The sequence below is a fragment of the Thamnophis elegans genome, chromosome Z (assembly GCF_009769535.1).
Source record: "Thamnophis elegans isolate rThaEle1 chromosome Z, rThaEle1.pri, whole genome shotgun sequence".
Classification (NCBI taxonomy): domain Eukaryota; kingdom Metazoa; phylum Chordata; class Lepidosauria; order Squamata; family Colubridae; genus Thamnophis; species Thamnophis elegans.
In genome coordinates, this window is record NC_045558.1 from 88,587,580 (window position 1) to 88,709,475 (window position 121,896).

Below are 121,896 nucleotides of genomic sequence, written 5' to 3' on the forward strand. Positions count from 1 at the left end.
ATACCTGACAGCTGGTTCAGATTTATGATAGTTGCTGTATCCCGGCATCATGCGATCCATCCTTTTGCGACCTTCTGACAAGCAAAATCAACGGGGAAGCCAGCTTCACTTAACAACCATGTTACTAATTTAACAACTGCAGTGATTTACTGCAGGAAAAGTAGTAAAATCAGGCAAAACTCACTTAACAGATTTTTCACTTTAAAAACACAGTTGAGCCCTGAATTTATGTTGCTAAGTTTAGGGCTACCTATACATGTGTAGCCAAGAAGCCCCCTCTGTAGATAATCAGCTTGTCAATTGAGAAATATGTCCTAATTATGTGCAAGTATTTGGTAGCACTTGTGGCAGATTGGCCGAAATGTGCTCAAACTGATCCAATCTTATCATTTACAGAAAACACTGCATGTGACATGGTGGGCAGGGTGGACTCAATTCTACATTTTCTCTGTATTACTGAAAAGGTGTTATGTGAGTGTCTTTGTTCACCAAAGCCATGATGGGCAACTGAGATCAATATTTGTGGGCCCAACTGTGATATACAGAAGGCTTTATACAATATAGGATGTAGGAAGAGTAAATGATAAATGGCATGGATTAACATATGGAATGGAAAAAAGAAGGGGGAAGGATGTAATGTTTCTGATTGAAAGTGGTCTGATCTTGTGGAGCAGAGTTGATGTGGTGGCATGGTGGTTAGAATGCAGTATTTGCAGGCTCTACTTCTGCTGATTGCCGGCTGCCAACAGTTCGGCAGTTTGATCCTGATCGGCTCAAGGTTGACTCAGCCTTTCATCCTTCCGTGGTCAGTAAAATGAGGACCCAGATTGTTGGGGGCAATATGCTGACTCTGTAAAGTGCTTAGAGAGGGCTGTAAAGCATTGTATATAAGTCTAAACGCTATTGCTATTATTAAACTGATTCCCTGACAGCTTACAGAAGGCAGTAATAATTTAACAACAGTTAAAGCATCTACAATAACCTATAATCCATACATTTGAAAACTCTAATGAAGATATAGACTTAATATATAAGTGTGTGCTTTGCGCAAAAGTAACCAATGATGATCTTTATACTACAGGTGTCAAACTTGCAGCATCACATGGTCATCATGTGACATTTTGCGATGTTTCCCTCTTCTTGGAGCTGGGTGGGCGTGGCCTGTGTGTGATGCTTCTCTGCTGTGGCTCCTGCCCATCGGGACAACTTACCCTTGAGATGAGATTGTCTCCCACCCTTCTGACCTTCCATAAGGTTAGACCTGAAGACCTGATCCTGCCAGATCGCTTGGGGCCCCAACAAGAGACAGCATCACACTGGAGGTGGCTGGTGAATTAAGAGGCAATCCCCCCCTCCTCACTGAACATCCTGCTCCCTCCTTCCCCATCTTTTATCTTTTAGTTATCTTTCATTTATTAACTTTATCTTTGATTATAGCCATTTTTATAATCTTAGAAATATTTATCTTTTATCCTATAAGCCTCCCGTGGTTGCTCAGGAAGAAGATGGGTGGCAATTAAATTGAATAAATAAACAGATAAATGAGGAGGGCAAGCTGAGAGGTGAAGATAAAATATTCACAACAATACTTAAATTCTGCTTTTATTTTTTCTTTTAACCAGGGCTTCAGAAGCAGGAGACACTGAAGGTGCTTCCAAAAAAGCATAAGTAGCTTCAGTGTGCAAGTCAGGAGTATTTCTCTTTAAGAATTTTTGAAGTGATTCAGAATGCATTATGGGACATTTAATGTGTAAAACATGTCATAATCTCATCATTTTATTTCACTGTTCAACAGTAGAAAGAAAAAGTTCTAGTAGGAAATAGGAAAAGGAAGGAGCAAAACTAGAAAAGAGCAACAACTTTTTGCCTTTTCCCATTCTGGAGTACCAAACGCCTATTACGAAAGGGAGCAGATACTCCTTTCAGTGTATATTCATTGTATGTTTCTGTTGCATACATGTGGATGTGATTTCCAATCATTTTTCCATCTATCTGATTCTAACAGATTGGGGGCTTTTTCAGTTTTGCTTTTCTATTTCTATTTAAATTGGATCCTATATTTACTCCTATACTGGATCGTTTATTTGAAGAATAGTCAGAAACCTACTGATCACCTTATGGCTTCACTTCTCCCTTTCCCTATCCTCATGGTTCAAACGGAGAGATGTGAGAATATAAACTCTTTCTAAAATCTTGCTCCCAAGTCAAAGGAGCACCAGATGTTGAGCCCAGAAACATCCTGTGCAGCTAATAAATCACTGGAGTAGCATGGAAAATTTCTCAATCTTCAAAAATTTTGCGGCATTATTTGGCCTACTGAAATTTTAAGACTATTTGAAAATAATGCACTGTGGAAGATGACCATAGCAGGATGAAGGGTAGAGAGGTTGTCACCTGCAAGAAAAGTGACAACCAGCGTATCAGCCAAAACTGATGAAGAATCTTTATTTTTTGTCACAAAGCCTGTTCAGGTTTTTGGGGCAACATTGGATCAGAAAGCTCTCTGATAACCGCATTCAGAACTGGATGAATAGTTTAAACACATATGCACACCAGTATTCCCTTCTTGTATGCTTAGTTTCAAGTTTCCTAATCATTATTCTATCCATAACCACATCATTCTTTATATTCATTGACTAAAAAAAATAAACTCAAATTCATCTACTCTTTGTGCTATTTCTGGATCTCTCTCATCCAGAGATTGAATGAAACATCAAAGTTAACTTGGAAAAAAGAAGGAAATCCTTAATGGGACTCTGCTACTATCACTATTAGAAACTAATATAACTAGTTCAAGCCTCACCTCCAGCATACAATTTGTATAGACTTTTCAGAATAATAGAAGGTATGATGGTATCAAAAGCTCCAATGAAATCAAATAATGGAAGCTTATTTGTTCCTGAGGTATTGCTGTTCTTCTTTTAAAAATAGAGCTATTGATCCAAAGTCATATGCTAAAGCATGGTGTCTGCCTTGCTATCTGAGTTTATAGTATGAAAAACAAGCATTCTTGCAGCTATGGGAAAATTATTGTATTTATAGCAGAAGCCACAAAGGGAAGCCATCTTACACTCTCAAGTGGTAGACGAAGAAAATAAACATGATTGAGAGATTATCAACTACAATTATAATAAATAAACATAAACATTTACATAGTAAAGGTTTTGGGGAAGTGGCAAGTGTCCAGTAGATGTTTAAGAACCATGTAGATGCCTGAGAGATATCAGGAGAGGCACCATTTCAGGTGAGATAGAAGTGGAAAGGTTGCGGACAGAAAATTCTAGGAATCTGATTTGATGGCAACTGTTGGGGAAGCTTGGCAAGTCCTTGTCTGAGTACCTAGGGTTATTTCTATTGTTGCGCAAAGCAACTTTTTCAAGGAGACAGCAGAGCCAGGAAACTCCAGTTTTAAGAGACAATAAATATAATTGAAGATGAAAGATTGAAGTTTGGTGCCTTCTAATCAGTGTTGACCTCTGGAGACTGCCTAGAGAAGTCCCTGCACTTTTCTTGGAAAAATTTGTGAAATGAGTTTGGGCCTTTGACAGGTTTTAAAATAAACAAACCAAAAACAACAATGTTGATTAAGAATATGTTTTTTCAGGACAGTGATATATTGACCAAAACGTTGGATTTTAGGGTTGAGAAAAAGATGAAATATTTAGTTTTATGTTGACAAGTACAAATATAAAACTGTTTCAAAATAGTTATGTTCCCCTTTGGAGGGATATTAAGCCGGACCTACAAAGATGGGCCAAACTGCACCTATCACTATTGAGCAGAATCTCTGTAATTAAGATGAATATTTTACCAAAGATGATTTTTTAAAATTCGAGACGTTACTAATACTTGCAACTAATAATCCATTTAAGCAATGTCAGGAGGGTATTTCTAAGTTTATATGGCAAGGGAAAAAACAATTAGCTAAAAGCTACTGTAAGATGCTAAGGAAAGAGGGAGTTTGGGTCTACCAGACTTGAAACTGTATTTTGATGTCTGCCCTGGTTAAAACAATGGGTGAACCTCCAGAACAAGAGGCTACTTGAACTAGAGGGCCATGAATTAAGATTTGGATGGCACAGCTATCTATGGTATGATAAAATTAAATTAATGTTGATTTTAATATTCAGTTTGTTAGATGTTCCACACTAAGAGTTTGGAATAAATATAAAACAAGGCTCTCTATGAAGCTGCCTCTTTGGATGTCACCCCAGGAAGCTTTTTTAAAGAAAAGAAATGGTGGCAAACCCAGACTGGTTTATCTTTAAACTCTGGTGACCCAGTACTAAAGCCGAGGGAAGAACTTGAATCAGAAGGTTATGTTTGCCATTAGTTTACTTGTCAACAACAGAAAGAAAGTTTATATTGGATAAAAAGAGTTATGAGTTTGACTTTGTTAAAAATGAGTTGGAAATCTTACTCTGTGGAAATGATGAACATATTATTGCTAAGATTTATAAACTGTTAGTGAAATTGAAATGTGAAACATTGCATGATTCAGTGGGTAAGGAATTTTAGATATGTGATGCTTGAAGAATGGGAAAATATGTGAATGAAGGATTTAAAATTTACATTAAATTATAATTTAAAAGAAACTTTTTATAAGATGATGTATCGCTGGTATCTAACACCAGGTAAGTCATCTAAGATGTATAAAAATATGTCAAACAAGTGTTGGAAGTGTAAAAGTAAAGAAGGGACTTTCTATCATTTATGGTGGAGATGTGATAAAGCAAAAATAAATAAATTGGAGCATCATTCATATTTTAATACAGAACAATTTGAAAATGAAGATAAAGATGAAACCATAAACTTTTTTTTTTTTAAATATATTTTATTCATTTTCACATCCATTTTGCAATCACTTATATACAGGGTATTTGCTATAAGAAAAGAAAAAAAATGAAATAAAACAAAATAAAAAGAAAACACTACTCATCATTCACAACCCCACCTAACACTTCCATCCTCCATACACCCCATCTACCCCCTCCAACTTTCCTTTCTCCCTCTAACACTCCCCTCCTACTTCCCTTTCCCCTCAAACCTTCCTTCTCCCCTTACTCCCCACACGCCCTCCTTGCATTCCCCTTACTCCTTCCTTACTCCTCCCTCTTCTTTCCCTCTACCTCCCTCCTTGGTGTATGCCTTTATTCGAGTGTTGTTTAATCTGATAAAAAGTAAAATAAACCAAGGAGAAAGAAAAAAAAAATATAAAGAAAGAAAAGAGAGAGAAAAGAAAAAAAGAAAACAACAACAACAAAAAAAAAAACAACCGTATATAAGTACATTCTTGTTCTTATTGAGACTATATTAACACCCACCCACCCACCCCCCTCAAATCCCCATCCCTAATCCTACCGACTTCCCAGGGCCCACACCTGGCACTACCTTCTGTCTAAAGTATTTTGTGTACGTATGGATTAAAAATAAAAATAATATATTAAAGGAAAGAAAAACAAGAAAAAAGAAAGAAAAGAAAAGAGAAAAGAAAAAAAAGAAACCACTCTTTGTGTTGAGCTCAGCCCCCCATCTTTATCTATGCTTAAATAGTATAAGTCATTCTATCTATATTTTATTCTCGTCTCTTACTTCTTTGTTATTTACCCCAACCTTCTGTAGACTCTCCCGTTCCTCTTCCTAAACCTTATATTCAGATAAACATTTATACAGATTTGTGTAGGCATCAATATACAATCTAACCAAAAATAATCCCTTCCGATAAAATTTAAGCAATGTGGTTCATGCCACATATTCAAATATTACTTTACAGAAGAATAATCAAACTTTCCCTTCTAATAAAATTTAAACAGCGTAAATAATCTTTCTTAACCTCATTTTCAAACAATAATTCAAAATAATCTAACCAAGCTTTCCCTTCTTAGTAAAGTTTAAGCAGCGTGGATCAAGTATTACTTTACACAAAAATCAGTTTACATTCTATCTTAAGATAATCCCAACCGACTTTCTCTTCTAATAGGATTTAAACAACGTAAATCATTCCGCATGCATTTTACCCTCATCCCTTGCTTGTCTGATATTTACCACTATCAGATTTATGCAGACATTAGTTTAAGATCTAGCTCAAAGTAATTTCACCCAACTTTCCCTTCTAATAAGAATTAAATAGCATGGATCATTCCACATATTCAAATAATACTTTCAACAAAAGTCAGTTAACCTTCTGTTTTAAGGTAGTCCCTTCTAACAAAATTTAAACAACATAATTCATTCCGCATTCATTTTACATCTATCTTAAGATAATCCCAACCGGCTTTCTCTTCTAATAGGATTTAAACAACGTAAATCATTCCGCATATATTTTACCCTCATCCCTTGCTTGTCTGATATTTACCACTATCAAATTTATGCAGACATTAGTTTAAGATCTAGCTCAAAGTAATTTCACCCAACTTTCCCTTCTAATAAGAATTAATCCGCTTTTTCTACCGGAGAGAGGTCGCAAACCCCCATTCGGTCCACAACTTTGGCAAATATTTTAAAATGTCTAAATCCTCGATCTCCGCTTTTCTGCTTCTCTGAGGGAGGAAAGGCTACCCCCTCCATCTTGCAGCCACGCGGCCTGCCGCTTGCCTTCTCCTTCCGCTTGTCTCTCCTCTTTTCCAAGTGAGTCAGGAAGTCCCGCCTTCAAAGTCCTACAATAGAAATCTCGGGCCTCCGAAACAGAGTTAAGACGAAATCTTTGATTCTCAAATGTGACCGTAATGCCGGCTGGGGCCTCCCATCTGTACCGAATCTGTTGATTTCTAAGTTCTTTAGTTAAAAAGGCATAGTCTCTTCTTGCTCTCAACATCTGGAAAGGTATTTCTTTGAAGACAATCAGGTCCTGGTCATCAACTCGGAGACTGTTATTATGAAGCTTTTGCACGATCGTGTTTCTGGATTCTTTTGTGGAGAAATATATAATTATGTCCCTCGGGAGCTGTCGCTGTTCCGCTACCAACGAGTTCTGGCGATAAATTTTCCAAATCTGCCAATCAAAGTTAAGTCCCGGGCTTCCCACCGCATGGCTAAAGGCTTCAGCAAAGGTCTGTTTCAGATTCTCTTGCTCCTTTTCGCGGAGTCCTCTAACTCTTATTGCAAATGCCTTCCTATTAAAATTTATCATCACGAGCTGTTCTTCGGTGTCTCTAATTTTTTGTTGTAATATTTGAATATTAGTAGTCAAATTAAAATTAGCCTTCTCCAAGCTTTCCAATTTATTCTCTATTTCAGCAGAATAATCTGACAGGGCAGACACGGCTGCGAACGTATTCGCCTTCATTTGATCAATTTTAGACTTTAAATCATCATATAGTTCCAATACAAATTCCTTGATTTCTTGTTTAAAATCATTAAACATTTGAAAGAAAAATTCCTGTGTTAAAAATTCTCCAGTAGAGGGCATAGGAGACAAATGCTGTGATTCCAGTATAAATTCTTTAGATTCTTTAGGCACATTTGTAGCAAGACGCTTCTTTGACCTGGGTGCCATAATAAATAAGCAAATAAGCAGCGCTTTCGCTCCCCTCTGTTTCCAAAGAAAAAGAATTTATTTTGTTAAGGAGCGATCTGCAGGAAGGTAAAACCGGCTAAGTACATCCCCTATCAATCACCAACGGAGAGAAATCGCCATTTTGAAGTCCGTTTAGACAAAGAAGTCTCTAAGGCAAATGGTGCTGGTATTTAAGATAGTAATAAAAGCATAAATCTCACAGGAGTGGGACCCGCCCGTATTAATCCTGGCTTGAAAAAACTTTGCTTTGTCCTGGGGGGGGGCTCGCCTGTCTGGGGCTGCCAAAAAAGGCAGCTGAGAAGAACTGGCTGGAGATAAAAGCTCCGCTCCCGCTGGATCTAATCTCTGTCCACAGCCAAAAAAAAAAGAGAAAGGCTGTGGATTATGAATAGACCCTAGCATACAGAGCTACTCCCTGCCCCTTTCTTAGCCAAAAAGGGGTGATATCTATGATCTTATTTAGATATACAGACCAGATCTCTGAGAGGAGCTCGGTTGAGCCCTCCTCGGCAACAGGCCACGCCCCCCGGAAGCCGAAACCATAAACTTTTCATGTATACATGTAGATTTAATTTCCAATCATTTTTCCATCTATCTAATTCTAACAGATTGGAGGCTTTTTCAGTTTTGCTTTTGCATTTGTATTTAAATTGGATCCTATATTTATTCTTTGAAGAATACTCAGAAAACCTTCAATAACTTATGGACAAATGGCTCTTTTTAAAAATGGAAATGCTTGGTGAATTAATAAGGTCCTCTGCTAGAGCAATATATAATTACAATAATAAATGAAATCTAAAATAATAATTAAAAAAAAAACTGTGAGTGCACTTTTGCAAATCGGTAGGGAAGGTAAATGAAAACCACCCCTGAAGAATATGCTTCCCGATCTGTATAACCAATTCACAGATGAACCCCAGAGAATATAGTGTGTCTTACTCCTAAGTACATTTCCATTTGGATGCCACAATAAGAATCCTCCCAAACACTGCTTTACTAGGAATAAAGGCTACTGTTTTTTTTAGTTGCACCCATTGCATTCCTCCTATTGAAATATTTTACTTAGCACAGATGCTTGTTTACAGGAAGATAGAAATAGTCATGCATTTCATTTATTTATTAAACAAATGTATATAACAGCCCAACTCACATATAGGTAATTCCAGGTGGGTTATAACATTTATTCAAACATGCCAAAAAAGAGAAACCAGAACACAGTAGTTCTTTCCTCAGTCTTGTTGGAAGTGCAATATGAGGAAACCTACTGCTCACCTTAGGGCTTCACTTCTCCCTTTCACTATCCTCACCGTAGATAGAAAGTGATGGTGCCAGACCCAAAGTAGCTACTGGGAGAAGATTCTATGGGTGGTTACAGAAGCCTTTTCTCTTAGAGCAACTGGCTATGAGAGGGTTGTTGAAATGCAGCTCTGAAATACTGAAATTCTTGCTCTTCTCAAAAAAATAATGGCACCTCAATATATGGATATTTTTTTAGAAGCACCTGATAATAAGTTTAGTGGATCAATTATAATAATAATAGCTTGACAAAAGTTGAACAGACTAATTAGAAAAATGCATAGTATTATAGCCACATCGTAATCTCATCTTTTATTCTTTTTACATCTACAGAAGTTCAGAAGAGGAAGAAGACTAATCCTACTGATATAAAACATTGTTTATTGCTATATATTTTTAATTTATCCCATACAATAAAGTAGCAAAGCTTTATTAATATATTTAAAAATATAGGTGCACATGAGGGGGACCTAGATCAAAACACAAAATGGGTTTTTATACCCCTCTCCCAGCACTCAACACTGTTCTGTTTTCCCATTGGCTGGATACTAACAAGCTCACAACCTATCCGGAGTACTTATTAACAAACATTTCCTAGCTGCAGGGCAAAGTCTAAAATCTCTCTAGATACAGGGCAAAGTCTCCCTAACTATAGCTCAGAAAGCACACACCCCCTCCCTTATCTGTTTTGGGAGCCATTTTGTTAACTGTAATAATACTAATTTTTCAAAAAGGTCTTTAACTGTAATTAAAACTTTAGAAGCAATACTTTATATTTCACAATGGCAATTGTTGGGGAAGCTGTTAAGTCCTTATCTGACTTATCTGGTATTACCCTGGAGACTGCCTGAAGAAGTCCCTGAACTTTTCTTGGAAAGATTTGTGAAATGATCTACCATTGTGTTCTTCCTAAGGCTGGGAAAGAGTGACTGGCCAAAGGTCGCTCAGCAGGCTCCTGGATTCTAGTCTTGCCTTAGGCACTCCACTACACTGGGTCCCTTTCCGTGTGCTAGGTGCAATTCCCTTATTAGGATCTACCCTTGAGGCGCCCTGTGAACCAGTGAGGAGGCTTCTATTCTTTGCTTTAAATGGAATTGAAGGGGGCATCGTTGGGGGTAAGGAAGGGTCAGCAAAAAGAAAATCCATGGTAAACTGATGTCAAAATCAATAGGATCATTTTTCTATTTTTTTTTCCTCATTGATGGTGTGATAAACAGTTCACGTTCACATATGGAACTACCCGAGACAATAACTTGAAAGTAGCAAAAACGGGCCTAGCAAAGGTGAAGCATGTCAAGGCACATGTCAACTCTTTTATCTCCTTGCACAAACTCATTTCCTTCCCCTCCCCTTTTTCTGTTTGAAACATGCAGCTTACTTCTCTCTCCAAAGCCCCCCTGAAAAGCATCCATTTTTAGCATTGCATCCTGTTGTAAAACAAAGAGAAAACTCATGAATTGAAGATTCAAAAGGAAGTAGCTACTGAAATTTCAGAAGCTTCTGGTGAAATCAGCCCTATGGAAAGGTTAAAGAGCCACTGGCAATGGTACAGAAATGAGCTTGGAAACAAACTAAGTGAAAAAAGATTTTATTGTTAGGTTGCTGACAAAAGGGGAACAATTTGCAAAAACTATCAGAAAACATGCAGAAGAGCAAGTAACACCTGCTTCATGTACTAGGCCTCAACAATGGTGGAAGCCTGCAGTGCTAAAATAGCTCTGAAGGTTAAAAAACGGCCACAAGTCACTCCCAAAGCAAAAATAAAAGGAAAAAGAGAAATCTCATCAGTTGGAGATCCAAAAGGAAGTGGCTACCAAAATTTCAGAAGCTTCTGGAGACATCAGCCTGAGTGTTAAAAACCCTATGGAAAAGTTAAAGATCCATCGGACAATGGTACAGAAAGTTCATGAGCTTGGAAACAAACCCAGTGAAGAATATTTATTTGCTAGGCTCTTAACCAAAAGATGAGGATTTGCAAAAAAAAAAAAAAAACTGTTAGACTTTCAGCAGAGCGAGGAAAAGTTGCTTCACATTCCGTGGCTGAAAAAGTAGGGAAGCCTGCAGTGCTACTAGATCCTCAGCAGTTTTCTTCCCTTAAGAGACTTCCTCAAGCATCCATTCACTCTTTACATAAGCATTCAATTTTACACCTTCCAACTGAGCTGCCTCTTTTGACTACTTCTATTGTAGTGGATGGTAGTGGTGAGGAACAGCCAGGGAAAGTGGCCTTTTTCTGAAATCTGGCAACAGATCAGCAAGGCCCAGCCATGTGAAACACCTTGTAATTAGTGAGCAGGCGAAAGAAAAAATATCCAGAATGAACAAATCGCAGAGAAGCATTTGGAGAAGAAACTTGAGTTTCAGGAATCAAGAAAGGAAAACCTTCTCAGATACTTAATAATTGGAAGAAACAACTCCAGAATTACTACTGAGGAGTCTGAAACTTTGAACGAACTGTTGCCTGATAAAACATTCTCCAATGAAGCAGATTGGGAGTACCAAGACAAAAAACCCCTGCTTCCCTTTTTTTCTGACTTTGTCAGTATTTTCTTCAGGCCAATGTGTTTGTAACTGAGGTGCAAAAACAGTTGGCACATCTGATCCTTAATGAGCCTCTGAGGATCCTAATTGCCCAGTTGATCCATATGATAAAAATGAACTGCAGAGAACTGACTACCCAGACGTCCTGTGATTTTCTCATCTCTAGAATAGGGCTTGCAATGAGTCTTCAATAAGAGAAAACCCATCCAGGAACCATCTGCTCTGTTGAAATCCTACTTGTTGCTGACTAAAAATGAAATCAATATGACTACAGAAATCTCCAGAAAAATGGAGAAACCTTCTGATGAGGTAAAAGCAACCTACATAAATAATTCTAACAAGTGCATTAAAAGGAGTATTACAAGATTTGGTTACTTAGATGGGTGCCTTTTTTCTCCAGAAGGCCCAATTGATGTAAATTGTGCATTCATTTCTTCAAAGACTGTTTTTAAGTAAAACCCTTGTTAGATTGTTTATTGTAATGTGTATGGGCCAAGACCACTTATCTTCCTGATTCCCATCTCTATATACAAGGATAAGCAACAAATTGTGATCAGCATCTGGGGAGAACCTGTATATCACAAAGCTAAAGTAATTGAAACGTAAAAACAGGAAAAACCAAATTAGGTTTATTAGTATTAAATCAGAAATTTCAGATATGATTATTTTAATAAAATTAAATTGATAAAACTGGTTGCTTTTAAAGGGTCTGGATATACCTTTCTTCTGGGGAAAAGAGCTTTTATGTTAAAATACGTGAAGGCCCACCTTCCACTTAACTTCTCTTTCTTTAACCTTGAAGATACTGTACCAAAGCAGGGAATTTGACAATATAGGAATGGCATCAATGGAGATTGGCAGTTAGGGTTAGGGTTACCCTAACCTAACCCTAACTCCAACCCTAACCTCAAAAATAGCGTGGGATTGATTTTTAAAATTATTGGTGAGGGGAATGAATAGGGGTATCTAAATGTGTGTATTAAGCTTGGATTCATTCCATCTTCAATTCTGAGAGGGAACGTCTGGCTGGTAGGTTTGATTTGCTCCATAAGAACTTCTTATAAGGTTTACCAAGACCATGTTGTAGACCCCACATCTTTTTATAAGGAGAAGATGGAGAAAAAGAAAAGTTTCTTATTGAGAAACAGAGAAGTCACACTGATAGTCTGTGAGAGGCATTGATTCTTTTTCCTCAGTATGAAAAATATTTACATTTATCCCTCACTACACCTCTCTTTTTGAATTCAACAGATCTGTTATGAAACTTACAAAGGAACAGAAGGAACCCCTCCTGTAAAACCGTAATTCTTGCCTGAAGATACTTAATTATTTGCAACTCTACTGTAAAATCCTGTTTATGAGGAACAGTCTCAAGATTAAATGGCAATGCACTTATAAGTTTCACTCTTAAAAAGCAAATTTTTGTTCACAAGATGATGCATCTAAAAGTTGAAAACACTGAAAACATTGCCAAATAATTTGATTTTTTTGCTGGCCGAATTTGTAAGTTTATAATTGGCTTCCTGCTAATTCTTTATGTAGCCTCATATCCTTTTTTCCTTTCTTCTCTTGGCAACTTTCAATTATTTTCAATGCTAAACAAACATTAAAGTTCGGATTACCAGAATGACATCCATGCTAACAAAGCCAAAAATACTGTAAGTAAAACCCCAACAGCTATGTGGTTACCTGTAACATTTATTCTTAAAACTTTGAAGACAATTGCAGGTGTGTTTCAGCATAAGAGACAATTAAGGCTTCTGCTGCTTGGTTATAGTTTGTATATGTACAAAAGAGTCTTGTGACTGAAAAGCCTTTTAAGTCCATTTTGAGAAACAGAAATGTATACATATTTCATTACATAAGAGTTTATATACTCCTCCAGTAGAGAAATGGAAGCCATATTTGATTTGAACATTGTCAAGAGTTTTATCCAGTCTAAGATCTCACTATTTTTCTCTTTAATTGTTTTCTTTAAGGATGTTTCCGGATAGACAGAAGAAAGATACACCTATAAAACAGGCATGTAAATGTAGAAGCAACCACTGGTGATGTTCAATTTTCTTATTGGATCTGAAAAACATGGATCAACATTCCCATGGGTATTACAGATGTAGCTCAGGCAAGCCTGAATTTAATCATCATCATCATCATCATCATCATCATCATCATCATCAATAATTATACAAATTAATGTGTCACTGAATGGTGGATTTTTTAAAATTTTGCAAGCTGCCTGGAATCACTTATGTGTGAGTTTTATGGTTACTTATATTTGTTTAAATAAATAAATATAATCCTGTCATTTTGGGAGTATATTAAACTCAATGACTTACTTCTGAGTAAATATGCTTCAGGATTGAGTGCGGTGTTTAATATAGGTTGGCTTTTACTAGGTAACTGAAATCTCTAGCCATCTCTCTAATGTAGCTGTTCCTGTTTTAAAGTCACTCAATGAGTTTTAATGTCATTTAAGTTGGCAGAATAATCATGCCATATTGACAGTACTATGGATAAAGATAAAAAAAAACTTTTTATGACATAGTTCCCACATTGTGCCAAACTGTGGATGACCAGAAAATTATTTATGGAATAAATCACAGTGGTTGGATTCACAAAATGTGAAGGGAAAATCTGAATGTGTGAAGTGTATTGAGTAAAATGTGGAAACCATATCTTACAGTTTTATGTATTTTGTGTACTTACCATTATTCGTAATGCATCTTTTCAGGAGAAACTTTTTGCTTCAACCATTTGTGACTTATTAAATATACCAAAGTTGAACAAACATGGCTTTGGAAGATTTTGCAAGGATCTTTTCCAGCTCTGTCAAAGCCATTAATGTGGGAGATAGCATGATCTTTTGAAAAGATTCCATAAGAATAATAGTGACAATTTCCTTAAACCAGAGTGGTATTTACCAGATGAATTGATAATAGCCTTATTTCCATACAACATTAAGGCATACATTTATTTCATACATCATAATTAAATCAAAATTAAATAACATATATTAAGCGTAACAACACTTGCAAAGTTTAGCAATGCTAATACTTTTAACTGCAACTAACTACTAATGTTACTGGCTACTAACACTTAATTAGCAGAAGTACAAAATACATTCCAGAATTCTCTATCGTAGTTAAAGAAGGAGCTAAAACTTGTGACTTAATTAGGAGTTCACAGTTAAGTTTGCTCTAAGTTGCTAGCCACATATTCCTACAGGAAGAACCTCCATTCCAGGACTTGGAATTTGAATCCAGGACATAAATAAAATGTTAATGCAACATGAACATTAAAATCTCAGCCTGAAGTTTTATTATCATTATTTCACATCCTTTCCTGATGCTTAAATTTCAGCATCTTCTTTGGACAAACCTCTTTGGCTTAAGGATATTTATCAATCTCTTGATAAAATATGGAAAATATACAGCAGTGATAAATCTCATAATGAAGTATCCTCCAAAGAGGAAGAGATGTTCCATCGGGAAAGCACAAAGTATTTTTCTTTTCTTTCTCCCCTTTTTCCTATATTACAAGAAAAAAATTCATAAATCATGAGAAGGAGGAAGATGTATTTAATCATATCCACCTCTTCGCAATTCTATGGACCAGGTCTTGCCACATCTTCCTATCGTGCATTACTTCCTTGCTCTTTATATGGGTCTGTCTACCCTTGAAGACAACTCAGAAGCTACAACTGGCCCAAAAAGCACATGCAGCCCTAGGTTTGCCATTCTTACACCTCTGTTGTATGAGCTGTATTGTCTCCCGGTTTTCTTCTGGATGGCAGGGATCAGTGTATTTGCAGGATCATTTCTGCCTGACAGTATCTGCCCTTCCTACCAGATCAGATAGGGTAGATATGCTCCGGGTCCTTTCCTGAAGTCTTGGCATCTGGTGGGAACTCGGAGGTGTGCCTTTTTCTGTGGCTATCCCTACCTAATGCAACACTCTCTCCCCAAAAGATTCGGCAAACCCAGGTGCAGGATAGAAAAAGAATATCTGAAACTGGTGGCGAAACATCCTAAAGGAATGACTGTGGATCCTGGTTTTTGTTTTAATGTTATGATTTAACAATTTCATTTTATGGTTTATTAATTTTATTGTTATTACTATCCAGAATTTTGATTAAAATGGGCAGCCATATAAATATTAAACGTCTTGCATTCCACAGAAATGCTTACTTTTCTTCTTCCATTGAAAAAAGCCACTGCAGATGTTGCCCTTGATGACTGCAAAATTTGGATATTCTCTTCATATACTGCTTCTGTAGTTTGCTGAGGATACCAATTATCTCTTATAGCTATGGCTGTTTTTTCCTAAACATGGGCATATACTAAGGCAGTGATGGGCAACCTTTTTGGCGTGGTGTGTCAAAAATCGGCAAAAAATCGAGCATAACTCGCGTTGTGTGTCACTTCGACAAAAACATAATTTTGCGCAATTTATAGTTTAAACTACAAAAATATATAATTGCAATATAATTGTATTTAATAAACCAAAAACAAATTATTTAACATATCTGCTTAGTAACTTCTTTGTTCATCAGTCGATTTCGTATGTTGCCCTTGATATTATTATCAGTATCACTTACCAACGGTCCTGCTTAGCAACCAAAATGTTGGCTCAGAAACTCTGGCATTGAAGCGTGCAAGTCTTAAAGCTGTCAAGTTACAAGAACCTTGCACCCCTAACCCTTTAGGAAAAAACCCCAGGGGTCTTCAAACCTGACAGCTTTAAGCCTTGTGGACTTCAACTCTTCAACTAAAAGAGAGACTGATAAATATTAAAAAAAATAAAACCAAAAAGCAGCTACTGCAGTGGCTTAGAATTTTACTCAATTACTGTTGAGCCCATGGAAAGTTCTGCAGCCCCAGGAGCAAAGGAAGGGGGACGGAGAGAGAGAGATTGGCTGTTTGGGGTGCTTGAAACCACCTGGCCCTCCCCAAAGGAAACCCTCATTTGCAGGATGAGCCTCGACTGGCTCTGCCCAGCGGGGTTACCCCAAGCGCCATTGGGCAGCGAGGGATGCTTATCCTTTTTCCTTCGGCTGCTTCAGCTGGGACTTCAGACACCCCAAGGGAGGGACTTTATCGGGCCTCCCCCTCCCCACCCTTTGAATGAAGGTGTGATATGGCTCCTCCATCCCTGCTCTTTAACCCAGCCAGAATTACAGGAGGGCTGCCCCCGTTCTGCTTTCCGGGGTGGATCTTAGCCGAGGGACACCAAGACCCCAGAATGGGTGGGGGGTGGGGGAAGAGCTTCTTGACGGAGGCCACGATCGACTTTTGGAAGTTGTGTTTTCGTAAAATAAGATTAACCTTTGGATGTGTTTGTTCCGCTCGGCCAGCGGCGTTTTCTCCCACTTAATCCCGGCGGATCCTGATATCTGAGCTGGAAAACTGCAACCCCCCGGAAATGATGACGCCCCGCTGAGTAGCTGGGACTTGCAGAAAAAGGCTGCAGAGAGAGAAGCGTTCGATCCGTAATCCATCTGTGGGGGGTGCTGGGGACAGGCCGGGCCCCTTCTTCCCACCTCTATCCCCCCCACTCTTGAGGGACAAGCCCTTTCCCCTGTCCCAACGGTGGAATTTGAGGCTACCTCTGCTTTCCCTCTCCCTCCCTCAGTTGTGCGGCAGCGGCAGCTCTCAGCCTGGGCGGCAGCGTCACGCAGGCTGTGGAAGGAGGGGGAGGAGGAGGGAACCAAAGAGAGCTTTTACCGAGTCTGCGCCCCACAGCCAGGACCGTCCTGGCGCCTCAAGCCGCGTTTCTTCCTGCAAAGCCCTTCTGGCGTCAAGCGGAACTCTCGGGATGCCCGAAGGGCTTTGCAGGAAGAAACGCGGCTTGAGGCGCAAGGACGATCCTGGCTGTGGGGCGCAGACCCGGTAAAAGCCTCTCTTTGGTTGGTTCCCTCCTCCTCCTCCTCCTCCTCCTCCTTCCACAGCCTGCGTGACGCTACCACCCAGGGTGAGAGCTGCCACTGAAACAAGTTTGGGGAGCATGTGCGTGTCACCCGAAATGGCTACGCGTGTCAGCACTGACACGCGTGTCATAGGTTCGCCATCACTGTACTAAGGTGACCAGACATCCTGATTTCAGCGGGACAGTCACGATTTATAACAATTTGTCCCGTGTCCCGGGGCGTTTTTAAAAAGTCCCGATTTTCTGGCTTCATGTTGAAAGCCCAGTGGTTTTGCTTAAGAAATCTTAACCGGGGCAAGACAAAAGACACTCTGTCTAACCTCTCTCTCTCTGTCTCAGTACTTTCATTGAAGATATTAAAACTTTAAAGCAAGAAAACGGACCCCCCCGCCCCTTTTACTCACTTTTATAAGAAAAGATGACCCAGTACCATAGAGCTCCAGGAAATACTTGGCTAGAGAGGTAGCAAGTGTTCCTTCCTGGATTTTTCAGAGGGGAGGGGCACGGAGGTTGGAGGTCGGCTCGTGTGGAAAAAATGGTGGCAAAGTTTCTTTGAAAAATATTTCCCTGACTAATTTCACCATTTTAATTTGCTCAATTCTTTGTATTAACAGCTACATCATCCTGGATTGACTTGTAGTGCTCACTGGTGCCTGCTGGTAAGTGAGCTGGGTTTTATTCTTTTATTTTTTTAATGTATTTTAAAATAATATTTTATTTATTGTGCATAGGATTTTTTAAAATAGTTTTATTCTGTGTGGATTCTTTTTTTTAAATTGTCTTAGACTATTTAAAAAAAGATTCTATACAAAATACAAAATACCAGCTGCAGTTATTCACTTAAGAACTGTGGCAAGAAAGGTGGTATAGTGACCAAAGTTACAATGGCATTGAAAAAAGACTGATGACCATTTTCACACTTAGTGACCATTTTCACACTTAGCAACCATTTTCACACTTAGCGACCGTTGCAGCATCCTCATGGTCATGCGATCAAAATTTTGATGTTTGGCAACAGATTCTTATTTATGATAGTTTCAGTGTCTTTGGGTCATGTAATTGCTTTTTGTGACCTTTTGACAAAGTCAAATGGGGAAACCAGATTCACTTATGTTACTACCTTATCAGCTGCAGTTATTCACTTAAGAACTGTGGCAAGAAAGGTGGTATAGTGACCAAAGTTACAATGGCATTGAAAAAAGTGACTGATTATCATTTTTCACACTTAGCGACCATTTTCACACTTAGTGACCATTGCAGCATCCTCATGGTCACGTGATCAAAATTTTGATGTTTGTAAATTGTAGTTATGTTGAAATAAAAAAAATTACAATACTATTTTTGCGTTGTATGAAAATTTTTGTTGCTTGGTATAAAATTTTTAATCAAGCCCCTCCCCCCCCATTCAAAGGTGTCCCTCTTTACTAATCTGAAAATCTGGTCACCTTACCCCCCCCCCTCTTGCCTTTCCTTCTGCTTGCTCCATCCCAGCAGGTGCTGAGCCCGCCTCTTATTTGGACCTCCTGCATCCCCCTCCCAAATGGAGCACCTCATTTGAAGCAGCGAAAGCCATTTTAAAGCCATTTTTTAAAAATCCCACTTTTAAGGCGGTAAGCAGATCTAATACTCCTTCCGACTCCCCACAACAGAGAAAGGGAGGGGGGGAAGAAAGTTAGGGAAGGAAGGAAAGGAAAGAAAGTGGGAAGGAAAGAAGGAAGGAAGGAAAGAAGGGGGAAAAAAGAGTGACAGTGGCCTCATTTCATCCAAGCAGGTTTCCATGCCTAAAATGGGACTAGAAACTCCTGATTTCTTGTCTGGTGCCTGAACCACTACTAGGTAAACTGGCTCTCTTATCCATATTTAATCTACTGTGACCAAATATCTTCCAAATCGTGCCAGGAGAGCAGCTCAGCACAGCTGCATTGAGCAACAGGAATTATTTTTACGGCTGTGTAGTTTCTCCTTTTGCAAAACTAGCAGATTAAACAGCAAACTCGCCACAAGATTGCAAGTAACTTCTAAAACTTCTCCTCAAATAGCAGTTATCTGAAACTACCCAGTGAGCAGAGTTGGGTGTTGATATTACTGTATCTCTGTATAAAGCCATGAATTTGTTATAGAAGGTCATAGACAAATAGCTGTCCTTTGGGGTCATTACAGGTGTCTGGAATAGAAGAACATGGGTGTTTTCTGATACAGAAGCATTTGTATAAAATAGAGTGCAACATTGGCAAATAAACAATAGCTCCAAACTTAGTTTTAAAGTCATACATTTAAATTCATTGCTATTTTCACATACTATGTGAACGAGACAGTTTTTATATTCCAACACTTCAGGATACAGTGTTAAGCTTATTGCATTGGGAGATTTTGTACAACATTTGCTTAAAATATTTAAGAAATAATGGTTGGATATTTTGTTGTTTAGAATGCAAGGCAAGCACACTTCAATTTTAAGGGACTGGGATTTTTTCCATATACTGTACGGCTAGACCTCAATTTACAACCACAATTGACCCTAAAATTTCCATTGCGAAGCAAGATGGTTCCTCATTTCATTACCTTTCTTTCCACAGTTGCTAAGTGAGTCACTGCAGTTGTTAAATGAACCACGCAGTCATTAAGCAAGTTTGGCTTTTCCTGGTCACTTTGCTTGTTGGAAACCAGCTGGGAAAGTGACAAATGGTGATTGCATAATCCTGGATACTGCAACTATCATGAACACATGCCAGGTGCCAAGCAAATTTTGATCATGTGGTCATGAGGATGGTGCAGTGGTCATAAAGGAGAAAAACAGTAACAAGTCAGAAGATCAACAAAGATGATTAGGGGACTGGAGGCCAAAACATATGAGGAACTGTTTCTGGAACTAGGTATATCTAGTTTAATGAAAAGAAGGACTAGGAGAGACATGATAGCAGTGTTCCAATATCTCAGGGGTTGCTACAAAGAAGAGGGAGTCAAACTATTTTCCAAGGCATCTGAGGGTAGAACAAGAAGCACTGGGTGGAAACTAATCAAGGAGAGAAGTTGTGAATGGAACACTGGAAGTTTTTAAAAAGATGTTGGATAACCATTTGTCTGAAATGGCGTAGGGTTTCCTTCCTAAGGAGGGGGTTAGACTAGAAGATCTCCAAGGTGCCTTCCAACTCTGTTATTCTATTCTAACATATACTGCTTTAAAGAAGCATAGAGGGAACAATCCTCCAGGCTTTAATGACTATCACTAAGTGTTGTAGCTTATGATTCTTGATGAATGTATTCTATTTTATTTTTCTTTATGTACACTGAGAGCATATTCACCAAAGACAAATTCCTTGTGTGTTTAGGAGTTTAGCTTCTCTCTCTTGAAAATGTAAGCTAGCATAAGGCATTATAATGCAAGCTAGCCTTAGCTTTCAAACAGTTCATTTAGTGACCAAAGTTACAATGGCATTGAAAAAAGTGACTGATGACCATTTTTCACACTTAGCGACCATTTTTCACACTTAGCTACCGTTGCAGAATCCTCATGGTCACGTGATCAAAATGTTGATGTTTGGCAACAGATTCATATTTATGTTGGGTTTCAGTGTTCTGGGGTCATGTAATCGTCTTTTGTGACAAAATATAAAAAATTTAATCAACCCCCCCACCCCCACCGGTCAATGGGTCCCTCTTTACCAATCTGAAAATCTGGTCACCTTAGCTGTACCACCACAAGAAAAAAGGATGATACATACTCAGATTAAAGCAAAGAAGGATAACAGCATTTGGCACAAGAAATTACACTTGTATTAAAAACACCATTTAACGACTATCATTACTGCATTTTTCTATCCCGTTAGTATGACTCTCACGTCAGGCAGACCTTTCCTACTCGCGATGAAACTTCCTAGATCGTCTCAAACGCTCGGAACAAACGAAAACAGCATTCAGATAAACCAGTTCTACATTTATATCTCTACGACTTCGTCGTCGTCTTTTTTTTATGAGAGCGACTAACTAAACCATACTTCATACGCTCAAATGCAATGAAAAAGGCGGGCTAATGGTTAATTCCGCGATAGCCAATATGTAAATCTTCGGAGGTTGAGAGAGGGGGACGTTTCAGAAAACCAATGAGAAGCCTTGGAGTTGAGGAATGGCGTGGTCCGGGACCAATGAGAAACCAGAGTTTGAATAGGGTGAATGGAGGAGTCGGGTTAGCCGTCGTCGTTGTGTGAGGTGAAGAAAGGCTGTCGGGAGCGATACCTTGGGAGGAGGTCGTGAGGGGCCGACGAAGTAAAGCCTTCCCGCCCGCCATGTCGTTGCACGGGAAGCGCAAGGAGATCTACAAGTACGAGGCGCCATGGACCGTCTACGCCATGAATTGGAGCGTCAGGCCCGACAAGCGCTTTCGACTTGCCCTCGGCAGCTTCGTAGAAGAATACAATAACAAGGTGAGCCGACCTGGCAGGGGTAAGCGGGCGAGGGGAAGCCCCTGGTGAGGCCGGGCTGAGGGTCAGGTTCCGCACTGTAGCGCATCCCCGGTCGGTCCTTAACGCCGGCAGCGGCCCAGTGGAAGGCAGCGAGCGTCGGAAAGAAGGGGAGGGGAGTGCGAGAGAGGCGGAGTTGCTCCGGGGAAGTTTGGTTAGGTTTTGCCCTCGGAGCATCTCTGCCCCTTCGAGTTGGTGCCCAGGCTGCTTGCTGCGCCACGGGCAGGGAGCCGTTGAGATATTTTGTTGCTCTTGTTGTGGTGGTGTGATGAAAAAAGGAGGAAAAACTGCAACTGCGTACTTTCTGCTTCTCTAGGAAATGAGGAAGGAATACATTCATTTTCAACCTTGATAGCTTTAGAAGTTTGTAACAGATTAATAGAGTTGGAAGGGATCTTGTAGGTCATCTAGTCCAACCCCCCCCGCCCCGCTCAAGCAGGAGACGCTACACCATTCCTGACAAATGACCGTCCCGTCTCTTCCTGAAAACCTCCAGTGATGAAGCTCCCACAACTTCTAAAAAGGCAACTTCTGTTCCATGGGTTGATTGTTCTCATTGTCAAAAAATTCCACCTTCTTTCTAGGTTGAATCTCTTCTTGATCAATTTCCATCCGTTATTCCTTCTGGCCTTCGGATGCTTTGGGAAATAGCTTGACCCTTCCTCTTTGTGGCAGCCTCTCAAATATTGGAAGGCTGCTATCATGTCTCCTCTGGTCCTTCTCTTCACTAGATTAGCCATGCCCAGTTCCTATAACCGTTCTTCATATGTTTTAGTCTCTAGTCTCCTAATCATCCTGGTTGCTCTCCTCTGCATTTTTTCTAGAGTCTCAACATATTTTTATAGTGTGGTGACCAAAACTAGATACAGTACTCTAGGTGTAGTCTTACTAGGGCTTTATAGAATGGTATTAGTTGTGTTATTAAGATAAGTACACAATATAAAGTTTGCTTGAGATATGCCTGCTGCATGTTCCTTCACTATTTTAGTTAAGCTTTAGTTTAGCCTAGGGCCCTGCTGAATTTATTACAATGTTGACCAAATTGATTCATTTGGGAAACTCACATGCCTGAACTGGAGGTCTATAACTCCCTCCCTTGTTGTTTTCTTACAAAGGAGCATTTATTTGTAATTTAAATTTACAAGGTTATTTAACTCGTGTATTCTGTTTCAGGAAATATTAAACAGTCATCAGTATCAAAATAGTGGCCAGTGTTAGTGTGTGAACCTCCATAAAGCTTCCCAAGCTACCCAAATTGACTGCCATTGCCACAATTGTGGCAGTGAATTCTTGGGTCTATGTAACAACAACAAAAAAACCTTCCTTCTGTTCCTTCTAAATCTCTGCATTTAATTTCAATAATTACACACTGGAAGAAGAGAACTGTGTTCATTTCCATGTTATTTACACCATACATATTTCTGTTATGTCCCCTTGACTTACTTTGTTCCAAGATAGAGCTTCAGTTACTGTGATCCTTTCTCATATAGGAAGTATTCCAGCCACTCTAATCTTTGTAGTAATTCTATTTTGCACCTTTTCTAATTCTATAGTATCATTTTCAAAATGTGTCCAAAACCGTAGCTAAGGTGTAGTCTTACCATAGGTTTATATCTAGTGGCGATACGGGCGGCAAAATGTAGGCATTTCTTCGCTCTTATTGCGTCCACGGAATCCCGCCCAGCCGCCCTGTTCAGGGTGACCCGCTTCCTCCTGAAAGGTGAGGGGGTGGGGGAACCCCTGCAGGGAAGAGCTGAGGAAGTTGTTCAGTTTTTGTCGGATAAAATCACTCAGCTTCGGACAGATCTTGACTCCGCTTGGGCAATACAAGCCGAGATGCCGAGGGTAAGTCTAAGTCGGATTTCCTGGGATGAGTTTGAATTTGTCACCCCTGAGGAAGTGGACAAGGCCATGGGAGCAATGAGCGCCTCCACCTGTTTACTGGACCCGTGCCCCTCCTGGCTGGTTTTGACCAGCAGGTGACATGTGGCTGGCTCCAGGCGATTAGCAAGGCTTCTATGCAGGAGGGGTCTTTCCCGCAACCACTAAAGGAAGCGGTGGTGAGACCCCTCCTCAAGAAGCCTTCCCTGGATCCAGCCGTCTTGAAAAACTATTGTCCTGTCTCCAACCTTCCTTTTTTGGGGAAGGTTGATGAGAAGGTGGTGGCACTTCAACTCCGATGGACCTTGAATGAAGCGGATTATCTGGATTCCTTTCAATCTGGTTTCAGGCCTGGGTACAGCACTGAAACCGCTTTGGTCGCACTGATCGATGATCTCTGGTGGGCCAGGGATAGAGGGCATTCCTCTATCCTGGTGCTTCTCGACCTCTCAGTGGCTTTCGATACCATCGATCATGGTATCCTTCTGTGACGTCTGGAGGAGGTGGGAGTGGGAGGCACCGTTTTATGGTGGTTCTCCTCTTACCTCTCCGGTAGGTCGCAGTCGGTGGTGGTTGGGGGACAGAGGTCGACCCCTAGGCCCCTCAAGTGTGGGGTGCCGCAGGGTTTGGTCCTGTCCCCCCTCCTATTTAACATTTACATGAAACCGCTGGGTGAGATCATACGATGGCACGGGATAAAGTACCATCAATATGCAGATGATATGCAATTGTATCTATCTGCCCCGTGCCAGCTCAGTGTAGCGGCGGATGTGATGTGCCGATGCCTGGAAGCTGTCAGGATCCAGATGGGGATGAACAAATTGGTGCTCAATCCCGATAAGACCGAGTGGCTTTGGATGTTACCCCCGAAGGACAGTTCAGACAGTCCATCCTTGATCCTGGGGGGTGAAGACTTACACCCCTCAGAGGGGGCAATTTGGGGGTCCTCCTGGATTCACAGCTGACACTGGAACCCCATCTGTCGGCTGTGACCAGGGGGGCCTTTGCCCAGGTTCACCTGGTACACCTACTTGGATCGGGGGGCACTTCAAACGGTCACTCCCACCCTTGTCACCTCAAGGCTGGATTATTGCAATGCGCTCTATATGGGGCTACCCTTGAAAAGCGTTCGGAGACTACAGCTAGTCCAGAATGCAGCCGCGCAAGCAATTTTGGGTGTACCGAGATATACCCATATTACTCCTGTCCTCCGCGAGCTGCACTGGCTGCTAATTGGTCTCCGGACGCAATTCAAGGTGTTGGTTATCACCTTTAAAGTCCTACATGGCTCAGGACCAGTGTATCTGCGAGACCGCCTATTGCCACACACCTCCCAACGGCTGATAAGATCACACAGGGTGTGCCTCCTTCGGATGCCGTCAGCCGGACAATGTCGACTGGCGGGCCCCTGGAGGAGAGCCTTCTCTCTGACTGCTCGGACCCTGTGGAACCAGCTACCCCCCAGAGGTCCGGACCTTACCCACTCTCATGGCCTTCAGAAAAGCTGTTAAAACCTGGCTGTTCCGGCAGGTCTGGGGCTGTTGACCTTATTGTTAAGGTCCAGCCCCGATTAGAAATGTATGCATGTTGGGAATTTTTAAATTATTTTTTTATTTTGCTTTTCTTTTTTCTTTCTTTGTAAGCCACCCAGAGACCTCCGGGATTGGGCGGCCTAGAAATTTAACAAATAAATAAATAAAATAAAGGGAATATTATACTGACAATTCTGTTTAGTTCTAATAACTCCAAGTTGAATTTTAATATTTTTATAGCAGCTGCAAACAGTTGATATCTTCATTGAACCATCCAACCTGACTCCAAGATACTCTTTTTGGAATTTATTTTAAATTTATATGCCAACATGCACCCGACATTTAATTTTAGTGAATTGCATTCATCATTTTGAAGTCCATTCATCAGGATTGGAAGGTTGCTTTTAGAGTGCATCACAATTACTTTTGGATTTAAACGCGGATATGAATAATCCTTTATATATTCAGCATGGTAACTTGAATGATTACCCTAATTCCAGATATAAATAAAAGTACCAGTCCTTACACCAATTCCTTACTGGAGGACTATTCCCGGAGAAGTACTCTTCTCTGTATCTTTTTTGATACTTTCAAAGAAGCTGGAAGGTTAGTGAGAAAAGATTTCTCTTTGGTTCCTTTTCAACAAGACTAGTCCTATGTATTATTTTATCTTTAAGAATTATTTCAATTTTTCCTGCAAGAAATCATCCTGAAGTTTCTTTGTTGCCTTTCAATCTTCTTAGAAAAATTGAAATCACATTTTCCCAGTCCTTTGTTTAAAAGTATTGTATTATTTTTTGTGAAAAATTGGCAATTTTATACTTGAGTGCTCCAAAAGCTCTTAGATCAAGGGTGTCAAACTCAATTTTATTGAGGGCCGCATCAGATTTGTGTTGACCTTGAAGGGCTGGGCGTAGCCATGATGGGGATGGCCGGGGTGGGCATGACATGTGACCACACCTCCACATAAATGATTTTATACATTTATAAAAATAGAGAGCCATACATTTTTTTAATACTTGATCTACTTGATCATCTTATTAGAGAGAGACCAGATTAAGAAACTCTCTATAGGAAGACTAGAACTATAAAATTGACATGGGCTATAGTAGCAGAATCCTGCAAGCTTGGCAGGTAAAATATTTTACCTTTCCTCCCTTTTCTAACTTTCTGAGTCAAGGATGGCCTTCCTTCAGCACCTGGAAGCCCCATTTTGGGCCTGCAAGGCCTCCTTGAGCGCACTAGTGCAAAAACCGAATGCAGGGAGGCGCACATTCCCCACCTGCGCCCCATTTTCGGTAGCAGAGGCACCATGGGTTGGTCCTTTGCTATTTCCAGGCTGGCCCTGTGGGTCAGATGTAACCACTCCATGGGCCAGACCTGGGCCTCAGGCTTTGAGTTTGACACCCCTGTCTTAGATAGATACTATCTGGACATTGGAATTTATTTAGTTTTATTTGACCAATTTTACTTGTAACCATTTTTCCTTAGCTGTGTTAGTCTTTGTCCTTCAAGCCTTACATTTTGGAACTTCTGAACATGTAGGTGAAAGATGTACTGGAATAGGAATGAATGTGTGTGCGTGTGCGCACAGACAGACAGACACACACACTTTTTTTCCTCATAGGTTCAGCTTGTTGGGTTGGATGAAGAAAGCTCTGAATTCATTTGCAGAAATACTTTTGATCACCCCTATCCTACTACCAAGCTCATGTGGATCCCAGATACTAAAGGAGTTTATCCAGACCTTTTGGCAACCAGTGGTGACTATCTGCGAGTGTGGAGAGTAAGTAGACCATTTAGGAAATAATTCTTTTATGCTTTAATTTAAAATATATATATTCAGCATATCCAAGTATAAAAGGTTTGGTTTTTGAAGAATGTAACTTGAAGGTTTTCATAGATTTCTCAGAATATTCTCACAATATATTGGTATATTAGTAAGACTACAGCTGTATCTCAAATATAGCACTATATTCAACAGATTGATAACAATTCAAGAGATAATCATTTCACCTGTCAGCTCTTCAGTTATCAGTAAAAAGAGTGAATTTTTCAGCAGTTCATCAGAAATATATTACAAATAACCTGAAAATCTGTCTTCCTTAATGTAATGATATATGGGTTCTTATTTGGAAATAGTGCAGAAATGCTTGGAACGCTGGGGATTCACTCCTGCTGTAATATTGAATACCAGACCTGCATCATCACAATTGTGGATGCAATGGTAGACCTGGCTTGCATTACCAAAATCTGGGTGGCATGAAGAAAGGGGAAGTTCATTTATCAAAGATCTCCTCCCCCACCTCCAGGTTTTCAGTTTGTCCCAGGATGATGGTGGGCGGTAGCTATTGTCATCCCTGAAACTCTGCTGGCATCGAGGAATACTACTCTAGATAAACAAATGTGAGAACTTGTTAGTGCGATTAGACTAACAAGACCTTTGGGCTAGCTGCTGGTATATCATTCCCCATGTTGCAAAGCAGGATCCACCATCATGGCTGCCAAAGTGATATTAGGGAGCTTCAACTTGCCAGTCCTGGCTGAAAGGTCTAGAACAGCTCAAGAGTTCTTGGCTGCCATGACAATACACCTGGCTCAGCATATTAAAGACCCAAGACCTATAAAGGATCATATGCTAGATCTGGTTTTTATCTTGGGGCAGACAGAACATGATCTTAAAAGGGGCAGGATAAATGTCAGCTCCTTGTTGTGGCTAGATCATCATGATAGCTATAGAACATCATGTTGCAATTAACCCACCCCTAATGGAGAAGGAGTTGTTAGATTGACCTACTTTGGGCACCAAAATGGATCCAGTACATTTTTAGAGGGCCCAAGGATCTAATGAACAGCTCAGTTGAAATCGTGGTTGCCCAATAGAATAAAGAGATAATTAGAATGCTTGAGCAGGGCAGTCTCGCCCACTAGGGAGGTCTCTCCCTAAATTCACTATAGCTCCTTGGTTTATGAGTAGCTCAATGATATGGAGCAGTAGAGATGCCTAGAGCATTGCTGGAAGACCTATTTTGAATCTAGGTAGACTTTAATTAGAGCTCATGTCAACACGGTAGCAAATCAAGCAGTAAAAAGAAACTAATATTATCACTCCTATTGCATCTGCTGAATGCACCAGCAACTCTTTTAAAATTGACTTGTTCCCTTTAAAGGAAAGATGGTCATCAAGAACATTTAAATGGGCAATATGGCAGATATAACCACTCAGATTTTAATAGAATTAGATTCTAATTGGATGGTGCTAGTAGAGGTGATTACAACTTTGTCCTATAAATTGTTCTGGCAATATTCAAATTGATTTGAATATATGAATCCTAAGGAAATGAATATGGCTCTCTCTAATGTCAGCTCTGCACTTTTCATTTGGATTCCTGCCCCTCATGAGGCCTCTTGTAAAGTGGCAGAATACTAAATTTCAAGCATTAATGCTTCTTTGATTGAAGGAATGCTCCATTACCATAAGAAGATATAATATGCCTCCTGTTCCAGAAGCCTCTCTCAACTAAATTATTGTGGACTATATAGACCTTGTGGAGTACCTCAGGTCTTTCTACTCTCTTAGCTTCTTTTGTACATCTCTGAAATCAATTGTGGGAGCTCATCTATTGTCACAGAGTCTGATATCATGGGTATGCAAAAGATGTAGCAGCTGCACATCTTGTTTATGGACTAAGCAGATAATGCAAGTAGAAATTGGGATCTAGTACGTGGGGGCTGTCAAGCTCTGGATAGGGAGGAACAGAATCAGAGTGGCTTTGATTTTTGTGGACATTTTTTCACAGGTTTAGATGGTTCACAATTTGCAGTCAGTTATTATTTGCTTAACCATAGTTTCATTAAATTCACTGGATTCATCCAACAAGCCATAGAATAAAGCAGGATTTCAAATGGTTTACAAATAAACATTTGAATCCATATGTAATTTATACTAGGTAAATTGATTTATTTGATATTGCTATATATATGAACTACTGTTATCATTTTATAACATGACTATATACACTAATTATTCTATTTATGAACTGATCATATGTATTTGAATCTGCTTAATTTTTTAATACATTTTTTGCTTTACACTTAGAAATTGTTAACATGAGGTATGTTAACAAATAACTCTGAGTGGCTAACAACAGGGTTATTATTAGTTTATTATTTATTAGAAAATAATAGTCAAAACTAACTAAAATATGAAACCTGAAAGAACTCCTGAGGGGAAAACAGATCTAATAAACTAAAAACACTATATGGTCTCCAGCTGACCCCCTTGCCTCCAGATATCCAGATATTGAAGGTTGCTGAGAGATTTCAAGGAAAGCCAGAATGGGCACACTAATCTTTCCTGGTCCTGCCAAAGATAATCCACAAGCACAATCAATACTGTTTCAGTTTTATACCCAGCTGAAAGGTGTCCAAATGATCTACTTCTTTCAGGATCATCAAACTGTTGTGTAATCAACTTTTCCACATTTTTTTCCAAAAAGTGCAATTTAGACACAGGAAGAATTTTCCAATGAAAGCTTCTTGGAGTAAACCAACATCTCTTTCAACATTGGCAGGACATTGTTTTCCCTCAGTGATAGAATTTCCACCACTAGGACTGGCTACATATAGTTTCCCAGAAAATCTTAGCAATGCAACAGGTGCATGGCTCTAATATACAGGTAGCAACCTTGCAATTCCAAAACTTCTCTCCACTTCATAAGAGCTAACAGAAACAAGAGTTAACTGATCCCAAATAACAGAGCTCACTAAGTCTCAATTATTTTCATGTGATTTGCCGCAATGCCAGTCTAGTTTGGAGCCAATCCAAATACCTTTTTCTGAAGATGCCTAGAATATTCCTTACGGCAGCTCTGAAAGAGAATCTCCAGGAAAGACTGAGCCTTTCTAAACAGGACAGCTATCCAGAATATTTTACCACTTTTACCACCATGACATAGGTCTTAATAATGGCTGTAGTTCGTGCTTCATTGAGTTTGTTCCTCATTGTCCTCTAGTACTGCTTTCAGGGTCTCTTCTCATATTTTCATCTCCTTCCACTCCTTTATGAACTAAAGGGAGTCCTGGGATTCACAGCAGGAGAAAAGCCCCATAGGCGTGATCTGATCCCATTCACAACCACCACCTTATTCTAGGCAATGACTGAAGCCGCAGTCAAACTATGCACAAGACCTGCGGGAATACTCTCTAAGCTCCCTGTGGAACCAAATAAGGTCAATCAGTGTTCAAATAGGCTCAGCCTCTCTACAACAGAGAACAATATCAAGGCAATCAGAAAGTGATCTGACCATTGACAGGAAAGAAGTGGTAATCTCCAATGCTAGGGAGAGTAATTTGTCGAGCTGCTGCCTTGAGAAGAAAATTAGATTTTGTCTATGATCACCATTATGTGTTAACCCTTGGCAAAGTGCATCAGATCCAATACTGTCTTATTGGCCATGAACTCCCAAAACATCCCACACCTTGCCCTCAAGAGAAAGCAGTTTGAAATCCCCCAAGACCATAAGTCTGAGGAAGTTCATGACCAGTCAGGCCATGCAGTCAAGGAACTTAGATAGGTTGTTACACAACAGAGGTCTGCTACAGTAACAGTAATTCCAATTGCTCTCTAGAGCCCAACTTAACAAATGGAATATCCATTACATATAAAGCTGAATCTCTGAACATTACCAAAATATCTCACATAGCATTTGCTACTCTCTCATCTCTGCTCTGGGCTTTTGTGTGAAAGCATTGTGCAAAGTTATGCTACGGAAAATATTAATTATTTGCTTCTGGTTGGTAGATGTTGATGATCTGTTTTAAAAAAATAAGGTAGGTCCCGGAAGTCTGATATTTATCCATATTTCATGAATGGATAGCAAAAATAATATCTATATTTTTGAGATTATTTTCCTTGCATCTGTGGGATAAAAACCCACAAAAATATGCTTCAAAAATATTGAAGTTTAAGTGTTGTGAGATTTTAGGAGAATATTGCTTACAAATAGTACTTTATAAATCAAAAGTAATTCCATCTTAAAAAAAAACATTGAATTTATCATAATCATTATCAATAATAACCTGAATATATTGTTGGTCAATGACCTTTAAAGTCCATTATGGCATGGGTTCAGGATATTTAAGGAGCTGTCTTGCCCCAAAGGGGTTGGCCTGTCTCACTCTAGCAGAAAGGACTTACTGCAAACCCCATTAGCCAAGGATTTTCATCTGGTTCTAGGAAAAGAGCCTTCTCTGTTATGTCCCCTGCTCTTCTCTCAGCACATGAGATTTGCCCCCACCTTTCTGGCCTTTAGAAGGAGCCTTAAAACCTGGATTTGCTCGTCTGTTTGGAGCCCTGGTGGAGAAGCTGTAGGCTGCAGTTGGTTAATATCAAGCACAAGAAACCAGTAGCCAGAGTTCAAAGCTACAAACTGATGACCTGTTTCACATTACACTTAGAGTTGGCCTGGTCATTTTCTACAGTTGTTGCAGTGATTGGGAAGGCACCACCACTGCTCTGCTCTAAACTCACAGTTTTTTACTCTATAATTAATTTTTTGTTATTTTAATCAGTTTCTATATTTATAATGGCTTTTTATATCCCTATTTTTATTATATTGTAAGCCACCTAGAATCACCCCAAATAGCAAAGTGGCTGGTATACAGGTCCTCAAACCATGGCCACAATTGAGCCCAAAATTTCTGCAATTGATAAGTTAGTAACCAGTTGTTAAGGGAACTTGTCTTCCCATTGAATTTGCTTGTCAGAAAGTCACAAAAGGGGGTCACTGACCTTGGGATACAGCAACGGTCATAAATATGAACCAATTGCCAAACATCTGGATTTTGATTATGTGGTCATGGGGATACAGCAAAGTAACTGAAAAATGGTCATAAGTTACTTTTTTCAATGGTGCAACTTTGAACGGTCACTAAATAAACTCTTGTAAATCAACGACTACCTGTATAAATTGAATTAAAAAATGAATAAGAAACTTTAAAAAGGAAATCAAATTTAGATTAAATTAAAGCCAAGAAGATCTGACATTTTGACAAAATGATAAAAGCAGCATTGCACCATTATGCAAGTGCCTTTTGTATGCAATATTCATGCAATTGGATTTTCTTCTGTGCCCCCTCAAAATCTATTTAAGGGTTCAAGGAGAAGTATGACTCTGTTGCTATAAGGAATTCCCTCCAATTTAACTAAAAACCTCTCCTGAATTCTGTATTTTAGTATAATGAAAAATCCAATAATTGCAATGGGAAAACTATATATTGTCTCTGTTGTTGCTCTCTGGATGCAATGAAATGCGTGCAGAGTTATGAAGATTTTGGAGGACAAACAGAGAATGGCCATTTCCCTAAGTTTTAGAGAATCCATATTCTTTTAAATATTGGTATGTATATTAACTTAATGTGATGACAAGTATTTCTTGATATTTTTTATTCAGGTGGGTGAAACAGAGACCAGACTAGAATGTCTGCTGAACAACAATAAGAATTCTGATTTTTGTGCTCCACTGACCTCCTTTGATTGGAATGAAGTTGATCCTTATCTGTTAGGTAAGCTCCAATTACTAATGTAGCAGAATGATGATGGTAACATGATTAAAATAACTAAAAGTTCTATTTATAAATTAAAAGTTAATAGCATAAGATTTACCAAGAGGATTAAACCAGACTTGGAAGAGCTTTCTCTGGACATTATGACTTTTTTTGTTCAACAGTAAAAACATCATGAAATTTTTAAAAAATGCTCTTGACTATGACAAATACTGGAGAGGTTTACTATAGATAGTCCTCAACTTACAATTATAATTGATCCAAGAATTTGAATTGTAAGTTGTTATGATCATTAAGTGAGGCATGCTGAATGACCCCCATCCTAGCTCCCACCACTGCCATAGTTAAGTGATCATATGGGTCATTAATTTATTGCAGGGGGATGGCATGTGGAAACTGTTGTGGGCTGGGAGATTTTGAACAGCTAGGGCCATCAATGTATGCACCTCTCCCTCCCTCTCCCCGACCACTCCCAGAAGTCTTGGGCATTCTCCCAGCCCAAACTTGCTAGTCCATTTACTTTCCCTTTCTGCAGCTTCTGATAAATGTGCTCAGCTGATGCAAAGTGCAGGTGCTATAGAAATCTAGTTAATGTAATGTTTGAGACTCTTTCTATCTTTGGAAATGTCACCACATGAGCATCAGCCTTTATGATGTTTTGAAGCTCTTTCTAGCCTTCCGAAACAGCGCAAAGGCTGGTGTTCATCTTATGATGTTCCCTGACAGAAAGAGCCTCAGTACGTTGTGAGATGATTGAGAGTCATTGTAATGCTCTAAGTTTCTTTCTGCATTCGGAAATATCACATTAGCTAGCTTTCTACAATAAGTGTCCTTCATATCAGCTGGTGGCACCTGCACGGAAAGGGAAGGTAAGTGGACTTATGCGGTTGGACAAGAAGAAGGCCCAGGATTTCCAGGAATAGGGGATGGATGGGAAGCTTGCACATGGGTGGGTTTGGCCAGCTGAGACCTCTCAGCACATAGCAGCAGGAATTATGCAGCACTGCCATGGTCATAAGAGTGGGCATGCTGTCAAGATCTGAATTTTTGTCACATATCTGTATTGTAGATTTTAAGACTGCAGTAGTCAGAACTTTAGGAAGTGTTGTATGTCCCTTTGTTCAATGCTGGGATAATTTCAAATAGTCACTGAACAAACAGTAAAGGATTACCTATATGTACTTGGCTTATGGCAAATTGGTTAAATTGACATGGAGCTGTCCTGTACAGATATCTGTATCTTTTACTGTTTGCCTTTTTAAAATCACATTCTCCAATAAAGAGACCTGAAAACACTGAATAATTTTATTGTAACCACTCTTTTCTTTTGGCAATTCTTTGTCAGTACAATTATCAGCTAGTCAGTCAAAATAATTAAGTACAAGCTTTTTTAATTGTCAAATATTAAGCAGAAAAATGACTTGTGATTTTGGTGATCTGCTTTTATAATTGCATAATGAGTTCCTTTAATAACTAAGGAGCTAGAACCTTCTTGGTTTTATTCTTTTTCTTCAATTTTATTTGAATTCTCACTAAGGCTTTAAAATTGAAGTTTATACTAGCAAATTGCATTGATGCATAAAATGAATATATGTAATTTTATTATGTTATAGATTATTGTTGATTAACATTTACTTTTATTAATGCATATTACTTCAGGTCAAATATTTTGATCATATAGGCAGTCATAGTCCCATAGTAATAAATAGAATTTTGATTAATCACAATATAGAAAAATACATTTTTTAAAAACTTGATAGTTTGATTTAAACATTTTGACTGCCATAGAGGATCCAAAGATTACAATAATATTTTACAAAATAGTTAACAGATACAGTGAGATTTCTTTCTATAAATTAAGGCGATAGAGGTTCACTTCTTGAGGTCTAGGATTAGAAATTTTATGTAATGGTCCATATTTGTATTGTATTTTATTGCTATTTTAAGAAAAAATAGTTCTAATGTATGTTTTTCCCCCCTTTCCTCTCAAACTATGCCAGGTACTTCTAGCATTGACACAACTTGTACTATTTGGGGTTTGGAAACTGGTCAGGTCTTGGGAAGAGTGAATTTAGTGTCTGGCCATGTCAAGACTCAATTGATTGCCCATGACAAAGAGGTGATGGTGTATTATTTTTATTTTTCTGTAAATATGTGCAGTTACTAAAAGTTTAGAAAATACAACCTATACATTGGAAATAATCATCTAGGAGCCAATGTGGGTTGTGTTGCTGCTATTAGTAATACATTTATTTTCCTTTTAGTAATTCATTGATAATGGGGAATCAATACAACAAAGTAAAATATTTTGCAAAAGAAACATTATGCTCAGAAGGAGAGAGTGTTATTCCTAAAGCCCTATTTTGTGGTAAGCATTGTCCTCTTTTAGGCTAAAGCAAATAATTTGTTGGACATATCTTCTTTGCTCCTGCCTTTGCAGGAAAAATTAAAGTGGGACAGGAATCCTTAATATGGGAAGCATCGTATTTTATCACCTTCTGCTGTTGGTATCCGAACAGGTTTATGATATTGCATTCAGCCGTGCAGGAGGTGGGAGAGACATGTTTGCTTCTGTTGGTGCTGATGGCTCAGTGAGGATGTTTGATCTCAGGCACTTGGAACATAGCACTATTATCTATGAGGATCCTCAGCATCATCCTTTGCTTCGCCTTTGCTGGAATAAACAAGACCCTAACTACCTTGCGACAATGGCAATGGATGGTATGGAGGTGAGACTCTTATGTGAGAACACCTAGTACACTTTGTTTCTGAGTGTGTAGTGAGTATGGTAAACTGCTTTCCAACTACATGGTGAAAACAATGGGACTACAGCTTTAGCTACATGGATTACTGCAAATTTTCTTACTGGCCTATAGTTCCATAAAGCAAAACAATCAGGTAGATGAATATGTTAATTAGAAAATACTACCAGAATATAATGAAATGGACAGTTAGAAATCCTTATGGTGGTTTGATGAGATGAGCTCACCTGTCTTTGGTTGCTGTAGGTAGAAATAAAATAGGTAGAACCTATTTTTAGAAATAATGAATTACTTGTATTAGTTTCTCAATTTAAAGAAATATATTATACTGATAGTCTAATTACATTAATGCATTAATGAGTAGTTATATATTTTGTATTATGATTTGTTATCTAGACCAGCAGTCACCAACTGGTGATCCATGAACTACTGGTCCACAGAAAAAATATTTACATTTTTTATATTGCACTAAATTGGGTCCTCAAAGTACAGCCCGTGGGCTGGGTACGTGCAATGAATGTTTGTGTTGCAAAGAGTTTCCCCCTTCTGGGTCTTTTTGTGTGGGGCAGAAGGGGCAGAAATTCTGACTTGGGGCCTGCTTCAGCCTCCTGGTGCGGGGCTTTAGGCAAAGGCTGGAGGGAAGTGCCGCTGGTGTTGAAGAGCCAGAGGGACTTGTTCCAGTGGGACAGCATCATGGCCTGGAACTGACTAACCATTTCAGCCTGAGGAGCCTCCAGGCACTGGTACCTGGCCTTGCACTCCCACAGGTCTTCCCTCTGCTTGGAAAGCCTATGCTCGTAGTCCTCAATGAGGTGCTTCTGCTGAGCCTCCTTCTCGGTCAGATCTAATTTCAAATAAGCCATCTGTTTTGCCAACTCTTTCTTGTGGTAGTTGCTTAGCTCCAACAACTGTTTCCTTTTGGGGCCCTAAGGAGCCTGGGTGGGCAGGCAAGAAGTGGCTGGGAGGGGCGAGTAGAGGCCCACAAGGCACCCCTCGATGAGAGCAACATCGAGTTGGTCACACCCACCCATCCGGTCATTAGGCAAATCATATTAGTGGACCGCATGATTTAAAATTATTAATTTAGTGATCCCTGAGGTCCGAAAGGTTGGTGACCCCTGATCTAAACTTCTTTGTAGAAGGTGTCTATAATCAGGAGATATTGTGAGATATTTATATTCATTATTTTAAAAAAATGCATTTTTCCATCACTTGGAATAAATATGTTGACTTGACAGCTTGTTTACAGTGTGAAAGCTCTGAGCACATAAAAGACTAAGTAATGAACGAATAAAAATAAAATCTAAAATAATTAATTTAGAATTAATGTTTAGAATTATTTTTTTTCTAAGGTGGTGATTCTAGATGTCAGAGTTCCTTGTACACCAGTTGCCAGGCTGAACAATCATCGAGCATGTGTAAATGGTATTGCTTGGGCTCCACATTCTTCTTGCCATATCTGTACAGCAGGTAAAAATTTATTGTTTGTATTCCTCCCCTCTTTGGACATTTAAGAAGTGATTGGGATTTACTATCATTTTTAAATATGTGAACATAGGATTGCAGTATTTACATTCTTGTATATAATTTGAAAGCTAATAAATAATACACCAAAGAAATCAAAGGCATGAGATAAGACAAAAATGAAATATATCTAAGCATAATTTTGTTGATGGCATTTCAACTCCTTGCTTCCCCACATACATAACTCTTATTGTAAATTTCTTCAACTCTGTTTTTTGTAAATCATTAACTCTATTCAGCCACAGCTTTCTTGGTTTTCACCTTTGCCTTGATTTATTCACCTGACTTGAAAATGTATATTCTGTGTTTGGCACAATGCTTGCACCTATACTTCCTAGTTTTTGATTATTGTGATCTCTTGTACTTTTACAATCAGATTTAATCAATTCCTTCCCTGAGCACACTCAACAAATTAATTTCTTTGTAGATGGCATTCATACTTGGTCTTTTCTTTTACATAAAGGAGTAATAATGACATTCTTCCAGTAATTAGGCCCAGATGTAGTCTTCATGTACAAATTAAACAAATCATATGGCAACACCATAAGCAAAATATCTGCATAATCTTCAACTTAGAACCAAAATTGAGACAAGAATTTATATTGCTAAGCAAGGCCATTGTTAAGTGGCTAACACCCAATTTTACAAACTGTTTTCTACAATTTTTAAGCAAATCACTGCAATTGTTAAATGAATCATTTGGATGTTAAGTGAATTCAGCTTCCCTCTTTGACTTTGCTTCTCAAAAGCTGGCTGCAAAGGTTGCAAATGGTGATCCCATGATTGTGGGATGCTGCAATTTTGATCAGGTGAGCGTTTGTGGGTGATGCTACCAGGATGCTGGTGATCAGTTACAAGTCACTTTTTCCATCAGTTTCATCATTGTAACTAAATCGTTGCTAAATGAATGGTTGTAAGTCGAGGACTATCTGTATTATAATATATTCTACTGATGCCATCTACAATTACAATCTTAACATAATTCAGCATTCTCACAATTTTGACTTACTTTGTTTCATCATTTCTTGAACACTTACTATTATAATATTTGTTTCAAATTCCTTCTTTGACATATCACTTTCATTCATATAAACATCTTTTAAGCATCCCTTCTTTTACTACAATTTCATCCTAATAATTTCATTGTCTTTTGAAATTGTTGTCATTCTACTTTAGGGTTTACATTTTTCGATAGACAGGCAGGCAGACAGACAGACAGATTCACTCTAGGTTTTATTTCTTATTTCTGTCATATAATTTTTCCAACATTCACCATCGACTTTAATGAGCTGTTCCACATTCAGAACTTATCCTTGTTTCTTTCACTAATTCAGTCCATCATAAACAATCAAATCAATCATGCTTTTTAATTCATTTCTTTATCATATGTATATGTTAGAAGATTTATACTTTAAACCACCTATTTGAACCAACAGTTTTTCCTAAGGAAATATTCATCAGGCCCTGTTCTCATTAATCCTGAATCCCCGAATTGTCAATTTTCAGTAAGAAACATAGAAACATAGAAAACTGATGGTACAAAAATGCCTAGAAAGTCTAGTTCATCTTTCATCAATTCCATTACCTCTTACCTGTATTACTTACATTCATATTCTTTTCAATCTTTTTTGGAAAATCTATAATTTTCAAACTAAGTACTGTATTTCTTCTTCACATCTGAAACAACAGATCAAATTCCAATTAAAATCAAGTCCAACTGTAATTTTCTGCTTTGGATATTGTCCTGTGTTTATTTCAGTTGTGTTATTCATGGACTTCATTATGGTAAAAATGAAAGTAGCTTGGAATTCAATAGCAAACAATGAAAGAACAGGAAAAGAAAAAGTTGTAAAAATCCAGCAAGGTAGATGAGCAATTAGTCATAAATGAAAAGATAATAAAACTTTAAAACCCAGACATGTTTAAGAAAAACGAACAGCTGAAGAGAGAAGATGATAAGAGACCCAACCTTTTGATTGCTTCTTATTGAGAACTGCAGTCTTCAAGATCTTCTCTTCCCTGTAGCTCCTATAGTCCAAAGGTCTTCTTGGGTCCTTTCTTCCTAGTCTCTTCAATAATCAGCTTTGGCAATGAAATCAGTTATTTGGCAGGAGAAAAAGCATGATACCATCTTGGGAGACATCCTCCCAGTTCTCCTCTTTCTGCTCTTTAGCAGTACTAATTTGGTTGGTTTCCTTCTGTAGATATTATAAACCTCAGTATCAATTATTTTTGTGCCATGTACAGTATGTACTATATGCTTATTCTTTTCTCCTTTAGTATCCTATATACATCTGCTGTGAACCAGAGTGATTCTCTTCCTTTTGCTTTTACTAATCTGCCTGACATAGAGACTCATATTATTAGTGTGCACTGAGCCCTGACTCCTGTCACGTTATGCTCCCTTCAAGTTTTCTTTAGAAAACCCCTGAATTTAATGCTAAGGAGCTCAGTTCCTTTTTATGATTCCTTTTATCCATCTTTACATCAGATTAGCCACAACCATCATGACTAACACCACACTTTTAGCCACACATTGAATTCACTATACACTGAACTTTTCCCTCTTGTTCCTTATATACAGGTAAAAAAAAATAGTCTGAAAAAAATAAGACTACAGCCTGTCCTGCTAAGCTACTGCCCAAACTCTGGAAATCTTTCTATACAGAAAACACATCTTTTCTGGACAGAACAATGTCAAGATGCACAATATCAACATCACAATCACTTCTTGACACTTCTTGTCATTCTTGACAAGTTTAACAATGCACCTGTTTTCTCTTCTGGCAGTAGCACCATACTGATACCTCAGCACCTTCAATACTTCCATATATTTTCCTAAATAGACATTGCTTAGAATTGAGTCACTAACCAGAAGATGACTTCTTTTTAGATACTTTAGTCACCACACATGACTGATTTGCAACACCTGATGCAAACTTTCCCTTGTCCAAGCAATTTCTTTTTCACAGACCACAGTTCTCTACTCAATTAAATTATCATCATCACAAACAGCTGAACTTGCCATCTTAGTACTCCTGTTAACTTAAGCACACTATAACTTCAGGGCCATACCAAAAGCATCATGTTTATGGACTGCATCTCTCATTCTGACCCCACAGTTCTCCATATGGCCTTTCTCCTGAAGGGTCTTTGTGGAAGAGGGGATGATAGTGGGGCAGTTCAACAGAACACACCAGCTGAGTTGGCCACCTAATTTCAGCCTGAAGAGCACAAACTGAACATTCTGGACAATCGGCAACAAGTGTTGCACTGAACTAATCCAGACATCCTAAAAATAAAAATTCAATCGTACAAGCACTTACCAAGGATGAACTACTGATGTTTTTGAACTACTGATGTTTTTATTACTCCTCTTTTGCTCATATGCTCAGGTGGTCAGATGCTTTCACAATGAGTAATTTCACAGTTACTGACTCCAACTTACTCATTTTATATCACCTAACATAATTATTTTTCCCTTGAATAACATTCATTCACTGTGTTTCATTTTTTCCCCTAAATCTCATCCTTGGTGTTTTTATTATCAACATTTAGTAGAGCATAACATGGAACTATCACCAAGCAATGGATTCCTACTTTATGCACTCCCACAACATGATAATCTTATAAATTTAAATTAACTCTATAGTTTCACTTCTCTGCTTGTATTGATTAATTGTCCTCTAAAAAATTATTTTACCTTCTTTCAGATCTTTTGTATTTCCTCTTTGTTAAGTTTTATAGGGACGCAACTTATTTTTCTTTACTTCCTTAACTAACCCTCTTTACCATGGTCTCAGGCTGCTGTTGCTAAATGCCAGGTCTGTGGTTCACAAAGCTCCCCTCGTCCGGGACCTAATATTAGATGAGGGGGCAGACCTGGCATGTATTACTGAAACCTGGCTGGGGCAGGAGGGAGGAGTCTCCCTCACTGAAATGTGCCCAGAAGGATTTCAGGTGCTCCATCAGCTGCGACCCCAGGGAAGGGGTGGGGGAGTGGCAGTCATCATCCGAGGGTCATTAGTTCCTCGTAGGATCCCTGCTCCGGAGCTTGTTGGGTGTGAATCCCTGTTGGTGAAGTTGGACCTTGGGGGTCAAGTGGGCTTTTTGCTAACGTACCTACCTCCCAACAGCGTTACAACAACCCTCCCTGTGCTCCTCGAGTCAGTAGCCGAGCTAGTGGTTGAGTTCCCCAGGCTTATTGTTTTGGGGGATTTCAACCTGCCTTCGCTTGGCGAACCCTCTGATGGGGCGCAGGAGTTCATGGCTTCCATGACAGCCATGGACTTGACCCAAGTAATTCGGGGTCCGACTCATACAGCGGGTCACACGCTTGACCTCGTATTTCTCTCGGAGCAGTGGGGACGTGATCTAGATTTGAAGGGCATTAAGACCTTGCCCTTGTCATGGTCTGATCACTTCCTACTGAGGCTTGACTTTCCGAAACCAATCATCCACTGTAGGGAGGGGGAACCAATTAGGTGGTTTCACCCCAGGCGCCTGATGGACCCTATGGGATTTCAGACGGCACTTGGTGAAATACCTGACGCTTTCATCCACAGTCCAACGGAGTCCTTGGTCGCTGCTTGGAATACAGCGGCGGCAGAGGCTCTAAACCGGATTGCGCCTTTACGGCCTCTCCGCAGTAGTGGATCCAGGAGGGCTCCTTGGTTCACCGAGAAACTCCGGGAGATGAAGCACCAAAAGAGACGCCTAGAGCGACGCTGGAGGGCCAGTAACTCTGAATCCGACCGAACACAATTAAGAACCTTTATTAGGACTTATCTAGTGGCGATACGGGTGGCAAAATGTGCGCATTTTTCCGCTCTTATTGCATCTGCAGAATCGTGCTCAGCCACCCTGTTTAGAATAGCCCACTCCCTCTTGAAAGGGAGGGATGCGGACGACCCATTACAGGGTAGAGCTGAGGAATTTGTCCAGTTTCTGTCGGATAAAATCGCTCGGATTCGGACGGACCTGGACTCCAATTGGATGGTACCAGCCGAGGCGCCGGGGGAAAGTCTTGAGCAGATTTTATGGAGCGAGTTTCAACTTGTCGCTCCTGAGGAAGTGGACAAGGCCATGGGAGCAGTGAGTGCCTCCACCTGTATACTGGACCCATGCCCCTCCTGGCTGGTCTCAACCAGCAGGGAGGTGACACGTGGCTGGCTTTAGATGATTGTTAACACCTCTCTTCAGGAGGGATCCTTCCTGCACCCCTTAAAGGATGCAGTGGTGAGACCCCTCCTGAAGAAAACTTCTCTGGACCCAGCCATTTTGAACAACTATCGTCCAGTCTCTAACCTCCCTTTCGTAGGGAGGGTTGTTGAGAAGGTGGTGGCCTTTCAACTCCAACGGACCTTGGATGAAACTGATTGTCTGGATCCCTTTCAGTCGGGTTTCAGGCCTGGTTACAGCACGAAACTGCTTTGGTCGCGCTGATCGATGATCTCTGGCGAGCCAGGGATAGGGGTCATTCCTCTATCCTAGTGCTTCTTGACCTCTCAGCGGCCTTAGATACCATCGACCATGGTATCCTTCTGCGACGGTTGCGAGAGGTGGGAGTGGGAGGCACTGTCCTACGGTGGTTCTCCTCCTACCTTTCGGACAGGTCGCAGTCGGTGTTGGTTGGAGGGCAGAGATTGACCCCTAGGCCCCTCAATTATGGGGTGCCGCAGGGCTCGGTCCTGTCCCCCCTCCTATTTAACATCTACATGAAGCCACTGGGTGAGATCATACACCGGCACGGGATTAAATACCACCAATATGCGGACGATACTCAACTGTATCTGTCCACCCCGTGCCAACTCAGCGAAGCAGTAGAAGTGATGTGCTAGTGCCTGGAGGCTGTCAGGGTCTGGATGGGAGCGAACGAGCTTGCACTCAATCCCAACAAGACTGAGTGGCTATTGATGCTCCACCCCAAGGATGGTCCAGTTATTCCATCTCTTAGCCTGGGGGGTGAAATTATACGCCCCTCAGAGAAGGTTCGCAATTTGGGAGTCCTCCTGGATCCGCAGCTGACGTTAGAGCATCATTTGTCGGCTGTGACCAGGGGGGCCTTTGTCCAGGTTCGCCTGGTGCACCAGTTGCGACCCTATCTGGACCGGGAGGCCCTTCGGATGGTCACTCACGCCCTCGTCACCTCAAGACTGGATTACTGTAACACGCTCTACATGGGGCTGCCCCTGAAGAGTGCTCGAAGACTGCAGTTGCTCCATAATGCAGCAGTGCGAGCGATAATGGTGTACCAAGATACACCCATGTTACACCTATCCTCCATGAGCTGCACTGGCTCCCCATTGGTCTCCGGACACGCTTCAAGGTGCTAGTCGTTACTTTTAAAGCCCTACATGGTTTAGGACCTGGTTACCTGAGAGACCGCCTCCTGCCATTTACCTCCCAAAGACCGATAAGATCACACAGATTGGGCCTCCTCCGGGTGCCATCGGCGGGTCAATGTTGGCTGGCGACTCCCCGGGGGAGGGCCTTCTCTGTTGCTGCTCCGGCCCTATGGAATGATCTCCCCGTAGAGATCCGGACCCTCACTACTCTTCCGGCCTTCCGTAAAGCTACTAAGACTTGGCTGTTCCAGCAGGCCTGGGGCTGTTGATCAGCATCCAGCCCCATTTTAAGTGGTATGTATGTTGTGTAATTTTAAGTAATTGTATTTCTATTTTTAATTTTTTATATTCCCTTGTTGTCTGTAAGCCGCCCAGAGTCCCCTGGGAGTGGGCGGCATACAAATGCTAATAAACTTCCAAACTTCCAAACCTATTCATTTTATATTCTACTTTGCAGTCTTCTATATATCATGAGCATCATTTAAAGTGCCTATATTTATATTGATTTTCACTTTCAATGGTGACTTTGGCTCTCATAACTTTCATATAATGCAAAATAATGTGGGTATAGATTATCTTACCAGCCTTACTAATGCAGAATGCAATATTCCCACATAACAATAAGGAAAATACTGATCAATTTTGACATACAGTATTTGGGGTAGAATGCCTAGGGTACAATCAAAGGTCATTTTACTCCAGCATGCTAATACTATTCTCTGCAAGCTAGCGTCCTGATAGAGGGACTACCTTGTAAACCAACAATAATAAAGGAGAATATTTGTAGCTCAGGGTTGACATGACGGGTCCTTGGTGCTCTCTGAACTTGTTTTCTTGCAGATATTTCAATACCCAAATTAGGTAACATCATCAATACTAGTAAGGAGTGCAGTTTGCTATCACTTTATGTTCTAGTGCATGGGTTCTTAAACTACGGCCTGTGGCTCACATATGGCCCACCGAAGCCATTAATCTGGCCCACGCAGGATCATAAACGTCAACATCGGCAGTTCGAATCCCTAGTATAGGTCTCCTGCATGAGCAGGGGGTTGGAGTAGATGACCTCCACAGTCCATTTTAACTCTGTTACTATTACAAAGCAATTTAATTACTATTATTTTCTCTTGTAAAAATATTTAAATATCTAACCACCCAAAAAATACTTTTCAAGATTAACCAGATACTAGCACACATATTTGATAGTAATGTCACCCACAACTAAAGGCTTTCTAGCTTGGAAATACATGGATAAATAAATTATCTGATTTTTTTTTAAACTAAATCTATATTTCACCTTTGACAGCGGATGACCATCAAGCTCTCATTTGGGATATCCAGCAAATGCCTCGTGCCATTGAGGACCCAATCTTGGCTTACACAGCAGAAGGAGAAATTAACAATGTACAGTGGGCATCAACCCAGCCGGACTGGATAGCTATCTGTTACAACAACTGTCTAGAAATCCTGAGAGTGTAAAAATAATTAGGCTATGGGAAATAATGAAGCAGGATGGTAGTCTTTCAGTCTTCTAAAGTTAAGAACAAAGCTGCATTGAAACAGTGTCACTAGCTCTTATTAACTTCTTCCAGGAAGACTTACAACTGAAGTTAATGAGTATATATGATGAACTTCTTACCCATCGTTTCTCTCTCTTACCTTCCCCACTCCATGCCAATGACTCAAAAATGCAGGGATATCCTTGGTGTTTTAGATCGTCTCAGATTTTATCAACATGTTCAATTAAAGTTATGTATATATTATGGCCATTTGTGTTGAGCATTTTTATTGCAATGGCACTGAATGCCAATTAATATTCTACCTGAAATAATTTGTTATAGATGCCTAAAAGTTATTCATTGTTATACGCATTATAATAGTACCTTTTATTAAATATTATATTCTCTTTCTCTCCCTCCCTTTTTCCAGGCAATTTCTTTGATACAAGTTATGAGGTACCATACTTATTGGTTGTAATGGCTTCTATGCAACTGAGTTCTGCTTTTGTTAAAATTGTTCTTTGCCTATAAGCAAGGACTTGTCCTTTGTAGGACTTGTAGGACTCATGCAAAAATATCTCAAATTGAAGCTTTAATTTAATATGCTACATTAGATAATCATCTATATGTTGTCACTTCTCTACAACTAAAGACTCTTCAAAAGTAATCAAAGTATAAACTGGGTATTTGGATGCATACCTAGTATCTGATAGCAAAAGTGCATCTAGTTTTAATTGTATATGTGGGTGGCCCTTATAACATATTATTTACTAAAATGTAGGAAACATTTCAGCAACTAATGGTTTTTACTGTTCTAATAGATGAGCATTTTCTTGAGAAGTTTTGCTTTAAACTTTCAACAGCAGTTTTTATATCGTTTTTCTTAGCAGTGATACAATTATGCAAAACAAACAAAAATCTTTCCATAAGGCAGCAGAGCTTATTATAAAATGTTGAGAATATATGTTAATATGGGATGGTGCTTTTTTCTGAAAACATGAAAAATGATCAGATACATGCAATTTACAGAACAAAATGTTTAAGCATTTCGTGTATATTAGAATGTTGCTTCTTATTCCCATATCAAGCTGTTTCGATATGTATGGTAACTCTTCTCTGATACACTAAAATGAGTGTATTTGTGGTTGATTCTTTCTCCTTCACAAAAGAATAACTTATTTAGATTTTAGAGAAGAGGTCATTGTTTCATATCAGACAGCATTTTTCCACAGTAACTTGAGGGAGGTATGAAAAGATCTTTTCAGATTTAACTACCAATCATGTATATAGTAAGATCAACTGTGACAAGACTATTAATTATTTGTCTAATATGTGAGTATAGTACAGCTGAGAGAAAATATAATTGATACATAAATTCCTTTACTGATACATCATGGGCATAAGATGTATCTTAGACCATGGGTGTACGATGTATCTAGTGAAGGAGCCAAAACATGCAGATCTAACAGGCAGTGTTGGATGGTCAAGTGATAAATATGGATTTGTGATAACTGTTTTACAAGGAACAATGTTCTTATTGTACTGGATATTAAATAATATGGGCTTTTGTTTTTACTACCAATTCTGAACTGTAACATGTTATGTACTCCCAGTGTGATGATTTCTTAAAGGTGTGAAATTTGTAGCATGACTATATAAAGTTCCAAACTTCTTGTTCTTTCAATGAGCAATAGCACTGATTTATGTTCCACTCCCAGGTGTTGCATATATTTTCTAAATATTGTTAGGCAAAATTGTTACTAATTTTATCTTTATGTGGCAGACAATGGTTAACATTGCAATATTTTGATTTTTATGGAAAAATACATAAAATGGATTTTATCTTGATTTAGGACACCAATTTCTGAATTGTATTGACATTCTGTACAAATTTTAAACAGTTTTTTAAAGGGTTTGAAGTAGAATGCTGGAATTTTTAAATTGTCAATATTGCTTCCTCTGCATATTTTGGTTTGTTCCATTCCTACTTCCTTATGTGAATTCTGCCTTTCTTACGTTTTAATAAAATGGAACATTTCTAAATTATTCATGATGGTATAAAATGAAAAAAGACATTAAAATATATATATCCATTTTATTTACTGAAAATTTGGTTGCCAGGGGGGGAAAAGATAGTATAGAACACAGTATACATTAGCATACAACTATTCAGAAATAGGTCAAGATCCTCAAGTTGAAGTTTTAGTAAAGCTTTTTTTTACATTAAAAATAGAGCTGTTCTTGACAACCCAGTACCATATTAAGATTGAAACTAAAATTGGTAATTGAGACAAAAAATACAGGCACTTGCTATGACGGAGTCCAACTGAGAAGTACCAATCCAGTTAAAAAATTAGAGTGGATGAGTTATTTTATCTCTACCAGAAAATCCAGCTTCAAAAAAATTCTGTCCTTGTGACTCCTTTTAGGCCAAATTTTATTAGCATTGAGATATACATGCATAAAAGTTATTTTTTTAAAAAAATGTGCTAAAAACCTAAACAACAAAAAGATCAGAGAGCCTCTGCCAGTTGGGCATTAACAGAAAATTGTTTAACATGGAAAAGTTCTGTGGCGTTAATCGTTTGGGTTGTTACAGGGTTTTCTCTGGCTCTGAGATATTTTCAAACATCTACAACCGATTGATTAGGCCTCTCAGTTAAAAACCACCTAGATACCCATCTTACAATCATTTGGAGAGCCCCAACAGAAGCAGGTAGAAAAGAGTTTCCAAGATTACCAATGTCTTAGTGATCATTGCATACTTCTGACTTATTTTTGCCACATGAATACAAGGATAGATTGGTAATGAAGGATTTCCCAAATATCTGCATATCCAAAACAGTAAAGGTGGGATATAAATCTAAAAAATAAAAATAGTACCAAGGTGGATTAAGATGCTACAACTTGAATTATACTTAAGTCATAGAGAATTGTCAAATGGTACAGGATCGGCTTGAGCAGGGGGTTGGACTAGAAGACTTCCAAGGTCCTTTCCAGCTCTATTCTGAACTGAATGGATTCTACATTGCTTTTTTTCTCAAGGGTGGTAAACAGTAGATACTAAGGGAAAAGTTGACAGAGCATCATTAAAATGCTGTCTGCCACTCAGTGTGTGTCCATTAAACAGTTTCAGGACCATTATCCTATCCTGCACATAACAAATTTGGAATGTTTATGTAGATTGGGTCTTGTACTGCTTTTTTTTTCAGATTTGCAGCTTATTTTTTTATTTTAAAATATATTGGAAAGCAGAACCAAGAGAGTAAAGAAATAAAGGAGGAAAAATAGAAATAAAATCATGCACTATACAAAACTGAGTAAAACCTTAGTAACATTAGATTAATACTGCATATAAAAGTGATCTTGCATCAATTTAGCACTTGAAACCACTATTGGTCAAGGCACCAGGCTAGAAAGCAAGGAGACTGAATTCTAGTCCTGTGATAAGCATGAAAAAATTAGCTGGGTGACTTTGGACCAATTACTTTCAGTCAAACTAATCTCACACAGTTGCTTTGAGGGAAATAGGAATGGGTGTCAGGTATGGTCACTACTTTGAGTTATTTATAAAATCAAGGTGGAGTTAAATCTAAAACTATGATAAGAAACATCAGTATCAATAATTAATGGTCTATCTTATCAGGCAAGATGGATAGGTTGCACGTTTTCTGGAAATCCGTCCATACTCCCGCACCATTGGAAGATCATTCCCAAAGTGACCGAGAAGAGTTTCCCGCAGGCCCGGATGACTACCTGTCTATCATGCCACGATCGACAAAACGTTCCCCCTCTCGCTCCTGCTACACTACAGTAATTGGCAGGTGAACATTTCAGTAGCCCCGCCTCTTTTTTAAGAGAATGCGCACGCGTGCTTTTGCGCCGCGAGGGAATCTTTAGTTTCCACCGGAGGAACTGCGCGTGCGTGAGCGCGAGAGCCTTGCATAGAATTTCAGCGCGTTTCTGTCGCTGAAGGAAGAAGTAGAGATTCATCGACGGAAGGCGAGCGGAGGAGGAGCCGCCGCTTGTTTCGGGCCTTGGGACGGAGGTGGCTGAAGCGGGTACCCGGGCAAAAGCTTTGGTATGAGGAGGAGGCGGCGGCGGCGGCGGAGGTGGCTGCTGTGAGGGCGAAAGGAAGAAGAGCGGAGCCGGAGGAGAAGGGAGGAGAGCCGAGCGACGGTCGCGCCTCTCCCAGCCCAGCCGCCCCGAACGCCAAAATGGGTAAGGGACACGGCTGGTCCTGGCGGAGGGTCGAAGCATCTGGTCAACCCCGCTGGATAAAAGCTGGGTGTTGACCTCAAAAGAGGAGAAAGCTCCGCGGTGCTAACGGCTTGGCCTTGTTGCTGGCTGTGCGGGAGAAACTTCTTTAATAATAATAATAATAATAATAATAATAATAATAATAATAATAATAATAATAATAAGCTTCGTACATAGGAGCGCTGACGGGAGCGATCTATAGTCCTGCCTTTGGTTAGCAGCTTTTCCTGAAGCACTCGTAAACTTCGGGAGATTCACAGAGCGCTGCTGCGAACTAATGGTTTTGTCTGACAACCTTCTGTTTTTAATCGCAATCCAGCGTTTGAATCGTGCATGGATGGAAGATTTGCCGGCAAAGGGGTGGGTGAATGTTGCTGAATATTTTGCTTTGTATTCAGTATATCAATGACTACTTCAGCTTCAACCACAACAATACACAAGCACACAATAGATATAAACTTAAAGTAAATCTTACCAAACTCAGTTGAAGAAAATAGGACTTCAGCAACAGAGTGGTCAATGCCTGGGAATACGTTTCCTAATTCAGTGGTTTCTTCCCCAAACCCCCATAACTTTAACCTTAGATCTCACCCCATTCGTAAGAGGTCTGTAAGGAGTGTGCATAAGCCCAACAATGTGCCTAATGTCCCTGTCCTAACAACCCCCATATTCAGTCAAGGTTTGTAGACTTGTAGCCTTAGAAAGTCTTTGGGAACTTACAGTGGGCCAGATTTGGATTTGTACTAGCATTCCAAAACCCATTAAAGATAAACTAATGCAACTATTTGTTTGGTGTTTTTAAACTTGGGAGTTGTTCTCAGTATCTTAACAGAATCAAGTTCAAGATCCTTTCACCCAGAAATGCATGCCAGGTGGTCCTCTTCTGAAGACAGAAAATATTTACTCATTTTAATGTTGAAAAAAGTTGAGTATATGAAAATCTACTCAGATCTACTGATCTACTGATATATTATAATTATCTGCCCTGTTCCACCATTCTGTACATGGGCATAGGGATATGGATGCTTCAGTGTGCAGAAGAGCAGTTTTGCTTGTTTTCATATTCTGTGGTTAAAAAAAAAATCAGTTTATAATTTTTCTTTGATGGGGACCTGTTTTATTATTGAAATGTGCAATGACCAAATGAAGTCAGATATCAGTGGTTGCTAAGGCACTCTCCTGGCACACCTGTGATAGCATTTACAATTTCCCCAAATTAACTGGAAGTAAATGACATTCTCCACATCCTGTCTAATTTTATATTATTCCTCACACTAGTTATTATTTCTAAATAAAAAAGGATTTGATTTAGTTTATACAGATGTGACTTCAGACCCAGAATGACTTTGGCTGTCCTTCTCCTTCCACATATGATCTTTAACAACCAAAACACACACACACACACACACACACACACACACACACACACACTGCATTTAGAAAGTATTCAGACCCCCTTTACTTTTGTCAATTAGTTTATGCTGCAGCCTACAGTTTCTACAATTGTTAAAATTCATTGTCTTGTTGATCTACACTCAGTACCCCATAATGACAAAGTGAAAACAGAATTTTCTGGAAATTTATTAAAAAGAACAAACTAAAATATCACACTAGAATGAGTATTCAGACTCTTCACTCAAAATTGTTTGTGGAAGCAACTTTGTCAGCAATTACAGTCCTGAGTCTTTTTGGGTACAACGCAATAAGCTTTGCATGTTTTTGCATGATTTTCTGCCATTCTTCCTTGCAAATCCTTTCAAGTTCAGTCAGGTTGAATATAGAGACAGTTGGTGGACAGCCATTTTCAGATCCCTCCAGAGATGTTCAATAAGGTTCAAATCAGGACTCTGGCTTGGCTACCTTAAGAAATTCACAGAGTAAGGGATTCCTATGTTGTCTTGGCTGTATGTTTAGGATCATTGTCATATTGGAAAGTGAACCTTTCGGCCCAGTCTGAAATCCTGAGCACTTTGGAACAAGTTTTCATTGAAAATATCCCTGTACTTTGCTCCATTCAGCTTTCTCTCAACCCTGACCAGTCCCCCAGTCCCTGCTGCTGAAAAACACTCTCACAGCATGATGCTGCCACCACCATGCTTCACTATTGGGATGATATTAGACATGCGATAAGCGGTGCCTGGTTTAGAATTGTGGCCAGACAGTTCAATCTTGGTTTATCAGACCAGAGAATCTTGTTCCTCACAGTTTGAGAGTCCTTCAGGTGCTTTTTTGCAAACTCCATGCTGATTTTCATGTGTTTTGTACTGAGGAGAGGCTTCTATCTAGCCACTCTGCCATAAAGTCCAGATCGGTGGAGAGCTGTAGTGATGGTTGTCCTTCTGGAACTCTGTCCCATCTCCACATAGGATATCTGGAACCTCAGGCAGAGTGACCATTGGGTTGTTATTACCTCTTTTACTAAAATCCTTCTCCCACTTTGCTCAATTTGACAGGAAAACCAGTTCTTGGAAGAATTCTGGTTGTGCCAAACCTCTTCCATTTGAGAATTATGGAGGCCACTGTGCTCTTAGGAACCTTCAGTGCAGCAGAAATTTTATTGTAGCCTTCCTCAGATCTGTGCCTTGTAATAATCCTGTCTCTGAGTTCTGAAGGCAGTTCCTTTGACCACATTGCTTTGCTCTGCTACACTGCTACACTCACAGTATGCATTGTCAGCTGTGAGCCTTCTGCAAAAAGGTGTGTGGCTTTCCAAATCATATCCAAACAATTTAATTTACCACAGATAGACTCCAAACAAGATACAGAAACATGTCAGCAATGATCAAGAGAACTGGGAGGCACCTGAGCTAAATTTCAAGTTGCAAGGGGTCTGAATACTTACGCCAATGTGATATTTCCTTTTTTCTATTTAATAAATTTACAGATATTTCTAAAATTTTGTTTTCACTTTGTCATTATGGAGTACTGAGTATAGATTCATGAGGGAGAAAAATTCAACAACTGTACAATCAGAGTCTGTCTATCTCCCCCTCCCCTCTCTCTCAGGTATGTTTGTTTTTTGCCTTTGACTTTACTATCCAATTAACATTTTCTTAGAGCTAGCTGATAGTAATCCACTTATTTCATAGTCAGTCCTGTACACATTCCATTTGTAAAGTTGTATTGAATTTAGTTCCAGTTTGTATCATTTAATTTTATAAATTACCTTTTGAAAAATAATGTTTGTTAGTATCAGGGCTGGTGATTGCTTAAATCTTTTCAGCCTAGCCATCTCATTAGCAAGAACTGATAACGTTTCTGCTGCTTTTACTTAGATTGGATGAGGTGATGCATTGGCTGGTGGATGGAACCTGGAGGAGGCCGGCCTGTGCGATCTAATGGGTCTTTGGGAGGTAAATGAATCATGGGGCATTGTTACCTTCCCATCAATGTGGTACCTATTTATCTACCTGAATTTGCATAGTTTTGAACTATTAGATTGGCAGTAGTGGGCAAGGAGAGGAGCTCACGTGTCACTTGGGTCTTGAATCTGGGCTGCTGGCTTTCAAGTTGACAAGCCCAGTGTCTTAACGGTTGAACCACTGCGCCACCCCTGTTAAGCAAGCATCATCTATAATTTGAGGTTTACTCTTCAAACCTAAGCATAGTTATATAAATACTTCCTTGGAAGTTGCATAGGATTACTACTGAATATGTGTATATATATATATTAGATTTCTTTTACAACCCCCGGTATGTCCAAATATGGGAGGAAGATCACTACTTCCATTCTCTGTCCTTCGGCTCGTCACAAGAGACCATCCAGGCAGAAACCCAATATTTTTACTGTTGCCTTTTTGTTACATTTTGTTGTATTTGTGCTGATAAATAAATAAAGGGAGACTAGTATAGATCTATTTCAAGCTATTTAGCTCTCATCAGCTAGCCATACCCTTACTGGGATTTGAACATGTATGTATGTATGTATGTATGTATGTATGTATGTATGTATACACACACACACACACACACACACACAAACAAACATATATATCTTGCAATCTGGCTTTTTACTATAATCACAAGAATTCTGCTGATAAATGTGTACTTTATATTTGTACTAATAGAAAATATGAATGTATAAATGTGACTATATTTCAAACATTGAATCAAAATGTTAGCAGAGGAACTCTGGCATACTTGTATGTATTCAGTGGCTTTGTATTTTAATTGAGTCTCATTGCAGATTTAGATGGTATTTCTTCCTATATTAAACCTAGTTGATACTTGGGAACTATTCAACCAAAGTTGCTTTCACTATTGCAGATAAAAATAGCAGGCTCTTCTTCCCTTTTACTCCAAAAGTATCTATCATTTTTAAATCTCTCTGATTTCCCTACTTTTAACTATTACTTTTTTGATAATTTGGGCTGAGAGTATATCTGGCCCAAAATCACCCAGTGAGCTTCTATGACCAAGGTAGACTTCAACCAATGTTCTCCTGCCTTTACTCCAATATATGAACCTCTACCAATGATTCTCAATTAAGGGATATCAACATTTGCTCTTTTTTTTCCTCTTAAGAATTTGAAAGAAAATGTACCGTAGAGTGATTTGGCCATGTAGCAGCATCTAACCACTTATGAGTTCTACGTAACTTATAGCAATTTTTGTTTAACTGCCCATATTATTGTTTTCATCAGTTTTTGTTTTCACAGCAACAGGTCTGTATAAAAGGATAGGTTCCCTATTTGCTATCTAAGATTTTTTTTTCTTTTTTAATTAAATGCAAAAAGCAAAGAAAAATAATATATAAAATGATAAAAGTAAAAAAGAAAGCAAAAAAACAAAAACACATAGAGCTTATATTTAGTTACTTACATACGTGCATGTATAAAATTGTATAATAAATATATCAATAAATGAAACCCATAATTTATTATAATCATCCATATTCTCCTGTGTGCTGCTTGGAGAGTCCAAGCATGGATTAAATTCAGTCTATTCGCCCAAGGACTGAGTTAATTTTCTTAGCCACACCTCCCCTCCTCATTGAGGACCAGTTCAAAAACTCAGTCCAGCCCAGTTTGCATGCGTTTTGGGGGAGTTCCTCAGTCCTTGGACGAATATTCTGAAACTCACCAAAATTAGTTAGCTATTTGTTATTTTTGTCATTGTTAGACAGGGAAAGAAAGCCTTTTGAAGTTACAGGGCTGACTGGAATTCGGAGTTCCCGGCTTCAATTTGCCAACGGAGCTGTGGTTCATGGGGTGCTTGTCCGGCGGCTGCTGGTGAGCGTGGGGGTCGGGTGGCAGGAGGCTTCCTTCCCCCCCCCACCCCAGCTGCACATTGACCATATTCACCCGGAGACCTCGGTGGAGGCCTGGATTGCGACAGGCAGCTCCTGTTGACTCCGATAGAGGCGCAGTGGCCATTTGCAACATGTTTTGGCACGCTTTCTAGTCTGACTGTTTACAGCTATCGCGCCTTTCTCCCTCAGCACGCAGAAGCCGCGGGGGTAGATTAGCCTTCGTTGGGGGGCGCCGGCAAGACTTTCTCCTCCACAGAAGAACAGCTGCGAGCAGCCTGGAAGAGGTTTGGCCCTCAGGTCATACTCCCGTCCCCACTGTGAGGCATGCAGTTACCACAAACACTTGACCTGGTGCCAGGCCTACTGCTTCCCAGCCTCGAAGACTAAAGGCAAGAAGTCATGGCTGAGAGAACCAAGAGGGCCCCAGAGGACAATCCGGACTCCATGGTGAAACGCAGTAGGCCAGATCCACCTGAGGTGGAACAAGGGAAAAAGAGCACTAAAGGGAAGGGGACCCCTAACCCCAGAGGTGGCAAGGCCTTATCCAAGGCCGAGGCCTGCAGACACAAGACCCTTGAGAAAACCTTTGTAAGGACCAGAAGACTGTCCATTTCTTCTGGACAGCCATCCAGGGACCCTAGCCCCTTGCCTCAACCCCAAGAGGTTTTTCCACAGGGCTCTCCAGGGCAGTGTAATTCCCCACCAGCTCTGGGGGAGGCGTTTCAGACCTCTTCACCTCAGCCTCCTTGGGATACCCAGAGTCCTCCTTGATCTAGGAGGAAATATGCCCCTTTCGCTGTAATGACCTTGAGGAGGATCCAATTCCTCCTAGACAAGCTGATGGGGGGGGGGGCTGGGGCCATCAGGAATTAATATCATGTTTCATCCAAAATAAGACCCTATCTTATATATATTTTGCCACCAAAAAAGGCACCAGGTCTTATTTTCGGGGTGGGTGTCACCCACTTGTGCATGTCACCCCCGGGCCCCTTTTCGCTGTCAGAGGCGTTCGGGAACTTCTCCAGCAGATAGTTGCAGTCAGGCCTCACACACCTCGGCCCATTTCTTCTGCAGGCATCAACACTTTCCTGACGGCCTCTGAGGCCGATAACAGAGCTCCAGATTGAGGTGGGCAAGATGTGCAAGATCTAGCTGCAACTATCCTAAAGTAAGTAGTAAGGCAGTTCCACCCCACATCCCCATCCTAGATTAATTTTAACCAGTCCACCCTGGAGTAGGTGGGGTCATAATTAGGGTTTATTTTGAGGGTAGGGCTTATATTAAGCACACATAAAAATCAAGCTAGGACTTACTTTCTGAGTAGGTTGTATTTTCAGGAAAACATGGGTATCTGTTTATGGACAGCCAAAGAAAACAAGATTGCCAAGAAGAACAGATTAAGATTAGAAATGACAACCAAATACAAGTAGAAGTTACAGCTTATATTAATAGGATGCAAACAAATTTTACTATTGTTTTTTTTTAACCTTTCCATTGTGTTCTATTTAAAGCAAAATATTTTTGATGCTTTTCAAATATAGCCATTGCATGTTTTCAAGATAGGATACAATATCATCAATATATCTTCTTGCATTTAGGCAGAGCATAATGTTTTGAATATCACTAATTGTCAGGCATGAACAATCAGATTCACACATGAAGAGTTCATTTAGCTGCCTATATACAGAAATCTTCTCAGACTGACGGTTTGCACGTGGGTAAAACTTGATAAGTTTCAGCGGCATTCAAGCATGGTAAGACTTCTTCCTCTTATGTTCAGATAGGAATATCAGACTAATTCTCCATTTGACTTCTCTCCTGTCTCTGCTAGCGTCTTTCCCACATTACCCCGCTTTCAAAATAGCCTTCCCCTTCTTTTGTGACATCCTCATTGTCTCAGTTTTCAGAAGAATTTGGGAAATGGAGCCAGTTCAAAGGAATCCACCCCCATATCTGAAGTATCCGTTGGAGCAGGTGCTGCTATCTGGAAAATATCTAGATGATCAGCATGTTCCTCTCCCATCTCTCTCAGGAAGTGAAGGCCGGAAGCGGATAGTTGGACTGCATCAACTGCCATGTCTCCCTCCAAAGGGTCCCATTCTGTCTGGTTAACTCCTTCACTTTTATTCTTTTGGCGGTTCCGGTGCATGGAAGGGAACTGGGAGTTTGGGAGGCTATCACTTTTCTGGGAAACGCTGATGGGATTGCCACACCAAGTCAGGAACATGCACATGTCTGGTATTTTCCCAGGAACATTTGAATTCAGGGAAGGGGAAATCCTTGATATCTGCTGCTATTTTAGGTCATCAAAAGTCTCTTAATGTTCTGATGTTCTTGAAAACACGCACTCATGTCCTGCTGTCTGTTTATCATGGCAAAGTACAAAACCTCCTCCCTCAAAGATGCAGCCAGGCACCACTATTCGATGAGCTTCAAATCCCTTTTTCCACTGAAAATAGCGGAATATAAAGGCACATAGTATTAGTGGAACTCCCTAGAAGTGTCAAATTTGCAGCCCATGCGCCAGATGCATCATGCACTGGTCATGCCCACCCCTACCCCGGTTTAGCAAAGGGGGAAAAGTCAAGATATGTCACATGATGACAACGTGGCACTGTGAGTTTGACACCCCTGCCCTACAGTATCCATCTAGGCCCATGAAAACTAGTCAAGAGATTGCTATTGGCAAATAAATCCTGGGGTATTGGTGCTGCCCCCAATACCTTGATAGCTGCTTCTGCAGGAACTTGCCAAAAGTTAAAGGATTGTAAAATCCTTACAGGTGTTCATTATTACACAGGTTTATGGGACACTGCATCCAGCATCAATTTATTTGAGCCTGGTACATATGTAATGTAAAGTCAAAACAAGAGAAAAAAATGCCTCGATCTTTCTTCCCTCAGGTAGAGTGGCTTAAGTCTATTTTAGCATTTCCAGATTCTTATGGTCAAATTTGACCAACACAACCCTTCTAAGAAATGTCTCTTACTGGTCAAAAGCTGTTTTAACTTCTAACAGTTCTTTATGTAAAATGTCATAATTTTTTCATGGGGAAGTGAATGCTCTGGAGTAATGATGGTTTCTCTCCCCAGGGTGGGATGGGGGGCTTCTGTAAGAGTACTGCTCCTGTAGCCATATTGAAAGCATCAATATGGACATTAAATCTCTTGAATGGGTTGGGGTATTTGAAGAAGGGGCTGTTGTTGCTGTTTTGAGTTCTTCAAACGCTGCCTGCTCTGTGCTTGTCCAAGGAAATTGAACTCTCTTTTCTTAACAGTTGAATTAGAGTTTTAACTTTATGTGCAAAGGTAGGAATAAAAGTTGTAAAAGTTCGAAAAGTGTAAAAAAACTCTGAATGTCCTTTACATTTTTGGGAGCCTGCTATGGGAACACTGTGTGCCCTTTCTGGGGATCTATTTGAACTCCATCTATGGAAATGCAATAAGCCAATAAATCTAACTGTTGCAAATACTTTGTGATCTTTTTGATCCCAGGGAATAAAAACCCAGCAAAGAGGCAATATCCCATGTCAGCTAAAGAGCCCTCAATTTTGAAGCAATATTTCAATTCTAATCTGCAAAAATATTTTATTAGACCTCCTATAGTCACCAGCTTCTTTGTCCCTAAGAAGCAAGACCCCGGTTTCCTGAACCCAATCAGTGGGGTCCCAACTACAAAGTGCTTAACGTCATAATAGTGAGAGACCATTACCTAGTACCAGTCATATTGGACTTATTGGATAGATTGCAAAGTACACATATTTACCAAGTTGATCCTTTGAAATGCATACAGTCTCATCAGAATCGAGGAGTGAGGTTGCATTTTTGGCAGCATTTGATAAGTTCAAATACACAATTTGGGTTAGTAAATTATGGTGCAATATTTTCTATATTTATAAATCAGGTTTTTTTAAAAGCATGGATTGTATGTGTGGAAAAGACTGATGCTTCCTCTTCCCCAAAGTCTGCAGAGTCTCTGTACTTAGCTAGCAACTTTGCCTCTTCATCCCAGGATTTTCTTTTGCTTGTTTCAAAGGAGCCATTGCTTATACACAATGAAGTGGGAAAAGACATAGTCTCGCAGTTTATTACAGGATTGCGCCAATCCCATTATGATTAGGATGCGAAGGTGGTGCATGCATGATATAAATAGGAAACTGTTCTATATGTTTTGCAACTGATAGTTGCAGGGGAACTATAGTTTGTGTAATTGCACTTTTTTAAAAGGCTGACCATCTATTATTTCTACTTTCATAGGAATAGTAAGCCTTATGGAATCTGCAATGTTTCAGAACTGTTGCTAATTCTATGAAATCAGCAAAGCAGTTGCTCCAGAGTCCACTAAAAGCGTTGGGTAAAGTCAGAGTAACATAAATTTTCAGCAATGTATCTTGATTCGGATAGAATCAAGTCTATTTAGTGATTGAGTAGCCCCTCCTGTGAGCTCTTGCAAGAGGGGCTCAGCACTTTCTCAACACTTTGCCTTCCTTAATTTGCATGGATTCCTCTTCTCCCAACTCAGTCTCAGCCACATGAGTGGGGAGATGGCCCAATAGTGAGACTCTGAGCTTGCTTCTTTCTGTTGCCCAAACTGGCATTGATTTTCTCCACACATAAGTCAAGGATTATATAAACCTGATCTAAATTCTGGGGAACTCCTTTTAGTGTTTAGCTCTCATCTAAACTGACCAATCAGGCTGCTTTGTTCCAATCCAGGTCTCAAATGTGCTTTTTCAAAAGGCAGCTGGGCTCTTTTTTCCTTGAGGAAAAAGAATAAAATGTTTCGCTTCTCATTCAAGAAGCTTCATTAGTTGTGATGGCAGAGGAATGGAAGGATAGGTCATGACCAGTTGTGCCTGAGATACTATAATCTTGATAAAGGTTGAATGCCATCTTGGATGGAGCATTAACCTCAGCAAGAAAATTTCTACTTTTTAAAATAACTTATAGAGGTTAAATCAAAGGTATTTTGTATTACAATTTAATTCTAATGTGTACATTTTACTTCAATCAGTAACATGCTCACAAATAAGCCCTCCTGGTCACTGCAGGGGAAATAAAACAAGGAAAGAATGATAAGACCAAAACCGTAGTAACAAAGACAAGTTTGAGAAAGGTGCAGAGAGAGAAAAGGACAAATTCATTTATTTAGTTATTGATCCAATCCTGATCCTGATACAAAGAATTATTAAAAAGACTAAGAAGTCATATTTCCATATGGATCAATGTGCAGAACTTGGTCTCGGTTTAATTTTAAAAGTGAAAAGTTTTAGGAATTGGTAAGTAATATTTTCACACATAGCACCATGTACCAATCCAAAATTGGATTCAGTATTTTTCCTCTACTGCAGCTGCTCATACTGAGCTAATAATAGCCTCTATTGAATTAAGGTTACTACATAGTGTTCATAGAATAGAACAGAACAGAACAAAGTTGGAAGGGACCTCAGAGATCTTCTAGTCCAACCCCCTTCTTAAGCAGGAAATCCTACACCACTTCAGACAAATGGTTATCCAATCTCTTCTGCTGATTTCAACTCTGACATTTGGAAAAATCCCCTGGAGAGAATATGACTAGACTTTTCTTAGAAATAGATAAAACATGTAGTACTGGCCTACTGGAAGCAAAGCATAATATATTCAATTCTCCACCCCCCCCCCCCCCCCCAAAGCAACTAACAGGTAACCTGCCAGTTATCATCCAATTAGATTTCTGAGTTTTATGCCAGGCATATTTTGAATAAACTAGAAAACTGAGAGGAAGAAACAAAACTCTTCTATCCATAGCAGGATTTCAAAAAGGATATAACACAGTAGAAGACTGAAGATTCTTATTCAGAAATATACCAATAGACAAGAAAAACAACACTGTATTTCCCTCATTGCTCTTCCTTCTGCCTTTAATTCAATTGACATGTTTCAACTTTGAGAGTTGAACTGGGACAGACCTCAATAGGCCTCTTCTTAAATTAATAATTGAATTACATATTGAAATTACAGCCAAAGTAAAAATGAGTGGGCCAGAGTTCTTGTCAGACCCTATTTAGTTGATGAGGTGAGACAAATAGATATGTTTACTTGCTCCTTTCTTATTTAACTTTTATATTAATAATATTGTAATGGCCATTGTCACATAGTTATTTTTTTCTCCCTCTCACTTAATGGTTGGAAAATTTCCAAGTTAATATATGCTGATGACATGATCCTTATTTCCTATCCAAGACTGGCTTTAGAAATTTATTGGCTAGACTAACTGATTATTGTGAAGGAGCTGAGGCCTGGAGATGGGATGAGAAGGCTTGGTCATGTACAGAAACAATCTAAGTAAATATATATTGGATTGTTTATGAATAATTCAGTCTCTTACAATATTAATGATTAAAATGTGTTAAATTTCTATAATTTCCCAGGTGCATTTAAATAAATTTGGATTAGAAGAATAAATATGTTCATTTTTTATGTACTAACATATTGACATTATGCTTTCTCTTCATATTATTCTACAAGTAGCACTTGTTTAATTTGGTTAGCACTTATCTAAAACAAATACTAATTTGTAATTTTTATTTATTTATTATTCAGATACAGGTACTGCCCATCTAACTCTCAGAATAAATATTTCACACTGTACTATAACTTTCTCATAAGTACTAATTCTCTTTTCCTCAATAATATAAAGTGGAGCATGGCTTTTAAAACATGAGAAGAATTTCCTGGACAATAGCATTCCAGCAAAAGCAGAACTATTTCCCTAGATCTTCTGAACATTTTACAAAAAAACCTGCCTTTCAGCAATATTCAATGTTGCCAAGCCTTCATTTATAGTCATTTCTTAATTAACTTTCTAAAATCATAAAGTTTTACTCTAGAAGTTGAATTAGATTATGGTATTTCATGAGTCTTATACAATACATAACACATAATCCAATTACACTACATAAGGAAATATTTTTCAAAATTACAATTTATTATGCTGATATTAATTTCAGTTTTACATGAATTAGAAGACATAAACTATCATCAAGATCAGCATTTTCTAAAAAGCATGAAATGTCAGTTAAAAAATACCATTATTGCTGTATCCTCTTTAAAATGTTTTAATTGCCTTGTGTTCCCTGTTTCTCAGAATACATTTTTAAAAGATTCCACTTCATAAACCTCAAGAGTTTCAATCAAAAAATAATAATCAAAAGTAATATCTAAATTTTCCTTTTAAATTAACTGAATATTAATTAGTTACAACTATTTTACATTTTTTACAAAGATGTACTTGTGTCTACAGGAATTTTGGTATATGGTTCTGCAGAATTTTCCTTCATGTTGTTTAACATTAAATTAAATTACTGGAAGTAATCGATCATCTGTTTGTTTGGAATGAGATATTGCTGATAGGTTGATGGCATTCAGATATACATCACTACTCTGGACCAAGTGAGTGATGATGTTGAGCTCTCTTTTTCCCTTTTATTTATACATAAACAAAACAAAGAAGAAAAATAAAATAGTAGTGAAAATTTTATACAAAATTTCAATACACAATATATTTTTTGTAATTGTCAACATATCTACATCTGAAGTAACGTATTAATAAATTACAGATAACAGTGTCTTTTACCCAATAATTGGTGCCAAAAACCTTTGATGGACTTTATTACATATGGGCTGTTGTTTAGGGAACTGGAGGTGATTGCCTTCAGGGTAGCGTGAGGTGGAGCCACCCTCAGTTCCCCAAACAACAAGCCCGTATATAACAAAGTCCACAGCATAGGAGCATACTTACAGGGCAAGGTCTAGGGTCCCAAGTCCAGTCCACTTGGCTAAGTAAGTCCACAAGGCAAACTCTAGTCCACAGGGCAAAATCAAGGCACAAGACAAAAGGCAGTTCTCAAGGCAAGGCGAAGCAAGACAAGTCAAAAGCCAAGGGAGTGTAAGCCAAAACAAACAATTGTTCCTGACAGACTAACTCCCCATGGCTTCTCCTTAAGCCATTCCACTCCAGGTATTCCTAGTGAGAAGTGGCGGGGCAACCTTCTCCCAAGTAGCCGCACAGTCCTTCACTGAGTTTGCCTACGCTTTCCGTCCAGTCGACCACTTCCCCCAACGCTTGGGAAGCCTGGGATAGCATCATCATCTGGCTCTGGCCTCTCCGAACACCCCAATGGAGCTGGGTCATCCCCATCGGACAGTCCCAGTTCCAACTCCTCCTCCAAACCGGGGAGGATGACATTAGGATTATTTTAAGTACAAAATATTAGAAATGAAATCTTGAACTGGTACCTTGAGATTGTGATGACATGGAATGGATCAAAAAAATTCAGGTGTAATTCTACCAAAACCAAATTGCTAGTGGTCAGTAGATATTTGGGCATTTTAATAGCACCAGCCCCGGAATAGTAGTTATTTTGGATGGGCTCATGCTGCTTCCACCTTACAAAAAAAGTGATTTGTTTAAGGGATCCTTTGCCCAGCTTTCATTTATGCAGCAGTTGAAGCTTAGCTGGACAGGATGATCTCAATTTTTAAATTCATATTTTGATCACCACTCAGTTGGAAATGATCTGGAAGCTACTTTTGCAAAATGTTGCATTGATTATTGGTGGGACGTTTGGGCCCAGTTCATATAGCAAGTCATTAACCCCAAATCAGAGGTGGGTTTCTACCGGTTCGGACTGGTTTAGCCAAACCAGTAGTAACTTGGCAGCCTGGGTTGCTGGAACCAGCAGCAATCCAGCCACATCCCCAAACCGATTCTTGGTTCATTTTATTTTTGGCTTCTGCACATGCACAGAAGCATTTTTTTTTACTGTGCATGCAAGCACTGCACAACCACGAGCAAATCGGCAGTAGCGGCTGCCGGAACCTACCCCTGCCCCAAAGGGTATTATAGAAAGATATTTCAGACAATATTTGCAAGAATTGAGTCTGCCTATCTGAAAGAGATCCTAAATTTTCTTCCCTCCTAAGGTTAATGAAATGTAAGAATGGCAAAACTTATATTTAATAGCTTCACTTTATGAAATGTTCTATAAACAAGTTAAAGCTATTTTATTTACTTGGGCTTTTGGTATCAGCTGACTGATTATAGGCATCCATTAAAAATGTTAACTTTTTTTATATATTGATTTGAATATAACTATTTTTAACTTCTCCTTTCTGTTGAGTAGAATAGAATAGTATAGTATAGAATAGAACTTGATTGTCACTTTAAATGTATACTAATCAGCATTAAAATTAAATTTTGTTGCATTCAGCTCTCAAAAAACAACTAGTATCATATACATACATATACGACACAAAAAAGCATAACAGTCTAGTTCAAATGTATACATATATATGGCGAAAGAAAAAGAATCCTGTGAGTTTACAAGACGGATGGCATAAGGAACAAAGCTGTTGATGTTACATCATACAGACTCTTGGGATTGGAGCAAGTTGCAAGTATTATAAATTAAAATATATTAATTTTACATTCTTATAAGCAGCAAATGATTTGCTCTCAGTGTTCCTAAATTTCTGTGGTTGGAGCAGGCATTGCCCACTAATTTATGGCTGAATTTCTCATTTAAAAGAAGGGTAGGTGCAGCTTTCTCCCTCTATTTGGTTAGATCTACATGCTGTTATTAGGTAGTCGAAGTATTCTATATACTCAATTTATATAAGAGCATTAAAGCCTAAATGAAATAGCATTTGGTGTTTCTTGTTGCATGCAGAAGGCATGCTACCTTCTCTAGGTAACAGGCTCCCGTTGTGTTGTTGTTTAGAACAATCATCCTCAACCTTTCCAGTTTCGTGGACCAACGGGGCGAGAGGGGATGGTTCTGTGTGAGCGGCAGGCGCATGAACTCTCACATAACTCCATTTGCACAAGCAGCAGGCACGTGCACCCTCCGCTTGCACAAATGGAGCTTCATGTGATCATGGATGCGCCTACCACTTGTGCAAATGGAGCTATGTGCATTCACATCAGTGAAATCTAAACTTTCCTACCGGTTCTGGTGGGGGTCATGTGACTTGGGTGGGCGTGGCTACAGAAATTCATTTTAACAATATCCTGCTGGAGTAGGAGATTGGACTAGATGACCTCCAGGACCCTTCCAGGCATGGATTGCTGTGCTCTTTCAAGGTATCCTATGAAGCTGTGTCTAGTACCAGGTTTGTGGTCCTTCCTCTCCTTTTTCCCTCCCTCCTTTCTTTCTTTCTTTCTTTCACAATACCCCCCACCCCCCATTTTTGGCCTAGCAGGTCTCAGGGAAGCCTCCTGGGAGCAAAAACAAACCCCAAATGCTAAAAAAGTTTTAAAAAATATTCCTGTCATTGCGCAGTCCAGCTAATCATTGGAACTTTTTTTTTAACTTTGTTAAGCATTTTTTACTACTAGTTTGAGCGAATAGCAGCATTTTTTTAGTACTGGTTCAGGTGAACCAGTACTGAAAGTAGGATTTCACCCCTGATTCACATCTCGTCTGCTGCTTGACCTGGTTCCTGGTTTCGAATGGGCCGCTGCCCAGTACTGGCCCAGGGATTGAGGAGCCCTGGTTTAGAAGACTTATGAAGACCTGGCTCTTCACCCAAGCCTTTGCCAAGGAATGTAAAGTTTAATATATTGTTGATATTATTTTGAAAAGTTATATTTAAATTAAATAATATGATTATTTTACCATTGTATAAATGACTATATACATTTAAAAAAGAAAACAAACATATTATATAAAGTAGCTACCATACTTAGTGAGACAAGAAAGAAAATACAAATAATATCAAGAAAAGAAAAGGGGGGGGAACCAAAAACTTCAGCAAATCTTTAAAAAACCTCATAAAATACAAAAACTAAACTACCCGTAACTAAGAGAAAAAAATTATCTACATTACATCTCTATTTATATATCTACGTCTAATTATCTATAAAATTAAATAAAAAACATTTTCAGGCTATTAAAATTACATGGTTTTCTTCAAAATATGATTTTATAATTTAATGAATAAGCAGTGAATTAAATCTAGGCCATATAGAAATACTGATTCTCTTTTCCCTCTTGTTTCTCCTTTAGTAAAAATGTAATTTCAAGACTGAAAATTGACAAATTTTGTTAAGCCAATTACTACTAATATTCTGTAAATATATGATGTTTTTCATTCAATACTCCAAGTTATGAACTTTTTCACAGATAGTAATAGTCCAATTTTTTATGTAATATTAATATTAGAAAATATTGTTTTGGGTCTTTGCTTATGCACCTGAACTAGATAAAATATCTTCAAGAAGGGACAGAAGTTTATAGTACTGCAGTGGAAGCAGTATGGGTAGTCCTTGAGTTATAACTGTAATGGAGTCTGCTAATTGATTGTAATCGTAAGTTGCAATGATCATAAAATGGATCAATCTGATTCTACAACATTTTTGAACCTGTTAAATGGACACGGTGGTCATTAAGCAAACACTGTGGTCACTAAGACAAACCATGGGGTACTATAGTACAGTTTTACCAAACTGGAGGTAAGTACCGGTTTTCGACAAAAATGTTGTAAAACATGGTCATGTAACCATGGGATGCTGCAAATGGCTGTAAATTCAGCTGTGTTTGTGAGCACACAAATGGTGCAATTACATAGCTGCAAGAGAGCAACAAGCATTAGATCCTCTGATTCAGGTCATAAGTCTCCTTTTCAGGTAGGTTGTAACTTCAAATGGCTGCTAAGCGACCAGTCATAAACTGAGGACTCCCTGTGTAATTTAGTGATGACTAGACCCAATGCAAGCAATAAAAGGGAGAAAAATTAAAAATGATCCTAGCCAATCTGAAGGGAGATTAATACATTGTAACTTGGATATGCACGTAGTAGAAATATCCTGAGAGAGTTTTGTTAATATAATATGATAAAATGTTTATTATCCTTTGTTTACTTGCCAGATGTTTGGGGGAGATTGTTAAAGTCATAATATAAATAATTGTAATAAATAATAGACAAAATAAAGTGGGGGTAGGAAACGTTCCTTTCTAAAAATAGGCCAGTCATTAAAAATCTTTGCTTTCATTGTTTCAGATGAACAGGAGGCTTTGAATTCTATCATGAAGGACTTGGTTGCCCTCCAAATGAGCCGACGTCCTAGATTGTCTGGTTTTGACAGCATGAAGAACAAAGATTCCCCACATTCCAATAGACAGGTAATACATTCCTGATAAGTAGAATCTTCTTTATCATTAGCTAGTAGAAACATTGCTCAGGAATTAACTCTTCCAGTCACATTACCTTTCAGCAACTAGACCCAGAGTTCTTAGCAATCTCAGTGACATATTTTACTTTGCTCCAATGCCCAAAGATTCTATCATTATTTTCAATTTGGAGGAGATAGTGTATGTTATCAAAGGTAATTCAAGAGAGATGGATACTGCTACTAGTATGCACTATAGTCAAGTTATAGCTGTGCCATTTCTGTTTTGATGTCCTGATCTTTCCAAAATTGTCAATAAATTCTATATTGAGAGCTATATAAAACTCAAGTAATTGGGAATATTATCATGATGGAAAATATTCCAGATATTAAATTACTCCATTATGCCGACGAATATTTCCACAGACAAACAAATATCTTCCATCCCTCTCTCTCCATGCTCAGATACTTCCTACCAGTATACCTTTAAAGTTGTTTCACAAACATACTCCATTCATTCTACACACTCAGCCCTACACTTCTCATTAACCTGTCATACAATTTTGACTTTTTCTCGTCTAAATAAATAATTGAGTTTCTTTTCCCTCTTTAAGAAAAAACACAGTGCCAGCAACCCAGGTCTCCTAAACAACCTTATGATAAGAAAACAAAATAGTCTTGCAGTAGAGGAAAAAAAGACACAGGTAAAAAAAAAAGTTTTCTTCTAGTATTGACTGTTTAGCCAGTAGTATAGCTTTTAAATAATACAAATAGCATTAATTTGAAAAAAACTAAAATGAAAAGCAGAATTTTTCTGAATTTCTCCAACTAGAAAAGCATACCTTAGTTTCAGATCTTGTGTTATATCCAGAAGTAAATATGTGAGACTCAAGACTCTGTCTTGATAGAACTAATTGTTAAAGGTAGAATGCAGGGTTTTATTCATTCATTCAATTTATGTGGCTGCCGGTCTCCCTGCAGGAACTCTGGGAAGCTAACATTATTATATAACATCGAACTAATGAGAGCCAGGGTACAAAATCAATTTGATACGTATGAAACAATATCAGACTCCAATTAACAGTCTGACTCTAATGCCTGGGAACATATCCATGTCTTTAAGGTTTTCTGAAAAGCAGAGGGTTAGGGCCATGACACAAAGGTTGACTCAGCCTTCCATTCTTCTAAGACTGGTAAAATGAAGACTCAGATTGTTGGGGACAATATGCTGACTCTGTAAACTGCTTAGAGAGGGCTGTAAAGCACTATGAAGCACTATGTAAATCTAAATGCTATTGCTATTGCTAGAAACTACTTGGGTTATACAAGAAATGTTAAGCTAAGAAAGCATTTTGGTGAGAAATGTAAGGATTGGTATCGTTTGCTCATCTGAAACAGAAGATGTCAGGTATTTTTCAGAAACCTGGATTGGGTTGGTGATAGTTAATCTGATCATAGAATCAAAAAGCTGGTGGGAGTTGTTGCCAGGAAAGCCTTCATACAGATTCATCTTGTGTGCTAGTTGTGCCTTGTCCACCTCCCTTCCCTTGTGCATTTTATATCTTTGTTAATTTCTAAGTCAATTTTAGTGTTAATATTTATTGTTTTAATGTTACCATGTTACTTTTATTTGTTGTAAGCTGCCTAGAGTCACATTTAGGTAAGGTGGTAGTATATAAGTTTAATTATAATAGAAATTGGAATTGAATTGAATTGAATTCTTTATTGGCCAAGTATGATTAGGAGGAATTTGTCTCCGGTGCACAAGCTCTCACTGTACATACAACAATAGTGATAGATCACTATCATAGTCATTGTAAAAATGAATTCCTCATAAAACATTAGATACAACACTTAGTGACAGTCATGGATAATAAATAAGCAATCAACATAACTCATACTAGGATACTAAGTAATCAATATAAATTGTAAGATACAAGCAACCAAGTTAGAGTCATGAGGAGATAAGTAGGTAATAGTGGATGATGAGAATAATGATGGTAATACTGCCAGATAGTTTGATAGTGTTGTGGGAATTAGTTGTTTAATAAATAAATTAATATTAATAAATAATCAGAAGTCCTTCAGACAGTTAATCGTGCCCTGGTGATTTCATGACTAGAATATTGCAGTCTATTCCATATGGAGCTTCTCTTCCATCCAGAAGCTACAGCTTCTGCCATGGTGCAAACAGTAACAAGCACTTTTGGATATGTCCATGTGTTACTACTGCTATGAAATCTGAATTGATTGCCAGTCAGCTTCCAAGTGCAATTCACTTAGTTATTACCATAAAGCTCTGCAAAACATTAGAATCTGTCTGTCTCCAAATGTCTCTGCCCACAGAAGAGTGGTCTGCTCCACATCCCTACTATTAAATATTGTCACCTTAGGCATTCAGGAAGTATACCTTCTCTGTTTTAATCCCTGTACTCTGAAGCAGATCCCACTCCTCACCCCAAGTTACAGGCAGTCCTGGCATTCTAGAAGGCTCTTAAACCTGGCTTTGGTCTCAGGTCTAGAACTATTATTTTGGGGGACCCTGTTGTGGTTTCTTGTTGTTACAATTGTTTTAGCCTGGCCTGTCTGTATATGATTTTAATTGTTTTATTGGGTTCTATGCTGGGCAATTAGTAACAAATTTAAATGATAAAATATCCTCTGAGCTACTTTTATTATAAACTGAATAAAAATTATCGAAGTATTTAATTGGCGACATGAATAATTTTGTTTTGGCAGAGTGACATCAGGATAAAGTTTGAACATAATGGGGAAAGACGGTAAGATTTTGATATTGATATTGATATTGATATTGATATATATATATATATATATATATATATATATATATATATATATATATATATATATATATATATATATATATTGATGTTTCTTTTTACATACCTTACTGCAATTCAGATATATAGTCAGGATTGTTTATATTGGGACAGTGCTAAGCTTTTTAGCATTTGATCACATTGTGTTTGAAATGAAACCCTTAAGATATGAGTGAAGGGAAGACTTCCAGCTTTAATTCATTGGGTTTGACAAAAGTGTGGCATTAACTATTGAGAAGTTACAGCTATTTCAATACACTCACTCCAATTTTTGATGGCTTATAAATAATGAACTAACATAACTACAAATACAAGATGGTTTTTAATACTTGGGTGAAAATCATTTACAATCAGTGACTGCCTGCATTTCTGGAACCCATTCACATGAGAAATGCTGAATTTCCTCCTTTGAGATACTTTACTGCAGTTGCCTTCAGCTGTTTGTGGATTTTTCTGTCTTCAGTCTTGCCTTCAGTAAGTGAACCTTCTATTGCACCAAGATCGGGTGACTGACTTGGCCAATGAAGAATATCCCTTTCTTTTTTGCCTAGAGAAACTCTTGGGTTGCTTTTGCTATATGTTTTGTGTCATTATCCATCTGCAATAGAAAGCAGCATGCTATTAGTTTTGCAGAATTTGGCTGAATCTAAGCAGAGAATACAGCCTTGTACACTTCTGAATTCATCCTATTTTTATCAGTAGTCAGGTTATCAATAAATACCAGTGACCTGGTTTCACTGACAGCTATACATGACCCTGTGGTAACATGGCCTCCACCATGTTTGACAGAGATGTGGTATGTTTTGGATCAAGAGCTTGTTCCTTTTCTTCTTCAAATTTTTCCCATTCCTTCTGGTACAAGTTAATTTTCTTTTCATTAGTCCAAAGAATTTTATTCCAGAATTGGGTAGCTTTTTAGTTGACAAATTCTAATCTGGCCTTTATTTTCTTGAGGGTTACTAGTGAGTTTGATTGTAGACTTTGACAGTGATATGCCTGCTTCTTCAAAAATGTTCTGGACTTGGCTTAACGTTATGAAAGAGTTTTTCTTCACTACTGACAGAATTCTGTGGCCATCCATTTTAGTAATCTTCCAGGCCTTTTGGTGTTGATGGGACTGCCAGTTAATTCCTTCTTTTTAAGAACGGCAAACTGTTGTTTTGGCCAATCCTAATGTTTTTGCTATCTCTGATGGATTTATTTTATTTGTTTCAGCCTAACAGTAGCCTCTTTTATTTGCATAAACATCTCTCTGGGCTGCATATTGTGTGTGTGTGTGTGTGTGTGATATTTCTCAATGATTAACGGTTGCACTTTTGTCAAACCCCTTGAATTACAGCTAAAAGTCTTCACTTTGCTCATATCTTGAATGTTTCATTTCAAATTCAATGTGCGGAGTACAGAGACCAAATGCCAAAAAAATATATCATTGTCCCAATATAGACTAACCTGACTCTATGGCAGTCATCTTGTTTAAGTTGTGTCAGATCTGTAATGAAACTTTTGGGGGTTTTTTTCTTTAGAAAAATAATTTAAAAAATACATAAATAACAGAATCCAAGGTGGAGGGACTGCCTGTAGAAATAAAGTAGAGAGAATTTATTAATATTAGCAAAGAATGGTTATGTTAACAATTTAGGAAAAAGGAAAAAAAAGGAGGGAAAAAAGTTTGATACACTGTCCAAACCATATTGTTACATGAACTATATAGAGCCCACTTTGCTGCCATAATCAATATTTTGGTGTCCCATCCAGAATTATCCCCTTTACCCGGCCTGTCCGCTATGAAGATGTTCAGCAGAAAGTGAAAACAGCTTTTGGGCAGCCCCTGGATCTCTACTACATGAATAATGAGGTAGTAACTTACACTACATAGTGTGTTTTATTCCTTTCTAAAAGGGTTAAGTTTAGTTCCAACAAAAAATAAAATAAAAACAATAGGCTGTGCAAGCAACTCAGAAGTAAATCCCTTTGTTTCAGGAGCAATCAAACATGCAAGTGCCTGCTCAGAAAATATAAGATTGTGACGTTTCCTAAATAAAATAGAATATTTGTCAAAATTGTATTGATTTTAACTAAACCTGAAATAATTTCAGTTCCTGATTTTCAGGCAGAAAACTAATTACAAGATACTTCATTTCATTTAAGGGAATTTTACCAAAGAGAATAATTAATTTTCAAATAAATGGAACAGTTGATAGGATTACTACATTAATTATCCTTTCAGGAAATAGAAAATATTGGAACCAATCAGTTTGCAGTTTTCTGCCTATATTGAATGTCCTCATCATCTTTTTAAATTTTGTAAAATTTAATAAAATTATTACGAAACAGATTCCCTTCTAGCATGTATAGTTGAGATAATACAGAAAGTGTCAAGTTGAAGAAGTCCACTTGTTGGGGGAAGGGGCGAGTATAATTGGATAGTACATGGAAACCAGCTTAAAAATTTGAAATTATTAAACTGACTTTTAATATTAAAATTAATTTCATCTCTCTTCCACATTGTTCTTACAATAAATTCAAAGGAATATACGGTTTTCTGGGAATGCATGTAGAAATAATTATGTTTAAAAGGTGATAATTGAATTGTTTCCTTCATGCAAAATAAATAGTTTGAAATATATCTGAAGGAACAGTTTTGCTATTTTATAGCTTATATATGTATTCCTTACATAAAATCTGGTTATTGTAAATCCATATAGCATAAAGCAGTTTAAGAGTGTTGCCTTGCTGTCCCCTTGTTCAAGAAGTGGTCCCTTATTGCTATTCAGAATTTAAAATGTAATGAACCTTTACAAACTCTTTTGTCTCTATTTATTCTTTGCAGTTATCTATTCCTTTGAAAAATCAAGATGACCTTGATAAGGCAGTAGATCTGTTAGATCGAAGCTCAAATGTGAAAAGCCTTAGAATATTACTGCTGTCTCAGGATAAAAATCATGTGAGTAAAAGCAATGTAATCTATTTCAGTTTCACATTTGTCGTGATCATCACAATAAATTATTGGTCATTAACTGGTATTAGTTACTGACTCACTAAAAGATTCTTTACTACACTGCTTAAAGCAGAAACAGAATATCAATAATTTATTAGTCTTCCATCCTATTTCTGATCATCACTGATTGTTCATCTTGAACTTGTTCGTAAGGAAATTACAGGTTGTGAAAAATCTCCAAATATTGGCATGGATGAATTCCTAGCTAGAAAGCAAGGAAAGTATTTTTACGTTAAATATTGCATTGATTGATTGATTGATTTTCAGTTTTCTTTCCATGTTTTCAGGTTGTGTTCTGATCTTTAGTTCATACTGATACATATATTTAAAGCTTTATTAAGTTTTGAATCTCTTAATAATTTAACTATTAATTCTGTATTGTAGAATACATTAGTTTGATTTCATTCACTTTTTTTGTTTGCTGATAATATTAATTTTAGGATTTATGAGAATTATAATCCCCAAAATCTCGAGGATAGCAGATTAATTCCTTCTGTCATAATAAAATTAGCTTGGCAATATAAATGCTAAAATAACATTTAACATTTGATCACATATTTTTCACTGTTTAAAAAAGTAATTTTTGCTTGCTATTGAAAAAAGCAATTTTTACTTATAAAGGCTATAAGTAATTTACCAATTGCTTCTACAAGTGCCTTCCAAATTCAGATAATATTTAGACTGTAAAGTACTGAGAATTCAGTTTCAGAATACCTTTGAACCTCAGTTTGAATTTATTTATACTTAATAAAATAAAATATATAAACTTGCAGATATATCATTGGGTCTTTGCTAAGAATATATCCCTCATTAATTTTAATATTATTGCGAGGAATCCTTAGTAAATGCAGTTAGTTCTGCACTCAGAATGTGCATGGCCTTTTGTAAATATCTTGTGCATTGTCTTGTCAGGTCTTTAATAAGTTTTTTGTAGGCTGTAATTAAGATCCAGACTTTCATACCACTCCAGCTATTTTTTTTCATTCTTGTCATCGTTTTAAAACATTCTAATCTTCAAATGCTAAATTATTTAAATCTTACTAGTCTCACTTTGTTTTTAACAGATTAGTCTCTCATCCCATTCAGGGATGCCAAAGCAAGTAAGAATCAAAACTTCCCAATCTATGGGAGATGTAAACACTACTTACCAGCCACTTGAAACCCGAAGCAGACACCTGTCCATAAGTGAGTGTATTAAACTGTTTCTGTATTAATTACCATAAATAATATTGAGCTCTGCAAACATTTTATTTGTGGCTTGTTATCTTCATGTCCTGTTATTAGCTACTCAACTTATCCAGCTCCTGGACAATTGTGTGCATAAAATCCTTTTCTTAATCCCCCCTTCCCCTTATGCTATAAATTCTATGTTTCTTTTTTCATTCTATGCGCTCTTTCCTCCTTCACATCTCTACTATTAATAGTTATGTGAACTAAAATTTATGGCCTTGCAGCTATTTCCATCCATATCCATTCTGAAACACATCCATAAAAACTGAAAAAATAGGACAACTCCTTTCCTTGCCGTCTGTTTCCTTTCCAGTTGCTGTTCTATTCATAACTTCCTGTCTTCTAGTGCTAGCTTTGTAAATTTTATTTAATTTCATATGATATCATATCTCTCATCCATAGCATATGTACAAAAGTATAAAGCAATTAAATCATTAATTATAATGCCCTTTGAAAAGCATTCAGTTACATATCAGCATTTGTACAGATCCTGTGGAATTACCAGGAGTGTAGTCTTGCCCTGTTATTTGGGAAATATTGAACCTGAGGAAATGGACAGGACTCTTATGTCTGTGAACTTGGCCATTGCTTTTAAGCTTTATTCTCTTCTTTGCTGATTTAAGACTGCCTTGGAGGTGAGATGTGTATAGGTTGTTGATGATGAATTCATTCTTGAAGAAAGGAGTTGTTCCTCTGCTTCTTAAAGATTGCATATTCCCCCTTTTTCCATTTACAAAGTCACATCACTCTGCATTGTCAGAATGCTTGTTTAAATTATCATCAGGTGAATCACGCATACAGAATCTTTTAAATATCTCTCTTATTGTAAGATCCTTTGTTCAAACGGTATTCCCAATGTTGGTCCACTGACCTTCTACCCACTAACAGTGGTGCTTGTATTTGGTTTGAAATGCATCAAAATGTATCACTTCCTTTTCAGATGTTCTTTATCTTAGGCAGCCATTTAATAAGCATCATTAAATCTTCAGGCGCTCAGAATACAGGTCGAAGTTCACCCCCACCAGGATATGTCCCAGAGAGACAGCAGCGAATTGCTCGCCAGGGGTCCTATACCAGCATAAACAGTGAAGGAGAATTTATACCAGAAACTAATGAACAAAACGTAAGTTCAAAGTTCAAAGAATTTATCAATGTAAAAATATTTATACAATATACACTTACCAATATAAAGAGTGAGATTTAAAATATGTTTAAAAAATAAAGCCTGCAATGTCCATTGATTTCATCCACTGAACTTCTTATATGCTACATAGCAAATTGTCTTACATTCAAATAGATCAAAGTAAACCAGTAATCTTTGTCCCTCCATACTATATTACCACTCATGCCAATTGACAATAGCTCTCTCAATGTCTATTGAGTTTCTCTTATTTTGCATCAAGGATGTACCTTTTTCTTTATACCAGTGGTTACATTTGACATTTGGTAATGTGTTGGGAGTCATTTACTTCCAGAAAGTGGATTGAATTTGGATTAAAATTAGATTGGATTTGGTTTCTTAAATGAAATTAAGGTGAGTATGTCCTGGATATTTACTATTTCCCCGTTCTGTTACAGTAACAATTTAATTCAGCATCAACTTTGGAAAGTGTTTGAAAACTACTGTCAGATCTTTAGGAACATAAGGCTTTCGGCTTCAGAGCAAACACTATTTTATGTGGTGATATCAAATCTCAAACATGGGACCTTCTGCATGTTACATACTTGTCTTACTAGAGAGCTACGGGCCTTGCCCAAGATGTTTAATGTTTTCATGTGTATGTAAACCTGCATTTAATCTAGTATTAATTTTTTTTAACATTATGATTTAATCTTAACTCCAGGAATTGATTCTTTGTTTTCTCATAGAAATGTTGACATGGGAACCATTTATATATTGCAAGTGGGGGGTATTGGTTATATACAGCCAGGAAATTCATATATCATTAGGGAGGTCCTCCCAAGCTCCAGTTTCTTCCATTTTCCCCTTAAGCCAAGTATTATCAATTAGAGGTAAGAGTCAACATAGTTTTTACAATTACCTGTAGTGGGGAATTTTCACTCTATATTTGATAGCAAAGTTCAAGACTCCTTTCATCCCTCTGAATGACATGCCAAAAATTGCTGGGTTCCCATATTAAGATTCAGTGATCTGCTTTTTTGCTTCTCCCTGTGATCCTGGTCAGTATGGTTGGAAGGGATAGACTGCATTGATATCAGGAAGAAGAAAATCTCTAGGTTTCTGAGGTGCACTGTCATTTAGAATCTGACGGTATTATATAGCGTTGTTAGGAGAGAATTTCTCTCCCATTGCTAGGAGAGATATTATTTCAAGGTAATATTACATTGAGAGACAATGTAAACCACAAGTCTCCTTTCTTCTTCCCATCAGTTCAATACTTCTGCTCAAGTTGTTAAAAGGGAACAAGAAATCTAGTCCTCCTCCTCTTCCTGTCTCTTAGCACCATTGACTGGAAAAAATGTGTGTATGTAGAAGAAATGGATGGGAATGCATAAGTGTGCTCCCCTCCCCTCAGGAACCAGTGAAAAAATGTTTTGACTTGGGTATCAAACTGATTGCTACTTACAGGCTATAGCAGTGATGGCTAACCTTTTTGTCCTTGCATGCTGAAATCACGCATGCGCAATAGCGCGTGCACACGTGCCCACACCCATAATACAATGTGCCCCCTCTGCACATGCATGTATGATCCTCCCACACTCCCCCTGGCCCCCATTCATGCGTGTGACCCCTGTACTCCCCTGCACTTGCACACAACTCCCCTGCGCCCCATTTTGGGTCTAGCAGGCCTCCCTGCAGCATCCTGAAAGAAAAAAAGAGGCATGGGGGACTCTGAACCCCCGTACAATCCCCTGCCCCCTGCATGCCCACGCAACCCCCCCCCCCCCGTGCATGCACACACAGATCTCCCGCATGCATGGCAGAGACCTAAAAATCTGCTGACTGGTGGGAGGCACCCATGCACGCGCAGTGGAGCTGAGCTGGGTAACAGCTCACATGTCCACACAGAGGGCTCCGTTTGCCACCTGTGGCACACGTGTCATGGGTTCGCCATCACGGGACTATAGTTTTTCTTATGGTGATATTTCCATTAATATAATAGATGGAAATACTATCAATTGAGCACATCACTGGTTCTAAAAAAAGTCCCACATAGTTAATCTTTGACAGTTTTAATGAAGTTCACTTAAAATCTCTTAACTCAATTTTGCATTTTGTCCTTTCAGCTGTAGGCTAAATTTAACTTAGCTTTTTGTAATCTTCTGTTCTAGATGTTGGATCCCTTAAGCAGTGCTGAAAATTCCCTATCTGGTAGTTGTCAGTCCTTGAGCCAGTCAGGAGAAAGGTATTGACAGCAAGAACTATTGATAGGAATTCTGTAGTAATTTCAACTTTTCAACTTTTCTCTCTATATATAATATGTAAAATTAAAAAAAAATGTAAAATGAAACAAGAACATCATACAGACAGAACACTTTGGAAATCATGTAACATTGTGTTCTTCTATTCCATTTTTCAAAATAGCTTTTCATTCCGAAAATCCTGCATGTCCAGAGCCCAGAGCTTTCCAGATAATAGGCAAGATTTCTCAGGTGAGATGTTATCTATACTGATAGTTGCTGGCAAATAAAAGGAACTAGAGAACTTTCATATTTCAGTTGTATGTTTACTGCATTTACTTTTTCCTAAACAAAAATGTTTACAAGTGCAGTTAGTATGTTTCCATCAGATATTAGCAACCACTGACTTTGCTTATCAGAGTAGCAGAGATGGTTGAAAAACTAAATCGTGCCTTTATTTCTGATTCATTTTTTACCATAACAGTTTGAATATAGTGATTAAGAATCATTTTGGCCTAGTGGTTAAGGCACTAGACTAGAAAGTGGGAAACCTTTTAAGGTTTTTTTTTAAGGGAGATCTCTAAGAAGGAACTGTCCATCCCGTCTCCCCACCCCCACCCCCCGGCTGGCCTGTGGAGAATAACTATAATGCTGATTCAGCCCTCAAAGAAATCCAGTTTGACACCCCTGATAGAGGGTCTCCTGCTTGAGCATGGGGCTGGACTAGAAGACCTCCAAGGCCCGTTCCAATTCTGTCATTCTGTTTATTCTGAACTTGAGTTCAAATCCCACGTTAACTATGAAAGCCAGGTTGGTCACTATGGAAATTGAGTCAGTCACTCTCTGAGCAGGGTTGTTGTTAGGATGGATGGATGGATGGAAGGATGGATGGATAGATGGACGGACGGACGGACGGACGGACGGACATGTGAAGTCTGAACTCCCCAATGTCAAGCCTCCCACTTCACTTCCCATGGACCTTCTTTAGAGGTGTTCTTCCCATGGTGAAGTTAATAATTTCTCTTTTTTGTCTCTTCATACCACCTGTGGCAAAATATATTTTTCTAAAAGGGTCTCTGTGTGGATGCATGTTTGATAGTATAACATTTTTGCTGCTTTATTGTAGATCGTGAGAATCAAATATTTGATAAAGCTGAGAAAGGTGGGACTTACCCTCGTCGTTACCATGTCTCTATGCAGTACAAAGATTACAATGATGGTGGGTGTGCAATCCCTTTTTAAACTTAATAATAGGATTACTACTTCACAACACTCTAAAAAAGCTTTCTGTTTCATCAGTTGCCAACCCCTTTTCTCCCCTCATCCTTTTTTAAATAGCTTGAAAATAGGAGGAGAAGGAGGCGGCAGGGGAAAATGTACCAATAAAACAGCTTTGTCTCCTTGTTTTACTGCAATAAATTTACTTAAAAAGAGAGAGTATGACAGAGAGAGAGTTCGAAAAGGAGCACTATGTTAATTCAAGATGTGGAGCTCCTGACTGTTCCAGGGTTATAAGAGGATGAAAGCAATATTTTATAAGCAACCTTTTTTTGCTATCTCTAAAACAGTATTTATATTCATAATTTATTGGGCAAGAAAAAACACATTCATAGATGATTCTGTGAGGAAACCCATTTTTAACAGCAAAAAGACTTGGTTTTACTCTCCTTCTCTCCTGCCCCTGCCAATATGCATGGCACATTGTTAAGATTAGCACAAGATTATCACATTTGTCGGAATATATGACGCACTAGAGTATAAGACGCACCAAGATTTTGAAGAGGCAAATTTTTTAAAAAAGTTTTTGTACTCTGCAGACCTCACAAAAATGGGCTGTTTTTTCTTTTTCAAAAAAAAAGGCCATGCATAGCCTTTAACAGGCTTATAGAGTGTTCCTGGTGGCTGGGGGTGGAGCGCAAAATTGAGCAAAAAACGGCCCATTTATCGCTCATTTCTGCCCTCCCTAGACCCCAGGAGCCAGGGGTGGGTTCCTACCGGTTCTTGCCAGTCCTTACGGACCGGTTGGTTGGTGAACCCGGAAGTAATTAACTTCCGGGAACGCCCCCTCTAAGGTGTGGCTAGAACTGGCCACCTGCAAAGGACCTCCCCAGCCTTGTTTTGTTGAGCATTGGGAGACTGATGTTAGCTTGTGCCGGCCGCGGCCGCTCAAACTAGCGCCAATCGCCCCGTTTTCAGCAAAGCAAGCCCGGGGAGGTCCTTTGTGGGCGGCCACTCCTAGCTGCTTGCGCCCGGCGCTGCAGCTGAAGTTAACCCCCAAAGCCCCCGCTGCCACCAGAATATCTGCTGCCGCCACCACCTCCTCCAACAGCACTGCTGGATTTGCCACCCGACGCTGCGGCTGAGGTGAAGCTGCCAAAGCTCCCACCGGCACTCCCACCCATGGCAGCAACGCCTCCCCCTCCACTCGGAGCACCTGAGCTGGGCCCCGCGTTATCCTCCCCCCTCCTCCTCCGCTGTGCTTTTGAGGAGCCATGAGGCTGCGGGAGCCAGTAGGAAGGCGGCAGAGGGGGCAGGAGCAGGAAAAAAAGGCCTCATGGCTTCCCAAAAGCACGGCGGAGGAGGAGGAGGCAGCGGCAGGGGTAACACAGGCCCCAGCTCAGGTGCTCCGAGCGGAGGGGGAGGTGCCGCTGGTGCTGCTCAGCCGCAGCACCGGGCAGCAAATGTGGTGGTGCTGTTGGAGGAGGAGGAGGCAGCAACAGTTATTCTGGTGGCAGCGGGGGCTCGTCAGCATCTTCAGCGGCAGCCCTGCCCCCTGTGAAAAAAACGAAGATGGAGCAGATCCATGACGTCGCCGCAACATGACTGGAGGAGGAATTCTGGGAGTTGAAGTCCACAAGTCTTAAAGCTGTCAGGTTTGAAGACCCCTAGGTTTTTTTTCCTAAAGGGTTAGGGGTGCAAGGATCTTATAACTTGACAACTTTAAGACTTGCATGCTTCAATGCCAGAGTTTCTGAGCCAACATGACTGGAGGAGGAATTCTGGGAGTTGAAGTCCACAAGTCTTAAAGCTGTCAGGTTTGAAGACCCCTGGGTTTTTTTTTCCTAAAGGGTTAGGGGTGCAAGGATCTTGATAGCTTTAAGACTTGCATACTTCAATGCCAGAGTTTCTGAATAGCTACTTGGACCGACCTAAGCACTAATTCATAATTTCATATCCAGTCACATGGGTGGCAAGCCACTCCCATCCGGTCACATGGGTAACAAGCCACTCCCACAAAGGAGGCAAACAATTTTTGAAACCCACTACTGCCAGGCGCACTCTGAAAACCTCCTAACAGCTATGCATGGCCATTTTGGTGAAGGGACGGGGTTTCGGGAAGCAAAAAATGCTGTATTCAGTGTATGAGACGCACCCAGATTTTCAGCCTCTTTTTTGAGGGAAAAAGATGTGCCTTACATTCTGAAAAATATGGTAGACTGCACACTCTTAAGATAGAATTGTTCAGTGTCTGTTCATTTTTATTCTTGTACAGAAAATAATTACGTTGGATTTCTTGTATTTTTTTGAACTTACAAATGTTAATACCACTTCTGTTTTATTGTGTCAAGTCTTTTGAATGGAATATTTAGCTGGTTTTCATGATAGTTCTTAACTATTCAGGCCGGAGGACATTTCCTCGCATTCGGCGCCAACAAGGCAACCTCTTCACACTGGTACCATCAAGCCGTTCCTTAAGCACAAATGGGGAGAACCTTGGTCTGACGGTGCAGTATCTAGACACCTGTGGACATATGTGGAGTGCTGAAAGCGAGAATGCTCTCACTGTGCAGGAGAGAAACATCCCAACTAAATGTAAGTTGATGCTTCCAAATACAGGAATATTTACTAATTCTTTCAAAATGGACTATAGTAAATATTTGGCATTAGTGAACCATTAGGATTACTGCCTAATGTTGCTTGCAATAATAGAGGGGTTTAAATAAAAAACAGGGAATAAAATTCATAATAGCAGCTTCTCCACAGGTATAAGGTCTGGAAGAAAGTAGAGAATTCCTCTTTTTTAAACTTTTACAGTGGGAATTTTGTATGATTGGAAAAGCAACCTTTGGGTGAAGTGCTTTCTCTTGGAATAATGGATACAAAGCTTTTTATGGAAAGGCTATGTTAATTAAAATTACACACTTTTGTGATTTGCTGTGTGTTCTGGAGACTGAGAACGGGGAGTTTATTTCAACCATATTCCAGTGTGGAAAGGAGTTTTGAGTGGCTAAGATAAAAAAAATGTAAGGACACTTCCTAAATAATATAGAACATTTGTCAAAATCCACTTTTGTGCTTACAATAAAAACTTATGCATCTCAAAATAAGATCCTCTGAGAAATTTATTCTCAGATAAGTATTCTAAGGGTTGCATAAAACTAAAAAAAATGGTAAATGCAAATCCCTAGAATGGCCAATACATCAGTGCAGAAACTATCAGGTAAAATTAAAATAAAATTCAGTAAGTATTCTTTAAATTATATGCAACAGAGGTTGAAAAACAAAACATTGTTGCTGGAATATGGCAATTCACTGATAATTCTGGTAACAATGAAGCTTATTTCCTAAAACTGGAAATTGTCCCTAATCTTGCCATCAGATGTGGATCCCAGCAATAGTAAGAATATTACAGATGAACAAGCTGCTACAGGGCATTGCATACCCAAACAACTAGACACAGAGACAGGTTTTGCCCTCGTGCCATCACTCTGCTGAACACCTAATTCCTACATACTAACTTATGTCTTAAGTACACACATCACATATCTATGTTGTATGACTGCAGTATTATTATGCTTTTCATCTTCTTTACTGGCTCTTCTGTTGTGTTGCTTTTCATGTACACTGAGAGCTTCTATATGGGAGACACATTCTTTGTTGTCTAATCACTCTTGGCCAATAAAGCATCCTATGCTATCCTGTCCTATATCCCAGCCTACTCCAACCTTCCCGGGTTGGCGGCCTGGCGCAAGGGGGGAAGGAGGGGGAGAGAAGATGGTTTTATGTGAGGCGCAGATGCACGCGCGCGCCGTGAGTCGGGCTGCTTATGTAGGCACCCGTTGCTTGCGTGAGGGGGGCTGCATGTATGTGCATATCAGGCCGCTACTCATGTGGCCCAGTTGTGAATACGTCACCAAACACAGTTTGGGGATTCCTGCTATGTCCTATATCGTATCCTTGCCTTAAGACCACAATTAGGACCAGAATTTCTGTTGCTAAGAAAAGCAATTATTATGAGTCATGCCCAATTTTACAACCTTTTTTGCCACAGTTAAGCAAATTATTGTAGCTGTAAAGGGAATCATGCAGTTGTTAAGTGAATCCAAGTTACCCCATAGACTTTGCTTATCAGAAGCTGGCCAGTGACAGCATGACCCTGAGATGCTGCAACCATCATAAATACATGCCAGTTGCCAAGTGTCTGAATTTTGATCACATGCTGCAACGGTTATAAGTGTGAGGATCTGTTGTCACTTGTTTCACTTCTGGAATAAATTAGAACAGTTGCTAAATGAATGGTTGTAAATCAAGGACAACTTGTAATTCTTACTATCCAGAAATTGAAATATGGGACAGGGACTTAATTGAAGGCCTTATAGTAAGCAGGCAATAAAGACCACAAATATTTTATTTCCTTTTTTATTTTCTGTTTATTTTTATTTTCCACTGCATAAATGATTATAATTATATTTATATATATATAATTATATATTACATGTGAAAACTCAGTGAGAAAACACAGACCATAATCAAGCAGGATTGCTTTCTCCTGTACTTTTTCTCTTTTCTGTTGTTCTTCAATCTTAATTTATCTCAGTTATTTGTTCTAGAAAGCTTCAAGGTATTTCAGATATGTTTGCCCACTTTACAAACCAACGAAGAAGATTAGAGAATACAGAATCATAAAAAAATGGAGTATGCTTTAGAAATGCAGGAAGAACAACAAGGTGAAGCCAGAATATTCAAGGATATACAGTTTCCATTCAGGCTGCATTGGGATCAAGTAGAGACTGGGGGTTAAAAAGCAAAACTGGTGCAAAGTGAATGGGGAGAAAGAGTTTAGTGCTTTATGGGTTGGATTAACATTTTAAAGATTAGCTTGTGAACTAGAATATTTCAACATTAGAAGATTCTCTCATCTTCATATCAGGAGGAATATACAGATTTTTTCTTTAAAATGTGGCGGTAACCTTTAATCTTATTTAGCAATATTCATACATCAGGCTGTGCCTCCTTTGCTTACACAGGTGAGGCTGCAGGCATATTAAGGTCGTTGAAAAATATATTCTTGAACAGATGTACAGATGTATTCTGCAAAGCATTTGAGAACTGCAATCCTATACAATCCTGCAATTCTAAACTTGTCAGGGAGTAAATTTCATGAATTAGATTGGGAATTTCTGTTATAATAAACAATTATTTATAATTTATAAAATAATTTAACCTATAATCCAGATGTGGTGGATTATAATTCTCATTTTTGCAGTCACTGGCTGGGGACAGTGAAGGTTCCTCTTCAGTGTGTCTAGAATTCAATTTTGCAGTTGTTGTTCAACGTACCAGATTTCAGTAAGGTTAAATAAATTGCACAGTTATTTATGTGAGCATTATAAAAATAGCTTTAAATTTGATAAAGAAATGTTACCAGATTTCAATACTTGGCAAACTTTCAATTATTTCCAAGAGGAAATTCTGGACATTTACTTATGTGGATAAGTTTATTTCTGTATTTCTTGCTCATAGTTAAGATCAGAATTTTCTTCTTTTTTTTATAAGCAATCCAAGAATGGCAGCTTAGCCTACCTTAGAAGATTCTTTAAAGGCTACTGGTAGTCATTAACAAGAGTGCCAAGATAGATAATCATTTATGTGATGTAGCTGTTCTTTGGGGATAGAAAATTTGTGAAATGCCGATGTGCTCCTGGGCAGTAGCAAGAATTAATTAAGTGCAGCATTATTTTAAGTTATGTATTTGCATGTCACAGTTTTCAGCTGAGATATTAGACTCTTGTAATTTACATATGGGAAACATTTTTATCTTTCTTATTTCTTTAGCAATTAAATTATCTGATATAAATCAGTATTGTTGATGCCAGTGTTAGGATAGAATTGTAATTGGAAAATGACTTGTATTTGACAGCTCCAAGCGCTCCAGTCAACTGGCGACGAGGGAAGCTCCTAGGACAAGGTGCCTTTGGTCGGGTATACTTGTGCTATGATGTAGATACAGGCAGAGAACTTGCAGCTAAACAGGTCCAGTTTGACCCAGACAGTCCTGAAACAAGCAAGGTATTTCCATGGCTAAACACTGATACTAAAATGCTTCTGTATTTCTCAGTTTCCACTTTCCTGATCTGTAACGGGAAACTGCAACCCAAGGAGTACAATTACTCATGGCACAATTGAGCCATTTACTTAGCTTTTTTTTTAATCGAATTTCTTGTTAGAATTACTGGCTTCTTAGTTGTTCTCCTATCTGCCTGTCTAAGCAATGGCATTTAGTCCTGTTTTCTCCTTATATTTACTGATGCATTGAAAGCAGGATATAAACAATGCTGCAGAGGTGCTTAAGAGTTTGTGAACTCTTTCTGAATTTTCAATATCTCTCCATAAATATGAGTTAAAATGCAACTTATGAGCCACCCAAGTACTAAAACTAGATGAAGAGAACCCAATTAAACAAATGATTGAAAAACATGATATTTCTTCATGTATTTATTGAAGCAGATTATCCAAAGCTGCATATTGGGTCGGAGGGTTCAAAATTAAAAAGTTCACAAACTTTTAAGTCCCACTGTATGTTGACTTGCATCTAATTATTGTGTTCTAACTCCAGGCCTCCTATGGTTAGAGAGATAGGGATAAGTTAATAATTTTCTTAGGAAAGAAATGCAATACAAAGTGTAAGGAAATTTGTAGGGTTTTTTTTCCTTTTAAATTTTTATTAGTTATCAAAATATAAAGTACAAAGAAAAATGAAAGCAATGGGAAAGTAAATAAAGAAAAGGGGATGAGGAAAGGAAAGTTAAGGTAAAAAGGTGGGGGACATTGATTTCCTACTCTTTTTTAGCACAGCAAAATAAGATAATACATAGCCTCAACTCTTCGTTTTTACATAGTAATATATACTAGCCATTTCTATAACAACAAATCTGACTAATCAGCAAAACCAAAAGTCAAAGTTTCATTCCCCCCCCCTCATCTCAAGCACAACGCGTAGAAGTGGTTTTCAAGTGGAAACAAAGTTAGCTGTATTCTTTTCTTCAATTAAAGCAATCAATTTAGCTGTCTCTGCTAACTCCATCAGCTTTTGCAGCCGCTCACCAACTATAGGAATCAAAATATCTTTCCATTTTTGTGCATAGACTATTCTTGCTGCTGTCAGCATCTATAACATTAAAGTTCCATTTTTTCAAGATCTTTGTCCATTAAGCTTTTAGAGAAGAGCCCCTGGCTTTATATTCACTTTAAGTATTAAGATGTGAATCATACTCCAATGTTTCTTTGCTTTGTCTCAGACTTACCCTAGATGATAAAAGTTCCTTTTTTACATTTACAATTGAAATACCTATATATGTTTTTGACAATTTATTCAGTGTTAAATATCCGTGGTATTTAATCGTTTTATTTAAAAAATTCTTTTAAATTATAATTTAATGTCAATTTGAAACCCTTTCTCCATTTATTTTCCCTTGTTAAACTATTCAAAAAATGTTGTCCATTTGATCATGTAGTCATTATTTGTTTCACGTAGTCATTCTCCAAATTCAAAACAGTTTATAAACATTAGCAATAATGTATTCATCATTACCATATAGTAAAGTTTCCAATTCATTTTTTGCAAAGGCAAATCCATAAGTTTTTAAATGTAATTTAAACCTTTTTTAAATTGTAAATAATGGCAGACAAAATTTGTTGTAGGTTTTAATCTATGCTTTGATGGTGACTTGGCAGTCACCACAAAATTAATTACATGATGTCTTTATTTCTTGTAGGTCTGTTTTCTTTGCTTGATTTTATTCAAAGTACCCTTGCTCCAGGGCTGAACAGTGTAGAGAAGGTGGCACTTTTATGTCACTCTTTCTCTTTCTGTCGGTATAAATAGGATGTTGAGCTCTAAGATTGTGATTTATTGTATCCAGAGAAACCAGCATCATAGTTCTATGTTTATGAGTGTGTGTGATTATAAATCCTGATTTATTTGGGCACAGTGAATTCTGGACTGATATATAGAGATGGCAAAACAGGAGAAAAAGCTTGCATGTATCTGATAAAATTGTGATTTATTAAGACATAAACAGTGTTTTCAATAAGGTACCAATACAACCATTATGTCCTAAAGATTTTTCTTTTTTTTATTCAACTTTATTAAGTTTCAAAGAGATGCAAAATTAAAAATTAAAAAAAAGAAGAAATTGAGAGGAGGAAGAGACACAAAATTGTCCTAAAGATTTTTCTGAAGTTTAGGGTATTTCTAAAATGAATTCTTAAGAATCCCTAATTTCTTTAAGTGCTTTGTGGTGATACTGTTAATGCCTACTGTTAGTATAGTATAAACTTTCATTAGAATGTAATGTTCCCCTATTTTTAAAATGAAAAGTTATCTGCAGAGAAATAACTGGATCGTAAATGGAAAAATTGTATTTTGTGAAATTGCAGGCTTAATTAATTAATTGAAAAAGTCATGTAGTTTAGCAATTGAATAGCGTTAATGGTTACATCACTAATAGAAATGAATCAGCAAGGGAATAGATGAATGGCATCTTATGCCATACAGAAATTAAAATGCAAAGTTTAATGTTTCAGCAACTACCTAAAAATGACCACTTTTGCAGTTATATTGTAGACTGTCTTCCTTGTGGAATAGGACTTAAGGTTCCATGTCAGATGTGTGAGTTTATTGTCCTTTAAAAAATAGCAATATTACTATATTTAATTTCAAATGTGTAGGATGTGGAGAAAGAAGATGAAGTCTGATGACCCATAATTTATTAGGTTGAGGTTGCCTAAATTTTACCTCCACTAAAAAGTGGCATTTATGTGGAGGTCATTGTCCTATATTTTTCTCAAGGTAATCTGGCAATTCTTATGCCTGTAGGAAGTGAGTGCATTGGAATGTGAGATTCAGCTACTGAAGAACCTTCAGCACGAGCGGATTGTTCAGTATTATGGATGTTTAAGAGACCGAGCAGAAAAGACCCTGAGCATTTTCATGGAGTACATGCCAGGGGTAAGAGATCTATAGATTCTTTAGAAAGTAGTTTTAATCCATCTCAGATTTCAGTTTGTTAGAAAGCCAGTTTTGTGTAATGATTAAAGGCACCTGGCTAGAAACCTAGAAACAATAAGTTCTGGTTCTGCCTTGTGCTCAAAGCCAACTGGAGACTTTGGGCCAGTCATTCTTGTTCTAAGAAACAAGCAATAGCCAAAAATCTTGCTAAGAGCACTAGGTGAATTAGACACCAGGCAGTCACTAGGAATCAAAACTGACTTGGAGGCACAAAAATATAGATGTGAGATATATGTGTGTGTGTGCGTGTGTCTGTGTCTGTGTGTATGTGTATGTATATATAAATAAAATGTTTCCTGCTTTTCCTATGAAGGGTTCTGTCAAGGATCAGCTGAAAGCCTATGGTGCACTAACGGAAAATGTTACTCGAAAATACACTCGGCAGATTCTTGAAGGAGTCTGTTATCTTCACAGCAACATGATTGTACACAGAGATATTAAAGGTAAGAGATCCACCCAAATCCACATGAGTTCGTATTTTCTTTATGTTCTGTTATGCTTATTTACATCATAGATGAGAGGAAATAAATATTGGCTGTGTTTTCAAGGTAGCATTACTATCTGTATCCTGATACTATTCAATAAATGAGCAAATGCTATTAATAATAGATTAGATGCTATTGAATTCATGAGCATATAATTCTCCCCAGAATTTGTTTTCTGATATACTTGAAAAATCATGAATTGGCATTATAAAATAACTTGGTTTTACTTATGGGGAAATGACTAGATCAAGGAACAGTGCAAGAATTGTGACAAGATAGAACATGTTATATTATGAATGCAATAAGGAATAAAACATCTTTTCCTCTTGTATCTTTATTAGTCAAAATCCTCCACTCTTTACCCAGTCACTGTTCTTTGTTTCCAAAAGTATAGTTTGCAATGAATAGTATCTGTAGGGCAAATAATAGCATAACATATTGGTTTCACTTGGAAAACTACAGGAGGCATTATTTTTCATATTATAGTCTCAAACTAGATTTGGAGATATTAAAAATGTCAGGTTTAAAGTGTAACAAGTAACTCCCTTGGTATATTACTCATCTGACATTTTAATTTTTTTTTTAGAGGATAGGAACATAGTTACGGTTGGAAAATAAAAATGGTTCACAATTGCAGTCTGCAGGGAAAAAAAAGACAAAATCAAGCTGGAGCATTGGCAAGGAGCATGTGGAAAGAGGGAAAGGGGTCTAAAGAATATGGTAGAGACCATCTCATAGGCTTTCCTTAGTGTTTCGGGACTGGCTACAATAGTCACTGCAGCTATGCAGTGGAACTATGAATGTTGTGTATTTTAAATTGTTGTTTGTCTATTTGTCTATTTACCCCCTTCCTTTGTTATTGCAAGACGCCCGGAGTCCTTCGGGAGTGGGCGGCATACAAGACCAATAAAACTAAACTAAAACTAAACTAAACTATTTTATGATTAGCTAAGTTAAACCTTCAGGGAGACATTTTGTTGAAGTAAACACCAACATTTAAGGATGAAATATTTCCAATAATTTAAAAAGATTGTTTATGCAATATGATGTTCTGTGGGTCAGAGTATGCAGTAATGGACTGAGAAAATGGTGGTTTAGATGTATCTTTAAAAAGAAGCACCTTCATCTTTAGAATTTAACATTGGAAGGTGGCTGCAGTGACAAAATAATTTGCATGGACCTCAAGTCATTTTAAACTAGGTTCTAGCTATGATGGTTTATAAATCTATACTTTGAGTTGTATACTTGAGCAGCTTCTATTTCTTTTCTTTTTCTCTGTCTCTACACTCACTTCAACTCAGGAGCCAATATTCTCAGAGATTCTGTGGGCAACGTGAAGCTTGGAGATTTTGGGGCTAGCAAGCGGCTGCAGACAATCTGCATGTCTGGGACTGGTATCCGCTCTGTCACGGGAACTCCTTATTGGATGAGTCCAGAAGTGATCAGTGGAGAGGGCTATGGAAGAAAAGCTGACATCTGGTGAGAAATAACTTCATGCAGCTTGCTTAATGTAAAGAATTACTTTCTAGAAAAGGAATTTTCTGCCGCAACCATTTGGCATTTTATTAATCTTTTTTTCCCTGTAAACTGTAATGAGTTCAACAGGCTAATTTATTGTTCTCCCCTCCCCTTTTTCCCTCCTCTTTTCCCCATTACTTTTCAATGCTCTGTGTTCCTGGATGTTGCTTTGGTTTTCTGCACAACTTAGGTTCCTTTTGAAATAGTTCAGAAATCATCCAAGCATGCAGGTGCCTCTCTTCTCTGCCTCTGCGTTTTGCGAAGAAAAGATTTATAAATGTGGCAATCTCATCAGTGAGAATTGCCAAAAAGAAGCAGGACTGCCTGTAATCGTAGGTTGCCCATCATAAAATGTATTTTTATATAGTCTTTTAATCCGAAAGCCTGCAAGCTTTCTAGCATAGCCTATTTGTATTTCTTCCATTGGATTCAATTGATTGTGGACAGATGTTTTAAAACACTTCAATATAACATGCTAAATTGTGATGTGTTGAAATACAGTTTCTGTATTCACTGATCAAACATGGCACACAAGCTTGTCGTTATCATAAGGCATCTGCAACTGAAGAATAACAAGCTCTAATTAACTTTTTTTTCAGTCAGAGATTAGGACATAATGGGTCCTAATTTGTTAAAGTAAACACCACCATTCAAGGATCTAATATTTCATTAGGCTAAAAGGATTAGTTATGTAATGTGGTATGCTATGGATCATATTTTTACAGAAGAAGTGAATAAATCAATTCTTGCAAGTTGGTGTGCTTTTAATAAAAGAGTATATTAGGAATGTCTTTCCTGGGAAGCAGTTTTTCTCAGGGTTTAGATAAGTTCTTTTGACAAAGAATAAATTTAAAAAACAGCTTCATAACACAATGTGAACTCAGATATGTATTTGTACTATTGAATAGCATTTGTTTACAGCATCTTTACAAGGTTATTTTTTTTAAGATAAAGTAATTTAGAAGATAAATCGCTTTTATTGATCTGTGTTGTTAGAATGATTCATTCATAAAAAAATTTATTCAAGAAGGCTTGCATTATTGGTCTGTATTTATACTTTTCTGGAAACAAGCTGCCATATGAAATGTTTCAGTTCATTTCATTGTGACCAGCACTTCTGAATCTGTTTACTTCTGCTTCTGTAACAAACACCGTTCTTGTGCCTCCTTTGGTTTTACTGACTGTAGTCTTAACTTTTCATCAGGGTCTTTTTCTTCCTCCCCTATTTTTTTCCTTCAGGATTTCATTTAGTTACACACTCAACCATCTTCAGCACATATCTTTATTTATGTTTTAAGATCAAATATTTTTTTTGTAAAATACAGTTAAACTCTATGAGTCTGTCCCATCTAAAATGTTAAATAGCCTGTTGTCATGTTTTCAAAATAGCACAACACAAGTTAACTATCACAAGAATTATGTAATACTTTGCATTTGAAAGTAGCAAAATAGTTTAATTTTCTTCCAATTTGTCTGGATAATCCAGCAGCATGGGGCTAATGTATTTTAAATGCAAGTCCCTCTAGGAAAGACAATATAATAAAATGAGGTTTATTGTTTCAGTTTTTCCCAATTCTCATTGGCAAGCTCTCTTGTCCAGGGAAATTTTAAAATATTTATCTTTTAAAAATGCAAGTGGAAAACATTGTTGTAAATAATTTTCCTTATAGGTCTGGAACGATGAGTGTGAATAGTTTGCTGGTTCCAGGTAAAGCTTTCTGTGATAGTCCTGTTTACTTCATTTTACTGTTCTATATCCTTGACTCTTTGCAGGAGATATTGATTAGCCAAGTCCTACTCTAGAGAAGTAAGCAACTCTTCAAAAGCACATATGATAGCTACTTCATATCATTGTTGGCTTTCCATTTTCAGAAATGTCTGTTTGCCAAAACTAACAGGACAAAACCTGAAAGGAACCAATGGAACTTGAGCCAACAGGTGTCTGTTTCCACTGCCCTTCTAGGCATTCTGTTGTGTAGTCTAGCTGCCTAGGATATACATCAAGGAGCAGAAAGAATATCCTTTAGTTGCACTGTCTCGGTTTTCTTTTGTATTCATGTAAACCCCATAAAGAAATGGGGCTCACTGGTTTGCTGAAAGCGATTTAAAATTGCTGAGATCAATTTTCCTCCTTTGGAGAAGATTTTTAATAGTCATTTTAATAATTTAATAGCTATTGAGGCTTAGCCTTTGAACCATTGAAGCCTAATAGCCATTGAGGATCCAAATATTCTTTACGTAACAAAATTAAAAAAAAAAAAGATCAGAGCCTTCAGATCTTTATATGGTGAAAAATTATTCCTAATATTTGAAGTTCTGGAGCTGCTGGATTTTGTTTCTTTCAGTAATCCATCTCCATAGCTTTACTGTGCTATAATTTCTCATTTTTCAAAAAATTAATACCTAGTAATGCAATCTCCCTTCAATATTGGACCATAGCTTTTACGCTTTTTAAAAGCTAATTAGAATATATGAATTAATTACTTCATCAGTATATAGCAAGATGGGAGCATTGAGGCCTGCAAGTGAGGGACAGTGAAAATCTGGTTTATCTAAGGCTTCAGTTAATATAGACGTTGAGAGGTGTCAAAGTGCATCCAGTCTTAAACACTTTCAGGATAGGTATTTATTTTGAAATAACTGTTATGGGTTACGTTTCACAGTGAGTGTTAGCATGGATGAGCAAATATTTATTTAGTTTATTTATAAACAAGATTATATAACTGCCCCTCTCACTGAAGGTGGCTCTGGGAGCACAACAAACAGGCAAAACTACATACAAAATCACAAATATAAAAAATAAAAATCAAATAGCAATAATTACATAAACAGAAATACAAAACCTGGGCAAACAGGGAATAAAAGCAATGAGCACAGCAAGGGAGTCATCTAAGCATGTCTCTGGTTCCTGGGAGCCCCAGGCCTGGTCAGATAGTCATGTATTGAGACCCTTTCAGAATATATATGGGTGGACCCAATTTAATTTTGGATAGGAATAATGTTTCATAAGGCAGGCACTGTGGCAGAGAAGGCACATCTCCAGGAGCCCACCATATTAGGCCCTTAGCTGATTGTACCTGCAGCTTAGGCCTCCTAGCCACAACTGCAACCTGCTCATTGATCAGGGGTCATGAGTCTAGGTTGTCCAAGTTGCACATAAGATCTGTGTGTATGTAACACAATCCACTACCAAAGATGGCATAGTCCTTGAAACAATGGGCCCCAAAATCCAGCCATTCAGTCTTGCCAAACCACCCAGACCCTCACGATCTCCAAACATTAGGATAAGAATTCACAGCTTCACTTTATTTGCCAGGGGTGGAGATACAGAATTGTGTATCATATGTGTACTGATGATATCTCAGCCAGTGGGATGGATGAGTTCACTCAGCAACCACACATAGATGTTTATGAGGGAGAGGAGAAAATATCAAACCCTATGGCATCCTACAAAACAGAGGCTGAGGTAGGGACCTCGCCTTCCCAATCATCACCAATTGGAACCAACCCAGAAGGAAAGAGGCGAACAACATGCCCTCACCCCAAATCCTCTGAACTGATCCAGAAGGATGTCATGGTCAGTGGTATCAAAAGCTGCAAAGAGTTCAACTAGGTTATGGATACCTGCTTGAGCCCATAGATCCCATCTAAGCCAGAAGTCATTCAAAAATGCAAGCAGTGCTGTTTTTGTCCATACCCAGATCTTAATCATGACTGAAAGGGATGTAAATTCACTTCTTCCACGGTCTTCTGAAGCTGCAGCACAACTACCTTTCCCCCAAAATAGAGGTAATATACTGAATGCAAATTGTCCGGAATGGTAGTGTTCAGCAATTGCTTCTTGAAGAAGGGGTGAATCTAAAAGGTAAAAGAACAATCCCTTCCCTCAAGAATTAATCATTGCCACAGCCCATTCACACAACACCTTATCTCTAGGCCGCTTTAACAAGCCAGAATAGGCATGGATCTAAAGATTAGGGGGGGGAGGGGTCTACTAATAGTCCCGAGGATCCTGTCTACTTCCTCAGGTCCAACAAGTTGTTTGTTTATTAAATGTGTATGCTACCCATCTTATCTAGAGATGGTTCTAGGCAGCTTATAACAAAATACAAGCAGCAAGATAAAACATTAAAATAGTTTTTAAAATATTAACATTAAAATTGACAGAATTAAACAAAGATGGCAAGAAAGGGAGCAAGATGCACATATAGGGTAGAAAAGAGTATTATCTTTATCCATTAACCACTTCCAATATAACACTCCCCAATCGGGGTCTGGGGCCAATTTGCAGAGCCAGGTTTTCAGATCCTTTCAGAAAGCCAAAAGGGTGGGATCAGATCTCACCTCAGGGAGCATAATGTTCCAGAGGGCAGGAGCCTTAGAAGGAAAGATTCTTCTCCTGGGCCCTGCTAGCAAAATTCCCCTTCTACTGCCACAGATGAGGTGGGCCAATCCCAATTTTATTGGAATCCTTCTATATACTTCTTTTATTGGCACAGGTGAGGGGACCCAATTCCAATTTCATGGGATAACTTGAACCATTAGTGCTTTCTTACTTGGTTTCTGGAAATGCTAGCAACACAGTATAGATGTATATACATGGATATTGATACATTCAGTCTGAATTTCGTGTAATTAATTCAGTGAGTGCTAGTGCTTTTTTGGTTTTCAGAGAATCAAGAAATTTGATAGCTTCTGTTATACTTACTACTGGCCAAATAAGGAGAAGGAATCATTGTCCAATTCCTTAGTAGATGCTTCAGGATTGAAGAATGTACTCAAAAATATTCCACCCATCTTCATATTGGAACAGCGCTTATGCTAACTACCCAAAAATAGTTCAGCACATCCCGGCATAATGCAGATTATGCTGCCCGAATCCCTGGCTGGAAGTAACATATTGAAGTCTTATTCTGGGTTATGATCCTCCAAGATCTCAGCAGAAGTTCAAATCTCCCTCATTGGAGATTTTCTCTTTGCCAGTTGATTTTTTTTTTTAGTAGTAAACTATATAACAAGTTAAATCATGCTACAGTTCAGGAAAAAAATTGATGCCTTATATCCATTTTTAGCTTTTAGTATCTGAACTTAACACTTTACATCACCATTCCAAAATGTTGAATGATTTCATTCCTATTCAATTTTGCAGCACTAAAAAGGAAGCCAAACTTGGTTGTTTGAAAGAACATCTGCTCCTTTCCTCAGTTCCGCAACACAGACCTGTAGTCCCAAGAGAATTAATCATTGGTGTGGCAGTGGTATTTGTTCATCTCAGAATCTTTTACACAGATGATTGGCTTCAGGTTCACTCTGTTTTTACAAACAACATTTTCACATCTTACACTTCTTTCTCTACCCTGGGTTTCTCTGTAAATTGGGGGCAGGTTCAACTTCTGTTCCATATAATTCCTCCTTTTATAGAAGTGATATTGGATTCATTATGTTGCCAGACATTGTCACCCAAGGACAGAATAAAGATAAAGAATAAAGGTAGCCATACATCTTGCATGCTGCTGCTAATTCATAGACTGAATGAAATGTCTTCTGAATCCCATGGCCTTGATTGACCTCTATGGGTCAAACTCTCCCCAGTAAATCCCAGATATTAGAATTAGGTGACCGAATTGTATTTTATTTTAAGGCTTCATCAGTAGAATCTTAAAAGTGATTGTACTGATCTCCTGACATTCTTTTTACAGCCTGACTAGTTAGATAGGTTCCCTTATGAGTTTCTTTCTTTGTCATTATGCAGCTATGGGCTGTACCAGGAGTCCCCAGCACCCAGGCCACAGCCTTTTAGTGGGTCTTGAGCCATTCAGAAGCAGTGGCGGGAGAGCATGTGCCCGCATTCCTACATGCACAAGTGCAGGCGCACACACTCCACTTGCACAAGCCGATGGGGGAACTCTGGCCTATACCATGATTTTTCTGATTATTCCTTAGACAGTATTTCTTTTCCCATATCCCAAGGTAATTACTATATATCACTAATCTGATTGCTTTCATATTATCTTTATATACGACTTCAAGTACTGATTTGTCAAGATCTTCATTATCTCTCAAATCTGATCAGATGTCACTTCTTGTTCTCTGCCTCCTGTGATGGATGTATCATAGTAAACACATGAATCTGAATCCACAAAATATTCAAAAGTATTTATAATTACAGATAAGCAGCCTGCAGATTCATGGAGATATCAAAATTACTCTGGAATTATGCAAGCAGATTTTTACCACCTCTGTGTGCCATTTCGTGAATACTGTTATACCCTATCTCAGTTTTTTTAAGACTAAACTTCAATATTTTTGTACATGCTACAATAATAATAATGGAACAGAATTAGAGTAGAAATAGAAATAGGACCAGGACTGGGAGGATAGGATAGGATAGATAGAAGAATAGAATAGAATAGCTTATTGACATGCAAAGCAACAAGATAATAATAATCATATTAATGATACCAATAGGAGAGAGTAGTAAAAAACTTGGGAAGGATAATAATAGTAGTATTGTCATACAAGATGGGTAAATATACTTAGGTAAAAGCACTGTGAGAATTAGGTGTTCAGCAGAGTAATAGAATGAGGGAAGAAACTATCCCTGGGTCTAGTTGTTTTGGCATGTGATGCCCTATTGGGGGGGGGTAGAGAAGGGTCTAGATACTTTAGCCCTCCTTCTGACCTATATGTAGGTCGTCTATGGAAGGCAGAGTGGTTGCACTTGTTCTTTTCTGCTGGAGTCTGTAATGGGTTAAATGCTGTTATGAGAAAATAAATAAAACAGATAGTTAAGAGGTACTGTTAGTCCTCTCTCTGTTTTTAGTATCTTTTCGTATCATAATAATGATTATAGTGAGTTACAAAGAGACTTTTCACCAAGTGACTTTGAACTCTTTTTCCTCTGTTTTCTCCTCCCAGGAGCCTTGCCTGTACTGTTGTGGAAATGTTAACAGAGAAACCACCCTGGGCAGAATATGAAGCTATGGCAGCCATTTTCAAGATTGCTACACAACCTACTAACCCCCAGCTTCCTTCTCATATATCAGAACCTTGCCGGGCCTTCTTAAGACAGATCTTTGTGGAAGCCAGGAAGAGACCTTCAGCCGAAGAGCTGCTCCAGCATCATTTTGCCCAACTCTCCTACTGAATTATCATCTTTGGAATAGCATTCCATTTTTAGATGATACCGTTGTCTGAAGTGTTGTAGTCTATATCAGAGAATCCATTCCAGAATGCTGCCAGATAAACATTCTGTTTGCCTAGTAAGATAATGTGCAGGGGCAATGCAAAAGTCAGCCAATTTCATTTTGGTATCTTCATTTTGAGGGATTGAGGCTTTCCTCTGTCACTACCCATGTGCTGACATGGTATTTGGCATGTGGCTAGGAACAATCTCAAATGCTTCATTTGAATATAGATCTATCTCTCAAACTTGTGAAAATGAAAAAGGAGGAAATGGACTCTGAGAACTGCTAACTACTACAAAAATGTGTATTGGGCTCTTATTATCACTCTGTTTTACAGCTTTTCAGGTTGCAGGGTGTTATTTCTACTTCTCTTTAACCTACAATGTTCCTGGGTGATGAGAATGGAGGAGGGGATTCCCATGGATCAAAAGTACAATGGAATCTAGTTGGAATAAAGGTTCCCTGTATGATATAAGGAAACCGAGTTCCATTCTGGCAGGGCTGTCTAAAGGTGTAATGCAGAACTATGTGTTCTGTGTCTATGCGGTAATCACGGGCTAACACAATTTTTGTCTAGCAAAAAAAATCAGTATTGTGCAGCTCGACACTTAACTTCTGTTTTTTTAAAAGCACTGTCTAGTCTTTATGACATCAGAGAAATTAGGAATTCCTATGGGAGATATTAAGAATTTGTAGAAATTAAAGGAAGCTGAGCAAAGCATAGTGCTCCTTCTATGAATATCAAAAGTCAGAAAATAAAATGAGGAATATACATGGAATTTTACATTATTTGCAGAATTTATCCAGATTATAGAATGTGCCATTTTATGGACTGTGTTGCACAGGATATCATGCAATGAATAAATTGTGGCAAGAGGACTATTGTGAGAAAGCATGGTATTAATGTGCTGCCTTTAGATTGTTGTTAGTTGATAAGATAACAAATTCCCTTCTGTAGTGTTATACAGAGTTAGGATATTATGCTACAGTTAAAATTGATATGAAAATATCTTAATCACTTTGAGAAATTCAGTCTCATATACCTCCATTGGTAGCTTTGTCCATCCAAATCCCTTTCACAGGATAATCTCCCCCCCTCAAATTTCTAACCAAAGATTATTTCATTGTTGCCAAGATTATTCTTCAAAGAGAGGCAAAATATCACTGCTGAGCCTAACAGGATTGTTCATACTGAACAGAACTACCTTTTCCAGGTGCTTGTAATGGAAAAATTGGGGCATGGAGAAGTGATACTGCTCATCTGTCTTTATTCATTCTGGGTTTTCTGTATGCTTTTTTGATCTTTAAAAGAATAGCTTCTAAGGTTTGAGACCATGTTTTCCCACAGTTCTGCAGAGCTGCAGTTTGTTAATCTGGATTTTTCCAGAATTCTGATTTTTTTTTTCCTAAGAAACTTCATTTTTTCAAGAGGCACTTCTATCAGATTTAGTTGAGTACAATCAGAGAGCTAACTTCTTGATCTCACAAATGTTTGGTTGCCAACAGCATACCTTTATTATATAAAATGTTGGATTAGAACCAGATACACTCAGACAGGACCTCTATGAGATCTATGAGTATCTCCGTTATCCATTATGTAGCAAATCATGTACACTCAAGGAGCGTTAGGACAGATGAAGGATGTGACCCTTACTGCTTTGCAAACAGCATTCTGCCAGTTGTGACACTTCAGGTGTTTACTGTTAACCTTGCAAAGATATATTCATCTACCCTTGCTCTAGCCACCAACTTGTCAAGTGTTTGTGTCAATGCAAAACTGAGATTCAGTCTCATCTGTCACTTTATACAAAGTTGCCTGTGGTTGCTTGTAACAATATTGCAGTCTACCTACCTAGCCTCAGATGTTAAGGAAAGCAAGTGGGGGAGCCATGCTTTCAGTAGCACTTCTTTTAAAGCAGAATGCAATTAATATGCAGATAAAAGCAGTTCTTTTCTGCTGTTTCCAGCCTTGTAGCTGTGGCAAAGGCCAGACCAACTATCTTGATGTGCTCAAGTTTTCTGTCATATTTACTAAAGAATGTCTATGGCTTTGTAACAAATAAAGTTATATAAAGTGTCTGTAAGGATGTAAAAATGCTACCATGATTTCCTTTTTTTACTTCATTTGCCAACATATCTATAGGTCTGGTTTGTTGCCTTAAAAACACATATATTCTTTTTCAAGATAACAATGTTGAGTTACAGTATTTCCTTTGATTTTAGCTAAATATCAGCAACAAGTTGATCCCTCATTTGTCTTTGAGAATATGATATGTTGCCTTGGCTCCTCAATGGATGGATAAGCATAAGAAATAAGCCAAAGTGTTATTCATATGGTCAGCAGTGCACTTTTATAAATATATTTATATCACTTTCTTATTAAGCATTTTACTTCATGTAAAGAAATTATGATGTCTCATACTTTTTATTTATGCCATACTTGTTTATGTTTATGTGTACAGCAATTATTATGGAATGGGGTGGGAGAAATTGACATCTTTGTGAATTTTTAAAAAGGGGAAAGAAGCAGCTGGTTTTGCAAAGATTTTGATTACTGTTTATTACAAGATGTATCAGGTCAAAATACCTTTTTGTTTCCTTGCTAATTTTGGGGGGGGGAGAAAAGTAAGTGTAATAGAATAGAAATGGCAATTTGGAATAATAGAAAGCCACGAATTATATATATTAGAAATCATCAGTCTCATATGTTCCTGTTGATATAACACACAGTCTTCATTGAGCTTATTGCCATTTCTCCACAAAACAACTACACTGTTTTGCAACAGTGAGGTTGTGCAGTTCCAGTGTAATCTCATTTTAAAATAGATTTCACTAGTTGGTCTCACAACTTTTGTATATCTATTTCTGTGGTATTTAAGCCTCTTTTTTTAAAACAAACAAGAACTGGCTTATTATATGCTGTGTTTACTTGCAGTAGAATGGTATGTATGCATGCATGTATGTATGTATAGTGTGAATAGCATACAGATAATCTGAAAAAGAAGGCTATGATGTGGGAAACAGTCTTTGCAATATCTGAATTGCTAACATTGATATACTGCTACTCAGTGCAATAAATTTGTCCCTGAAATTTCATCTGGATAATATTCACTGGAGTTCTACAACATCAAATAATTCAGGAGTGCTTACTTCTAGGTAAATGCATAAAGAATTATAGCCTTAAAAATGTCCCTTTTCTTTTGTAATTTGTCTTTTATGCCAACTATTTCCAGATTTTCATTATTTTTGCTTTATAAAAGCCCCCCTTAGGAATTTCTCTTGTGAACGCTTTATGGTCTCCTGAGGAATTCATCTTGCAGATTTGCTTTTGGAAGGTTTCTGATTCTCATCAGTGCAAATGAGAGACAGAGAAATGATATTTTGCTAATTCTTTCACAGAACTGTAATTATAAGCAAGGAAACAAAGATGGATTTAGGCTTGGTACGACGATTCTGTATACTCCAGCTTCACCAGCCACTTTTCTGCTAAACAGCATACATTTAAAATACCTATTGTATAGAAGCTATTGACTTCAGACAACATGTATCTTATTACCTTTCCTGAATTGCCTCCTTATATGTGGGCTAATTTAATATATGATTTGGAAGTTTGACAAATAGCAAAAAATATAGATTGTCTTGTTTGGTGATACATTTCTGCAAGATTTCACAGCTAATCTGAGATCCTCTTCATATCAGACCTTTGAATTTATACCTTTGAATGTGATAGTATGTCTGACTTTAAATTTACCCAAGAAATTATTGAGATTGGGTAATTAAGTATGCAGCCTTCTGTATATTTTACACTGCCAGTGCTAGAACATTTTTTTTAATTTAATTAAACTCAAACAGAGAGCTTTGTAGAACATTCTGTGATTTATCATTTGGACCTGGAGTATACAGAAGACCTTGAAGTACTTGTCTGTTTCTAATTTTTATGAATTTCTATAATGACTGAGGCTTGCAGTGCAAAGCCAGGCAAATGTGTAACTTTTATTTACAATAAAATATAATTTTCAGCTAGTTGTGTGTGCTACTACATCTTGTATTATTGAAGGTTTCTTGAAGTGGAAGCTTCAATAGCTCCATTTTGCAAAAACACACTATGAATTCTCAGCATAGCCATAGTGGGATAGTGAAAATTGTCCCACACTTTTTAAACTCAAATAAGTTATTTCATCAGATGTTCTCTTTGAAATCCACAATCAGGGAAGTGAAGCATGTGGTTGTGAATTGTGGGATTTGTTTAAATGTGAGAAAGATACACTCAGCACTTTAAAAGATGCTTATCATCTTTCATACCCTGCTAGACACATTTTTCTGTATATTCTGGAATGTAGGCACCAAACACTAACTTTTATTAAGGAAGACATGTTTTAAAGCTGCTGAACATGCCATCTGACATGTTCTATATGAATTGTGTGTGAGCCACCGCTTTTCTTCTAGCCAGTGATATTAACCTGGGTTTTTTTTTTTAATGCATACAATGATGACTGGATTGTTCTCTCATGCAGAACATGTTTCTTGTTCAGCAAGAAATCTTTTGGAAACTGAAATAGAAGTTGCACATTTTCATCTCTCAAAACTTTCATAAACAACATCAAAGAGGAAAAGCTCAGAAAACCTATATTACAAAAATAAGACAGTGCAGCTCTGGACACAAACACCACAAGTGTACTTCAGCTTATCACGTACCACTGAAAAGGCAGATATAAAAGATAGACACTGAATTCTTCCCCAGAGTTTAAGGCTGAATGGATAGAACAGAGCTGATGAGAACTAGGATGCAGGGTCTGCAGACCCACATTCATCAGAGTTTTGGAGTAATATACATGCTTCTATAACTCTTAAACCAATTTTACCCCTAGGACTCTTAATGTGTAGGGTGTCTTATACACCTGTCTGAAATTCTAAAAGTTGTATTTTCTATTTCATTGTGTAGAATTTCTAAAGCTTGAATATATACATCTTTACCCTAGACATGTGTATGGAGTCTGCAGCAGAAGCACGCAGCCTCCCCATAAGAAAAGAGGTAACAATCTACGTTTAGGATGCTAAGTAAATTCACAGTCAGAATTCAATATGTTGCTGCCTATTTGCACAATTTGTTTATCCAAATGGCCAGATATTGGGAATAGATAATGCTTTGTCTCCTTAAAAACTAACTATAAAAAGAATATCTAAAAATTGGTTAAAGCCTGTTGGAATAGTTTCTTCTACTTGAACTTCAAAAGCAAGGAAACCAACATCCAGGTCAACCTGTTAGGATGCTGCTTGACTTGCTAAAAGGGTGACTTGGTTGTGTCTTAACATGTTATATGGAATAACGTGTAGTCATAGCAGTGGTGGGATTTAAATAATTTAACAACCAGTTTTCTGCCCTATGATTTCTTCCAACAACCAGTTCACCTAACTGCTCAGAAAGTTAACAACTGGTTCTCCTGAAGTGGTGAGAACTGGCTGAATCCCACCATTGAGTCATAGACTTTTGACCAAGGAGATGTACAGGTGTGAAATATTACATTTACAGCTTGCTAGTCAAACTGTTTAGCTACAATCCTGGTTGCAATTCCATTACTAGTATGACCTGGTCCTTTTTATAGTATTAATATTCCTGCTTTTCCATGAGTAAAGCAAAATTTCCCATTTTCAACATGTCTGTAGTTTTTTGGATGCTTAATTCTTTCCACAGCCCATTAAAACTATGGTTCATTCCTGCTTAGTCTTTCCTGCTCCTAGCCATCTTGCAATTACCATTGCTCTCCATCAGCTCAGTTCATCCCCATATCAAAGATCTCAAAGTGGGGAACTATAGGCTATGGGTCATGCGGTATCTGTACCATTTTCCACCTCTTTCTGCAGCCAGAGTTGCTTGTGCTGCTTGCGGCCAAAACCTTCATCATAGTTGCCTTTGCTCTTGAACAGCTGCTGGTAATGTGGCTTGCAGTAGAATTCCCCATGGAGAGCTGCATAACTACCCAAGCTGAATAGAAATAAGAACATGTTAGGGTTTACTAGGAAAGAGCTGAAAAATGGAAGAAAACTAGTATAATGGCAGTTATATTATGAAAACAAAGCTATGAGTTTACTGCTGTGTCCTTCCTGAGAATTTGCAACATAGCATCTTTCAGATTTTGCCATCGTGTACTAATAGGAGCATGAGACCTACCCCATAAAGGAAGCAGAATTATTGTACTGTACTGATGCAAAAAAGTTGTGAAGTCATTTAAATGTTTAAATGCCATAAGTGCTTGTGTTTCTTCAGAAAGCAGAAAGATGCCTAATTTAGTCCTGTTTTTTCCACAATTCCTACTAAGCTTAGAAAAGATTTGTTTGATGGGAGCTCTTCATCCAAATGGGTTTCTTGGCAACAGCACAGAACTATTTTGCCATTACTTTTTTCTGAGATAATTTTCAGCTTCAATTTCTGTTCAGGTACAAAGCATGCCCCATCTCTGCTTAACCTTTTGAAGATCAGGTGAGATCATCTGCAAGTCGATTTTTTTCTTATAGTGAAGTCTCCTGATTCATTTGTTTTAACAGCTGACTGATAAAAGATTAATGTCTCTCTCCCTGTAGTTTAATGTTTAAAAGTGTTAAAAGCTGAAAAATTGGGACCTGAGGGAATTTTGATATGATTGCCCTTCAACAGGCAAAAAGAACACTGCTCTGATTCAAGCCAACTATATTTTGCACAGTCTGGTAGCATTCAGTACATGGTAAAGAGGCTGGAAAAAAAATGAGATGTCATACCAAAGCAGAATCTATTATCAGTTCTTTATCAGGCTGCTAAATGGGGTGGATGGAATCATAATTAATGATGGCAATTGGGAATGATACAGGATCAACAACCAGGAGATTGACCCACATATTCCCTTTGTATTGCTTCCTCCCCAAAACAAAAAGGGAAATGTGCTCACTTTTCCCTTACCTTAGCTTGGTGTGGCAATGCTTACAGCAAAAGCAGTAGTTATGGAAGACAAATTTATCAGCCACCAGGCGCTCCATAGGATAGACAGTTTTCTGGCAGGCACTGCATGTCTCTTTCACCTGGGCCTTCATGCTGAATGACTGGATGACAAGAGTAAAAGGTGATGTTGGCGAAAGTAAGTTCCAGAAGAGGAAGCAGCAAGAGAAAAAGAACAATGCACAATTACCAGTGATTTAATTATGAAGATACAATTTCAAAGCAATTTGAATACAGCATATTCGACTTGTTTGCCAAGCTTCCTAACTTTTATGTTTAGTTAATAGTAAATAAAAGCAGTCTTAAGCGGCACCCTGGTTTAACATTAAGTAATTTAATAGCTGAAATAATTGGTAATTTATGGAGAATGTTCCAAATCTAAAAGTGCAGGACACTGGAATTCAGAATGAAATATTTAATATTAGCAATAGCATTTGGATTTATATATCACTCTGCAGAGCTTTACAGCACTCTCTGAGTGGTTTACAGAGTCAGCATATTGCCCCCAACAATCTGGGTCATTTTACTGACCTCAGAAGGATGGAAGGCTGAGTGAACTTCAAGCCCTGTCAGGAGCAAACTCCTGGCGATGGGCAGAGGCAGCCTGAAATACTGCATTCCAACCACTGCACCATAATATTTATTTAGTAGAAACCAAAATGCTGTTGAAAATCATTTTAAAGGATTTATCACAAGTACAATCCTCAATCGTAATTTTCACGCGTGTTTTTTTAATTTAAAAACATATGAATATCCATGGTCTGAATTCAACTGGTATTTAGGGAAGTTCCTTTGAAATACATCTAAAAAGAGAGCTATCAACTTGCCTTTCAAAACAGGTTTAAAAATAATAAAGAGAATGATTACAAATTCTGCATAAAATGGAGTTTCAATGTCAGGGTGAATTATTTTATTGCTATTTTCATATGTTCTATAAATATGTTGCACATCAGGATACAAGAATGTGATCTGAAGAGATGAAAGGCATTGCCTTTCATCAATTTTGATAGGTACATCAATTATCAGCCTTTTAGGACCAGGGTAGCCTGGTAACAGTGATTCAGTGATTCACATAGTTATCATTTCACAGTTAAACCACTGCAGTGTATCTTACATGATACTGGCTATCCTTAAAGAAAAGCAGTTAGAATGAGAAACTGCAGTTAGTGGCATTCTTCTCACTTGTATTTTGACTTAAGTAAAACCCTGATTGTTTTATTAATATCTGTGCTTATTGAAATATTTCAGTTTATGATTTAAAAAATAATACTGAATGTCCAAGGATCAAATGCAGCATTTCCCAACCTTGACACTTTATGATGTGTGGACTTCATACAGTATTTCAGAGTTCCCCAGCCAGCATGAAGTCTCCTTCCAGAATGTTGAATGGGAAATTGTGGCAATTGAAGTCCACACATCTTAAGATTGATTAGACTGAGAAACACTCTTCTAATAGAACTACTTGGCTTCCAAGTAGGACTTCCAAGTAAAAATCCCACCCCTTCAAGCCTGCGTTTTGGCCTGCAAACTGCCAGGCGAGGCCTGCACAAGCCTAAACAGAGCGTCAGAGAGATGGACTCACACCTCCTACCTCCATGTTGGCTGGCAAAGTGCATGACAAATGTTGCGGAGTCTCTGCAGTTGTTTGTAAAGGGAAACAACTACCATGGTTCGGGACCATAGGTTCAGGACTTGTATGTAAACACTAGGGGACGCTGATTGCATAACCTTGAACATTTGCTAAGGGAACGATTGTAACCCTGGGATGACCTGTAGTCACAACTTTTTCAAGTAATAGTCGCCTGAAAGAAGAAAAAGGAGTGATAAATACCTTGGATCTCTGTACAATAGATGTCCCCGTGTTGCTTTTTGCTTCCTAAATAAAGGAGGGAGAGGGAAAATAAAAATTAATGTTCTTCTTACATAGCAAATCTTATTTATAGATTTGAATACAAACTGCAGTTTACTTGTGTTATATTTGCTGATATGCTGATTTACTAGCAAGCTAGTACTTTTCTTGAACTCTTTCTTTAGTTGTTTGAATATTGTTAATCAATCTAGAACAATAGTAATGCAAGAAAAAAAGATTCAGAAACATCAGAGAGACGTTCTATTGCTTTATAAAATATGGGAAAAAATAGGGAAAAAGACTACTATATCCACAAGTTACAATGTGGAAGAATATATTCAGGTGAATCTGTACAATCCAGTGATGGGTTGCAGATGGTACACCCCGGCACGGGTGTACTGGAGCCTGCCCGGAGAACCGGGTACCATTCCGGTACTGTGTTCCGGAGGACCCACACACTCGCCCAAGCTCCTTACCTGTCCTTTAAAAGCCTTCAGCGCCTTCGTGCACGTGCATGGCACATACAGCACCTGCGCAATGCTCTGCAGAGCAGCTGGAGCATCGCAGAGGCTTGCAAAGGTGTCGCTGTCAGGTACGATGCATGCGCACATCACAGTTCCATGTGGACAACGCCGTACCGGTTGGAATGGGATCCAGAACCCACCACTGGTACAATCACATTATCTTCAAATGAATTGTTTGCAAATATCTCAACAAAATACATGGAATGAAATAGATACAGTCCCTGTGATATTTTCTGTATAGTGTTCTGATGCAACTCTTTTTGTGTGACAATGGATGGTCACACAAAAAGAGTTGCATTAGGAACACTATATAGCAGGGAGAGAACCCACTGCAGTACCCAGCAAGCCAAGCAGCTGGAGATCAGGTACCTACATTAAGAATTCCAGCAGAGTGGGTATCCATTTGTCACAAAATGTCTGCCCAACACAGTGGAGAGAGAAAGGAAGAAGTAAGGCACATGACCGACCACATGGCACACCTTGCCATACATCAAAAGCATTTTGGAAGCTGTAGAATGCAGTTTCCGAGATCTGCATGTGGGCATCACACACCACCCAAAGGCTATCATCCGAGGACAAATTATGCATTCAGAGATCGCTTGGAGGTGGAATATACTTCCAATGTAATCTACCAAATCCCCTGCATGGATTACCTCTGTGACTATGTAGGACAGACAGAGGAAGCTAACCACCAGAGTGTAAGAATACAAGCAAGTGGTCAGATGGAGAGAGACCCAAACCCATTGGTAGCCTCACACTGCAATGAAGAGTTCAAAATTGAATGTATGTCCTTGTTCAATTTTGCTACTAAGACTGTTGGACGAGCAGGCACAGAGACAGGCAGGGAAGTGATTGAAGCCTGGGAAACAGGCTCCTTGTCAGTCAACAAGGGTGTTAATTTACCACCAGCCTATCAAATACTTAGAAGGCTAGGGCTGAGCAGCACAAGCAAATGACAGCTAATGACTTAAAAGCCAGCCATCAGTACACCCCAATCAACATCTAAAAAGCCACTTACAACAAGCATTATAAATAACACAAACAAAACAGCACACATTCTGCTGGAGAGAAGTTCCCTGAAGATGGGCTCCTGCATGAGTCCGAAATCTCGGAAGACAAAAACCTCTCTGGTCACAGTGACCAACCCAGATTTAATTCTGTATTTTTTTTTCTTTATACCTATATTCCTCCCAATGAGAAAAGTATTTTCTTCAATAGATTCTATACATTAAGTTTTCCACCGTGATGAACATGTTATTATTTAAAGTACCAAGATAAAAATAACATAAATTTGCTTGGTTCATATATAGTGCTAAGTGGAAAGTGCATCAATAGCATTGCAACTTATTGCTAAATGCAATCTCAGCCATTGGTGTAATATTCCTGTCTGAAAAGCATGATTTAAACAAATGATATGGCCCAATGTACAAACAATATTATTTCCCTATTTATTTCCTCCTTATGAAGTAGCAGTAACACTTTAAAGATACTGATTTCTGTACGTACATTAGAAGAGGCTGTACTGGATTGTCCCTTAGCTTGGAACATTGTGCTCTATTCTCACCCACACAGGCTTATATCTTCACTTGTTTGGGTTGGCTAATTCTTCAATGTGGATATGGCTTATACCTGAGGAGAAAAAAAAATAAGTCGAGAATATTAGAATATTATTCTACAACACTCGAATATTTCTCAGCTTTCTGAAATGTAAATTCCAGATAACCAAAACATCATGCACAAATACTGCTAGTATACGCATAGACTATTTTATTGTACTTCATTTCCTTTTCAGACTAATTGCAGATCAAGAGATTTAAAAAAAAACAATTCTGAATGCAATCTCATATATATTAGAAATGTGTTAAGATGGCATTATTTTTAATATATTTGCAAACAGCCATATGAACATATTTATCTCAGTATGCAACTTATCTATTTTAATACATATATTTTACAAAAACTATTCTTGAAATAGTAGCTATCAATTTAATTTAATAATAAATATAACTTAACAAAATAAATTAGTGTACCTATGTTCTTTAAATCTCTAATATATAAGATACGTATGTATGCGGGGGAAGTTGTACATGTGTATTAGAGAGATTCACATTTTCCCCTAAAGCTCAGAGCTGAAGAAGCTTCTTGGATGAGAAGCTAAATATCTTGAAAGAAAACAAGAAAGTCCAATTGCCTCTTGAAAAAGCACCTTTGGGACAACCATGACCGGGATGACTGAGAATTTCCATAGACAATTCTCCCCTAAGCTTTCCTTCTTTCTCCCCAGAAAAATAAAATTGTTGGATTCTCCTACCCAGTTTCAATTCGTTTATGTCTTCACTGCCACTTGAATCTCTGCTGTTCATGTACATTTACACTTGTTAGAACATTCTTGCCTCTTGGTTCTACAAAGCCTGTGTGCTGCTTAAGAAATGGCCCTGATTCATTTCCGTTCCCCTTTGTGGTTAGCTTGTTATTTCCTGCTTTCTCCATTTAAGGACATGCCAGGTACCCATAAGAGGGTTAAAATTTTCATATTAGATACTAGAGCCATATAAGCAAAGGGCAAAATGTCTCCCCCCCCCCCATTTGACATGCTTGAATTCACACCAAGGCAACCATTGCAAGTTATTTGGTCATTGACACTACTATTAGAACTATTTTGAAAACTGACAGTGCATCAGGAATCATGTTTTCTAAAATAAAGCAAAATGATAATTTTATTATAAACAATCACTTGGGGTCTGATAGAGAGTGTACTGGGAAATTGAAATGATTTGATGCTACTTTGTCATTGTTTTGAGTCCTGATGTCAAATTTGTCTCCATTAATTCTTTTGCTCAAAGTTTTTTGTAGTACAATGTAGAACAAAGTTTGTCCTACATAGAATCCAGAAAAGTGCTGCTAGCAACTGACTTATATCATCTTGGATAAAAAGAATTTAAAGGTATCTCTAATCTTGTATATATTTTTGTTGGGGGTGTATGGTGTTGCTCTTGGTGTAGTTATGAGGCAACACAAGGACACATTAGTATAAAGCAATCCTGTCTTCCAAGATGTTCTCAACATACTGTTTTGGAAAAACTAGACTTCATGTCCATTGTTGAACAAGAGATTGCTAAACTCAAATACATCCGAAGGTTTCATGCAATATCACATGGTCTCAACACACACAATCAGTTTTTAACTCATTATAATTATTGATTGACAAGGGATTGCGTAACCAACTTGTCTTTCCCTCCCTTCTCTCTCCATCTTATCCCAATTTAACTTATCATTTCAATTAGTTTATTCATCTGATGAAGTAAGATTCACATGTCTTTTAATAAAATATATTAGTTTAATAAGATGCTGACCAACTTCTTCTGATATCAGGAAGATGCATGTCTATACATTGTCAATAAACAAACAAACCACATTCAGACATGGCAGAGAGACAAGAAAACTGAGATAGGAATGGGAAAGGAGTCACAAAACAATTAAAGAATACAGTACAACAAATAAGCACTGGTTCTAAACCCACCTCTGTGGTTTTATTATATTAAAAATGTTTATTTATTAAATTTATATGTTGCCCAACTAAATGCTACTTTCACCATAACTAGAAGAAAGGTGGAAAGATACAGAAATACTGGTCAAAATCCAGGTATAGCTATACTAATAGCACAACAGATACTAATGGATGAATATAATTTGGTTTTACATATATAGGAAAGGAAATTCAATAAAAATAAAATACAAATAAAATGAATTTTATTACTTTGTTTGATGCCCTACTCCTTTTTAACATATATTGCCAAATTCACATTGACTTAAAACTGCTAGGGTTTCAGTCACTCATTAAATACTAATATGGACTTCCTAGGAATGTTATTACATACTTAGTTATCAAGAACTCAGAGACATTTGTGTGATTCTGATGAAGGGTGTGGGGTGTTGTTTTTTGTATATAGCCGGAATTTACATATCTTAAATTTTTCAGTCTTAGATAGAAGTTAGATAATTACGGTAGATAAAATTGAGTTTAATTGCTCTTTTCCATGTTCTAGATTTCTAACCACCAAATTTTATAGTTACTGGCAACAATTTCATGTATAATAGTATATGGACAAATAGGCTTTTTTCCATGATCTATTCCCGAGTGTCAATTTTTCTCAAATTAGGGTTCATGGAGAACTTGGGCAAACAGGTAGCTATTTGTCTGTGTATTTGTACCGCTTTTGTATTTGAACATAAGTGTGTGTGTGTGTGTGTTTGTGTGTGTATACGCATGTGTGTGTGTGTGCACAGTGTGATACTTCACTTTCATTTGATACACTGGAATTTCAAATTGGACCTTCCAATTTATATAATTGGGATGGTCTGAATGAGGTTTCTATTAAAAGAAGTTCATTGTCCTAGGTGGCTTTAGCCCCAGATATAAAGGCATTCAATTTTGATAATAGTGATTGAAAGTTTTCTTCTTTATTAGAAATTATTCACTTTCTGTTGAACTCTTTGAATTCCTAGCTTTTGTTATAACATTAAAGTATCAAAATCCAGATTGCATTATTAAAGGCATTGTGTAGGTAGTCCTTATTTAGGGACTGCCTCAAAGAATGAGAATTTGCAGTTATAATGGTGATGAAAAAGTAACTTTGCAACCAATCTTTATTATTTATTTAGAACTGCAGGGGAAAAAAACAATTACTGCCAACCTGCCTTCCATTGAGGACCTGTACATTGCACAAGTCAAAAAGAGGGCCGTGAAAATGTTTACAGACCTCTCGCACTCTGGACATAAATTGTTTCAGCTCCTACCCTCAAAACGATGCAATAGAGCACTGCATACCAAGACCAAAATAAGTTTTTTCCCCAAACACTTTCACTCTGCTAAACAAATAATTCCCTCACCAATGTCAAACTATTCACTAAGGCTGCATTACTATTACTATTAGTCTTCTCATCATTCCTATCATCTATCTCCTCCCACTTATGACTGCATGACTGTAACTTTGTTGCTTGCATCCTTACAATTTATATTTATATTGATTATTTCCTGATTGTTTATTTGTACCTTATGACAATCATTAAGTATTGTACCTTATAATTCTTGATGAACGTGTGTCTTTTTATGTACACTGAGAGCATATTCACCAAAGACAAATTCCTTGAGTGTCCAATCACACTTGGCCAATAAAGAATTATATTCTATTCTATATTTACTATCTTTGCAGGTCAGTAAAGCAAAGGGAAGTTGAAATAAATTCATAAGCAATCACAGTTTCACTTAACAATGGAGTTGCTTAACAACGCCCGTTCCAATTATAGTCACTAACTGAGTGATCAGTATGAGAATGTGTGCTGCCATCAGCCTCTTTCATTTTCTCTTTTCTCCATTAAGTAAGGGGAGGGAACAATTTCATTATCACAGTTTTTCTAGAACTTAAGGCACAAAATTACAAGTTCCTATTACATACCTCTACTTGATATAGATACTGGATAATCAAAATAATTTATGTTCCTCACTAGCTAAGATTCTTTTTATGCCTTTTTCAAGGGTTTTTTCTTCACCTCCACCACATAGTACTGTGGAAAAGCTTAAATCCAAATGGTGTTCCTAACAATAAGAATATACTAGCTGAATTCCCTAATCTAGCATTCTTATCATGTATAGGTTTACAATACCCTCAGTTGACTAGTTCATACAACAATATTGTATTGTATATATACTAACAAATAAGCTACCCAAAATATATTCAAAAATACACCCACAAAATTGGGTTCAGGTTATCTGTGGACCAAAGTTCAGGTTTTTTTAAAGCCCATCACAGCCTTAAAATTATGTGTTTTTTTTTTATAAATTACATTGCAACAATTTGCAGTTTTCCACCTGTTGCTATGGCTAAAAATTCAAAGTTCGGCTTACCCATGGGAGGTATATTTTTCATGGTACTTTGGTTGAAGTGAGGGCCAATTTATCTGCAGATACGCCTATCCAAAATAATATATGGTAACTACTTTATATCAATAGTTTATAAGATGAGTGCCCATCGACACATTGCTGAATAGATTACAATGTCCAGCAAACAATTTTCCCCTGTGAATATTCATGACATAGTATCTCTAGTGACTTGAGTCAGGGAAGACTTTCCAGGCTAAAACTTGACTGGAGTGAAAGCTAACCTTTCACAAGGACCCTATTTCCACTGGGATAATCTCTTTGGCAGGAATCCCTTTTCTGGTCAATTTTTGGCAGAGGAACATTTTTTGCTGAATGAAAGGCTAAAGAGGAACTGTCAGCTTAGCTGTTATATGATAACTTGCCCAAAAGCTATTATTCTGACTCTCTAGCCTTTGAATAAATGGCTAGAGAGTTGCCTGAAAAGATAAAAACATTTACAAGTAAAGGATTACAATTCCAAATAAATGGTACAAGATAAATCATTCAGAAGCCATGAAAAGCTGGACTATATACCAAGGGAGCAGAAGAAATATCTGATTATCAAAGATATTACTACTAAAGTACATTCTTCTAACAGAAGAAAGAGTTATTGGAAAAAACACAGTGCAGAGAAGAACTTTGCTGTTTCCTCTATTTTTTCACTTTTATTGTCAACAGAGAATTTGACTTTTCTTCATAAGAACTGTTTTGCATATTCTTAATCTCTAGACAAATAGCCTGTTCTAAAGAAAAGCCAACTAAATGTAACTGAAATAGGCATACCTCACCTAAATAAAGTTCACAAACTAATGAACCTGCTCCTTGTTTGCACTAAGCATTCAGGCCATTTGGTTATTACATAATCAAAATAAAGCAATAGCTAAAGATAAACCAGAGCTCCTTCATTGGCTTCATCAGTGATATTATTCATAGCGACTGCACCATTCACAATGATGTTCAAATGACAATTGTCGTAACTATTGTGATTATGTTCTTGAACGCTGATAGCTGATGTCATGGGGCTTACATCATGACATATTGCATCATTTGTTCTCCTTTCCTTTTCTGTGGATGCTCATAATGTTGCAAGACATCCCAAGGGAGCCAGCAAAGAGTGCAACGTTTCAGAATTTCTTTAAAATTAAACTAACTCAGGGTGAATTCCAGAATCCCATTCAAAGCCTCAGAAATTAGAGCCCTTTATTCTACAATTTTTTGAATATTTTGTCATAGAGAAAAAAGTTAGTACTTCTAAGCATCAACACCAGGGCTCCTCAAACTATGACCCATGGGCCACATACAGCCCACTGAAGCCATTAATCCAACCCACACAGGACCATGAGGCTGCCTCCTCCACATTGCCCCACCCACTCGCTGGCCCCACCCTTCAGCAAAGCACATAACTTATCTTTGCTAGCCCTGTGGAGCCCTGGAAAGTAAGGCCAACATTTTTGGCCTGCAGAGTGCTACTGGAGGCAGGGGAGGTGTGAAATAGGGCAGGGGAGGTGTGAAACACGGAGGTTTCCTGGAGCATCCACACACCTTGTTTTTTTTTACCTCTCCTGCCTCCAGAAGAGAGTGATAGAGACAGAGGACAGAGAGAAAGAAACAGAGAGAGGGGGGGAGAGGGAAAGAGAGAGAGACAAGACACACACACACACACACACACACGAAAGAGAGAGAGAGAGAGAGAGAGAGAGAGAGAGAGAGACTTGTTGATTATAAGGGCCTTAGGGCTGAGAAGATTTGTTGCAAAACTGACATGGCAACCAGAAGAGCAACATGCAAAAAAAAGCAAATAAAACACCCCCAGGAGCAAAATTAAAATTTAATTTGTGTGTATTGTTTAATGGACTGCTAAATTGGCCACACCCACCAAGTCACATGAGCTCCTAGCCATGCCCACACAACCAGTCTCCCCAGTGGTGGGTTTCAAAAATTGTTGGAACCTACTCTGTGGATGTGGCCTCCTTTGTGGGAGTGGCTTGCCACCTATGTAACCGTATGGGAGTGGCTTGCTGCCCATGTGACCGGATATGAAATTATGAATTAGTACTTAGGCCGGTCCAAGTAGCTATTCAGAAACTCTGGCATTGAAGCATGCAAGTCTTAAAGCTGTCAAGTTACAAGATCCTTGCCAGTGGTGGATTTCAAAAAATTTTGGAACCTCTTCTGTAGGTGTAGCCTGCTTTCCGTGTCCACTGGTGGAAACTCTTCTAACTGGTTCGGTAGATTTGACAAACCAGTTCTACCAAATAGGTGCGAACTGGTAGGAACCCATCTCTGAGTCTCCCCCTCCAACAGCTTGAAGAACCATGAATTGGTCCCGTTTAAAAAGTTTGAGCCCCTGATCAACACTGTCCTTTAACTACAACTGTGCTATCATATGATTTCTCCCAATTCCTTGTAATATTTTTGCAGAAGCATTTATTCTAAAGTATATTATATACAGTATACCCTAGCATGTATTTTGAATCCTTCCTTGATTATTAAAAAACAGAATTGACTTCCAATATTTTTTTTGCAGTTAAATCTTTCTAGGATCCTGTAACATCATCTCTGTAGGTTATTTATCACTAAGTAAGTAACAAACTAATTTTATAGTTAGAATATTTACTAATTTATCAAAAATTAAAGTTTTTGCTTATTGTAAGCAAGATTTTTTAATGTTAAATATTGAAAACTGTCAACATTTTTTTCATATTCTTTAGTTTTTATTTTTTAACATGGGATTCAATTTATCAATGGCTAGTTAATAGAAACAGATGTTAAAAACTCGACTGCCAGCTGTGTTTCCAGTAGCATCAGAGGTGAGTACCTCAAGCTCTGCCGCCTCACTCCAAGCCCTCTCTGTCAGAGGACTCCAAAAGGATCCATAGTCACACTATAGGGGTGGTGAAGTAAAGGGGGGCACCTTGCAGGTTGAGAAGAGCAGCACTTCTCCTCTATATTTGGAAAATCTCCCTCATCCGAAGACAAGGAACAGTGGCAGTCAACATGACTGCCATGAAGCTGGGGACAACCGAAACACCTAAGAAAGTGCTGGAGTGAAGAGAATGAACAATGATTGTTTCTGGGTGAGATTATTATTCTTCTACTTAAAAATTAGCCCCATGGGAAATAAAAAATACATGATAAGAGAGTCTAAAAGGATAATTGTTTAAGCTGTGAAAATAACTACTTCCGAGATCTATGTTGTAAAGTAAGTCAAAATTGCCAACTACTGATGAAAGGAAGAGTGACTCCTAGATTTCTGGAAATTTACAGAGGAGGAAAGGAATATCTGATATCTGGTGGAGTGTTGTGACCTTTAATTGTTTATTGTCTTAGATTTACCAGAGGTGGAAATAAGAGAGACATTTCATAAAAGAAACTCTGGGTAATCAGAATAAAAGAGCAAAATCATAGAGCAGATTCAAGGAATTTGGAAAATAGCTTGGACTATTAGAATATGGAGTAAATGTTAGAACTGGTCCATCTAAATAAATGACTTTGGTTTGAAATAAATGGCTTTTAACTGAAACTAACAGCTGCTGGAAATAAGGCAGCATGGAAATCTGAAGGAATATGCCATCTATGAAGGATTGGAAATCTATAATTTTGAACTCTTTTTGAAATAGATTGAGACTTTTACTGTTTAATGTACTTATATTGCTATCATTACTGGAGTTGAAGGAATAGCTGGAAATGAGAGGACTTTTTAATGAGATGGTTTGTTGTTCCAAAGCATTAAAATATCAATGGATTGTATAGATGAGAAAATGGAAAATATTCGGCAATGAATAAAGACCCAACTGACCATGAATTGGTGAAACAACAGAAAAATTGGATGAAATGAACTACTTAAACCAGCAAACTAGACTACAAACTAGGGGGAAAAAACATGAATCAGACAAACCAGCATATGAAGCAAAAGCTTGATGAAGAGGAAAATCAGACAAATGGCAAGCAAAAGGAGTGAAAAGAACAGATGAAGTGTCAACAAATAAATCAAGGACTGGCGCAAAAAATAGGATGAAGCATCAGCCAATAAAGGAAGAGAGAATGAAGAAAATAAAACAGACAAAACAACAATTGGATATACAGGAAGATATTTTTGATAAGGAGATTGAGACATGGGCAGACATTTGTGAGAACTGCCAACATGTTTGTACTGGGAGAAAGGCTTAGACTGAACAAAAAATATAGAGATAGAGATAAAGATGAGGAGGGTGGGAGGCGAGTAAAAAAATGGATAAAAATTGAAGCACTAATGAGGAGAAGGGATGATGGATAGAAAGAATTGCCTTTTAAACATTAAGGGAGCTTGTTGTAAGCTGATAGAGGCAGAAATAAAATTAGGGGAAATATTAGAATGTATATTTTAATAGAATAAACAAAAATAATAGAAAGAGTAGGGGTTTTCTGATGTTAGGTTTTTTGTGGTTGCTTAAATAATACTATGAGGATCACCTAAGTTTGATAAATGTGATAAAGATTACCGATATTGTTATTGTAATTTGGATTAATATGAATGATACCCAGAATCAACACTGTCCACACACAATATGAATGTTTTTTTTTAAAAAACAGCTTTTTAAAAATCAGCTTTGAAGATGATACAATTATTCCTACCCTTTGCAAACTGAAAGGGATGGTAGATTTATGGGCTACATAGTACTTTACAAAGCTATAGCAGATTTCTATCATTTCTATAGGTAATCAGCTGTTTCAGGATATTAAAGGAACTCAAAAGTTAAAAAAAGTTAGAAACTCAAAAGTTTAATAGAATGATAATAAAGGTTTATTAGTATGGATAAGCAAATATTATTATGTGATTATTAGCAATGATATGAATATTATTATTACCATTATTTTTTCAAAACTAACACACTGTTCATGTAGATAATGAGTTTTTATGTTTACTAAAGGAAATTGTATACATAAACTATTTTTTTTAATGCTAGTGTACATTTGCTCCCACACTCCCTAGGAAAGAGGCACTCTACTTGGGGCTACCCTTGAAAAGCGTTCGGAGACTACAGCTAGTCCAGAATGCAGTCGCGCGAGCGATATTGGGTGTACCGAGATACACCCATATTACCCCTGTCCTCCGTGAGTTGCACTGGCTGCCAACTGGTCTCCGGATGCAATTCAAGGTGTTGGTTATTACCTTTAAAGCCCTACATGGCTTAGGACCAGCCTATCTGCGAGACCGCCTACTGCCATACACCTCCCAACGGCCGATAAGATCCCACAGGGTGGGCCTCCTTCGGATAATGTCAGCCGGACAGTGTCGGCTGGTGGGCCCCCGGAGGAGAGCCTTCTCTGTGGCTGCTCCGACTCTGTGGAATCAGTTACCCCCAGAGGTCCGGACCTTACCCACTCTCATGGCCTTCAGGAAAGCTGTTAAAACCTGGCTGTTCCGGCAGGCCTGGGGCTGTTGACCTTAGTGTTAAGGTCCAGCCCCGATTAGAACGTATGTGTGTTGTGAATTTTAAACTATTTTTTACTTATTTTGCTTTTCTTTTTTCTTCTTTTGTTGTAAGCCACCGGGAGTCCTCTGGGATTGGGCGGCCTATAAATTTAATAAATGAAATGAAATGAAACCACTGCACAGGGAGTGAGATCAACAACTGTGAAACTGACTGGACTGAGAGAGAGTGATGGGTCCAATGTAATTTCATGCTTAAGGCAGGACTGGAACTCAGTTTTCTGATTTCTTGGCTGGTGCCGTAACTACTAGATTAAATTGGCTTTGTACAGATTAGAACCTTTCTATTTATTTGAAATAGAAATGCAATTCTACATACATAGAATCGCAATTGCAATATGACTCCTCAAGGATAGTATGAAGTTGAACAGATTTTTGGATATTTTTTAAAATGCCAGTATTTTGGCTTGTTAGATTCCATCACTTGATCTGTTTTGTGTACCTGTGCTTTTAAAAATGTGGCAGTTGGAGAAACCTACAAATACTCATTGAATCAATCAAATGGGAAAGAAGGTGCAACATATCAGGGTAAAATGTGGATGGCCAGTTTTGTTTCAATATATTGAACAACTATAGCCATAGGATATCCTGTTTACAGCCAAATCCTCCACCCTAGCCTTGAATTGAATTGGAAGCAGGGATTCCAGTTCAGAATCAGATACTGGCACTCAAGACAAGTCTGAGCAGCCAACACTTCTGTTTCCAAATCATCAAACTACTGCAAAATTCCCACAGAGTTTTTTTTTTCAAGTGAAGCCAAAGCAGAAATATAACGAGATCAAACCTCAGAAAGGCCAATTCCATCCCAAAGGAGCCCAGGAAGCTACTTTTGATGCCGTGCTCCCTGTTATAAACACCGTCATTCATTTGACTTAGAAGGTTCGCTTCCTGAGATAAGGACCAGAGGTCTTAGAGTGAACGCCGGGTTGTTTTTTTTACAGCACCGAGCACTTTACAAGTCATTCAAGAAGGTAAGGCTCAAGCAGCCGGGGTGCCGCCATCTCTTCGCTTTGAAAGCACAAATGCAACAGTTATTCTTAGCCTAGCACCTCTCCCATCCTTCTCCTTCTCCACAGCGCACCAGTAGGCACACCTCTTTGCGCCAGTGCACGCAAGCTGGAGAACGAAGCCAAAGTTCCAGGTCCGCTCTCTTTCTCGAAACCTGGAGCCTACCGGGCAAGCCTTTTGCCTCACCAACCCCAAACAAGGCCTCTTTTGCATCTTGCCCTCTCTGCATCCGCCGCGCCCGCCAGCCCAGAGCATCTGGCCGCTGCAGTCGGGCATACGCCACTTACCAAAGGGCGTCGCTGCGCGCCGAGACCCCAACTGTCCCAACGAGGCCGATCTCTCGGCGCACCTCTGCTCGCTGCTGCTTCCAAGGAAAGTGGGAGACGCCGGCGCTTCGCCCCCCTCAGCACACAAAGCGCGGCACTGCTTGTTTCCTCCTTCGTCTCCTTTGTGTGTGAGTGCGCGCGCAGCAATCTCTCAGCCCCTCGAGCTTCCCATCCTACTTCGCTCTTTCTCTCCCCACCTCTGTCTCTCCCCTCCGGCTCCGCTGAACCCCCACTGCTTATTGCCTTCTTCTTCCTCCATCAAGACGCGGGCGCGGAGCTGCAAAGGGGACGTGGTCGGTGGATATGTCTGAGTGTGTATATGCAGGAGAGAGATCGGGATCCCCGCGATAGACAACCAACCTTCTTGGTAGCCAGTCGTGGAGATCAAATGTCGCTCTGAAAAACAGCAGTGGCAGTCAAAAGTTCTTGAAGTCCAACTCCGAATCTGGCCAATCAGATGCCCTTCTCCAGAGAAGCTCCCCAACAAGAGCGGCGGCCTTGCAAAGATTTTGGAATGGGGCATCTAGTCCCTTGAAATCGCTTGCAGTGGTTCTTCTCAACAGGTTATTTGGAAGGATTTATCTGTTGACTAACAGTATCAAATGGCTGCACATTCCATAGCTCCCACTAAAGGTGCATCCTTTGGGAGTCTCCAAACAATTCCTAATCCTGAAGCTTAAAGCACTGAAAGATCACACCTACAGCTTCTGAACATGGGGGACTTTTAATTATGGTCCTATGACCTTTTCTCATTGATTTATTTTATTAGATTTATATTCTCACTGATGTTTATCAGGTGCTCAAGGAAATATATGCAGTTAGCACATCCTTTTCCAAATTTTTTCCCACCCCACAATCCAATCACCTTCCATGATTGAGGGAGGTCTTAAATTGGGATCTTCCTGTTCCTAGCCCAACACCTTTACCATTACACAGCATTGTTTTTAAAACTCATGTTACTGTCTATAAAACATCTAGTTATTTGTAAAAGAAATCACTTATCAACACAAGTAAAAATGCACAAGTCTTTCACCATCTCTGAAATCCAACAGAAACATTAATTGTCCAGAGAATTAATACCTGTGTATGTCTATGGAGATTCTCAGTCATTTAGGTCATGGTTCTCGCAAAGATGCTTTTTCAAGAAGCAACTGGACTTTCTGGTTTTTCTTTGAAGACATTTCGCTTCTCATCCAAGAGAAGAACTGAAGAAGTTTCTTGGATGAGAAGCATAATGTCTTCAAAGAAAAATCAGAAAGTCCAGTTGCCTCTTGAAAAAGCTCCTTTGGGAATACTTGTGTAATTTCTCCAAAATTCCCCATCACATTAACTGAATATAAGAATTTAAGATGTATTCCTTGCTCAGGACACATATGATCTGAAATTGTACAATATAAAATAAGAGGAAGAAGACAAGAAATGGAATTTGAATTTATTTATAAGTTGAATTACAATATATTAAAATTAAAATAACCACCACCATCTCACCCAAATTAGCACACTCCAGTTCTGCAGATTTTATCATAATTACAGCCAACTCACACAGCATACTTATCAAGTGAAATAGATATATGTACTTCAACCGAATATGAAAGGCTCTGATAGGGCATATGAACAACATAACAAGGGACAAAAGCCTCATGCCTGCAACATTATTCAGTGGTTTTGCTGTGCTGATATTTCACTAATAGGAAACTGCACCAATATGTGTCTTGATTAAACACAGTAGCTTTTATATCTATCTGATCCTTTTTGATCAGGTGTTTGATTCAGTTTTTCCTCTAGTATGCTAGCAATTTATGTATCTTAGTTTATCTTAATGGTAACTTTAAAGTAACATTATTGATTTGAACTATATTTCTGCTATATCTGAGAAACAGTTTCACCAACCAGCATAACACCTTTCCCTTCAAAGACACAGAAACAGAATTGCAAATGTCTTTTCCCAAAACTCACAACCTCTTGAGAAAGTTTGCTATTCAATAGCAGAGCCCTCCGCACGAACAGACTTTCTTTCGGGGAGGATATCATTAGATAGGTGGTATGCTTTGCCCATTCCTATACTTTATATCCTGTAAATAAATAATCTGTCTGCTAGAAAACATGCATTGTTCCAGCCAAATTCCCACTTTCATGCAGAATGATTCAGCCTCCGATATCCCCTTTTTGCTTTAGTTTATACTTAATTGATTAATCACTGAAAGCAAGATGGAACTGTAAATGACAAAGATATTTTTTAACATTTTGATTCCTTTTCAAAGAGAGAAACTATGTTTTCCATCTGAAATGAGTCTTGGTTTATTAAACAATTATCTATATTACTTTGTACGATGGCTGACATTCACAACAACTGTGTACTTATAAACTGTCCAGATTTGTACTGTATTTCAATTCAGTTAACAAATCAATTATCAGGGAGTGAAATCCCAGTATGGACATAAGGGCAACCTAATAATGCTGAAGAAGGAAGTAGTGATACTGCTGCTATGCTGTAATCTTAACAATCATAGCTACCAGGAAAAGCACATATCCAGAAAAAGGTACAAAAATGATAGGATGCTTTCCTCCCATGATACTCATAGGACCTTGCCACCAGCAAATAAATCAGCACCCCTGAAAAGTATCAGCTGTTGATAGAATCTTATTTCTTATTTAAGAAACACTTATTTAAGAGAGGGAGCCTCCACCTTGGTACAGACAAAGTGTGGAAGAAGGAAGGTCCATCAGAAGAGCAGCTAGCCGTGAATAAAGGAAGATTCAGATAGAATATAAACTTGGCAGTTGGTATATTGTAGACACTGAATCTGGATGCCTAGTAGGTGTTAGGAAGTGAAAAGGAGAGAGAGAGAGTTTAGGCAACACAAGTGTTCACAAATAGCAAAGGAGTGGGAGGGAGACAGCTACCACTGCTACATTCAGCAAGAACTGTGCTCTCTTATCTGTTATTTTAGCTTGGGGAGGGGGAGGTTTGCTCAATCTACATCTCAAATTCTGGGGCTAACACAGTACCCGAAAGAAAGATGACCCTGAATTTACAACTATCTCGCCATTCACTGTATGAAAAAAAAATTCTGCATAGTATCCATCTCTACAATCAAGCAATGGTAACCACCTGCACCAGGGAATATACTAGGGCACTTAGGTCAGCAAAAAGATCACACATAGCCACCCTGGTTGCATCCGCTGAGTCCCGCCCAGCCGCCCTGTTCAGGATAACCCGCTCCCTATTGAACAAAAGGGAGACGGGGGAACCCCTGCAGGGCAGAGCTGAAGAATATGCCCAATTCTTAGCGGACAAAATTGCTCGGTTTCGGTCGGACTTGGACTCCACACCTGCAGTTCCAGCCGAGGCACAGGGGGATCAAGTAGAACAGCTCTGGGTTGAGTTTCAGGACGTTACCCCCGGGGATGTG

At 38.4% G+C, this 121,896-nt stretch overlaps 3 protein-coding genes across 7 annotated transcripts; 2 read left to right on the forward strand and 1 right to left on the reverse strand.

Annotated features, from left to right (window-relative positions):
• Nucleotides 1–21,072: 21,072 nt before the first annotated feature.
• DCAF7 (DDB1 and CUL4 associated factor 7) lies at nucleotides 21,073–46,889 on the forward strand. 2 transcript variants are annotated; one of them, XM_032235679.1, is made up of 7 exons: nucleotides 21,076–21,699; nucleotides 26,776–26,934; nucleotides 32,603–32,714; nucleotides 34,715–34,833; nucleotides 35,234–35,443; nucleotides 36,829–36,946; nucleotides 44,651–46,889. In XM_032235679.1, exons 1-7 carry the CDS (start codon nucleotides 21,562–21,564, stop codon nucleotides 44,821–44,823), a joined length of 1,029 nt encoding a protein of 342 aa, XP_032091570.1. In that variant the 5' UTR covers nucleotides 21,076–21,561; the 3' UTR covers nucleotides 44,824–46,889. The 2 variants fall into 2 exon arrangements, with proteins under 2 accessions (XP_032091571.1, XP_032091570.1); XM_032235680.1 differs by lacking the exon at nucleotides 26,776–26,934 and having other exon boundaries at nucleotides 21,073–21,699.
• Nucleotides 46,890–48,774: 1,885 nt separating this feature from the next.
• Nucleotides 48,775–100,439, forward strand: MAP3K3 (mitogen-activated protein kinase kinase kinase 3). 3 transcript variants are annotated; one of them, XM_032235530.1, is made up of 17 exons: nucleotides 48,775–49,064; nucleotides 66,396–66,517; nucleotides 67,119–67,208; nucleotides 69,244–69,284; nucleotides 71,100–71,199; nucleotides 72,175–72,288; nucleotides 73,407–73,527; nucleotides 74,562–74,695; nucleotides 76,867–76,940; nucleotides 77,120–77,187; nucleotides 78,062–78,154; nucleotides 80,557–80,748; nucleotides 84,077–84,225; nucleotides 87,035–87,166; nucleotides 87,540–87,669; nucleotides 89,013–89,190; nucleotides 96,148–100,439. In XM_032235530.1, the coding sequence occupies exons 1-17, from the start codon at nucleotides 49,061–49,063 to the stop codon at nucleotides 96,374–96,376; spliced, it is 1,971 nt and encodes a 656-aa protein (XP_032091421.1). In that variant the 5' UTR covers nucleotides 48,775–49,060; the 3' UTR covers nucleotides 96,377–100,439. The 3 variants fall into 3 exon arrangements, with proteins under 3 accessions (XP_032091421.1, XP_032091423.1, XP_032091422.1); XM_032235532.1 differs by lacking the exon at nucleotides 87,035–87,166; XM_032235531.1 differs by lacking the exon at nucleotides 67,119–67,208.
• A 1,380-nt stretch (nucleotides 100,440–101,819) lies between these two features.
• Nucleotides 101,820–118,588, reverse strand: LIMD2 (LIM domain containing 2). Of its 2 annotated transcripts, none has more exons than XM_032235534.1 (5): nucleotides 118,445–118,588; nucleotides 107,263–107,385; nucleotides 105,215–105,259; nucleotides 103,348–103,487; nucleotides 101,820–102,399 (listed from the first exon to the last, which is right to left on the reverse strand). In XM_032235534.1, exons 2-5 carry the CDS (start codon nucleotides 107,302–107,304, stop codon nucleotides 102,240–102,242), a joined length of 387 nt encoding a protein of 128 aa, XP_032091425.1. In that variant the 5' UTR covers nucleotides 107,305–107,385; nucleotides 118,445–118,588; the 3' UTR covers nucleotides 101,820–102,239. The 2 variants fall into 2 exon arrangements, with proteins under 2 accessions (XP_032091425.1, XP_032091424.1); XM_032235533.1 differs by lacking the exon at nucleotides 118,445–118,588 and adding an exon at nucleotides 108,068–108,149.
• Nucleotides 118,589–121,896: the final 3,308 nt, after the last annotated feature.

What these genes read in the sequence shown, in the direction of transcription:
- LIMD2 (XM_032235534.1), bottom strand. Translation starts at nt 107,304, where the DNA reads ATGTTCCAAGCTAAGGGACAATCCAGTACAGCCTCTTCTAAT. An exon ending in CTATTGTACAGAGATCCAAG is followed by an intron (nt 103,488 to 105,214) that starts GTATTTATCACT and finishes CTTGTCATCCAG; the next exon opens with TCATTCAGCATGAAGGCCCA. An exon ending in CATTGCCACACCAAGCTAAG is followed by an intron (nt 102,400 to 103,347) that starts GTAAGGGAAAAG and finishes ATTTCTATTCAG; the next exon opens with CTTGGGTAGTTATGCAGCTC.
- DCAF7 (XM_032235679.1), top strand. Translation starts at nt 21,562, where the DNA reads ATGTCGTTGCACGGGAAGCGCAAGGAGATCTACAAGTACGAGGCGCCA. An exon ending in TGGCAATGGATGGTATGGAG is followed by an intron (nt 35,444 to 36,828) that starts GTGAGACTCTTA and finishes TTTTTTTCTAAG; the next exon opens with GTGGTGATTCTAGATGTCAG. An exon ending in TTGCCATATCTGTACAGCAG is followed by an intron (nt 36,947 to 44,650) that starts GTAAAAATTTAT and finishes CACCTTTGACAG; the next exon opens with CGGATGACCATCAAGCTCTC.
- MAP3K3 (XM_032235530.1), top strand. An exon ending in CCCCACATTCCAATAGACAG is followed by an intron (nt 66,518 to 67,118) that starts GTAATACATTCC and finishes TCCCTCTTTAAG; the next exon opens with AAAAAACACAGTGCCAGCAA. An exon ending in TCATGGAGTACATGCCAGGG is followed by an intron (nt 87,167 to 87,539) that starts GTAAGAGATCTA and finishes TTTCCTATGAAG; the next exon opens with GGTTCTGTCAAGGATCAGCT.